This window comes from Elephas maximus, chromosome 9 (assembly GCF_024166365.1).
Source record: "Elephas maximus indicus isolate mEleMax1 chromosome 9, mEleMax1 primary haplotype, whole genome shotgun sequence".
In the NCBI taxonomy this organism is placed as follows: domain Eukaryota; kingdom Metazoa; phylum Chordata; class Mammalia; order Proboscidea; family Elephantidae; genus Elephas; species Elephas maximus.
This window is the reverse complement of record NC_064827.1, coordinates 39,381,679-39,525,857: the sequence shown is the minus strand read 5'-3', so window position 1 is coordinate 39,525,857 and position 144,179 is coordinate 39,381,679.

The following is a 144,179-nucleotide window of genomic DNA, read 5'->3' as shown; positions in this document are numbered from 1 at the left end:
CTCTCTTTTTTTTTTTTTCCTCACAACTCACAGGCAATGGCACTAGTTCCAAAGCATGTACTGGGGAAGATTACTGTATCCCACGCATCTCCATTGCTACAACCCTAGTTCAAGAACCTATCATCTGTCCTTTCATCTCTTATGGAATAATCTTTTATAAATTTTGAATTAGAAAATTCCGCTTCCCTTCTTAATATCCCCCATGGCATCTCATTGCATTAAAAAAAAAACAACAACAGCAAAAAAGCAAACTTCTTACCATGGATTATAGGACTGTGTGCCCTGGCCTGTCTAACTTCATCTCTCCCAGGTTTCCCCCTCTTTCACTACACTCCAGCTGCAGTGACCTTCATTCTGAGATATTTAAAGATCATCCCCTTTTTCCCCTTGTGGTTCCTGTTTCTTCTTCTTTGGAATCTCTTTTCCCTAAATATTTGCGTAGCTGCCTCTTTCTCGTAATCCAGATCCAAGTTCAAATATCAACTTGTCAGAGAGGCTTTTTTGACCACCCTAGTGAAAATCACTCCTAATACCAAGAATTTTATGGAAAAGTGATTTTTAACCTACTAAGAAATAAACTAATATTAGCTTCTGGTAATGGACATAATGGGAAAAATACAAAGATAAAGAAGAAAAACATCCACGTAATTACATGCCTGCTGCTCAATAACCTGACTGTGCACCTACTTGTCTGTTTGACTTCAGGTAAGAAATAAACCATTTAAATTCTCTGGGAATATGTTTTCTAAAATGATTACTAAACTCCGTGAATCACTAAAGATTCTTCTAGTTCAAAGATTCTATTATTCATTCTATTTTACTTACCATATGAAGTCCAGAAGATAATTTATTAACTTCAGATATGCATGGAACATCATCCATAAAATAAACACATTGTTTATCGTAAGGAGTAGGAAGGGAGATGCACAGCTTACCCTAAGGCAGCGTTACGTGGGGAGGCGTCACACCATGGGACAACTGCTTAGAGGAGTCTGTGAATCAAACAATAAGTTCCTGTTGCGATAATTTCATAATCTTTCCCAGGGGTTTCAGCTATAGATATTCTCAATATTTTAGCAAATATAAATAACAATAATAAGAACAAATTGTTACTTCAAAACAGAGAAACACAATTTCATTGAAACTAGAAATAATACTCCCGTATTGCTGTAAGGATGGTTTACTTGGCACTCACCTAGATCCGTTACAGATTAGGTTTACTTTCACTATGAACAGGATCATTAAGGAATAGCAACTGGAACATGAGGCAATTAAAAACTAAGTAGCTGTGCAAACATCAGACAAGTTCTCACTACATCTGCTGCAGTGACATTATTAGCCATATGATTTGATGCACAGGAAGGAGTATTTACTATCCACTAAGTTGTATGAGTTGGAATTGACGACAACGGTTTGTTTTTTTGGTGTTTTAAGTTGTACAAGTGCCAAAAATAAATATCTGTGTAGTAAACTAATGCTATCTAATAGTTTAGAATTGTGAAGACACAAAAAGTGATCAATGAAGTTGGCACTTAAAACAAGGTTACTATTATTTAATTTTTGCATCAACATGAGTGATAATGATAGTGACATAAAGATCAAGTGCGCTGCCCTTTAAAGAATTCAATTTCACTCTTAGTGAAGGCAATAAATAAGGGTGATCTCAAGAAATAAATTGCCCCTTCAATGAAACCTAGTGCCACCTTCAATAAAAATTGCTCAATTATACTTCCCAATTTCACATACTAATTAGAAATTGTTTTTTACTGGTCTGAGGACAATCTTTTACTTTCTTTTCCTTCCTTGCTTGCTTCCTTGCTCCCTTCCTCCCTTCCTTTCTCCCTTCCTTGCTCCCTTCCTCCCTTCCTCCCTTCCTCCCTTCCTCCCTTCCTCCCTTCCTCCCTTCCTCCCTTCCTCCCTTCCTCCCTTCCTCCCTTCCTCCCTTCCTCCCTTCCTTCCTTCCTTCCTTCCTTCCTTCCTTCCTTCCTTCCTTCCTTCCTTCCTTCCTTCCTTCCCTCCTTTCTTTGGATTCAGGTACACAGACATGGAACCATGCTTTTCCATGACACACTCTGATAGTATTTATCTTCTATCTGCCCATCAGTCTGTTTATTTAATCTGTCTATAATCTATATATCAAAGTGTCTTTAATAACGCAGAAAACATCCATGAATCTATTACACAACACAAAATCTAGAACACTAACAAAGATTTTCATCGTCCTTTTTTTTAATCCAGCCCCATTCAGATCCCTGTCTCCCCTAAACTAACAACTCTCCGAAATTCTGTTTATTATTCCCTTACTTTAATTTTTTTAAAATTGTGTCTCATCTATACAAATTTCTTAAAAATTGATTTTTATTTTAGTTGTGTTTACATTTTAAAAATGATATAATATACAAACTTCTGTAACCTTTTTCACTTTGTATCATTTTGCTAAGGTTCACCCATTTTGTTGAGTTTAGTTTCACCTTGTTCATGTCCATTCAGGTTGAGCACTTCTATTGTGTGACTATTCCAGGATGATATCCACTGTGCACCCGACCCAAGCCATGCTATTTTCAATTGCTTCATATGCATGTGAAGGCTGGGCACTGAATAAGGAAGGCTGAAGAATTGATGCTTTTGAATTATGGCATTGGCAAAGAACATTGAGTACAACGTGGACTGCCAGAAGAACAAATAAATTTGTCGCGGAAGACATACAGCCAGTATGTTCCTTAGAAGCAAGGATGGCGAGACTCCATCTCAAGTACTTCAGATATGTTATCAGGAGGGACCAGTTCCTGAGGAAGGACTTGATACTTGGTAGAAGGTCAGTGAAAAAGAGGAAGTCCTTCAACGAGATGGGTTGAGAGAGTGGCTACAACAATGGGCTCAAACATAGCAACAATTGTGAGAATGGCACAGGACATAGGGTTGCTATGAGTTGGAACCAACTCAAAGGGACCTAACAACAACAACAACAACATCCATTCTTTCATTCCTTGGCCTTTGATTGTATTCATATTTTATTTTTGTTAAGAGTGCTGCCATTGAAGACTTTGTTTTCTGATATGCATTGCAAGAAATTCTTTTCAAAATATAGTTAAGAAATGATTTCTGGGTTTTATATGACCCAACTTCATAAAATAACACCATTTTCCAAGGTGGTTGCCAGACAATATAATCAACAAAAAATTAAGTTACGTTGCTGATCCACATCCTCTCCAACTAATAGTATTTTGTTGCCAGTCACATGGACAAAAAATATGTCTCATTTTGATCATGATTTGCATTTAACTGATCACTAGTAATACCTAAAAGATGTCCCTTTTTATTTGTTTCTTTTTTCTTTTATTAAAATGTAATATATATACATATATTTGTATACAAAATTTCACAAATCATGAGTATACATCTCAATGAATTTGTACAATGTACACACATGTAACCACTACCCAGATTAAAAAATAGATCATACAAACAGCACATAATAGCTTCCTGCCCCTTTTCGCTTCTATCCATCAAAAGATAACTATATCCTGATTTCAAACACCATAGATCATCTTTGCTTATATTTGAACATTATGCAAAAATAAATGTACGTGTATTTTGCGTCTTTTTTTTCACACAGCAGTGTATATGTAACTTTCCTTATTTGTGAGTCATTCATTCTGTTGCATGGACCGGTAGTCATTTGTACTGTAGAGTATTTTATGTGATGTCTATACCACATTCATTTATCTGTTTGACTTTTAATGGACATTTCAGCTTTTCCAATTTTTGACTACCATGTATGAATTTCTGTTGAGTACATACATAGGAGGTGGAGTACTGAGTTCTGGGAAATGATAATCCAGTTTTATAAATATTACCAAAATTGTCCCAAGATGTCTGAGTAACGTATAGCATTTTGTACCTCCACCAGAAGTTCCCAGGCAATACCACAATAAGGCTTGATATTGTCAGTCTTTAATTTTAGTCTCATTGATGAATGTGTGCTGGTATCTAATTATGCCTCTAATTTGCATTTTTCTGATGATTAATGAAATTGATACCCTTTTCGTAGTTAACCGGTCATTTTGGTATGTTCTTTGGTGAAGTTCCTGCTCATCTAATTTTCTCATTTTTCTCTTTTGTGTCATTTTGTTGACTTGGAAATATTATTTACATTTTTGGATATTAATCCTTTGTCACATATATGTATTGCAAATATCTGTTTACTTACTCTTTCTTACTTGCCTTTGAACCCACTTCACCACTTTTTTTCTGCAAAATTCTCATGTAGCTCAACATTATTTGTAAAAAGGCCTTGTAAATGATGTTGTTGCCACATTTCCAAGTGTGATAGTATTAAAACTGTATGATATTTATTTTTTGTCTGATTGGTGAATAAGCAAAACTGCTAGGAATTTGTCCACACTTTTTTCAAAATCAATCAAATATTGTATCACCTACATATTCATCTAATGGAGGAAAATATATAGTGCAGAGACAAAAAGAGACATAGGTTTAGAGACTGAGCTACTGCGCTAAAGGTGATCGTGGTTTTGGGGGACATCTAGCTCAATTGGCATTAACATAGCCTATCAAGAAAATGTTCTACACCCGACTGTGGTGAGTAGCAACTGGGGTCTTAAAAGCCTTTGAGTAGTCATCTAAGATATATCTACTGGTCTCATCCTGGCTGGAGCAAAGGAGAATGAAGAAGCTCAAAGACACAAGAGAAAGATTAGTCTAAAGGACTAATGGACCACAACTATCACTAACCTCCACCAGACTGAGCCCAGAACAACTAGATGGTACACAGTTACCACCACTGACTGCTCTGGCAGGAATCATGATAGAGGGTACAGGACAGAGGAGAAAAATGTAGAATAAAATTCAAATTCACACACACTCACACACAAAAGGCCAGGCTTGCTGATCTGACAGAGACTGGAGAAACCCTGAGAGCATGGCCCCTGAACACTCTTTGAACTCAGTAAAGAAGTCACTCTTAAGGTTCACCTTTCAACCAAAGATTAGGCAGGTCTATAAGGCCAACAATAACACACATGAGGGACTGACTTCATAGTTCAATCTTGTGTAGGAGACTAATGGGCACACCAGCCCGAAAGCAAAGATGTGAAGGCAGGAAGGGACAGGAAAACTGTACAAATGGAAACAGGGAACCTGGGGTAGAGAAGAGGAGAGTGTTGACACATTAAGGTGTTGGGAACCAATGTCACAAAACAATTTGTGAATTAACTGTTTGATGAGAAACTAATTTGCTCTGTAAACTTTCATCTAAATCAAAATTAAAAAAAGAGAGAGAGGCTAGAGACAAGCAAAAAATACATATATTTAAGGTTTGTTTGGTCTTAGTGGCCTTGGGAGAAATCTTTGTTTTTCTTCAGCCAGATAGGCATAAATCACAACCTGGACAGGCACTGTAGTCCACTTATTCCTTTCCATCAGTCTCTTCTAGAATTATTACAGAGCTCCATTTCCAGTTATCTAATCAAGGAGCTCTTCAGCACAATGGTTAAGCCCTCTGCTGCTAACCCAAAGGTTGGCAGTTTGAACCTGCCCAGCAGCTTTGCAAGAGAAAGACTTGGCAATCTGCTTTTGTAAGAGATTACAGCAAAGAAAACTCCATGCGGGCAGTTCTACTCTGTCACATGGTGTCATTATGAGTCAGAATCAACTCCACCACACCCAACAACAACAACAACACCATCAGAGTCTGTGGTGGTACAAAAAAAGTTACTTGTTAGAATCCATCCAGCAGTGCGTTAGAAGAAGGGCCTGGTGATCTACATCTAAAAATCAGACATTGGAAATCCTATGGAGAACAGTTCTACTTTGTCAGTCATGGGTTGCCATGACTGAGAACCAACTTGAGGGCAATGGGCTTATTCAATCTCTACCAAAATGTCTAAAATAAACTCTTTAGAATGGAAGGTCACCAAAACTCACTAGTTCATTTCAGTTTCATTTTCTTTCATTTCATTTTCAAAGATTGGATATGGGAAATACATATGGGACTTGAATCTAAAATTAGACTGCCTTTATGCACATACATACACACAAAAAGACCCTTTCTGGACCAAATTGTTTGAGATTTTAGAATCAGGGATAAATAAACATCTTGTCCTAGAAGTGTGACTCACCATTCACACTTCAGGTACTTTAGATCAGGGTTAATTTGTTGCTGCAGTTGACCTCTAGTCAATTTTCGACTCAGCACCTCCATGTGACAGAGCAGAACAGCCCCCTACTTTTCCTAGGTTTTAATCTTTAAAGAAGCAGATCGTCAGGTCTTTCTCCTGTGGAGCAGCTGGGTGGGTTGGAATGGCCAAACTTTTGGTTAGCAGGCCAATGTTTAACCAAATGGAGTCTAAATATTTAGTGCTCATCAGCTGCAGTACTCCTGGCATTAAGGTTCATAAATGTCCCCCAGTGGTTTTAAAGAGTTAATGTTGTTGTTGTTGTTTGTTGTTAGATGCCGTCTAGTCAGTTCCAACTCATAGCAACCTTATACACAACAGAACGAAACACTGCCCTGTCCTGCACCATCCTTACAATAGTTGTTATGCTTGAGCTCATTGTTGCAGCCACTGTGTCAATCCACCTTGTAAAGGGTCTTCCTCTTTTCTGCTGACCCTGTACTCTGCCAAGCAAGATGTCCTTCTCCAGGGGCTGATCCCTCCTAACAACATGTCCAAAGTATGTAAGACACAGTCTCGCCATCCTTGCTTCTAAGGAGCATTCTGGTTGTACTTCTTCCAAGACAGATTTGTTTGTTCTTTTGGCAGTCTATGGTATAGTCAATATTCTTCTCCAACACCACAATTCAAAGGCGTCAATTCTTCTTTGGTCTTCCTTATTCATTGTCCAGCTTTCACATGCATATGATGCGATTGAAAATACTATGTCTTGGGTCAGGTGCACCTTAGACTTCAGGGTGACATCTTTGCTCTTCAACACTTTGAAGAGGTCCTTTGCAGCAGATTTGTCCAATGTAATGTGTCTTTTGATTTCTTGACTGCTGCTTCCATGGCTGTTGATTGTGGATCCAAGTAAAATGAAATCCTTGACAGCTTCAATCTTTTCTCCATTTACCATGATGTGGCTCACTGGTCCAGTTGTGAGGATTTTGGTTTTCTTTATGTTGAGGTGCAATCCATACTGAGGGCTGTGGTCTTTGATCTTCATTAGTAAGTGCTTCAAATCCTCTTCACTTTCACAAGCAAGGTTGTGTCATCTCCACAACACAGGTTGTTAATGAGTCTTCCTCCAATCCTGATGCCCCGTTCTTCTTCATATATCCCAGATTCTCAGATTATTTGTTCAGCATACAGATTAAATAGGTATGATGAAAGAATACAACCCTGACGCACACCTTTCCTGACTTTAAACCAATCAGTATCCCCTTGTTCTGTCCGAACAACTGCATCTTTTTCCATATAAAGGTCCCTCATGAGCACAATTAAGTGTTCTGGAATTCCCATTCTTCGCAGTGTTATCCATGGTTTGTTATGATACACATAGTCAAATGCCTTTGCATAGTCAATAAAACACAGGTAAACATCCTTCTGGTATTCTCTGCTTTCAGCCAGGATCCATCTGACATCAGCAATGATATCCCTGGTTCCACATCCTCTTCTGAAACCAGCCTGAATTTCTGGCAGTTCCCTGTCGATATACTGCTACAGCCATTTTTGAATGATCTTCAGCAAAATTATGCTTGCGTGTGATATTAACTATATTGTTCTATAATTTCCACATTTGGTTGGATCACCTTTCTTGGCAATAGGCATAAATATGGATCTCTTCCAGTCGGTTGGCCAGGAAGCTGTCTTCCATGTTTCTTGGCATAGATGAGTGAGCACCTCCAGTGCTGCATCTGTTTGTTGAAACGTCTCAATTCATATTCCATCAATTCCTGCAGCGTTGTTTTTTGCCAATGCCTTCAGAGCAGCTTGGACTTCTTCCTTTATTACCGTAGGTTCCTGATCATATGCCACCTTTTGAAATGGTAGAATATCTACTAATTATTTTTAGTATACTGACTCTGTGTACTCCTTCCATCTTCTTTTGATGCTTCCTGTGTCATTTAATATTTTCCCCATGGAATCCTTCACTATTGCAATGCGAGGCTTGAATTTTTTCTTCAGTTCTTTCAGCATGAGAAATGCCAAGCAGGTTCTCCCCTTTGGTTTTCCATCTCGAGCTCTTTGCACATGTCATTATCATACTTTACTTTGTCTTCTCGAGAGGCCCTTTGAAATCTTCTGTTCAGTTCTTTTACTTCATCAATTCTTTCTTTTGCTTTAGCTGCTCGATGCTCAAGAGCAAGTTTCAGAGTCTCCTCTGACATCCATCTTGGTCTTTTCTTTCTTTCCTGTCTTTTCAATGACCTCTTACTTGCTTCATGGATGATGTTCTTGGTGTCATTCCACAACTCGTCTGGTCTTTGGTCACTAGTGTTCAATGTGTCAAATCTATTCTTCAGATGGTCTCTAAATTCAGGTGAGATATACTCAAGGTCACATTTTGGCTCTTGTGGACTTGCTCTGATTTTCTCCAGTTTCAGCTTGAACTTGCATATGAGCAATTGATGGTCTGTTCCACAGTCGGCCCCTGGCCTTGTTCTAACTGATGATATTGAGCTTTTCCATCATTTCTTTTGACATAGTGGTTAAGCGCTACGGCTGCTAACCAAAGGGTTGGCAGTTCGAATCCACCAGGCTCTCCTTGGAAACTCTATGGGGCAGCTCTACTCTGTCTTATAGGGTCGCTATGAGTCGGAATCAACTCAACGGCACTGGGTTTTTGGTTTTGGTTCTTTCCACAGATGTAGTCAATTTGATTTCTGTGTGTTCCATCTGGTGAGGTCCATGTGTATAGTTGCCATTTACGTTGGTGAAAGAAGGTATTTGCAATGAAGAAGTCATTGGTCTTGCAAAATTCTATCATTCGATATCCAGCATTGTTTCTATCCCCAAGGCCATATTTTCATACTACTGGTCTTTCTTCTTTGTTTCCCACTTTTGCATTCCAATCACCAGTAATTATCAATGCATCTTGATTGCATATTCGATCAATTTCAGACTGTAGCAGCTGATAAAAATCTTCTATTTCTTCATCTTTGGCCCTAGTGGTTGGTGCGTAAATTTGAATAATAGTCGTATTAACTGGTCTTCCTTTTAAAAAAAAAAAAAAAATTTAGGCGTATGGATATTATCCTATCACTGACAGCATTGTACTTCAGGATAGATTTTGAAACATTCTTTTTGACGATGAATACAACACCATTCCTCTTCAAGTTGTCATTCCCAGCATAGTAGACTATATGATTGTCTGATTCAAAATGGCCAATACCAGTCCATTTCAGCTCACTAATGCCTAGGATATCGATGTTTATGTGTTCCACTTCATTTTTGACATTTTCCAATTTTCCTAGGTTCATACTTCGTACATTCCAGGTTCCGATTATTAATGGATGTTTGCAGCTATTTCTTCTCACTTTGAGTCATGCCACATCAGTAAATGAAGGTCCCAAAAGCTTTACTCCATCCACGTCATTAAGGTCGACTCTAATTTGAGGAGGCAGCTCTTCCCCAGTCATCTTTTGAGTGCCTTCCAACCTGGGAGGCTCATCTTCCAGCACTATATCAGACAATGTTCTGCTGCTATTCATAAGGTTTTCACTGGCTAATGCTTTTCAGAAGTAGACTGCCGGCTCCTTCTTCCTAGTCTGTCTTAGTCTTGAAGCTCAGCTGAAACCAGTCCTCCATGGGTGACCTTGCTGGTATCTGAATACCGATGGCATAGCTTACAGCATCGTAGCAACTCACAAGCCCCCACAGTATGAGAAACTGACAGACACTTAAATATGCTTATTAAAAGGCAAATTTATCAAATAGCAAAATGATAGGGCTCATTAATTAGGAACACATTCTCCACTAAACGGGTCCTTTTACAGATTAAAATATAATTTTCCTATTAAATGCTCTTTGATATGCTTGGAAGAGGGTTCATTTGAAGTTTCCCTTATGGTAAGACTCTTCTCTGTGTAGAGTTCTCTTTGTTACAGTGTTTTTGAAATGCAAAAACTATTGACTATGGCAATGGTGATGTCTGTTGTTTTGCATATGAATTGCTGCACTTTAGCTATTCCTTTTTCATCTAGAAAGTATCAATTAACCACCAGTGTTATTGTCTTCTAAATTTGCAGAGAAAAATCTCAGAGGGGTACGTTTAAAGCAACCAAACACTTTCAAATTGAGTTCCAATGTCCAAATGTCAGAGAAAAGAATTTTCTAGAGCCCCTTTCTTAAATATCTGGCCTGTAATGTAGAAATCACAATGATTGAATTGTATGCAAAAGTCAGGTCATACAATATAAAACTTTTGTAGCCATATAGAAAACAATCTTAAAGTATCTGGGTTTGTTAGTGCAGTAAAATTAGGTTTAATCAAATTAGAGACACACGTAGTTTTATCTAAATGTTTTGGGAAAGTTAATACCTTCTAGTACCTTCAGCTGTGTGATGAATTGAGAATTAATATTGAGGAAAGGAGTTTAATTCTCCTGGAATCTAGATTTCTGGGTTCCATGTATGAAGGTTGGGGTGACCCACTCAAGCTATTGCCCCAAGATGATCTTTGGACCTTGAGCCTTGAGTGAACAGACTCTTAAAGTCACCCTTGAGTCAAACAATGGTCTAGATAAATTAATCAAAATTATTTGTCTTAGGCATTATACTCTTTTGAAGAATTATCTATGTGTGCAGTCAGATTCAAGAAACACAAACTCCAAAGGTCAGACTAGAGCTATGCTTTAGCGTAAATCAGTAATTATACCTACTCCTCATTTTTCAGTGTGGTTAGTTTCCAAAGACCAGGTTGTTACATGAAAAATTGGCATTATATGAAAATAGAAGATGGCCACATCAGATTATAAAATGGAGGATGACTACATCATTACATAATTGCAAAATTACATCTTTAACTATGAAATTATATCATTACCTAACTACCAAACCACTGTGAATCATGGCCCAGACAAGTTGACCCATAACCTTAACCATCACAGCCAACATTAGCATTTTACCTCGGCATTCACTGCTGCCAGAAGTATGCCATTAACACATAAAAGAGTAGGATAGCAGATTTTGCACTATTGTTATAAGTGTAAAATGATGGACAAAAAGATCAACAAGTGAGGAGTAAGTGAATTTTAATTGTTCTTCAAGACAATGCTGTATGAATTCCTTTGTGGCCACAAATTATTTTATCAGTTCTATTTCAGTCCTTTTTCATGGCAATGCTCATAAGATGGGGTATAAGAATTTTTGGAAGCTCTTTTCTCTTTGGAATATTTTTGACTCCCTAGTCAAAACATTGCTCCAATTTGAAAATCATACTTTAAATAAACTTCAATCAATTTCTATTATTAGCTTAACATGATTTTTATTTTAACAGTATCTGTTTTTGTTTTTGTGAATGAGGATTGGGAATGTTTTAAAACCTCCAAAGCAATCTTAGTTTATCCAAGTCAATATATTGACATACCACAATATGCCATTGACGAGTACATCTACCTGAATAAGACTTGCCTAAAGTCCACGTGCAGCTTACAGAAATTTGAGGATTGAAGTTGTTTACAGGTCGAAAATAATAAGCTGCAAGAAAGTGTGGACACCACAAAATTCTAAAACAGATTTTGCTGGGCTAAGGTGAAAGAGGCCTACTATAGGTAAGAAACTAGAACCTTCTCTTAAAGAAAAATTCCTTGATGACTAAATTTCCAGATATCCCGTGGTATGTGGCATGTCTTTAATAACTGTTTCTACAACAAAAGGGCCCTGAAACTCTGCATGTGCTTTGATGCTATCTCTTGAGAAATTGACATGACAGTGACCTTCAGGAGACCACCTCTGTCCTACAGAGATATTTTACACTTTGAAGAACTGGCCACATTGAGGATCAAAGCATGTTATTCTTGACAAACAGATGCTGTAATGCTATGCCCATAGATTACCCAATGACCTATATAACCCCTTTCCACTGTCCCCTCTTCAGAGCACCTTTCCAAGACTTTCGAATGGACTCTGCCTGATTCAAATTGTATCTACTCACAATAAATATATTCTGTTACTCTAATTTCTGGTGTTTCTCTAGGCATTTAAATTTTAACAACAGTTTATATTTCTTATTTTTTAGACATTACCAGCTGGGTAGGAAGTTTGGAGTAATGTTTACCTTAAAACTTAAAGAGTTACTATAATATCATTTAATAACTATTACTGAAAACTCAACTTGTAATCCAATTGATAAAGTATTTACAAAAACTGGCTACTTGGTCAGCACCTAGCTAGATCATAGTTCTGAGTACACATTGGAATCATCTGGGGTGACTAAAAATACAGAGGTTTAATTTCTGATAATTATGGAGTAACTTGTGCTGAACAAATTCTCTTGGTAATAACAATTACAAAATCTAAAAAGAAAAAAAAAAACTGAAAGCACTTTAATGCAAACAGAAGCAAACAGAAACTGGAGAGAGAGTAGAGAAGCATAGCATTTAACTGGCATTCCTGCAAAAGACATTCAATAATTTACAAGGTACACCTATGGAGTATAAAACTCAGGGAGAAAGCAGAGTCAGAGATTTCAGTCAGGGAACGGTGGCTGAAAATTGAACAGGGAAATCATGGCAAGGGAAAACCCCAACATGTGAGTTCAAATCTCCCCAAATCCTTGACTGATTCATAAACTGTACTGATTGAGGAGAGAATTCAAGGAACTTATGGAGATTAAATACTAGAAAGCTAAAAAAGTCAATCAGAGACTTCCTGGGGCTAGAAAGACACATTTTGGAGTTTAAGTCCCACCAGTTCAAATAGGCTTTATAATGTCTTTGACAATACTTGAAACCCTAAAAGAGCGACAATTTAGAACCAAGTAATTGATCCCAGGATTACTAAGGATTATGATCTATAGGAATTAAAGCAAACATTAACAGACTGTTCCTAAAAGCATAAAACCTCATTGCAGGGCCTAGGAACAAATTTTGATCAGCTACCTGGAGTTAGAAAAGTAAAAGGGAAGAACTCACTTGGGCATTTCTGAAGCTGAAAGAACTGAAGGAAGAATTCAAGTCTCGACTTGCAGTATTGAAGGATTCTATATCTATGGACAAAATACTAAACAAAGCAGAAAGAATCAAAAGAAGATGGAAGGAATACACAGAGTCACTGTACCAAAAAGAATTGGTCGATATTCAACCATTTCAAGAGGTGGCATATGATCAGGAACCGATGATACTGAAGGAAGAAGTCCAAGTTGCACTCAAGACAAAAAACAAGGCTCCAGGAATTGATGGAATACCAATTGAGATGTTTCAACAAGCTGATACAGAGCTGGAAGCGCTCACTTGTCTTTGTCAAGAAATTTGGAAGACACCATCTGGCCAAGTGACAAGAGATTCATATTTGCTCCCATTCCAAAGAAAGGTGATCCAACAGAATGCAGATATTACCAAATAATATCATTAATATCATAGAAAGTAAAATTTTGCTGAAGATAATTTAAAAATGATTGTAGCAGTATATGGGTGGGGAACTGCTAGAAATTCAAGCTGGATTCAGAAGAGGACATGGAATGTGGGATGTCATTGCTGATGTCAGATGGATCTTGACTGAAAGCAGAGAATACCTGAAAGATGTTTACCTATGTTTTATTGACTATGCAAAGGCATTCATCTGTGTGGACCATAGCAAATTATGGATAATATTGTAAAGAATGGGAATTCCAGAACACTTAATTGTGCTCATGTGGCACCTGTACATAGATCGAGGCAGTTGTTCAAACAGAACAAGAGGATACTGCTTGGTTTAACATCAGGAAATGTGTATGTCAGGATTGAATCCTTTCACCATATTTATTTAATCTGTATGCTGAGCAAATTCTATTTCCCTTACCTGTTAACTCCAACAGGTCTACTTGATTTTTTTTTAAGTCTCCTTGAAATAACTATTATAACTGTTGTGTTCCTTTTATATTCAAGCTTCCATCTAGTCTGAGTTTCATTAACACTGACCTTGAACACTGAACTTTTCTTCTTTAGAGTTCAATATGCTATAGTCATCCAAAAATTTGTGATTTCTGGTGTTTTATTTTTAACAGCGCTATAAATTCTATTTGTTTCTCTCTTTTTTTTTTTCCTTAATTTCCACAACTCTCTTGAAATTTCCCAATACTGATTGTTTCCTTGTTTTTCTGGCAAATTTTGCAAAATATTTGTACAAGGGCGTTCTATTGCCCTTATCTGCTAACTCCAACATATCTACTTAATTTTTTTTTTTAATCTACTTAAAATAACTGTTATAACTGTTGTGTTCATTCTTCTGGCAGTCCATGGCATAGTCAATATTCTTTGCCAGTACCGTAATTCAAAGGCATCGACTCTTCTTTGGTCTTCCTTATTCATTGTCCCACTTTCACATGCATATAAGGAGATTGAATATACCATGGCTTGGGTCAGGCACACCTTAATCCTCACATTGACATCTTTGTTTTTAACACTTTAAAGAGGTATTTTGCAGCAGATTTGCCCAAAATCTGTCATTTGAACAAATCTGTCTTGGAAGAAGTACAGCCAAAATTCTCTTTAGAAGTGAGGACGGAGAAGCTTCCTCTCACATACTTTAGACATGTTATCAGGATGGACCAGTCCCAGGAAAAGGACATCATGCTTGGTAAAGTAGAAAAAAAAAAAAAAATTTTTTTTTTTTTTTAAAGTAGAGAGTTAGTGAAAAAGAGGAAGACCCTCAATGAGATGAACTGACACAGTTTTTGAAACAGTGGGCTCAAACATAGCAAAAATCGTGGGAATGGTGTAAGATCGGGCAATGTTTCATTCTGTTGTACATAGGGTTGCTATGAGTAGGAACCGACATGACAGCACCTAACAACAACCTGGTTCTTTCTGTACGGTCCAGGAGCTAAGAATGCATTTTACATTTTAAAGTGACTAAAAAAAAGAAGCATATTTGTGATGTGTAAAATTATATGAAATTAAAACTACAGTATCTATAACTAAAGTTTTATTGGGACACAGCCCTGCTCACTCATTTACTTATCATTTTTCTTGTTCATATAGTGCTGCTATAACAGAACTACCACAAGTGTATAGCTCTAACAAGGACAAATTTATTCTCTCACAGCCTAGTAGGCTACAAGCCCAAATTTAGGGTATCAGCTCTAGGGCAAGGCTTTCTCTCTCCGTCAGTCTCCTCATCAAACTTCCTCCAGGCTGGATGCTTCTCTGTGCAGGGATCCCGGGTCCAAAGGATGTGCTCAGCTCCCGGCACTGCTTTTTTGGTGATATGAGGTCCCCCTTTCTGCCTGAGAGATAAAAGGTGGTGCAGGCCACGCCCCAGAGAAACTCCCTTTACCTTGGATCAGAGGTGGGACCTGGGTAAGGGTGGTGTTACAATCCCACCCTAATCCTCTTCAACAGAAAATTACGATCACAAAATGGAGAGCAACCACATAATACTGGGAATCATGCCCTAGCCAAGTAACATATATTTTTGGGGGACACAATTCAATCCATGACATCATTTATGGATCCTTTTATGTCACAATGACAGAGTGGCATACATAGCTCTAACAGACTATATGGCCTAAGTATAAAATATCTAGTTTCTGGCCCATTACAGAAAAAGTTCACTGTCCCTTGCTCTACATGATCTACATATGCTCTACATAACTACTTTCTCAAAATTTCTCAGGGGATCATAACAGAAATACCTCATATAATGGATGAGTCACAATGCAAAATAAAATTTTTAAAAATTAATAATCATGTAAAGAAGCAGGCCTGAAATTAAGAGCTCAGGTTTTATCTTATGCAGCATCAAGTTTGTACAGGTTATAAATAGTAAGGAAAATACATTGTTTTCCAAATGCCATAAGATCTAACATTTTGTGAACCATTTCTGCCCTTTCTATTTATTTTATAGAAACGTAAAGAATTTGGGAATAGGAAAAAAGGTGAGTTGGAGAACATATTACAAAGCAAAAAATATGGTAGTATTTTCAATTAATTACTGTTATGGATTGAGTTGTGTTCCCCAAAATATTTGTTAGAAGCCTAATCCCTATACCTATGGATGTAATCCCATTTGGGAATAGGGCTTTCTTTGTTGTGTTAATGAGGTCATACCCATGTAGGGTGATCTTATAAATAATAATTTTGATATATAAAAAGAGAATATTAGATACAGAAAGAAGCAAGCAAGCACAAATAAGGGAAAGATAGATGCCACGTGGAGATCACCAAGAAACCAAGGAACAGCAGGTTTACAGAAGCTGAGAAGATTTTTTTCATGGAGTGGACAGAGAACCCCTAGATTTGGTGCCCCGAATTTAGACTTCTAGCCTCCTAAACTGTGAGAGCAGAAATTTATGTTCTTATGGTATTTCTGTTATAGCAACTAGATAACTAAGACAATTACCAAAAGACAAAAGAAGGTTGACATTTAATTCTATAATGTCATACACAGGGGAGAGAAATAATGGTGGTCTCTACAAAAAGAAAGCACGTGCACGCACACACACTCAATGGAAGCTGGTTTAAGGAAGGGGATGAAGGATCTTTTTTTAATGAAGATACCTTGGTGGCAGTTAGTATTGCCCATGACCTGGGTAAATATCAAAATTGGAAGTGAATATGTGAGACGTATAAGAGTTGGGATCTGATGGTTACACAGATGAACATGAAGGAACTTTGTCAGGGAGTGAAGAGGAATTAGGAAAGAGGATGAAAAGATTTGGCCCAGCAGTAGGAAAGAGAAAGTAGAGTAAATAAAGGAGAACAAATGGAGCTCTAAGGCTCATTGAAGGAAAATTCAAAATCTGAAAGAATTTGATTGAAGATGGTAATGGCCAATATGCCACTATAAGTCAATATGCCAATAAAGTAAAATTATAATATGCTGGTAAAGTAAAAAATACAATATGGCATTAAAGTAAAATAAGCAAATACTATCTTTTGTTACATGAGCTCTCAAATAATAAATTTAAAGACAGATTTCTGAATTATATAATTTAAGTATTAAATGCATTAAGTGAAGCAAGGGATAGCCATATAATAAAACATTGAGTAAACATTAAAAATATTGGAAAACATATTCATCAACTAACTTAAAAAATATATACACATGTGTGTATATATATTTTCTTCCTCCCCTTTTCAAACATACACACATTTGAAACATGTTCACAGATTCATCTTCGTTGGAAGGTGGAGTGATATTTCCATTGTTCTTTGTATAGTCCACTTTGAGTACTAGCTGAGTGCATGTTGCAATAGCCTCCCACCATACCTCCTCACCATCCCCGCACAACACATGGATGTTATATTCTGCATTATATTCCTCTTTGTACCATTCGCAAAAAGTTTATTTTAAAAAAAAAATGTATTAAATACAAAGTTTATATGTATGTGTTCAGGGGCATATTAACCAGTAAGCAAGGTATGCGTGGGCTTACAGTAAGCAAGGTAAGCGCGGGCTTACTTGTGCTTACTTACTAATCTGCAGTGCACAATTTCACTACAGATTAGTAAATAAGCACAAGTAAGCCCGTGCTTACCTTGCTTATTGGATGATTCTTTCCTGTGTATGTTTTAAACTGAAGCAGTAAGGCATTCTGTGGATGAATCAATCAAGAACACATACCGTGATTCTTTTACCCTCAATTACATTCCTTCCCAAAGAAACAGTGGTCCTTGATAAAGCTCTCAAACTTGAAGCATTCACAAAAATTACTATGCCGTATTTTAAAAGAAAACACAATGCAGAACAAGAAGTAACAGTAAACAAGCACCTAATTTCACTTGATGATTTTCCTTGTTAAACTTTCACTGTTAGCAATCAGTGAGAAAAAGGCTTTTGTAAACTTAATTTGGGTACACAAACATATTGTGCTATTATTAGCCTCCCCATCTTCTAAAGTAGGAAACAGATATTTAATTCAGCCAGATACCAGCTAGAAGCAAATGATCCTCAAAGCCACATGTGTTCCTAGCTTCAGCGTGTCTGAGATCCAAAGCCACTTCGTGTCCAGCATCTTGGCAGGAGATTTTTGCTCACTCTCTCCTTCCTCTAGGAAGAGAGGCCTTTAAATTCATACTTAGAACTTATTAAAGAGAAGCCATTAAAAAAGCATTTTTATAAACCTAATTAGCACTCTGAGCATTCCCTGTGACTCCCTAGCATTTTCCCTGCCTCAAAGAAAACACAGACAGAGAGAAAAACTGTGTCATAGCAGCATGCTGTCATTCTGCGTCATCTTTTCCCACTCAGCAGGGAGCTCCACAGCTGCTCTGCCCTCTGAATTCACTTTCTTCACTCTCAGAGCTCCAGAAACAGGCATCTTTATCAGCTTATTGCTAACCTCTCCATTACTTGGAATTTCTAGTCAAGGTTCACAATTTCTCTCCCTCCCACCAAGGCGTAGATTCTAAGCCTCATGTAAACAGAAAAACCTGGGTTAAAAAAAAAAAAAAAACAATGATTTGCCTCTATATTAAGTTTTTTTATGAATTTTTTTTTTTTAAATTTCTATTATATCCTTTATTGTCGTTAGTTACTCTCAAGTCTGCTCTGGCTCATGGCGACCCCACCCACAAGAGAATGAAATGTTGCCCCATCCTGCGCTACCTCCACAATTGCTGGTATACTTGAGTCCATTTTTGCAGCTACAGTGTATTTTGAGTGCCTTTAGATTGAACTAAAAGGCTCATCCTCCAGCACTATGTGGGAAAATATTCTGTTGTGACCCATAGGATTTTTACGGGTTGATTTTCAGAAGTAGATTTCCAGGCCTTTCTTTCTAGTCTGTTAGTCTGGAAACTCTGCTGAAACTTGTCCACCATGGCTACCCCTGCTGGTATTTAAAATACCAGTGGCATAGCTGACAGCATCATAGCATCACTTCGGCTACCATAGTACCACAAATTGACCAATAGGTGGTCAGAGTACATTTTAAACAATATTCCTCATTGAAGTCTTGCATAATTCTTAATTATGATCTGTCTTAACATGATGTCCTGCTGTAGTGTAATAATGTTTTTGTCTGTATGTGACAGTGGGTCAAAACAATATTGGTTCAATACAGAGAGAAGATAATGATTGTTTTCTCTCAATATCCATTTACGGACTGTTTGAGGAAGGAAAATGAATCTAGAAGGTTGTCTGGAAAACTTCCATTAGTAACCGTAATATGACGGGGGAAAGGTAAGCATCAAAACTTGTAAAACGAACGTCAGTGACTTGAAAGAAAATGCTGAAGATGTTCACAATGCTTTCTTAAGAATGTTGCATCATTAATGTACTAGATGATAGCGTCAAAATGTTGCACCAGAAAATATTAAAACAGTCAAAGAAGACTTTCTTCAAAAAAAGATTATTGCCAAATAAATAAATAACAGAAGGTGGCGAGGACTATTGGAGGGGAGAAGGCAGAAGGAACATTGCGATGACAGGGAAGAAGACAATTACAATGTGTAAAAAGAAAGCAGAACTGTCTGAGCCCCTACACTACCTAAGCTGAGGTCAGGAATAATTGTACTGAAATGAGTACGTGGAAAAATATTCAGGTACTGAAGGTCTTTAGGGAAAGTTAAGCAATGGAGTGTGTCTACCTCATGGAGTTAACTTCTAAGTTTACTGTTAAGAACAGATGGACTTTGTTTCATCTGGACACTGTAAGGGCCAGGGAGAGAGAAAGCGGTCAGGGGCCTAGAGTGAGGAAGAAGCCTGCCTAAATTTAGTCAAAAATGTGTGAATCAACTTTGTTACACCATGTGTGATTATAATTTTATGTTGAGAGGATTAGGGTGGGATTGTAACACCACCCTTACTCCCTGATCTAAGATAAAGGGAGTTTCCCTGGGGGTGGCCTGCACCACATTTTATCTCTCAAGAGATAAAAGGAAAGGGAAGCAAGCAGAGAGTTGGGGGCCTCATACCACCAAGAAAGAAGCACCAGGAGCAGAACGCGTCCTTTAGATCCGGGGCCCCTGTGTGAAGAAGCTCCTCATCCAGGGGAACATTGATGAGAAGACCGACAGAAAGAGAAAGCCTTCCCCTGGAGCCTGACACCCTGAATTTGAACTTGAAAACTACTAGACTGTGAGAAAATAAATTTCTCTTTGTTAAAGCCATCCACTTGTGGTGTTTCTGTTATGGCAGCACTAGATGACTAAGACAGTGATACATGATAGAATTTACTGTTGGAATTGATCTAAAATCTTTCTTAATCAGTATGAAATTTTTAAAAATATGATTAGAAAGTATTGTTTTAAAATTTAATTGGCAGCATTTTTTATTTCTTAGTAAACATAAAATCGTGACTTACAATCAACGTAGTCTTAGATCAATAAAGTTAAGTATATCTCCTGGTTTGGGCATTCATCTGAAATTAGGACACAATCTTTTCTGTCTTCACTCACTCCCACCCATATCCATTCTCTACCCCTCTTTGCCCTGCTCTTGAAAGCTAATCTCCAAAAGATCCCTTGCCTTCTATCTTCCTTTTGGGTTCAATCAGTGGGTAACATTGTGGGAGAAGTGAGAGAGATGTTCCTGTACGTCCTCTTTATGTGACTGCAGTTTTGGCAATGGCAACATTTCTCTATGGCCCCACTGTCTAGTGGTCCTTCTTCCATGATGCTAGTTCTCAATCATAGTTCTCCCTGGGTGTTGCAAATGGTTAACATGCTCAGCCGTTAACTGAAAGGTGACAGGAGAGCCTTGGAAAAAAAGGTCTGGTGATTTATTTCTGAAAAATTAGCCATTGAAGATCCTAGGGAACACAGCTATACTGTGACACAAATCGGGTCGCCATGAGACAGAGTCAACTCAAGGGCAACTGATGTCCCTCAGGATTCCATAAATTGCATTTAATTGACCCTAAATTATATCACTTAGGTGGTGTAGTGGTCAAGAGCTACTGCTGCTAACCAAAAGGTCAGCAGTTTGAATCTACCAGGAGCTCCTTGGAAACCCTGTGGGGCAGTTCTACTGTCTCCTATAGTTTCACTATGAGTTGGAATCTACTCAAACCAAAACAGGTTTTTTGTTTGTTTGTTTGTTTGAAGTTATATCACATATCACTCTGTCATTATTGCATATCCCTGGAAACTTTGCTATCCTAGTAGGTTCTTTTAACATTGCCCATATCATGTCAATAGTCTCTTCATTGAACTCTCTTCGGTTAACCACTATTCTTTTCTGCTGAAAACCTGACTGACTCACAACCCCGTTGTTTCAGTGGACTATTCTTTTACTGTTAGCTGGAATCAAGTTGTTAATAGTAAGTTTAGTTTTTGTGTATGTATGCTAACCAAAAGTCGGCAGTAGGAATCCATGAGCCACTCCTTGGAAACCCTATGGGGCAGTTCTACTCTGTCCTGTAGGGTTACTATGAGTTGGAATCAACTCGAAGGCAGCAGATTTTTGTAGTGTTTAGGTCCAAGGGTATGCTGGCTTTAAAGAAAGGGGACAGGAAATGTTCTTCCTTTTTGTATGCTCTAAAATGGAGTAGTTATTGTACAGTTTAGTATTACAATATCATAAAATTATGTTAAAGTTTAAAAATAATATGTTGGGAAAATTTGTGGCCCTGAAGTTATTTCTGTTTTTAACTCTTACTTTAGAATGCCTGTTATTTTCTACTTTCCCAAGAGTCGCCTTTTAGATTTATTAGAGTTCTGATGAATTTCTCTTTTCTCTTTCAAAATTTCTTTTTTTATATTCATAAATTGTAGCCTTTATTTTGTTTGGGTATTTTTTGTCCTTTGTCTTATCAAATTGAATGTGTCCTTTATACTTTCATTCTCTCTTTGTGAGTACCATATTTTTACACAAATAACATGCAACTTCTGCATTTGTTTGCTGACACTGCCCCCTCCTCACCAGGTATTTTCATAGGCATCACTATGCCAGGTTTTTTTTTTTTTAACATGTTGCTAAAAAAAAAAAATTAGCATACTGCGCTTGCAAGGAGGCCTCCAGGGGGGAGGGCAAGGCTGGCAAAGGAACTCAGAAGGTGTTTGCTATGTGAATAAAAATAAGGTTCTAAAGTTTTTTAAGGCAGTTAATTTTCCTCTCAGTACAATTTCCATTACTTTTCATAGTTTTGAATATGTATTATTAATTATTTGGTGGTCAAAATATTGATTTTCTCTTTCATTCAAGAATTGATTAGGAAATAATTGAGAAAATCCCTGTGTCCATAGGGTAATTTTTATTTCTACATTTGCAATTTCTTTATAGTTATAAATGTGATGTGATCAGAGATACTTCTCTATAATTTCTATTTTTTGGAATTTGTTTTCCTTTTTACTTAACTTATGATTAAACATTGTATCTTTTCCATGGATACAATGAGTAGCTATATACAGTATAGAGTTTGTAGAGTTTAGAGTTTATTGATATGTATGTGTTTAATTTTCTATAAACATATAATCTCACTTATTATATTATTTATATTCTAAGCCCTATTTTGTCCTTCCTTCAGTACCGTTCGTTTCTGATCATATGCTACCTCACTATACCAAAAAGAACTGGTCAATGTTCAACCATTCAGGAGGTAGTATATGATCAGGAACCAATGATACTGAAGGAAGAAGTCCAAGCTGCACTGAAGGCATTGGAGAAAACAAGGCTCTAGGAATTGACAGAATACCAATTGACATGTTTCAACAAATGGATAGAGCGCTGGAAGTGCTCACTTGTTTATGTCAATAAATTTGGAAGGCAGCTACCTGGACAAACGACTGGAAGAAATACATATTTATGCTAATTCCCAAGAAAGGTGATCCAACCAAATGAGGAAATTATTGAAAAATATAATTAATATCACAAACAAGTAAAATTTTGCTTAAGATCATTCAAAAGCAGCTACAACAGCATACCAACAGGGAACTGCCAGAAATTCAAGTCGGATCCAGGAGAGGACGTGGAACCAGGGATATCATTGCTGATGTAAGATGGATCCTGGCTGAAAACAAAGAATACAAGGAGGGTGTTTACCTGTGTTTTATTGACTACACAAAGGCATTCAACTGTGTGGATCATAACAAATAATGGATAGTATTTCAAAGAATGGGAATTCCAAAACATTTATTGCACTTATAAGGACACAGACCAAGGAAGTTCTTCAGACATAAAAAGGGGATAGTGCATAGTTTAAAGTCGGGAAAGTTGTGTTAGGGTTGTATCCTTTCTTACATATTCAGTCACTACCTTGAGCAAATAATCCAAGAAGATAGACTGTATGAAGGAGGTTGGGACATTAAGATTCTAGGAAGACTCATTAATAACCTGCATTATGCATATGACACAACCTTGCTTGTTGAAAGTGAAGAGGACTTGAAGCACTTACTGATAAAAAATCAAAGACTACAGCCTTCAGTATGGAATATACTTCAACATAAAGAAAACAAAAATCCTCACAACTGGACCAATAAGCAACATCATGATAAATGGAGAAGAGATTGAAGTTGTCGAGGATTTCATTTTACTCGGATCCACAATCAACAGCCATGGAGGCAGCAGTCAAGAAATCAAAAGCCGCACGCACTGGGCAAATCTGCTGCAAAAGATCTCTTTAAAGTGTTGAAAAGCAAAGCTGTCACCTTGAAGACTAAGGTGCACCTGACCCAAGCCATGGTGTTTTCAATCACCTCATATGCGTAGAAAAACTGGACGATTAATAAGGAAGACCAAAGAGGAGTTGACAGCTTTGAATTGTGGTGTTGGTAAAGAATATTGAATATACCACGGACTGCCAAAAGTATGAGTAAATCTGTCTTGGAAGGAGTATAGCCAGACTGCTCCTTAGAAGCAAGGATGGTGAGACTGTCTCACATATTTTGGACATGTTATTAAGAGGGATCAGTCCCTGGAGGAAGACATCAAGTTTGGTAGAGGGTCAGCAAAAAAGAGGAAGACCTTCAACAGGATGGATTGACATAGTGGCTGCAATAAAGGGCTCAAGCATAATAACGATTTTGAGACTGGCACATGACAGGGCATTGTTTTGTTCTGTTGTACATCAGGACGCTATGAGTTGGAACCAACTGGACAGCACCTAACAACAACAAGGCCTGTTTTATTATTATATGCTTTGAATGCTGGTGCAGGAATAAACATGTTAATAAATTGCATTACTGTGCTTTTTATGTCAGTCTTATTCATAAACTAATAAGTTATTTGCTACATAAAGCTTTGTGAACACTATAGATTGTTGTTGTTATTGTTAGGCACAGTCCAGTTGGTTCTGACTCATAACAACCCTAAATGACAGAGTAGAAGTGCCCCATAAGGTTCCCAAGGAGTGGCTGGTGGATTCAAACTGCTGACCTTCTGGTTAGCAGCCTGAGCTCTGTCACTGCACTGCCCAGGATCCATGTGCTACATGAAACTTCGTGAACACTATAGGTTAACTACCTCATTTAATGATTTTTGCTTTAAATTCAAATTTTTTGAGCGCTATATTTAATGTCATTCTTAGTAGTATTGATAGTAATCGTTTTCTGGTGTCTACCTGTCACTTTCAACACTCTCCCTTTCAATTTTTCTGAACTACTCTGGTTGGATTTACCATTGAGAATGATACAAAGTTTTATTTTTATTAAGACTAAATTCTGAGTTGTTATTTTTTTTTCATTCCACTTACTTAGGTTTATTTCATTTACATTCACATTATGAGTTTTTCCCATCTGTGCAGTCATTTCTCCAGTGATGTGGGAGGTGTATATTTGTGTTCATTCTAGCTTAGTTACTTCAAGCAATATCCTTACACTTATAATCATATGAAATATGAAATATATGAATTTGAAGAAAAGAAAAGAATATCTACTGACCTCATCATCAACTGTCATAGGAGATGAAGAGTTATGCATACTTTTCTATTTTTCTTTTTCTTTTCATTGCTCCTCCACCCCTCAGTTGTCCTTTATTTGAGAGTTATATTTACCTCATTAAAATCTTATTTTCAAGTCACCATGATTTCTCAAAGATTATCAGCTTATTTCTGATATTTTTACAGCCTTATGCTGGCGGAAAACGTACTAGATAATAATTTGTAATTTTTATGTATTGCATTTAGTATTATTAAATATTATTTATTATTTGTTTTTGTGTACATGCGTATGAGTATGCATGTGTGAATGCATGAATCTATCTTTAATTGTAAGAATTGGTAGACTTTCAATCATTTCAGGAGGCAGCATATAAACAAGAACTGATGGTACTGAAGGAAGAAGTCCAAACTACCCTGAAGGCATTAGCAAAACACAAGGCTCCAGGAATTGACAGAATACCAATGGAGATATTTCAGCAAATGGATGCAGCACTGGAGGTTCTCATTGTCCACACCAGGAAATTTCCAAAACAGCTACCTGACCCACCAACTGGAAAGATCCATATTTGTGCCCATTCCAAAGAAAGGTAATCCAACAGAATGCAGAAATTATGAAATGATATCATTGATATCATGCACAAGTAAAAATTGCTGAAGATAATTCAAAATGGTTGCAGTAGTACCTACACAGGACACAGCCAGAAATTCAGGCAGGATTCAGAAGAACATGTGGAACAAGGGATATGACTGCTGATGTCGTATGAACCTTGACTAAAAGCAGAGAGCATCAGAAATATGTTTACCTGTGTTTTATCGACTAAGCAAAGGCTTTTGACTGTGTGGATCATAACATATTATAAACAATATGCTAAAGAATAGGGATTTCAGAACACTTAACTGTGCTCATGAGGAACCTGTACATAGAACAAGAGGCAGATGTTCAAACAGAACAGGAGATACTGCATCTTTTAAAATCAGGAAAGATGTGCATCAGGGTTGCATCATTTCACCATACTTATTCAATCTGTGTGCTGAGCAAATAATCCGAGAAGCGGGACTTTATGAAGAAGAACACTGCATCACGCTTGGAGGAAGACTCATTAATAACCTGCTATATGCAAATAACACAACTTTGCTTGCTGAAAGCAAAGAGGGCTTGAAGCACTTACTGATAAAGATCAAAGACTACAGCCTTCAGTATGGATTACACCTCAACATAAAGAAAACAAAAATCCTCACAACCGGACCAGAAAGCAACATCATGATAAATGGAGAAAAGATTGAAGTTGTCAAGTATTTCATTTTACTGGGATCCACAATCAATGCCCACGGAAGCAGCAGTCAAGAGTTCAAACAACATATTGCATTGGGCAAATCTACAAAATACCTCTTTAAAATGTTAAAAAGCAAAGATGTCACTTTGAGGACTAAAGTGTGCCTGACCCAAGCCATGATATTTTCAGTTGCCTCACATGCATGCAAGTGCTGGACAATGAATAAGGAAGACTGAAGAAGAATTGATGCTTTTGAATTATGGTGTTGGTGAAGAATATCGAATATACCGTGGACTGGCAGAAGAACTAACAAATCTGTCTTGGAAGAAGGACAGCCACAGTGCTTCTTAGAAGGGAGGATAGACTGACTTTGTCTTACACACTTTGTACGTGTTATCAAAAGGGTCCAGTCCCTGGAGAAGGACAATGTGCTTGATTAAGTACAGGGTTAGAGAAAAAGAAGATTCTTGATGACATGGATTGACCCAGTGGCTGCAACGATGGGCTCAAACATAGCAATGACTGTGAGAATGGTGCAGGACTGTGTAGCATTTCATTCTGCTGTATGTAGGGTCACTGTGAGTCAGAACTGACTCAACAGTACCTAACAACAACATGTAAGTAATGCCCATATTCTTCATACCTTCTTCAGATCCCTCACATGCCTAGCAAAATGCTTGTCTATATGAGTGTTCAGGAAGATTTTTTCTTTATTATTGGATTTAAAAACTTGAGGGAAATAAGTCAGGCAGGTAATCCTCAAGAATTCCCTCAGTCATCACTAACATTTTCTATTTATTTTATCCTTTTCTGAAAACAAAACAAAGTTTGTGCATTTCACAAATATATTGATAACTTCAAAGACTATACCATTTTACTTACAGAGGGAACGGTGGGAGTATCAACATTAGAGATACATATGCCCTGTTTCTGAAGAAAAAAAATAAATAACAGTTATTTTCATTTTGATGTATGACAGACTGTAAGTATTTAACTTAGTGTAAACTAATAAAAGAGATACAGCATATGTCTTTATTCACTGCTTTTGTTATTGTTGGTTGCTGTTGAGTCAATTTCAATTCATGGCAACCCCACACGTGCAGAGTAGAACTGCACCATAGGGTTTTCAAGGCTGTGACCTATCAGAAGCAGAGCTTCAGGCCTGTCCTCTAAGGCTCCTCTGAGTGGGTGTGAACTGCCCACATTTTAGCTAGAAGTCAAGTGCTCAAGCAATTGCGCCACCCAGGACTGTACTGGTAATAAGAAGGAAAAGAGAGATTTTAAGATTTAGATTTCTTTAAAACCTGCTAGAGAAATGTTCATAGTCACCTATTACTAAATATTGTTTGCATTATCTTCATTATGAATGTTTTTCCCTAACCCTATGAATTCGCTAGTACAATCAAACCAAATGGAAAGAAGGAAAAGTATTAATTGTTTTCCACTGACAATTCCAAGTCCTTATTACCCAAATGTTCTTGCTTAATCTTGCTAAACTGAAATTACCTGACCAACAATTGTTATACTGCAACTTCATTCTTGCTGCACTTAAATCCTAACCCAGGACAGACACAACCTGTTTCCCTATACTGTCCAAGAATTTGAGTAGTGAACAATTCTTGAAACACAAATTTTCTGATTTTCCTCAATTACATAAAATCTTTAAGTTGCTTGCAATGTTTTTTTTTTATAACTTTTATTAAGCTTCAAGTGAACGTTTACAAATCCAATCAGTCTGTCACATACAAGTTTACATACATCTCACTCCCTACTCCCACTTGCTCTCCCCCTCTTGAGTCAGCCCTTTCAGTCTCTCCTTTCTTGACAATTTTGCCTGCTTCCCTCTCTCTCTATCCTCCCATCCCCCCTCCAGACAAGAGTTGCCAACACAGTCTCAAGTGTCCACCTGATATAATTAGTTCACTCTTCATCAGCGTCTCTCTCCCACCCGCTGACCAGTCCCTTTCATGTCTGATGAGTTGTCTTCGGGGATGGTTCCTGTCCTGTGCCAACAGAAGGTCTGGGGACCATGGCCGCCGGGATTCCTCTAGTCTCAGTCAGACCATTAAGTTTGGTCTTTTTAAGAGAATTTGGGGTCTGCATCCCACTGATCTCCTGCTCCCTCAGGGGTCCTCTGCTGTGCTCCCTGTCAGGGCAGTCATCGATTGTGGCCGGGCACCAACTAGTTCTTCTGGTCTCAGGATGATGTAGGTCTCTGGTTCATGTGGCCCTTTCTGTCTCTTGGGCTCTTAGTTGTCGTGTGGCCTTGGTGTTCTTCATTCTCCTTTGATCCAGGTGGGTTGAGACCAACTGAGGCATCTTAGATGGCTGCTTGTTAGCATTTAAGACCCCAGACACCACATTTCAAAGTGGGATGCAGAATGTTTTCATAATAGAATTATTTTGCCAATTGACTTAGAAGTCCCCTCAAACCATGTTCCCCAGACCCCCGCCCTTGCTCCGCTGACCTTTGAAGCATTCATTTTATCCCGGAAACTTCTTTGCTTTTGGTCCAGTCCAATTGAGCTGACCTTCCATGTATTGAGTGTTGTCTTTCCCTTCACCTAAAGCAGTTCTTATCTACTGATTAATCAATAAAAAACCCTCTCCCACCCTCCCTCCCTCCCTCCCCCCCTCATAACCACAAAAGTATGTGTTCTTCTCAGGTTTACTATTTCTCAAGATCTTATAATAGTGGTCTTATACAATATTTGTCCTTTTGCCTCTGACTAATTTCGCTCAGCATAATGCCTTCCAGGTTCCTCCATGTTATGAAATGTTTCACAGATTCGTCACTGTTCTTTACCGATGCGTAGTATTCCATTGTGTGAATATACCACAATTTATTTACCCATTCATCCGTTGATGGACACCTTGGTTGCTTCCAACTTTTTGCTATTGTAAACAGAGCTGCAATAAACATGGGTGTGCATATATCTGTTTGTGTGAAGGCTCTTGTATCTCTAGGGTATATTCCCAGGAGTGGGATTTCTGAGTTGTATGATAGTTCTATTTCTAACTAAATGTTTAAGATAACGCCAGATAGATTTCCAAAGTGGTTGTACCATTTTACATTCCCACCAGCAGTGTATGAGAGTTCCAATCTCTCCGCAGCCTCTCCAACATTTATTATTTTGTGTTTTTTGGATTAATGCCAGCCTTGCTGGTGTGAGATGGAATCTCATCGTAGTTTTAATTTGCATTTCTCTAATGGCTAATGATCGAGAGCATTTTCTCATGTATCTGTTGGCTGCCTGAATATCTTCCTTAGTGAAATGTGTGTTCATATCCTTTGCCCACTTCTTGATTGGGTTGTTTGTCTTTTCGTGGTTGAGTTTTGACAGAATCATGTAGATTTTAGAGATCAGGCGCTGGTCTGAGATGTCATAGCTGAAAATTCTTTCCCAATCTGTAGGTGGTCTTTTTACTCTTTTCGAGAAGTCTTTAGATGAGCATAGGTGTTTGATTTTTAGGAGCTCCCAGTTATCGGGTTTCTCTTCATCATTTTTGGTAATGTTTTGTATTCTGTTTATGCCTTGTATTAGGGCTCCTAAGGTTCTCCCAATTTTTTCTTCCATGATCTTTATCGTTTTAGTCTTTATGTTTAGGTCTTTGATCCACTTGGAGTTAGTTTTTGTGCATGGTGTGAGGGATGGGTCCTGTTTCATTCTTTTGCAAATGGATATCCAGTTATGCCAGCACCATTTGTTAAAAAGGCTATCTTTCCCCCAATTAATTGACACTGGTCCTTTGTCAAATATCAGCTGCTCATACGTGGATGGATCTATGTCTGCGTTCTCAATTCTGTTCCATTGGTCTATGTGCCTGTTGTTGTACCAGTACCAGGCTGTTTTGACTACTGTGTCTGTATAATAGGTTCTGAAGTCAGGTAAAGTGAGGCCTCCCACTTTCTTCTTCTTTTTCAGTAGTGCTTTGCTTATCCGGGGCTTCTTTCCCTTCCATATAAAATTGGTGATTTGTTTCTCTATCCCCTTAAAATATGACATTGGAATTTGGATCGGAAGTGCATTAAATGTATAGATGGCTTTTGGTAGAATAGACATTTTTACTATGTTAAGCCTTCCTATCCATGAGCAAGGTATGTTTTTCCACTTAAGTATGTCCTTTTGAATTTCTTGTAGTAGAGCTTTGTAGTTTTCTTTGTATAGGTCTTTTACATCCTTGGTAAGATTTATTCCTAAGTATCTTATCTTCTTGGGGGCTACTGTGAATGGTATTGATTTGGTTATTTCCTCTTCGGTGTTCTTTTTGTTGATGTAGAGGAATCCAAGTGATTTTTGTATGTTTATTTTATAACCTGAGACTCTGCCAAACTCTTCTATTAGCTCCAGTAGTTTTCTGGAGGATTCCTTAGGGTTTTCTGTGTATATAATCATGTCATCTGCAAATAGTGATAACTTTACTTCTTCCTTGCCAATCCGGATACCTTTTATTTCTTTGTCTAGCCTAATTGCCCTGGCTAGGACTTCTAGCACGATGTTGAATAAGAGTGGTGATAAAGGGCATCCTTGTCTGGTTCCCGTTCTCAAGGGAAATGCTTTCAGGTTCTCTCCATTTAGAGTGATATTGGCTGTTGGCTTTGCATAGATGCCCTTTATTATGTTGAGGAATTTTCCTTCAATTCCTATTTTGGTAAGAGTTTTTATCATAAATGGGTGTTGGACTTTGTCAAATGCCTTTTCTGCATCAATTGATAAGATCATGTGGTTTTTGTCTTTTGTTTTATTTATGTGATGGATTACATTAATGGTTTTTCTGATATTAAACCAGCCTTGCATACCTGGTATAAATCCCACTTGATCAGGGTGAATTATTTTTTTGATATGTTGTTGGATTCTATTGGCTAGAATTTTGTTGAGGATTTTTGCATCAATGTTCATGAGGGATATAGGTCTATAATTTTCTTTTTTTGTAATGTCTTTACCTGGTTTTGGTATCAGGGAGATGGTGGCTTCATAGAATGAGTTGGGTAGTATTCCGTCATTTTCTATGCTTTGGAATACCTTCAGAAGTAGTGGTGTTAACTCTTCTCTGAAAGTTTGGTAGAACTCTGCAGTGAAGCCGTCCGGGCCAGGGCTTTTTTTTGTTGGGAGTTTTTTGATTACCGTTTCAATCTCTTTTTTTGTTATGGGTCTATTTAGTTGTTCTACTTCTGAATGTGTTAGTTTAGGTAGGTAGTGTTTTTCCAGGAATTCATCCATTTCTTCTAGGTTTTCAAATTTGTTAGAGTACAATTTTTCATAATAATCTGAAATGATTCTTTTAATTTCATTTGGTTCTGTTGTGATGTGGTCCTTCTCATTTCTTATTCGGGTTATTTGTTTCCTGTTTTTCTTTAGTCAGTCTAGCCAATGGTTTATCAATTTTGTTAATTTTTTCAAAGAACCAGCTTTTGGCTTTGTTAATTCTTTCAATTGTTTTTCTGTTCTCTAATTCATTTAGTTCAGCTCTAATTTTTATTATTTGTTTTCTTCTGGTGCCTGATGGATTCTTTTGTTGCTCAGTTTCTATTTGTTCAAGTTGTAGGGACAGTTCTCTGATTTTGGCTCTTTCTTCTTTTTGTACGTGTGCATTTATTGATATAAATCTGCCTCTGAGCACTGCTTTTGCTGTGTCCCAGAGGTTTTGATAGGAAGTATTTTCATTCTCGTTGCTTTCTGTGAATTTTCTTATTCCCTCCTTGATGTCTTCTATAACCCAGTCTTTTTTCAGGAGGGTATTGTTCATTGTCCAAGTATTTGATTTCTTTTCCCTAGTTTTTCTGTTATTGATCTCTAGTTTTATTGCCTTGTGGTCTGAGAAGATGCTTTGTAATATTTCGATGTTTTGGACTCTGCAAAGGTTTGTTTTATGACCTAATATGTGGTCTATTCTAGAGAATGTTCCATGTGCGCTAGAAAAAAAAGTATATTTTGCAGCAGTTGGGTGGAGAGTTCTGTATAAGTCAATGAGGTCAAGTTGGTTGATTGTTGTAATTAGATCTTCCGTGTCTCTGTTGAGCTTCTTACTGGATGTCCTGTCCTTCTCCGAAAGTGGTGTGTTGAAGTCTCCTACTATAATTGTGGAGGTATCTATCTCACTTTTCAGTTCTGTTAAAATTTGATTTATGTATCTTGCAGCCCTGTCATTGGGTGCATAAATATTTAATATGGTTATGTCTTCCTGATCAATTGTCCCTTTTATCATTATATAGTGTCCTTCTTTATCCTTTGTGGTGGATTTAAGTCTAAAGTCTATTTTGTCAGAAGTTAATATTGCTACTCCTCTTCTTTTTTGCTTGTTGTTTGCTTGATATACTTTTTTCCATTCTTTGAGTTTTAGTTTGTTTGTGTCTCTAAGTCTAAGGTGTGTCTCTTGTAGGCAGCATATAGACGGATCGTGTTTCTTTATCCAGTCTGTGACTCTCTGTCTCTTTATTGGTGCATTTAGTCCATTTACATTCAGGGTAATTATAGATAAATAAGTTTTTAGTGCTGTCATTTTGATGCCTTTTTATGTGTGTTGTTGACAATTTCATTTTTCCACATACTTTTTTGTGCTGAGGCGTTTTTCTTAGTAAATTGTGAGATCCTCATTTTCATAGTGTTTGACTTTATGCTAGTTGAGTCATTACGTTTTTCTTGGCTTTTATCTTCAGTTATAGAGTTGTTATACCTTTTTGTGGTTACCTTATTATTTACCCCTATTTTTCTAAGTAAAAACCTAACTTGTATTGTTCTATATCGCCTTGTATCACTCTCCATATGGCAGTTCAATGCTTCATGTATTTAGTCCCTCTTTTTGATTATTGTGATGTTTTACCTATTGAGTTCCATGATTCCCTGTTATGTGTATTTTTTTTTTTAATTAATCTTAATTTGTTTGTTTTTGTGATTTCCCTATTTGAGTTGATATCAAGACATTCTCTTTTGTGACCTTGTGTTGTGTTGATATCTGATATTATTGGTTCTCTGACCAAACAATATCCTTCAGTATTTCTTGTAGCTTTGGTTTGGTTTTTGCAAATTCTCTAAACTTGTGTTTATCTGTAAATATCTTAATTTCGCCTTCATATTTCAGAGAGAGTTTTGCTGGATATATGATCCTTGGCTGGCAGTTTTTCTCCTTCAGTGTTCTGTATATGTCGTCCCATTCCCTTGTTGCCTGCATGGTTTCTGCTGAGTAGTCTGAACTTATTCTTATTGATTCTCCCTTGAAGGAAACCTTTCTTTTCTCCCTGGCTGCTTTTAAAATTTTCTATTTATCTTTGGTTTTGGTGAGTTTGATGATAATTTGTCTTGGTGTTTTTCTTTTTGGATCAATCTTAAATGGGGTTCGATGAGCATCTTGGATAGATATCCTTTCGTCTTTCATGATGCCAGTGAAGTTTTCTGTCAGGAGTTCTTCAACTATTTTCTCTCTGTTTTCTGTCCCCCCTCCCTGTTCTGGGACTCCAATCACCTGCAGGTTATCCTTCTTGATAGAGTCCCACATAATTCTTAGGGTTTCTTCATTTTTTTTTAATTCTTTTATCTGATTTTTTTTCAGCTATGTTGGTATTGATTCCCTGGTCCTCCAGATGTCCCAGTCTGCATTCTAATTGCTCGAGTCTGCTCCTCTGACTTCCTATTGCATTGTCTAATTCTGTAATTTTATTGTTAATCTTTTGGATTTCTACATGTTGTCTCTCTATGGATTCTTGCAACTTATTAATTTTTCCACTATGTTCTTGAATAATCTTTTTGAGTTCTTCAACAGTTTTATCGGTGTGTTCCTTGGCTTTTTCTGCATTTATCCTAATTTCATTTGTGATATCTTTAAGCATTCTGTAAATTAGTTTTTTATATTCTGTATCTGATAATTCCAGGATTGTATCTTCATTTGGGAAAGATTTTGATTCTTTTGTTTGGGGGGTTGGAGAAGCTGTCATGGTCTGCTTCTTTAAGTGGTTTGATATGGATTGTTTTCTCCGAGCCATCACTGGGAAACTAGTTTTTCCAGAAAATCCGCTAAAAAAAAAATGCAGTCAGATCCCTGTCAGAGTTCTCCCTCTGGCTCAGGCTATTCGGATGTTAATGAATCCGCCTGGGGAGGGTGGGGGAGGCAACAGAGAGATAGGAGAGTAACACCTCAGAATATAGCCAGAGTTGCTTGTCTTGCTTGGAATAACTATTATATCTGAGATTTCCGCGTGCGCGTCACCTATGTGTGCTGGCTGTGTGGAGATTGCCCCTGGGGAGTCTGGCCCCCTGGAGTCACGGTCAGATCCTCTGCTTCCAGCTGCACGCCCAGCGTCAAGGCTCCCCTACTGGGACGGTGCACTCTCGACTCCAAAATCAGTCACTGCCTCCCGGGGACTTCTCGTCCCTCCAGCCGCGTGGCCGTGCCGCCTCCGCGAACCAGTTGGGCCGCCTCCCGGGGTTAGTTCAGATGGGTGGAGCAGCTCCCCGTGCTTGTGCCGTGACCGAGTGTCCCGGGTGGGACACTGATCTCCCCGCTCCAATACCAGTCGCTGCCTCCCGGGGACTTCTCCTACCGGCTGCGTCCCACGCCACCCGCGCGACCCGGCTGGGCCCCTTCCCGGGGTTAGTTCAGGGGGGTGGAGCAGTTCTCCGTGTTTATGCCGTACCTGCATCCAGTCCAAATCCCGGCGGGACGGTTGCCCGGCTGGGACACTGCTCTTCCTGCTCCAAGACCAGTCACTGCCTCCCGGGGACTTCTCCTACCGGCTGCGTCCCACCCCGCCCGCGGAACCGGCTGGTCCCCCTCCCGGGGTTAGTTCATGGGGGTGGAGCAGCTCTCTGTGCTCGTGCCGTACCTGACTGGTGTGCTGGCTCCAGGCTCTGGAAACAATCGCTGCTTCCCCGTATTAGTTCGTTCTCCGTCTCTAAATCTGTGTTTGTTGTTCAGGGTTCGTAGATTGTTATGTATGTGATCGATTCACTTGTTTTTCCGTGTCTGTGTTGTAAGAGGGATCCGAGGTAGCGTCTGCCTAGTCCGCCATCTTGGCTCTGCCCTCCTGCTTGCAATGTTTTTAATAAAGGCTTGCACTAACTGCTTTGTTTATTGTCTCCTTCCACAGCTTGTTGTTAAGATTCCAATTAGAACTAAATTTGCCACTGCTCAGCGTCAGATGCTTCATTGAGGCTGGGCCTGAAGAAGACTCTTTACTGTCTCTCCTCTTCAGGGTGCTCATAGCTGAGTATCTAAAAGCTGTAGTTATGCTACTGCTCAGTACTCTGCCATTTTATGTTAGAAGTTCTCTGGAGCCTTTATTATTGTTATTATCATTATTAGTTGAGACCCCACCACCTGCTTTTGCTGTTGCTAATAGGTAAGAGTTGCAACATTGATTTTTCTGTTTTGAAGACCCTTATATATCTTGTTCATTTTTTCACCAATAGAAGACAAAGAGCTGTTCTCATCTTATAAGCTTGAGACCAAGCCAGCTGTCATCTGGCTTTTTGTGTAGGTGCTAGAATATTTGGCACAAAATATATGAATTCTTGAAAGGATCTCAATTAGGGCATTTTAGAACTGCAATGGTCACTTTCAGAAAGTCTTGACATAAACAATATTTTCGTTTTAGAGGCACCTTAGAGCAAAAGTTTAGTTTTTTTTTGTCTAAAACAGAGAACATTTAAGACTGCATTCACTTCATTTAAACCAGCTGTAATGACTCTTCTGTGTATCAATATTGTTTCTAAACATCTAAGCTTCCTCTCTTTCTCACAGAATAAAGATAGGCTTTCTACAATGATAATTTCATATTTGTTAGACGTCTCCCTCCAACTTCTTATTTATTGAGTTGTCCACTTTATTCCCTTTCTGGGAAAATTTTAGAGATTAATTAGTCTAAAAAAATTTACTATCATGTGTTCACTCTAAAAATATCTGGTCCAGATAAATAACAGTGACCTTCTAAAAACACTGAAGAAAAATCACTAAGCTGGATTTCTTTTGCTAAAACAAATTGTGGGCTATATAAAAAATATACACTTTGGGAGAGTAATTGAGTAATGGCCTTACTAGGTAAGTGAGAGGAAGATGAGTTCTGGTTCTACAAAAAAAGGAAGACATTTTTAACTTTTTTATGATTTAAGGAGTCTTTAAATTTTAATTGATAACCACAGAAACTTATAAATAGCATTAAAAGCAAGTGCGTGTAACATTCCCAATGCATAGGTGAATTTTGTAAAAAGTAGAACAAAGTAGTATCACAGTAACACAGGTTAAGAGATGCATACAATTTCTTCCATATTTACAATGTAAACTCATACCCACAAAATACCCTAGCTTATACAACACTATGGTGGCACAGTGGTTAAGACCTTGTCTGCTAACCAAAGGGCCAACAGTTCGAATCCACCAGCTACTCTTTGGAAACCCTATGGGGCGGTTCTACTCTGTCCTACAGGGTCGCTATGAGTTGTAATCGACTCCATGGAAATGAGTATGGTCAAATAGCTTATGATTTAAACTTTTCAGTTTTCAACATGGTTTTATGATTCAAAGAATTTGCCATTGTTTCTATGATAGTTTAAGATTTTAAATAGATAAAATGTTTAAAGAAAATAAATTATAATAATAGGATATCTTTTAAAATGTTTCATGTCATAAATTCAGATAAATGATATGAATTATAAGGGCTTAATGTGTTGACTTTAATCATAATTTCCAGAGTCGTAATTAAATTTAAGACCTTAGACTAAGATTAAATTGTGATAATTGACACTATTTGGTTACTTGAGTAATTTCAAAGCAAGAAAAAGATTGAAACTTTGGTCATTAAACAGAGTTTTAATTATATTTTAGTACACTGTAAAATATGAAAATGCCTATGGATGATGTTATATATGTATTTCCTTTTTTTTTCTACAATATAATTTTTAAAGGTTATCTGAAATATCTTCTCATGAAGATAAAGAAATTTGTATTCAGTTTCTCTATGCCTGTGTGTCTGGGGGAAAAAAAGTTGGTTACTTAGTTTGAAATGAAAATTAATTAAAATGATTAACATTGTATTAAATATAATAATTACAAAATAATATGAATAGGCATATAAGATAATGGATATTTTTCTGTTTCTTAAGAAAATTTTCAGTTTCTTAGCGGGGAAATTCAAGATAAATTATATATTATTTTACTAAATATGCTAATAAATTTAATTATATTTTTGAGTTAAAAGAGTTTAATGTTATTATTGAGTTAGATATTTGTGTATGTCTAAGTACATAAATAAAAATAGTATGAAGCTTATGAATATCAAAAATAAATAAGAAAAATGCAATATGTCAAAAAAATGTTTGACAACATATTGTTGTTTTTAGGTGCTGTAGAGTCCATTACAACTCATAGCGACCCTATGCACAACAGAACGAAACACTGCCCAGTCCTGAGCCATCCTTACAATTGTTGTTTTGCTTGACCTCATTGTTGCAGCCACCGTGTCAATACACCTTGTGGAGTGTCTTCCTCTTTTCTGCTGAACCTGTACTCTGCCAAGCATGATGTCCTTCTCCAGGGACTGATCTCTCCTGACAACATGTCCCAAGTACGTAGGACGCAGTCTCGCCATCCTTGCTTCTAAGGAGCATTCTGGTTGTACTTCTTCCAGGACAGATTTGTTCGTTCTTTTGGCAGTACACGGTATATTCAATATTCTACACCAACACTGCAATTCAAAGGCATCAATTCTTCTTCTGTCTTCCTTATTCAATGTTCAGCTTTCACATGCATATGATGCAATTGAGAATACCGTGGCTTAGGTCAGGCGCACCTTAGTCTTCAAGGTGACATCTTTGTTTTTCAACACTTTAAAGAGGTCCTTTGCAGCAGATTTGCCCAATGCAATGCGTCTTTTGATTTCTTGACTGCTGCTTCCATGGCTGTTGATTGTGGATACAAGTAAAATGAAACCCTTAACAACAACAATCTTTTCTCCGTTTGTCTTGATGTTGCTCATTGGTCCAGTTGTGAAGATTTTTGTTTTCTCTATGTTGAGGTGCAATCCATACTGAAGGCTGTGGTCTTTGATCTTCATTAGTAAGTGCTCCAAGTCCTCCTCACTTTCAGCAAGAAAGGTTGTGTCATCTGAATAATGCAGGTTGTTAATGGGGCTTCCTCCAATCCTGATGCCCCATTCTTCATATAGTCCAGCTTCTTGTATTATTTGCTCAGCATACAGATTGAATAGGTATGGTGAAAGAATACGACCCTGACGCACTCCTTTCCTGACTTTAAACCAATCAGTATCCCCTTGTTCTGTCCGAACAACTGCCTCTTGATCTATATAAAGGTTCCTTATGAGCACAATTAAGTGTTCTGGAATTCCCATTCTTTGCAGTGTTATCCATAATTTGTTATGATCCACACAGTCGAATGGCTTTGCATAGTCAATAAAACACAGGTAAACATCCTTCTGGTATTCTCTGCTTTCAGCCAGGACATCAGCAATGATATCCCTGGTTCCACATCCTCTTCTGAAACCAGCCTGAATTTCCGGCAGTTCCCTGTTCATATACTGCTGCAGCCATTTTTGAATGATCTTCAGCAAAATTTTGCTTACCTGTGATATTAATCATATTGTTCTATAATTTCCACATTCAGTTGGATCACCTTTCTTGGGAATAGGCATAAATATGGATCTCTTCCAGTCAGTTTGCCAGGAAGCTGTCTTCCATATTTCTTGGCATAGACGAATGAGCACCTCCATTGATGCATCTGTTTGTTAAAACATCTCAACTGATATTTCATCAGTTCCTGGAGCTTTGCCTTCAAAGCAGCTTGGACTTCCCCCTTCAGTACCATCAGTTCCTGATCATATGCCACCTCTTGAAATGGTTGAACATCGACTAATTCTTTTTGATATAATGACTCTGTGTATTCCTTCCATCTTCTTTTGATGCTTCCTGCGTCAATTAATATTTTCCCCATAGAATCCTTCACTATTGCAACTTGAGGCTGCAATTTTTTCTTCAGTCTTTCAGCTTGAGAAACACCAACTGTGTTCTTACCTTTTGGTTTTCCATCTCCAGCTGTTTGCACATCATTATAATACTTTACTTTGTCCTCTCAACCCACCCTTTGAAATCTCCTGTTCAGTTCTTTTACTTCTTGAAAAATCAAAGTACCGTATAGTCATTGTCCTTTATTACTATGAATTATTTTTTTCCTCTGGAAAACTGTGTTTCTGTCTTGTCTCATGGGCAGTTTTTCTTGATTTTGCCTTTCCCTAACTCAGAGTCAAATATAGAACACCAAAGCTATTAAGATGTTTGGATATCCTGGAATGATTGAAGTAACAAAGATTTCTTCTATCTCTTTGTAAAGTGAAGGATTAAAAATGATTTTAAAAAGAATTAGGTTTATTTGGCATTTTTCAGGAAAAAAAAAAAAACCTTCATAACTACTATGAGAATTACTCGATTGCCAAACGCAGGAAATTTTATTCTCATAGATTTATTATGGATAAATGTTGTTGTTGTTGTTGTTGTTGTTAGGTGCCATCCAGTCACTTCCAACTCAGAGTGACCTTATGTACAATAGAACAAAACACTGTCCAGTCCTGTGCCATCCTCACATTTGTTGGTATGCTTGAGCCCATTGTTGCAGCCATTGTATCAGTCCATCTCCTTGAGAGTCTTCCTCTTTTTTGCTGACCCTCTACTTTACCAAGCATGACATCCTTCTTCACGGACTGGTCCCTCCTAATAATATGTCCAAAGTATGTGAGACAAAGTCTCACCATCCTTGCTTCTAAGGAACATTCTGGCTGTACTTTTTCCAAGACAGATTTATTCATTCTTTTAGCAGTCCATGGCATATTCAACATTCTTCAACAACACCATAATTCAAAGGCTTCAGTTCTTCAGTGTTCCTTATTCATTGCCCAGCTTTCACATGCATATGAGGCAATCGAAAGCACCACGGTGTGGGCCAGGCACACCTTAGTCTTCAAGGTGACATCTTTTCTTTTTTTTTTTTAACACTTTAAAGAGGTCTTTTGTGGCAGATTTACTTAATACAATGCACTGTTTGATTTCTTGACTTCTGATTCCATGGGCATTGATTGTGGATCCAAGTAAAACAAAATCTTTGACAACTTCAATCTTTTCTCTGTTTATCATGATGTTGCTTACTGGCCCAGTTGTGAGGATTTTTGTTTTCTTTTTGTTGAGGTGTAACCTATACTGAAGGCTGTAGTCTTTGATCTTCATAAGTAAGTGCTTCAAGGCCTCTTTTGTGTCATCTGCATATTTCAGGTTGCTAATGAGTCTTCCTTCAATCCCAATGCCTTTTTCTTCATATAGCCTAGCTTCTTGGATTATTTGATCAGCATACAGATTGAATAAATATGGTGAAAGAACAAAATCCTGATGTATACCTTTCTCAACTGTAAAACATGCAGTATCCCCTTGGTCTGTTCAAACGACTACCTCTTGATCTATGTACAGGTTTCTTATGAGCACAATTAAATGTTCTAGAATTCCCATTCTTCACAACCATACCCATAATTTGTTATGATCCAGACATTCAAATGCCTTTGCATAATCAATAAAACACAGGTAAACATCTTTCTGGCATTCCCTGCTTTCAACCAGGATCCATCTGACATTAGCAATGATATCCCTGGTTCCACAACTTCTTCTGAACTCGGCTTGAATTTCTGGCAGTTCCCTGTCAATGTCCTGCTGCAACCAGTTTTGAACAATCTTCAGCAAAATTTTACCTGTGTGTGATATTAATGGAATCTCTGGTGGTGCGGTAGTTAAGAGCTATGTCTGCTAAGCAAAAGGTCAGCAGTCTGAATCCACCAGGTGCTCCTTGGAAACTCTATGGGGCAGTTCTTCTCTGTCCTATAGGGTCGCTATGAGTCGGAATTGACTGGATGGCAACAAGATTTGATATTAATGATATCATTCAATAATTTCCAAATTCTATTTGATAACCTTTCTTTGAAATGGGCACTAATATGAATCTCTTCCAATTTGTTGGCCGGGTAGGTGTCTTCCTAATTTCTTGGCGTAGACAAGTGAACACTTCCAGCACTACATCCATTTGCTGAAACATGTCAATTGGTATTCTGTCAATTCCAGGAGCCTTGTTTTTCAACAATGTCTTCAGTTCAGCTTGCGCTTCTTCCTGCAGTACCATGGGTTCTTGGTCATATGCTACCTCCTGAAATGGCTGAACATCAACCATTTCTTTTTGGTATAGTGACTCTGTGTATTCTTTCCATATTCTTTTGATGTTTCTGTGTCGTTCAATATTGTGCCCATAAAATCCTTCACTATTGCAACTCGAGGCTTGAATTTTTTCTTCAGTTATTTCTGCTTGAAAAATGCTGAGCATGTTCTTCCTTTCCAGTTTTCTAGCTCCAGGTCTTTGCACATGTCATTCGAATATTTTACCTTCTCAAGCCACCCTTTGAAATGTTCTGTTCAGTTCATTTATTTCAACATTTCTTACTTCCGTTTTAGGTACCTGACATTCAAGAGCAATTTTCAGAGTCTCTTTTGCCACACATTTTTGTCTTTTCTTTCTTTCCTGTCTTTTTAATGACCTCTTACTTTCTTCATGTATGATGTCCTTGATGTCATTCCACAACTCTTCTGGAATTCAGTCATTACTGTTCAAATCTATTCCTGAGTTGGTCTCTAAATTCAGGTGATTAGCCTTTGCAAATTAAAAGAAACATGTAATGTTCAAACCCAAAGACTGGTAAGTTACTGTTTAAAACTATTTTTCTTTCCAGGGTACAGTATGTTTGTTAATCAAGCATAAAAAATGACAATTGTAGTACAATTTATGATATAACTTAAAAAGTCCTGGATGTGTCCTGTTTATTATACATTTTCTGCCAGGAATAATCAATGACTAAATCACTGTAAATTAATCAAATGCCATTTCACAAGTGAGAGTTCTATCCTCTTCCATTTTCAACATACTAGCAAACATACTTCATTGCTAAAATCTTTTTTTTTTTTTCACTATACAAGTGAAAAATTGGATGTCATTTTAAATAGGTATTGGAATGGCAATTTCACTCAAAATTGCTGAGGATGTCTCTGGAACATGTCCCATATGCTAACCTTATAAACCTGGCCAAAACCTTTAAAAGTTGGACATAAATATTTGAAACACTGGCAAGTAGCTTTTATAAAACTGCATCATTCAAATGGGTATGAATACATTCTGGTACTGTGTGTCTATTTTCTGGAAGGCTAGACGTTTTTTCCTCTCAAAAGACAACCATTTCAACAGTAACTTAAAAGAATAAAATAAAATAAAATTCTAGACTATGTTTCCAACTTGGGTTATGCTATCTTACTTACGCAGTAACAAAAGCCTTCATCTTACAGGGATTGTAGTGAAATAACTTTGCAAGACACTGTGATAATGCAGTTCTTTCTGAATCTCTTGATGTTCCTGCAGTGTTCAGGCTCCTGAGCAACAGAAATTGACATCCTATAAAGAGAGAGAATATCTCCTTCTGTCCCTCAGAAGTATTTGTTCTTCACGTTTTAAGGATAATAGACCCAAGGATTTGAAATAGATTTGATAATAGACCAAAGATTTGATAATAGACCCAAAGATTTGGAATCGACTCGATGGCACTGGGACTGGGTAGACCCAAAGATATAGGTTTGTATTTCAAAGTGGGATGAATCCTTGAGCCATTTCTTTACATTGTAAAGGGTTGTAAACTAAGGACCTTCTTTGTATTTTCTAGAGAAGATTTGTGTACATTGGGGGACAAGGTTTTTTTCCCTCTCTCAGAGAGAAAGGAGGGAAGTTGTGTGTTAGTTCCTTCTAAGCTCTCAGGTTTATGATTTTGGGTTTCCATTCCCGTGCAGCAAGAAACCCACTTTGTGTACACATAATCGTCTCACTCTCAGTACATCACACTGTAGGGTTAGTGTGTAGGGGGGGGAACTGATTCAGCTATTTATGCAATTAATAATGTTGTTGTTGTTAGCTGCTGTTCAGTTGGCCCCCGACTCATGGCAACCCCAGCCACAACTGAACAAAATGTTGTCTACTCCTGCATTGTCTTCGTGGCTGGTTGTAGATTGGACTATTTTAATCCAGTGATCTTACATTTGCTTTCAGGCTCATATAAATAAATACAGATATTAAAAAATGTCTGATGTTGTCTATCATCTAGCAGCACCATTGTCCTTATCCTCATTTATCAATGAATATTTAGAGAATGAATGATAGCCTAACAATTAAACTCTCGCAATTGTCTAACATAGTATGAAATTTTAATGCAGTATAGCCAGATTCATTACAACAGGTGGAAGACATTTTTCTCAAAAATAAACAACAGGAATCCTTGTGTGATATTTAACCAAGAATTGGAAAAAGCTCCAGTGTAAGACTTCTCTTTTATCTTATTGGAAAAAAAAACTTCATAAGATAGTGTTAACACAAATAGTTCAGTGAAACTCTGAGCGTTTGAACCTTGGATTTGTTTCTCTTCGAAAAAGACATTACACACCAATTTCTGGAAATTCAATGATGACAGGAGACCCCAGATAACAAAGTTCTCAAGAACCTTTCATTAAGAAGCAAATGTTAGTTTCCACCTAAGATTATGGGATCAACACCTAAATGCTAGGAGCCTATAACTGCTATTTTTTGATTGTGTCACTCTATTTTCCTATTTCAATGTTCTCCTTCCTTGAGTTGTTTCTCCTATCTTGAGTTGTTTTCATGTTGCAAAATTCAAACAGATATGAAGGTTTGAGATAATGACCTTTGTCATGGATTGAATTCTGTCCCCCCAAAATATCTGTCAACTCGGCTAAGTCATTGTCATGGATTGAATTGTGTCCCCCAAAATACATGTCAACTTGGTTAGGCCATGATTCTCAGTATTGTGTGGTTATCCTCCATTTTGTGACTGTAATTTTATATTAAAGAGCATTAGAGTGGGATTGTAACACCACTCTTACCCAGGTCACATCCCTGATCCAATGTAAAGGGAGTTTCCCTGGGGTGTGGCCTGCACCATCTTTTATCTCTCAAGAGATAAAAATGAAAGGGAAGCAAGCAGAGAGGGGGATCTCATACCAACATGAAAGAAGCACCAGGAGGAGAGCAGGTCCTTTGGACTCAGGGTCCCTGCACAGAGAAGCCCCTAGTCCAGGGGAAGATTGATGAGGGCTGACAGAGAGAGAAATCCTTCCCCTGAAGCTGACACCCTAAATTTGGACTCGTAGCTTACTTTACTGGGAAGAAATAAATATCTCTTTCTTAAAGCCATCTGCTTGTGGTATTTCTGTTATAGTAGCACTAGATGACTAAGACAGTCATGATTCCCAGTATCAAGTGACTGTCTACCGTTTTGTCATTGGATGTGATTTCCCTATGTGTTGTAAATCCTATCACTATGATGTTAATGAGGTGGATTAGCAGAGTTATACGATGAGACCTACAAAATTAGATAGTGTCTTAAGCCAATCTCTTTTGATATATAAAAGAGAGAAGCGAGAAGAGAGACAGAAGGAAGTCATACCACCAAGAAGGTGGTGATGGGAGCAGAGGGCTTCCTTTGGACCAGGGATTCCTGCACAGAGAAGCTCCTAGTCCAGGGGAAAATTGATGAGAAGGACCATTCTCCAGAGCCGACAGAGAGAGAAAGCCTCCCCTGGAGATGACTCCCTGAATTTGTACTTCAAGCCTACTAAACTGTGAGAAAATAAATTTCTCTTTGTTAAAGCCACCCACTTGTGGTATTTCTGTTATAGCAGCACTAGATGACCAAGACAACCTTTCATTAGTTTCACTCCTTCTACTAATGTAAATCCCCTTCCAAACTGGGGAGGTCCTTCCACACTCTTTCATTGAACTAACATTCAACCCAATGCTATACTGCCCAAAATAAATTATTTGGAAAGTGATACTTTATTGTTTGATTCTCCATTTATGTTTAGTTATTTATTACAAGGGGACTAAACTTTTTTATTTTAACTGAATAATTACTGTGATTGAGTACATTTTAAGAGAGATCCTCCCTGTTTCTTCATGTAGACAACATGTGTTTTGAACAAGACCTATGGTTATATCCAGGAAAGTATGATTTTTAAAGGATTTCTGTTATTTAGACAATGGAGTATTAATTTGAAGGCATGTTGTACAAGTTTTTATGTTGCCACAGGGTGATTTAACAGAGGGGATTATACTGATTAACATCTGCACCATTTGCAGCAGAGATAGTTAAAAAAAGCAATATTCCCTGCAGAGAAGAACTCTGTGCAAAGGCATAAAAGTCGGAAGAAAACCATGAACAAACTGCACTATAACAGGCTCTTTTCTTGCACTTTTGTCAATGGGGACTTGGAAGAGCTGACAGAAAATGCTCAATTCTTCCAGTTTGTTTGTTTCTTTTAGAGCTAATTGTTGTTATTAGGTGCCTTCAAGTCCATTGTGACTCAGTGACCCCATGTATAATAGAACGAAAAACTGCCTGGTCCTAAGCCATCCTAACAACGTTGCTGTGTTTAAGTCCATTTTTGCAACCACCGTGTCAATCCTTCTCGTCTAAAGTCTTCCTATTTTTCCCTGACCCTCTACCTTACTAAGCATGATGTACTACTCCAGAGCCTGATCCCTTCTAATAACATGTTCAAAATACCTGAGATGAAGTCTCCCCAACCTTGCTTTTAAGGAGCATTTTGGCTGTACTTCTTCCAAGACAGACTTGTTTATTCTTTCGGCGGTTCATGGTATATTCAATAATCTTCGCCAACACCCCAGTTAAAAGGCATCAATTCTTCTTTGGTCTTCCGTTTTCATTGTCCATCTTTCACATGCGTAGGAGGCACTTGAAAAAACCAGAGCTTAGGTGTGGCGCATCTTAGTCCTCAAGGTGATTTTTCAGTACTTTTTAAGGAGATTGTTCGCCTCAGATTTGCCCAATCCATACTTCATTTGATTTCTCAACTGCTGCCTCCATGGCCATTGATTGTGAATCCAAGTAAAATGAATCCTTGACAACTTCAATATTTTTTCCGTTTATCCTGATTTTGCTTATTGGTCGAGTTGTGAGGATTTTTGTTTTCTTTATGTTGACATGTAATCCATACTGAAGGCTGAAGTCTTTGATCATCAGTAAGTGCTTCAAGTCCTCTTCACTTTCTGTAAGCAAGGTTGTGACATCTGCATATCCCAGATCATTAATGAGTCTTCCTCCAATCTTGATGCCTCATTTTTCTTAATATAGTCCAGCTTTTCTGATTATTTGCTCAGCGTACAGATTGAATAAGTATGGTGAAAAGATAGAACTCTGACACAACACCTTTCCTGACTTTAACCCATGTATCCCCTTGTTCTGTTCAAACAATTGCCCTTTGGTCTATATACAGGTTCTGCATGAACACAGTTAAGTGTTCTAGAATTCCCATTCTTGGCAATGATATCCATAATTTGTTTTGATCCACACAGTAGAATGCCTTTGCATAGTCAATAAAAAAAACAGGGAAATATCTTTCTGGTATTCTCTGGTTTCAGCCAGGACTCATCTTGCATCAGCAATGACATCCCTGGTTCCATGTCCTCTTCTGAATTCACCTTGAATTTTGGCAGTTCTCTGTGGATGTACTGCTGCAACTGTTTCTGAATTATCATCAGCAAAATTTTACTTGTTTGTGATACTAATGATATTGTTCAATAATATCTGCATTCTCTTGGAGCACCTTTCTTTGGAATGGGCACAGATATGGACCTCTTGCAGACAGTTAGCCAGGTGGCTGTCTTCCAAACTTCTTGGCGTAGATAAGTGAGCACTTCCAGCTCTGCATCAGTTTGTTGAAACATCTTAATTATTATTCCATCAATTCCTGGAGTCTTATTTTTCACCAATGCCTTCAGTGCAGCTTGGACTTCTTCCTTCAGTACCATTGGTTCTTGATCATATGCTACCTCCTGAAATGGTTGAATGTGAACCAATTCTTTTTGGTACAGTGACTCTGTGTATTCCTTCCATTTTCTTTTGATGCTTCCTGTGTCATTTAATATTTTCCCAGTAGAATCCTTCACCACTGCAACTCGAGGCTTGAGCTTTTTCTTCACTTCTTTCAGTCAGCATGAGAAATCCGAGCATGTTCTTCCTTTTGGTTTTCTATCTCCAGGTCTTTGCACATGTCATTAAAACACTTTGTCTTCTTCAGCTGCCCTTTGAAATCTTCTGTTCGGTTAGTTTACTTCATAATTTTTTCCATTAGTTTTAGCTATTTTACATTAAAGCACAAATTTCAGAGTCTCTTCTGACATCCATTTTGATCTTTTCTTTCTTTCCTGTCTTTTTAATGACCTCTTACATTCTTCTTGTGTGATGTCCTCAATGTCAATCCACTACTCATCTAGTCTCCGGTCATTAGCATTTAATTTGTCAAATCTATTCTTGAGATGGTGTCTAAATTCAGGAGGAATATACTCAAGGTTATACTTTGGCTCTCATGGAGTTGTTCAGCTTGAACACGTATATGAGCAATTGATGGTCTGTCTGCTCTGCAGTTGGCCCCTGGCCTTATTCTGACTGATAATTCTGAATTTTTCCATCATTCCTTTCCATAGATTTAGCCAATTTGATTTCTGCATATATTCTATCCAGTGAAGTCCAGGTGTATAGTCTTGGTTTATGTTGTTGAAAAAAAGGTATTTGCTATGAAGAAGTCGGTGGTTTTGCAAAATTCAATCATGCAATCTCTGCTGTCCTTTTTATCACCAAAGGCATATCTTCCAACAACTGTTTCTTCTTATTTGTTTCCCAACTTTCACATTCCAATCACCAGTAATCATCAATGCATCTTGACTGCATGTTTGGTCAATTTTGGACTGCAGAGTTTGGTAAAAATCTTTAATTTCTTCATCTTTGGCCTTAGTGGTTGGTGTGTAAATTTGAATAATAGCAGTATTAAATGGTTGTCCTTGTAGGCTTGTGGATATTATCCTGTCACTGATACTGTTGTACCTCGGGATAGACCTTGAAATTTTTTTTGACAATGACTGCAAAGCCGTTCCACTTCAAATTGTCAATCCCTGTGTAGTAGACCATATGATTATCCAGTTCAAAATGGCCAATAGCAATCCAGTTCAGCTCACTAATCCCTAGGATATCTATGTTTATGGGTTCCATTTCATTTTGGATGATTTCCAATTTTCATAGATTTATACGTTTCACGTTTCTATTATTAATGGATGTTTGCAGCTGTTACTTCTCATTTTGAGTCGTGCCACATCAACAAAGTTCCAAAAGTTTGACTCCATCCAAGTCGTTAAGGTCCACTCTACTTTCAGGAGGTAGCTCTTCCCCAGCCATATTTTGAGTGCCTTCCAACCTGAGAGCTCATCTTCCAGCACTATATCAGCATCGCTGTATCCAGCATCACAGCAACATACAAGCCAGCACTTACCACAAACTGAGAGATGCAATTTAGAGCTACTGTATAAACAAAATGCCTTTATTTAAAATGAATGTCTTAATGGTGCACCAGAGTTCCTTATCTGTATAATTAATTAATTATAAGACATCTCATTATTTTGACCAGTGGTGCTATATCCTGTTTTGGCCTGTTCATAATGCAAGTATACATCTATGTTGATCTTAAAGCATCAAATTATGTCTGTATGAACATTCTTCTGGCCCTAGTTTCTGACATTCTTTGTTGAATTCTGCCCTCATTCTTGAATGATAATCCCAGATGGATGCAGCTTTCTAGAATGTTAAATAAGCATCTTTACTTCCATTATTTTCATAAAATGTTGTTTTTTTATTATGAAAAACCAAAATAGTATGATCACAGATCAATCTTATCCAATGATTCTTACTTGAATAGACTTCTACATTGTATATCCAATTATATTAAGAGTAAATATTAGTAGAAGTATCAATAATATTTGTTCAATTGTATGTTCAAACATGTATTCAGTGTTCATATAAGTTAGACACAAAGAGGATTAAAAAATGAACAGTAAGTGGTACCATAAAAAGACAAATCACCCAATTAAACAATGGGCAAAAGATATGAACAGACACTTAACCAAAGAATGCATTCAGGCACTGACAGACACATAATGAAATGCTCGTAATCAATAGCCATTAGATAAATGCAAGTCAAAACTACAGTGAGATACCATCTCACCCCAACATCACTGGCACAAATCAAAAAATAGAAAACAACAAATATTGGAGAGGCTGCAGGGAGCTGGGAACTCTCATGCACTACTGGTGGGAATGTAAAATTGTGCAACCATTTTGGAAGACAACATGGTGCTTCCTTAAAGAGTTAGAAATAGAAATACCACAGGATCCAGCAATCATACTCCTAGGAATATAGCCTGAAGAAATAAGAACTGTCATATGAATAGATGCATGTACACCCATGTTTGTTGCAGCTCTATCCACAATAGCAAAAAGAATGGAAACAACCCAAGTGCCCATCAACAGATGACTGGATAAACAAACTATGGTACATGCACACAATGGAATACTATTATCTTAGTCATCTAGTGCTGCCATAACAGAAATACAAGTGGACAGCTTTAAGAAGGAAAAACTTATTTCCTCACAGCTACATAGGTTAAAAATCCAAATTCAAGGCATCAGCTCCAGCGGAAGGTTTTTTCTCTCTGTTGCTCTGGAAGAAGGTCCTTGTCCTCAAACTAACCATGGTCGAGGAGCTTCTCAGGCACAGGGACCCTGGGTCCAAAGGATGAGCTCTGCTCCTCGTTCTGCTTTCTTGGTGGTATGAGGTCCCCAACTCTCTGCTTGCTTCCCTTTCCTTTTATCTCTTGAGAGATAAAAGGTGGTGCAGGCCACGCCCTATGGAAACTCCCTTTACTTTGGATCAGGGAGGTGACCTGAGTAAGGGTGGTGTTACAATCCCACCCTAGTCCACTGAAAATAAAATTACAATCACAAAATGGAGGACAACCACACAATACTGGGAATCATGGCTTAACCAAGTTAATACACACATTTTTGGGGGGACATAATTCAATCCATGACAACTATGCAAAGATAAAGAACAATGATGAATTCGTGAAACATCTCACAACAAGGGTGAATCTGGAAGGCATCACACTGAGTGAAATTAGTCAATCACAAAAAGTACAAATACTGTATGAGACTACTATTTTAAAACCTCCTGAAAATGTTTACACATAGAAAGAAACGATCTTTGATGGTTATTAGGGAGGAAAGGATCTGACTGGACTGCACTGGATATGGGTAGGGAGGCAATGGGTGGGGAAGGACAAAAACACTAACTAGCAATAGGTAAGTGGTAACCTTGGTGAAGGATATGACAGTAAACACATTGAGAAAGTCAGCAGAACTTGACCAAGGCAAGGTCATGGAAGCTTCACAGACATATCCAAACTCCCTGAGGGTCTGAATTACTGGGCTGAGGGCTGGGGACCACGGTTTAATGGGACATCTAGCTCAACTGGCATAACACAGTTTATAAAGAAAATGTTCTACATCTTTCTTTGGTGAGTAGCATCTACGGTCCTAAAAGCTTGTGAGCGGTTGTCTAAGATACTCCACTGGTCCCACCCTGTCTGGGGCAAGGGAGAATGAAGAAGATCAAATACACAAGGGAAAGATTAGTCCAAAGGATTAATGGAACACAACTACCACAGCCTCACCAGAATGAGTCCAGCACAACTAAATGGTGCCTGGCTACCACCACTGACTGCTGTGACAGGGATCACAATAGAGGGTCCCAGAGAGAGCTGGAGAAAAATGTAGAATGAAATTCTAACTCACAACAAAAGACCAGACTTACTGATCTGACAGAGACTGGAAAAACCCCAAGAGTATGGTCCCCAGGCACCCTTTTAACTCAATACTGAAGTCACTCCTGAGGTTCACCCTTCAGCCAAAGGTTAGACTTCCCCATTAAAATAAAACAAGACTAAATGGGGACACCAGCTCAGGGGCAAGGACAAGAAGGTAGGAGAGGACAGGAAAGTTGGTAACGGGGAGCCCAAGGTTGTGAAGGGGAGAGTGTTGATACTTCATGGGGTTGGCAACCAATTTCACCAAACAATATGTATATTGTTTAATGAGAAACTAATTTTCTTTGTAACCCTTCATCTAAAGTATAATTTTAAAAAATGAAGAGTATGAGGTTACTTATATTAGCAATGCATAGCTATGTGTAGCTAGTTGTAAAAAAAAAAAAAATCATGCCCTGAATATTTTCCTTGGGATTTTTGAGTTCTGAGTAATATCATTAATTTGGTTAAGAATTGATCTGGAAACTCCTACGTAGTGCTGTAAATATGTGGTTGTTTTATGACCATCCCACAGAAGCTAAATGAACACCCCCCAACTTTGGTTCAGATTTCGAGGTTCACAACTTTCACCCACCAAGAAAATTTGAGGGAAAGTGTATGACTCACACAAGGGATTCCCTGGAAGAGCAGAGCACACACAAGCAGGTCCAGGCTAGCTTGGGCAAAGCAGAGGGAGTGAGTTGGACCTTTACAGTGCCTAGAAGTTGGACCTGGGGAAAAGTTCCCATGTGCAGGCTGGATATATGAGAGATTTAAATTTCCTGCTAGTGCTGGAGGAGGAGGCACGTATAGGCTTTCTTATTAGCCTGTTCAGATGTGGTACCAAAGGAAAAGAAAAGGTAACATTTAAAAAGAAGTCAGAAGTCAAACATCAAAAAAGGAGTCAGACTCTATTACATCAAGTCTTTAAATAATAGCCTCATTGTAGAAAGGTACCATAAGTTTTCAAAAAAAAACCATAAGATTTGAAATCAGACCGACCTGAGATTTAAGTTCATTCTTGGCTTCAAGGTAGTCATGTGGGCTTGACTAAGTCATTCTGCACCAGTTAGATTCAATATTTTTTTTTTTCTGTAAATTGGAGCTAATATGTACGCTATGTAATCATGATGAGGATAAGACAACATTTATCAACTTTCTGAATAATGTTTAAAGTTTTTTATTATTACTGTTATTTTGAAATAAATGCTATTAATTATGGTTCTTGACTTTGATTTCCAAAGAGTATCATTGGTAGAAATTCTCTGAAGCTAAGAATTCTATAAACTCTGCTATGTGGGCTTCCAACTCTATGAGTTAAAGGACTTTCTGCATGAAACTTACTTCAGTATAGGTAGATGGTGCAGGAGATGATACCTATCTCACTGGATATGCCCAGCTGGTGATAAGAAGACAGGTTGAGAAACTAAGGACTACAGAAGGAAATGTTAATAATCAGAACTTAGAACCCTAGCACCTCTGTGAATATGCTTTTTAGGGATAACCAAGAAATATTGGATCCTAGATGTTACAATTATCTTTTCATCATGAGTACAAAAATTTATCTGAAGTAAAGATTTTTAAGACGTATTTTACATTCTTTTGGTAAAACTATATTGCTTTCTATTTATATAAACTTAAATTCTTATTAAAGTTTAACTCTAAGAAAATATAAAAAAAAATTTTTTTTGGTAGAGAAGACATAATTGTCTTTAGGGGAACTTCAAGTGAAATATTGCTTGTAAAAATAGGATATTTCATTCCAAATTTATTTAAACACTTTCTTCTAGATAAGCTGTTCTAAAGGTTATATTTAGTGTCATTTCAAAGATTTAAGAAAAATATCTACCATACACTAAGATATAAATAGGACGAAACAAGATTGTTGTTGTTGCTGTGTACTGTGGAGTTAATTCCAACTCATGGCGACACCATGTGGCAGAGTTGAACTGCCCCCAAAGTGTTTCCTAAGCTACAGATCTTTATGGGACCAGATTGACAGGTCTTTTCTCCCAAGAAGCACCGGTGGGTCAAACCACTGACCTTTTGGTTAACAGCTGAGAACTTAACCACCGCGCCAACACATATAAAATCATAAATACGTAATATCAGAGAGGCCATAGCATAAAGTAAATATTATATTTCAGCACATAATCGAGGCATATTGTATTATATTCACAACATAAATTTTATGTTTAAAAAATTTACTATATAAAGATTTTAATATGGTGAATAGTTTACTATAGTAAATAGTTAAATATAGTCAACAGTTTTTTTCCTTTTGATTTTTTACCACCAAGCTATTGACTAAGTAGTTCTTGATGATATTTATTTTTTAGTTTTACTTGCTGTCTTTTCCATTTTGTATAAAAAACCAGCTTCAATATGTCAAAGATATTAGAGTCAAATATGCATATAAGTTAAATAAAATTGGACTGTTCATGTGAGCAAAGTAATTAATGAGTGCTAATATCTGAGATATAATGACTTTAAAAAGGATTAACATTGTCACAATATAACTAACTGAAGTTAATAAAACTAATAATTGGTTTTGAAACAAAGGTAATACATTTAAAAAAAAAATCTGGTATTTAATGTATGTATTTTTATTACATTAAAATGAAGACCTTCTCAGAATGTGTTGTGTCGTCAGCTGCTGATAAATGGATTCTGACTCACAGCAACCCTATGTGTTATAAAGTAGAGCTTCTCCATAGGGTTTTCCTGGATGTAGTCTTAACAGAAGCAGATCACCAGGCCTATCTTCCAGGGTATCACTGGGTGGGTTCGAACTATCAACCTTTACATTAGCAGTCAAGGGGGTAGATAATGAAATATATATGTGTGTGTATATATACACACAGGAAACCCTGGTGGTATAGTGGTTAAGTGCTACAGCTGCTAACAAAAAGGTCAGCAGCTGAAATTCACCATGCACTCCTTGGAAACTCTATGGGGCAGTTCTACTCTGGCCTATAGGGCTGCTATAATTCAGAATTGACTCAACAGCAATGGGTTTATATATTTTATATATATATATATATATATATACACCCAGAGGTAAGGAATAAATTACGATAATGGTCTAGGCAATTGTATTTTCTTTCAAGGTGATAAGTTCCTATTTTCTACTGATAGTTGCATATTTACTTTATGAAAAACTAAAATACTGAAGAGAAATGTATCATTTTTACATAATTTAGTGCATATAATGGTCCTCTTGCCTAGGTTTACTCAAGCCTTGAAAATCAAGTACGTATTATCTGTGTCCAGTGTACGCCACCAACTAAGCTCTTTTCCATGCCTGCTTTTTGTACCTAAACCTCAGCCAGGCTCAAGCGAAAGGGCGGTAGTGAAGGCATAGCAGATACTAGTATAGTTATTTTTGTATGAAGTAGAAGAAAATCAGATTAATCACCCCAAGATATTTCAACCCAGTCCATGCTCACAGCACTATGTTGTTGTTGTCAGTTGCTTTCGAGTCTGCTCTAAGTCATGACAACACAAATGTACCATTACCCAGTCCTGCGCCATCTTCACAATCATTGGTACGCTTGAGCTCATTGTTATGGCTGCAGTACATTTTGAGTGTCTTCCAACCTATTGGATTCATCTTCCAGCACTATGTAAGACACTGTTCTGTTCTGATCCATAGGTTTTCTTTGGCTAATTTTTGGAAGTAAATGCCAGGCTTTTCTTCCTAGTCTGTCTTAGTTTGGAAGCTTCACTGAAACTGTGAGAGCCACGGATGGCCCTGCTGGTTTTTGAGATACTGGTGGCATAACTTCCAGTATCATAGTAACATACAAGCCATCACAGTACAACAAACTGACAGGTGGTAGCCACAGAACTATGTTGTTTCTTTATTACCAAAAGCAAGCTTCTTTAAGAAGTTAATTTAGTTGAGAAAAAAATGTCTAGAATAATTTTACTTTTAACTATTAACCTTGATGGCCTGTAGAAGTCAGGAGATAGAATGGAATTATGAATAAAATTTACTCTTCATTTTATGTACGTCTTATGTTGTAAAAATTATAATATGTATTATAATCATAATTGCAATATGTATTATTTCTATCATTCAAAAACAAAAAAAAAAGAAGAGAAAGGGGTTTTGAAAAATAAGAATAATTTCAAAAGAATTTTATTTACCAAAACAAACCCAAACATGTTGCCATCTAATTGACTGAATATTCTCTCAATCAAACATTTTCACCATATACAAAGAAGTTAATTGAACTTCTCTGATATGCCAGGCACAAATGTAGGCTCTAAGAATGCCATAACAGATCTGTTCTTGAAAAATTCAAGGGATAAATCGTACGATATACTGAGATGATATTTTTCTCATACCTCCAAATAATAAGGGATGATGACATGTACTCAGATTAGAGCTGTAAGAAATATAAAGATTAATTAGAATAAAATAGGACAGCATATTTGGTGGATACAGACCAGGTGAGTTGGCACAATTATTGGAACCTATCAAGGAGTCATTGGAGCCCTGTTGGCACCATGTTTAAGAGCTCAGTTGCTAACCAAAATGTTGGCAGTTCAAATCCACCAGCCACTCCTTGGATACCCTATGGTGCAGTTCTACTCTGTCCTACAGGGTCACTATGAGTTGGAATCAACTGATGGCAATGGGTATTAAGGAGTTATTAGGTTACAATGGACCAGAAGAGTAAAATGCATTTAGTAGAGAAAGGTAGGAGATAATACCATAACAACTTGAGTCTATTTTATTTTTTTTAAATAGAGATGAAAGTTTTTGGAAATGTTGGCTTCCTTGGTCATAGGAAAGGAATTGCATCTGTGGTTGTGTTCATGCATATATTTGTGGTTGTGTGCATGCTGAAGATTTATCTATATATCTTTTATGGTAAACTGTCTATCACGAACAAATAGGATAATAAATGTCTAAACATGTGAAAGCGGAAAAAGCTATGAATTATATATTTTAAATACAGGATAACAAAGTCTAATCCTGATTTAAAAAAAAAAATTTTTTTTTTTTTTTTTATTATGGTGAGACCCTAGTCTAAAGCAGTATAAAAGTGGCAAGTGTTGGATCAAGAAATCACTCTGTCAACTAAGCATTTACAGAAAATGACAGCAGTATGCATCTCTAAAAGGAACTTACACTGAAGACTTCCAGCCTGGCCATTTTTGTGTTTAAGACATTTACAAGAAAATTATGATTTTAGAAAATTGAAAGAATTTACTTATTTTTTGTACCATAGCAAACTGAATCTTTCATGTAGCTTCAAATGAGAATATTCAATAAAATACTCCATTTTTGTTGACCGAAGATCATTTTTGCATTCATATAGCCACTGTTAAAAATGCATAGCTTAGAGGGTACATGAAGAGTATTCAGTGAGAAATATTCAACTAGTTCAAAATGAAAGCATGCACATTATTTAGCAAACAAAATGTAGAACTGTTAAGTCTGATTTTTTCTATTAAAACTCAAATATGTTTATATTCATGGATACACTGGCTATTGTAATATCTATATTCCAATAACAATAGCAATTTATCTGGCTCATGTCACTTCTCTGCCTTTAGTAAAATACACATTTACTGATCTTCTTCGTGTTTAATTGTTTGTACATATATATATGTAAATGGTCCCTGTTCCCACTGTCTTCCTATTTTATGGAAAATAAAATCTGTAGATTCATTTTATTTAAAATGGCATGCAATTTTATAATGTCAGAGTCGTTCTTTTTAGGTTGGAATTTCTCCTTTTATGTAATTTTTGACATTACAGAATGTCTTAAGTACTTGATGTTGTTGTAACAAAAAATACCACAAGTAGGTGGTTCTAAAGAACAGAATTCATTTTTCTCACAATTCTGGAGGCTAAATGTCCAAATCAAGGTTTCAGCCATGTTGATTCCTTCTGTGAACCTCTCTCCTCATTTCTGGTGTGGGCTGGTGATCCTTGGCATTCATCTGGTGTAGTGCATACTCACATGTCATCCGTGTCTCCTCTGTGTGGGTCTCTGTGTCTATACTGCTCTTTTTTTAACTCAGAAATTATTAGGTTTAGGACCCACCCTACTATGGTGTGACCTCATTAACATAGCAAAATAAAAACCCTATTTCAAAGCAGAGTCACATTAACAGACATAGGTGCCAGGACTTCAATAAATATTTTGGGGGAACACATTTGATACATAACATAAAACATATAAAAATTGGAAATAATTATCTAAATTTTGAGTATCTTTCACAGTGATATTTTCAAGCTTCAAAATGCCTCTAAGATATACTATACTAAAAAGATGTTGGCTTCTGGGGTTTTTTAAGTTGTTCTGTGATTTAATACATCTTTCAGCAAGCCAAAATAACTGTAAATATACACTTTATATTTTTCCTAAACAGCAGAACAAGGAGAGCAGGGATTTATTAATATCCTCTTATTCATAGTGAGATGGTGTAAAATAACACTGAAGGTTTGTTAGAAGAGATAACTGTGAGAAAGAGGAAATATTAGGTTGAGCGAAGTTAAATGAAAATAACAGTTAATACTCATTGAGCATTACTGAGTACCAGGGAATATTCTAAGGTATTAATATATATCACCTCAGTAAATTCCAAAAACACTTCTGCAAGTTGGGTATTATTACCATATTCATTCTATAGACAAGGAATCTGAGACAGAGAGAATTTAAATTACTTGTCCAAAGTCACACAAGATTCAAGTTAGAGCCAGGATTGAAATATCAACAGTCTATCAAGCTTTTCTTATTATACAACCTTATAATAACATTCAGATTGGAGTCTTCTAAGATCCCAGAAGAAGGGCCAAGAGGGAACATTCCCAGCACACTGCCTTGCAGGGAGTCAGTAAACACAAAGCCAAGCATCATATAAAGATTAGACTAGGTGACCTCTAAACTTCCTTCCAATTTCAACATTAGATGATTCTGTGAATGTTAAATTAATGAATTTCAGTAGACGGTTGGCCCTAGGGCCAAAATACATTGAGTAGTGGCAATGTGGAAAGAGGCCAGTTAATGCCTGCTCTATAAAAAGAAAAAATGTGCTTGGGAGAGTTCATTGCCAGCAGAAGAGTCCTGGGGCATGAATCACACCTACAATCACTTAGTTGTCAGTGGAATCCACGAATTAAAAGGTCATCCTCTACTGTTCAAACTCTGTTCTCTGAGTCCAGTATTTATGGCCACTACTCTCACGGTAAAAAAAAAAAAAAAAAAAAAAAGTTTTTTTTTTTTTTTTACTCTCATGGGTGGCCACACAACTTTTCTGTTCCCTTTAGATATTCAATCTGATACCCACCTAACCAAAAAGAGACCAAATCACTAAAATTTCAAACTTTGAGTCTGGCAGATCTGCTTATTTCAAAGAATCTATTTGAATGATGTTGTGATTCATCACTAAATCAATGATATGGGTTAGTATTACAGTTTATACTAGAACAAAACCAAAACCAAATCTGTTGCCATCTAGTCAATTCTGACTTCTAAAGACCCTATAGGTCAGAGTAGAACTGCCTCATAGCTTTTCCAAGGCTATAATCTTTTTGGAAGAAGACTGCGACATCTTTCTCCCACAGAGCTACTAGTGAGTCAGACTGCCAACCTTTTGGTTAGCAGCCTAGTGCTTAACCACTACACTACCTGGGCTCCTTATAGTTTGTACTAGCAACCACATTTAGGTGATAAGATGGCATACATGTCTATTTTTGTGAGAGTAGTTGAGGTAAGTCATTCATTCTTTCATTACAAAAAAAAAAATGTGTTAAGACATTTTGATAGTAAAGGATTTCTATGCTTGTTTTTGGTTTATGCTCATGATAGGTTCTTGATGATGGTGAAAATTTTGGGTGCTGCTTTTATGAAAAAGAGGAGTGGAGAAGAATACTTTAAAATAGAAAGTACATACCTGTTGAATAAATGAACAGAAAACCAAAACCAAACCCATTGTCGAGTTGATTCTGACTCATAGCAACCCTATAGGACAGAGTAGAATTACCCCGCAGGGTTTCCAAGGAGTGTCCGGGAGATTTGAACTGTTGACATTTTGGTTAGCCGTCAAGCTCTTAACCACTGCACCTCAGAAAGATGAATAAACACAACTACTCCTTTCTCAAAAATCTCATTGGTAATAAATCCCAGACCTAGATAACATCTTATTAAATTTGGTGATCAGGAATAAGGATTATTTTAAAGCAGGATTCCTGCTTTAAAGGATGATAGATCGATTGAAGCATCTTTACCTTAGTGATTCTAATGATTAAACTTAACGATGCCTGCCACCAAAATTTTTAAGATATGCTTCAAAAAAGTACTTCTTGCCTTCAGTATCAAACCAGAGAATCTAAAAAACAGGTTGCCATGGGCACATGTAAGACTCTATCTTAGGTGAAATTTTCTGGAAGAGTCGGATACTTTGCGTTCTATGTATTTGCATCTGCTGCTTCCTCTGCTCACTCTCTTCTTTACCAAAATCACTCTGGTTTACCTTTCAGAAATGGCCACAATGGTCACCTCCTATAGGAAGCCTGTCCTGAAATATTAGCATGGGTTATGTTCCTCTCACCTCTACTGAGAATAGCACTTCCTGCATTCCTCAGTCATGCCACTTAGCACATTTTATTATAATAATTCATTTGCCCATCTGCCCAACTTAACTGCTATATCCCTGAGGGTAAAGACCAATCTTTTTGTCCTTGAAAGGTAGAGAAATCTCTAAGCTTTAATAGAGTTATTTGTTCTTTGATGTTAAGGTTGCAGTCCCTTAAGTGTGTTTCAAATCAAGCTGCAGGCAAAGTTTTCTTAGTGTAAAAAATAATGTAAGGAAAAATTTATGAAGACGCAAAGGATATTCCAAAGGACCTACCTAATTAGGATGCTTTTGGATGCCTAGGCAATTCTTTAGCTGTTTATTCTTAACCTTCTGAGATTCTCTATCTGCTGATCTTTAATTTAAAATAATTCACTTTATATTTCACTACAGAAAATAATTTCTAGGTGCCCCAGCCTAAAGACATAACCCAGATTTCTAATTATTCCTCAGAGTGAAAAATGTCAATGGGGTTGTCTTCCGTAATGATTAAGTATTTACATTTTATTTGCTCTCTAAAATTATAAATCCAGCCTTTTTCTAGCTATCTCCTTAAAACTTCATATCAGCCTTTTTATTATAAAGCTACAGATTTGGGTCTTTCAATTTAATATCTTGAATAACTAATCTGTATGGTTTAACTAGATTTTATCTACTACCTGTTTTACTTAGTGTAGGAATAGTTTCCTTATGGCTGGATATCCCAGAGTTAAACACAGGTGAGACCCTGCTCTTATAGAGCATATTGTCATTCTAAATGATGTGAAACAGGAAAATGACTCAATATTTTCAATTTTATTTAAACTTCAATGCTAGGAAAGTCATTCTGATATAATGGATGTTCAATAAGATGACAATATTTACTGGTGATTTCATCTTAGTGTCATATTCCAAGAGTACCTTCAAAAAACAACCATAGGGAGGAGGGGCCAAGATGGCGGACTAGGTAGATGCTACCTCGGATCCCTCTTGCAACAAAGACTCAGAAAAACAAGTGAACGGATCACATACATAACAATCTATGAACCCTGAACAACAAACACAGATTTAGAGACGGAAAACGAACAAATATGGGGAAGCAGCAATTGTTTTCAGAGCTTGGAGCCAGAGTCCTAGTCAGGTAACCCTGGCGCCCGATTTAGGGTAGGGCCCAGGGGAGCTGACGGTGCAAACAAGGGGCGCAGCCCTACCCCCCTGAACTCACCCCGGGAGGGGGCCCAGCTGGTCTGCGTGGGCGGCGTGGCGACGCAGCTGGTGGGAGAACTCCCCGGGAGACAGTGACTGGTCTTGGAGCTGGGAGTGCAGCGTCCCAGCCGGGAAATCTTGCCACCGGTCTTTTTGACTGGGTGCTGTCACGGCACAAGCACGGGGAGCAGCTCCAGTCCCCTGAACTAACCCCGGGAGGGGGCCCAGCCAGTCTGCAAGGGCGGCACAGGGACACGGCTGGGGGGACGAGAATTCCCCGGGAGGTAGTGACTGATTTTGGAGTCGGGAGGGCACCGTCCCAGCAGGGGAAAAACTTGATGCTGGGCGTGGGACTGGTGGCGCAGGATCTGACCGCGGCTTCAGTGGGCCAGATCCCGGGGGCAATCTCCACACAGCCAGCACACATAGGCGACACGCCCCTCGGGAATCTCAGATAAAATCGTCATTCCAAGCAAGACAAGCAACTCTGACTATATTCTGAGGTGCTACTCTCCTATCTCTCTGATCCCTCCCCCATCCTCCCCAGGCGGCTTCATTAACATTGGAATTTCCTGAGCCAGAGGGAGAACAGCTCTGGCTCCGCGGCGGCTTTGCTCCCCCCCCCCTTTTTTTTTTCTCTTGGTCTTTTCCTAACCCACTCTTCTGGCCTGAGAGAAAAAAAAAAAAAACACAAAAAACCCAGGGACCAAAAATCCATCCCTAATTGGACGAAAAACACAGAACCAGCTACAGCCAAGCATATATGATCCAAATCTCAGACTTTCATCCTTACAGGGAACAAGGTGGTGGTTATAATCCAAAGGCAGTTCTGATAGGGATCTGACTGCATTTTTTTTTAAGCAGATTTTCTGGAAAAACTAGTTTCCCAGTGATGGCTCGGAGACAGCAGTCCATATGAAACCACATAAAGAACCAGACCATGACAGCTTCTACAACCCCCAAACAAAAGAATCAAAATCTTTCTCAAATGAAGATACAATCCTGGAATTATCAGATACAGAATATAAAAAACTAATTTACAGAATGCGTCAAGACATCAGAAACAAAATAAGACAAACTGTAGAAAAAGCCAAGGAACACACTGATAAAACAGTTGAAGAACTCAAAAAGATTATTCAAGAACATAGTGGAAAAAGTAATAAGTTGCAAGAATCCATAGAGAGACAACATGTAGAAATCCAAAAGATTAACAATAAAATTACAGAATTAGACAACACAATAGGAAGTCAGAGGAGCAGACTTGAGCAATTAGAATGCAGACTGGGAAATCTGGAGGACCAGGGAATTAACACCAACATAGCTGAAAAAAAATCAGATAAAAGAATTTTAAAAAATGAAGAAACCCTAAGAATCATGTGGGACTCTATAAAGAAGGATAACTTGCGTGTGACTGGAGTCCCAGAACAGGGAGGGAGGACAGAAAACACAGAGAAAATAGTTGAAGATCTGCTGACAGAAAACTTCCCTGACATCACGAAAGACGAAAGGATATCTATCCAAGATGCTCATGGAACCCCATTTAAGACCAATCCAAAAAGAAAAACACCAAGAAATATTATCATCAAACTCGCCAAAACCAAATATAAAGAAAAAATTTTAAAAGCAGCCAGGGAGAAAAGAAAGGTTTCCTTCAAGGGAGAATCAATAAGAATATGTTCTGACTACTCAGCAGAAACCATGCAGGCAAGAAGGGAATGGGACGACATATACAGAACACTGAAGGAGAAAAACTGCCAGCCAAGGATCATATATCCAGCAAATCTCTCTCTGAAATATGAAGGAGAAATTAAGATATTTACAGATAAACAAAAGTTTAGAGAATTTGCAAAAACCAAACCAAAGCTACAAGAAACACTAAAGGATATTGTTTGGTCAGAACCCCAATAATATCAGATTCCAGCACAACACAAGGTCACAAAACAGAACATCCTGATATCAACTCAAATAGGGAACTCGCAAAAACAAATTAAGATTAATTTAAAAAAAAAATGCTCATAACAGGGAATCACTGAAGTCAATAGGTAAAAGATCACAACAATCAAAAAGAGGGACTAAATACAAGAGGCACAGAACTGCCATATGGAGAGTGATACTAGGCGATATAGAACAATAGAAGTTAGGTTTTTACTTAGAAAAATAGGGGTAAATAATAAGGTAACCACAAAGAGGTATAACAACTCCACAACTCAAGATAAAAGCCAAGAAAAACGTAACGACTCAACTAACATAAAGTCAAACACTACAAAAATGAGGATCTCACAATTTACTAAGAAAAATGTCTCAGCACAAAAAAGTAAGTGGAAAAATGAAATTGTCAACAACACACATAAAAAGGCATCAAAATGACAACACTAAACACTTATTTATCTATAATTACGCTGAATGTAAATGGACTAAATGCACCAATAAAGAGACAGAGAGTCTCGGACTAGATAAAGAAACACGATCCGTCTATATGCTGCCTACAAGAGACACACCTTAGACTTAGAGACACAAACAAACTAAAACTCAAAGGATGGAAAAAAGTATATCAAGCAAACAAGCAAAAAAGAAGATAAGTAGCAATATTAATTTCTGACAAAATAGACTTTAAACTTAAATCCACCACAAAGGATAAAGAAGGACACTATATAATGATAAAAGGGACAATTGATCAGGAAGACATAACCATATTAAATATTTATGCACCCAATGACAGGGCTGCAAGATACATAAATCAAATTTTAACAGAATTGAAAAGTGAGATAGACACCTCCACAATTATAGTAGGAGACTTCAACACACCACTTTCGGAGAAGGACAGGACATCCAGTAAGAAGCTCAATAGAGACACGGAAGACCTAATTACAACAATCAACCAACTTGACCTCATTGACTTATACAGAACTCTCCAACCAACTGCTGCAAAATATACTTTTTTTTCTAGCGCACATGGAACATTCTCTAGAATAGGCCACATATTAGGTCATAAAACAAACCTTTGCAGAATCCAAAACATCGAAATATTACAAAGCATCTTCTCAGACCACAAGGCAATAAAACTAGAAATCAATAACAGAAAAACTAGGGAAAAGAAATCAAATACTTGGAAACTGAACAATACCCTCCTGAAAAAAGACTGGGTTATAGAAGACATCAAGGAGGGAATAAGGAAATTCTTAGAAAGCAACGAGAATGAAAATACTTCCTATCAAAACCTCTGGGACACAGCAAAAGCAGTGCTCAGAGACCAATATATATCGATAAATGCACACATACAAAAAGAAGAAAGAGGCAAAATCAGAGAACTGTCCCTACAACTTGAACAAATAGAAACTGAGCAACAAAGGAATTCACCGGGCACCAGAAGAAAAGAAATAATAAAAATTAGAGCTGAATTAGAGAACAGAAAAACAATTGAAAGAATTAACAAAGCCAAAAGCTGGTTCTGTGAAAAAATTAACAAAATTGATAAACCATTGGCTAGACTGACTAAAGAAATACAGGAAAGGAAACAAATAACCCGAATAAGAAACGAAAAGGACCACATCACAACAGAACCAACTGAAATTAAAAGAATCATATCAGATTATTACTAAAAATTGTACTCTAACAAATTTGAAAACCTAGAAGAAATGGATGAATTCCTGGAAAAACACTACCTACCTAAAGTAACACAGTCAGAAGTAGAACAACTAAATAGACCCATAACAAAAAAAGAGATTGAAACAGTAATCAAAAAACTCCCAACAAAAAAAAAGCCCTGGTCCGGACGGCTTCACTGCAGAGTTCTACCAAACTTTCAGAGAAGAGTTAACACCACTACTACTAAAGGTATTTCAAAGCATAGAAAATGACGGAACTCTACCTAACTCATTCTATGAAGCCACCATCTCCCTGATACCAAAACCAGGTAAAGACATTACAAAAAAAGAAAATTGTAGACCTATATCCCTCATGAACGTAGATGCAAAAATCCTCAACAAAATTCTAGCCAATAGAATTCAACAACATATCAAAAAAATAATTCACCACGATCAAGTGGGATTTATACCAGGTATGCAAGGCTGGTTTAATATCAGAAAAACCATTAATGTAATCCACCAGATAAATAAAACAAAAGACAAAAACCACATGATCTTATCAATAGATGCAGAAAAGGCATTTGACAAAGTCCAACACCCATTTGTGATAAAAACTCTCACCAAAATAGGAATTGAAGGAAAATTCCTCAACATAATAAAGGGCATCTATGCAAAGCCAACAGCCAACATTACTCTAAATGGAGAGAGCCTGAAAGCATTTCCCTTGAGAACGGGAACCAGACAAGGATGCCCTTTATCACCGCTCTTATTCAACATTGTGCTAGAAGTCTTAGCCAGGGCAATTAGGCTAGACAAAGAAATAAAAGGCATCCGGATTGGCAAGGAGGAAGTAAAATTATCTCTATTTGCAGATGACATGATCTTATACACAGAAAACCCTAAGGAATCCTCCAGAAAACTACTGAAACTAATAGAAGAGTTTGGCAGAGTCTCAGGTTATAAGATAAACATACAAAAATCACTTGGATTCCTCTACATCAACAAAAAGAACACCGAAGAGGAAATAACCAAATCAATACCATTCACAGAAGCCACCAAGAAGATAAAATACTTAGGAATAAATCTTACCGAGGATGTAAAAGACCTATACGAAGAAAACTACAAAGCTCTACTACAAGAAATTCAAAAGGACATACATAAGTGGAAAAACATACCTTGCTCCTGGATAGGAAGACTTAACATAGTAAAAATGTCTATTCTACCAAAAGCCATCTATACATACAATGCACTTCCGATCCAAATTCCAATGTCATTTTTTAAGGTGATAGAGAAACAAATCACCAATTTCATATGGAAGGGAAAGAAGCCTCAGATAAGCAAAGCATTACTGAAAAAGAAGAAGAAAGTGGGAGGCCTCACTCTACCTGATTTCAGAAGCTATTATACAGCCACAGTAGTCAAAACAGTCTGCTACTGGTACAACAACAGGCACATAGACCGATGGAACAGAATTGAGAACCCAGATATAAATCCATCCACGTATGAGCAGCTGATATTTGACAAAGGCCCAGTATCAGTTAATTGGGGAAAAGATAGTCTTTTTAACAAATGGTGCTGGCATAACTGGATATCCATTTGCAAAAAAATGAAACAGGACCCATACCTCACATCAAGCACAAAAACTAACTCCAAGTGGATCAAAGACCTAAACATAAAGACTAAAACGATAAAGATCATGGAAGAAAAAATAGGGACAACCCTAGGAGCCCTAATAAAGGGCATAAACAGAATACAAAACATTACCAAAAATGATGAAGAGAAACCAGATAACTGGGAGCTCCTAAAAATCAAACACCTATGCTCATCTAAAGACTTCACCAAAAGAGTAAAAAGATCACCTACAGACTGGGAAAGAATTTTCAGCTATGACATCTCCGACCAGCGCCTGATCTCTAAAATCTACATGATTCTGTCAAAACTCAACCACAAAAAGACAAACAACCCAATCAAGAAGTGGGCAAAGGATATGAACACACACTTCACTAAAGAAGATATTCAGGTAGCTAACAGATACATGAGAAAATGTTCTCGATCATTAGCCATTACAGAAATGCAGATTAAATCTACGATGAGATTCCATCTCACTCCAACAAGGCTGGCATTAATCCAAAAAACACAAAATAATAAATGTTGGAGAGGCTGCGGAGAGATTGGAACTCTTATACACTGCTGCTGGGAACGTAAAATGATAAAACCACTTTGGAAATCTATCTGGCGTTATCTTAAACAGTTAGAAATAGAACTACCATACAATCCAGAAATCCCACTCCTCAGAATATACCCTAGAAAAACAAGAGCCTTCACACAAACAGATATATGCACACCCATGTGTATTGCAGCTCTGTTTACAATAGCAAAAAGCTGGAAGCAACCAAGGTGTCCATCAATGGATGAATGGGTAAATAAATTGTGGTATATTCACACAATGGAATACTACGCATCCATAAAGAACAGTGACGAATCTCTGAAACATTTCATAACATGGAGGAACCTGGAAGGCATTATGCTGAGCGAAATGAGTCAGAGGCAAAAGGACAAATATTGTATAAGACCACTATTATAAGATCTTGAGAAACAGTATAAACCGAGAACACATACTTTTGTGGTTACGAGGCAGGGAGGGAGGGATGGAGGGAGAGGGTTTTTTACTGATTAATTAGCTGATAAGAACTGCTTTAGGTGAAGGGAAAGACAACACTCAATACATGGAAGGTCAGCTCAACTGGACTGGACTGGACCAAAAGCAAAGAAGTTTCCGGGATAAACTGAATACTTCAAAGGTCAGCGGAGCAAGGGCGGGGGTTTGGGAACCATGGTTTAAGGGGACTTCTAAGTCAATTGGCAAAATAATTCTATTATGAAAACATTCTGCATCCCACTTTGAAATGTGGCGTCTGGGGTCTTAAAAGCTAACAAGCGGCCATCTAAGATGCATCAATTGGTCTCAACCCACCTGGAGCAAGGGATAATGAAAAACACCAAGGTCACACGACAACTAAGAGCTCCAGAGATAGAGAAGGCCACATGAACCAGAGACCTACATTATCCTGAGACCAGAAGAACTAGTTGGAGCCTGGCCACAATCGATGACCGCCCTCACAGGGAGCACAATAAAGAACCCCTGAGGGAGCAGGAGATCAGTGGGATGCAGACCCCAAATTCTCATAAAAAGACCATACTTAATGGTCTGGATGTGACTAGAGGAATCCCGGTGGTCATGGTCCCCAAACCTTCTGTTGGCACAGGACAGGAACCATCCCCGAAGACAGTTCATCAGACATGAAAGGAACTGGACAGTGGGTAGGAGAGAGATGCTGATGAAGAGTGAGCTAATTATATCAGGTGGACACTTGAGACTGTGTTGGCATCTCCTGTCTGGAGGGGGGATGGGAAGATAGAGAGAGTTGGAGGCCACCAAAGTTTTCACGAAAGGAGAGACTGGAAGGGCTGACTCATTAGGGAAAGAACAAGTGGGAGGAAGGAGTAAGATGTATATTAACTTATATGTGACAGACTGACTTGATTTGTAAACGTTCACTTGAAGCTCAATAAAAGTTAATAAAAAAAAATGATGTTTGAGCAGTTTAGGGTTTTATTTAAAAAAAATACAACTTTTGACTTGACAGTCAAAAAAAAAAAAGCAACCATAGTACTAGTAATAGTACTGTATGAATAATTCAGATGGGCTGATAAAAATGTCAGCTTATAAATTTACTTTCCCCTCAGCACTCACTGTAGATGATGCCCTTGTTATCTGCATCACATCCCCTTGGGCCCACCTCTGCTTTCTGCCTCAGTTGTAGTAAGGAATTTGATGTAAGTCAGACTCATCTTGGACTTCAATTGTCCAAAGTTAAGCTTCTTTTATCTTTCAACATTCTACCCCAGCAAAATCTTACTTGACTTACTAAAAAAAAAACCACAAAAGCACAGGGGACAATTCTCAAACAATGTGGAACAGAAGCTATTGGTTAGATACTCCAGCTTCTTTTATTTTAGATGGACCAGGAGCCCTGGTCGTGCAATGGTTAAGTGCTCAGGAACCCACTAGCAGCTCTGTGAGAGTAATATGTGGCAGTCCACTTCCAAAAAGATTACAGCCTTGGAAAACCTATGTGACCATTTTATTCTGTCCTATAGGGTCACTATGAGGTAAAATCAACTCAACAGCAACAGGTTTAGTTTTTTTGGTTTATTCATTCTGACTGGTATCCCAACTCTTCAAATGTTCAGGTGGAATTTGTAGTCAAAGCCCACAGAAAAGAAGACTTTGATAGTGCCCTATTATATTAACTTTTTTTTTTCCCTCCTTATCTCATACTTCTTGCTTCCTTGCTCCTGTATCTAAGTCCTTGTCTCAGAGCCTACTTTAGGGGAATCTACTAGGATACTCACTCTGTGGTGCATTACAGTATAGTATTGCTCAAAATCTGTCATTATGTAGTAATCCGGAGCAGTCAATGTGAGGCTATATCCTTTAAAGTCTTCCTTAACAAATTAATCTCATCTCTGCTTTGTAACTTAAAATTTGGTTAGTTCAACTACAGGTATATTGGAACATTAGAGCAGAACTAAAGCTGCTCATGAGGAAAAGTCTTGGCACTTTCTGCAAGAATAGGAGCTAAGCCTTTAAATCCTTCTAACAAATATTGGTGATGACACCTGCATCTAAAGCATGTGGATCTGCTTTCAATAAATTAATAATCTCCACTGCAGGCTATTACCAAAGATATCAGTAGGAATTTTTTCTTTTTTTTTTTTGGTAACTTGACAAGAAAACTGTTTGCTGAGCCAATTTGGTAAAAGGAATGTATGGTTCTGAAAAGACTTATTAGTCATTTAGAATCCAAACTGCCTAAATTTTACCCTGGAAACAGAGGATGGGAAAATACATGACTCAAGTATACTTTTTGTATATTTTATAAATATCTTTCATAAACCATGAGTTAACATAACTAGTTTTATCCTTGAAATTCATCAAAAAAAAAAAAATCACAAAATGAATGGACATATCAACACATACCAAGAAATTTGAAAGACAGCTACCTGGCCAACCAACTGGCAGAGATCCATATTTGTGCCCATTCCAAAGAAAGGTGATCCAACAGAATGCAGAAATTAAAGAACAATGTCATTAATATCACACACAAGTAAAATTTTGCTGAAGATCATTTAAAAGTGGTTGCAGCAGTACATTGCCAGGGAACTGGCATAAAATTAAGCTGGATTCAGAAGAGGATATGGAATGTGGGATATCAGTGCTGATGTCATATGGATCCTGGAGGAAAGCAGAGAATACCAGAAAGAAGTTTACCTGTGTTTTATTGACTATGTAAAGCATTTGACTGTGTGGATCATATCAAATTATGGATAACATTGTGAAGAATGGGAATTCCAGAACACTCATTTGTGCACATGAAAAAAGCACATGAGGAACCTATAAATAGATCACGAGGCAGTCATTTGAACAGAATAAGGGGATACTGCATGGTTTAAAATCAGGAAAAGTATGCATCATAGTTGTACCTACTCACCATACTTATTCAATCTGTATGTTGAGTAAACAATCTGAGAAGCTGGACTATATTAAGAAGAATGAGACAGTAGGATTGGAGGAAGACTCATTAACAACCTGCAATTTGCAGATAAGACAATCTTGCTTGCTGAAAGCTAAGAGAACTTGAAATACTTATTGATGAAGATCAAAGACTACAGCCTTCAGTATAGATTACACTTTAACATAAAGAAAACACAAATCCTCACAACTGGGACAATAACGACATCATAATAAATGGAGAAAATATTGAAGTTATTAAGGATTTCATTCTACGTGGATCCGCAATCAATGCCCATTGAAGCAGCAAACAAGAAATCAGATGAATTACATTGGGCAAATCTGCTGCAAAAAATCTCTCTAAAGTGTTAAAAAAACAAAGATGCCACTTTAAGAACTAATGTGTGCCTGACCTAAGCCATGGTGTTTTCAATTGCCTCATATGTATGTGAAAGCTGATCAATGCATAAGGAAGACTGAAGAAGAACTGATGCCTTTGAACTATGGTGTTGGCAAAGAATATTGAATATAACATGGACTGCCAAAAGAATGAACAATTTTGTCTTGGAGTAAGTACAGCGAGAATGCTCCTTAGAAGCAAGGACGGCAGGACTTTGCCTCACATACTTTGGATATGTTATCAGGAGTGACCAGTCTTGGGAGAAGGACATGATGTTTGGTAAAGTAGATGGTCAGCAAAAAAGAGGAAGGCCCTCGACAAGTGTCTTAATCATCTACTGCTGCCATAACAGAAATACAAGTGGATGGCTTTAACAAAGAGAAATTTATTTTCTCACAGTTTCGTAGGCTATTATTCCAAATTCAGGGCTTCAGCTCCAGGGGAAGGCTTTCTCTCTCTGTCAGCTCTGGAGGAAGGTCCTTGTCCTCAAACTTCCCCTGGTTGAGGAGCTTCTCAGGAGCAGGCACCCAGTGTCCAAAGGACATACTCTGCTCCTGGTGCTGATTTCTTGATGGTATGAGGTCTCCAACTCTCTGCTTGCTTCCCTTTTCTTTTATCTCTTGAGATATAAAAGGTGGAGCAGGCCACACCCCAGGGAAATTATGTTGGATCAGGGAGGTGACCTAAGTAAGGGTGGTGTTACAATCCCACCGTAATCCTCCCAACATAAAAGTACAATCACAAAATGGAGGACAACCATACAATACTGGGAATCATGGCCTAACTAAATTGATATACACATTTTGGGGGAGACATAATTTAATCCATGACAACAAGATAGAATTGCACAGTGGCTAAGTCAATGAGCTCAAGCTTAGCAAGGACTGTGAGGGTAGTGCAGGACCAGGCAGCATTTCATTCTGTTGTACATAGGTTCGCTATGAGTCTGCACCAACTGGATTGCACCTAACAGCAACAACAAAACATGACTTCATCAGTAAAAAATGGTATGACAGGAGTGTCTCACCTCCTCATCTACCTTTATAAGGGAGAAGGATCAAGAGCAACAGTCCAAGGCTGTTTTCTATGAGGTGGAGGTCAGATGCACCCCTCTTGCCAACCTTTTTACCGATTCTGACACCAATCGTCCCTCCCACAGGACTCTCTACTTCTCTGCTGGGTTTGGTAATTTGTTGCAATGGCCACACAGAAGTCAAAAACCATACTCGCAGTTTTGGGGTTTATTAGGGAAGTAACAGATTACAATTCAGCTTCAAGAACACTCAGGATATATATAGTTCTTCGATCAGGACACCTTCTCAGCATGCTGCCAGCACGCCTTTCTCTGTCCCTTGACCCCTTGGCCCCTCAGGTCCCTTGGGCCAGCCAGGCCTCTGCCTTGCTCAGGCAAGTGTTACAAAGCTCTTTTAACCCTGCAGATAAGTGCCCGAAAGCACTCAGCTTTCTTGATCTGTGGGCCTAGAGGCCCACCACATGGTCTCCTGCTGGTCTCCTGGTTCTGCTGCCTCTGTTGCTGCCATTTCTCTGCCACTGGTTCTTGCCATCTCTCACTGTCTTTGGTGTTACAGCTCTCTCTCTCTCTCTGTGTCCTGGGCCTACGAGGTTTTCAATGCAGGGATCCTAGTCTGAAGAACTTTCTCTGCTCTTGTCTCTACTTTTTGGTGGTTAGTTAAAGGCTCCCCCTCTGCTCTGGGACTGGCTCTCTTTCAAGCCGAGAGAAATGGCCAAACTGACCAATCCCCTTGTTTGTGTTTGTGTGGTCCCACCCCCCCACAAAGGGTTCTATACACCTTATTTGCACTAGAAGCAAGCTTATTTGCATAGCCCCACCCAGTCATTTGGTGGAAGTTACAAGACCATGATGAGAAAGGCCATATAAAAGTGATCCATTGCAATGCATCATCCTTTATAAAATCTCTAAAGGAAGATTTTATCCTTCATCTTACTCAATAGCTATCATATGAACAGCTACCCATTATTGTAATAAAATGGGTTGGAGAAAGTGATTCCAAATGTAAATTTTAAGCAGTGTCCTATACTTGCCTTGTTTAAATCAACTGACAAAATTATGGAGATAGAGTGTTATGAAATTTTTCTGCTAAACATTTAGTAATCTATTCATCTATTTTATTAGACTCTTAAGAGGAAAACAGAAAATCTAAAGCAGCACAGTTTGTCATGCTATCTTTCCTCTTATGACCCAGTGTTTAGGTTCATATCATGGTGAAAAAAAATAAAATGACTGCCCATAGTGCTAAGATTAATGATAAGATTGTTGCATGATCTTTTCAATGAATGTTTGGGTGAGGGTGCATTTTTTGGCATGTGAATCACCTCAATAAAGCTGATGTTAAAAAATAAAAATAAAAATGTTAAGCATAATTTTTAAGTCAGATGCATTAGAAAATGTTAATTTTAATTTTAGAAACCTTTTGTTTTTTGAGTGTTTTTAAGCTCTTGAGACAGGTTTTTATTAACATTCAGACAGACTATACACAACTAATTTAAGGATGGACTGCTGCATTTCCTATACCAAGGAACACAACAGATCTGGCTGGCTTCTACTAATATGTCAACATATATAATCAAGCCCACATATATTTGTCATTGTGAAGGCATCTGATTTAGGTTCAAATATAGACTCAAATGTATTTCTTGTAATGCTATTTTAAATATCAATAGTCATAACTTCCAAATAACTCTTTTTTTATGCAAGGAGAGAGAGCAGATGGTTCTAAGCAAGTTAAAGAAAAAAATGACAAACTATTAACAACCTCAGCAATTTTTTCATAAAAGAAAATGTCATTAATGGGTTAAGCAAAAGTGACTTGAAAATTCTCTCCTGAGTCCATAGGTCTTTTTTTTTTTTTTTGATAGTGAGACTGTTCCTCAAAAGTTGAAAATTAAGATACATGCAGCAAAGCAGCTTTAAAATTAACGTTTTAAGGTGAAAGCTCATCACAATCTTAGTTAAAAGAGGGAAGAATATTTTAATAAATGTTAAAAGCACTGTCAATGTAAAAATTGCAGAGCATAAGAAGTTGCTATATAGTATCAATGCAATGTTTAGACCTAAATGGATTTGCAGTAAAATCAGTATTTTAGGAAACTAGCACTTTAAATTTGTATCTACCACCTACCTTTTCTTTTACTTCTTTTTTTTTTTTTTGCTATAATGGAATTTCTTGTTTCTTCTACTCTTTCTTCACTTACTTACTTTCCATAAAACACATTCAGTGACCCAGGCTTTTTTTTCTTGGCTTAGTGATTTCAGAAGTATATATAAATTTGTGTATGTATTTAGTGACTTTTTACCTGTGGCTACAAATTACCTCTTACCTAAAAAGGAATCCTAAAGAGAAAAAGACTGGGGACTGGGGAGAGAATGTGTTTGAATGTATGAGTGTGTGTGAGTTTTTTAAGATTTTTATTAGACCTCAACAATTTTATGTATAACTCAAGGATCATTATTTCTACACAGTTTTCTATGATGAGGGTCAAAAAGTCACTTAGCCCTCAGTATCTTTATCAATATGCACTTTGGGGTACTGTTTCTATAGTAGCAGTATTCTCAAAAACCCTGGCTCCACATAAGGAATAGTTATGATAGTAACCATCCTGTGAAAGAAGCTTTATGCACTTATAAAAAGAAAGCTTAAACCAGAAAACATTTCCAAATATACAGTGTCTTGTGTCAGCATCTTTCTTCAGCTTGTTGCAGGCTAGCTTGCTAGTCCTTACATTATCCATAAAATACACACAAAATTTCCTCTACATGGTATTCCCTGGGAAGTTAATTTCCCTTATTTTCATGAGTGCTTGGGGACAGGAACATTGAATGTTTTTTATTAAGTTCACAAGTTTACTTGTGGTTCTTACTGGTAAAGATATTAAAAATGTTATTTGAGAAGATACAATTCAGCAAATTGTACAGAAACATATAAAATAGATTACATGGACCGATTAGCCTTTAATGAAGGCCAGCTAAAACTGAATAAGTTGTGATAATATTTCCCTATAGCCACATTTCAAACGTCTGGGAAAAGGAGCAGAAACAAAAACAAAGCAAAACCACTAATTCAGAGTCACAATAAATCCTAAAGAGTATTTCCCCTAGGAAAAACAATCTTGGCTGTTATGCTAATTTCAACAACTTTTGTCCCTCCTCTTTTCAATAATAGTGTGGCTAAGAACATGTGCTGTGATTTTAAGTGTAATGTACATTTAATCTATCATTCTCAGTATTTACTATCACTTGTCTAATTTGATATTATCCAAATTATAATACGCCTCTTTCAGAAAATCTAAAGCAAATCATTTTCAATTAAAATTTTCTCATTTAATTTAAAAAAAAAAGAGGTGGGGCTAAGATGGTGTAGTCTTCAGACCCTTCCAGTGGTCCCTCTTACAACAAACCAAACCAAAAACCAAACCCACTACCATCGAGTCGATTCTGACTCATAGCGACCCTATAGGACAGAGTAGAACTGCCCCATAGAGTTTCCAAGGAGTGCCTGGCAGATTCAAACTGCTGACCTTTTGGTTAGCAGCCGAAGCACTTAACCACTACTCCACCAGGGTTTCCTGTTACAACAAAGACATGAAAAAACAAGTGAATTGATTATATATGACAATCTAGGAGCCCTGAACATCAAAGGCAAAGTTGAGGAATCAAACTGAGTGATGGGGGAGAGAGAGACAGTTCAGAAGCAGCGAGGTGTTGCCAGACCTGACCTGGTGGGAACTGGCACCCCGCAGGTGAGAACAGCTGATGAGTGCAGTGAGGCAAGTAGTGGTGTTCAGGATGCATTTTCTGTATCGGGAGAGACCAAGAGGCGGAGAGTCTACTCAAAAAGAAGTGGCCCTCAATCGGCAATAGCTATGTACACGCATCTAACCTACCACGCAGATCAAAAAACACCTCACTTGGGAAGAATCTCCCCCGTTCCCTCCCTGCTGTGCACTGAATCCCAGGCAGCTTCAGCGATTTCCAATTACCTCTTCCGCTGGGCTAGAAGTAGGGCCTGTCACTCACCTTGAGCCATTCTCCCTGCCTAGGAGAGGGAAATATTAACAAACAGGAAAAAATAATCTGCCAGTTCCCTTAAGTCAGAAACTAAGGGCAAGTATAGTTCCTTTTCCTAGGCACAGGCATAAGAGGTCTGTAGACTTTGAATGCCTTTCACTCCTGCATAGACCTGTGTGGGTCCATTTCAATAGTGTAGACCCTCGTTAGCACAGTACAACAGGGTATATACCTGAAGCCTAAGTTATGTGTATCAGCTATATGATAGAATGCCAGGTTTGTGACATTTGACACCCCCTGCCCATTAAGCAGGGTTCTCACCTACCCACATCAGGGGCCTGAGGACTGGTGGCTCCTCCCATGCCACCTAGCCACCTGCAACAGAGGTCCAAGAGTAAGTGATGCCTCCCAGTCCTTACAGCCAACAGCAATGGGTGCCTGTAGTCCAGCTGCAAAACTCACCATCCTACACACTCTAGGGAACAGGGACATGCTTCCCTACCAGAAATCCAGGGGCAGCTGTCAACATCTTGCCTTGCTCAGCACATGACCCCTTACTACAGCCAGAGAGCTGTGCCTACTCCAATAACCCCTGCCCATCTAGGACTGTAGGTGAAAGCCTGCACCACACACTTGGTGACTGACTACCTGGACACACAAGAAAAGTAAACAGACTCCTGGGCTCACATACCTAGAAAAAATCTAAACATCTGGTGATAGGATGTTAGAGCTTCAAAGGCACCAATAATCAAAATAGCTCACTTGAGCAGCTTATTTGAGCATATCAGAACAAAAGAAGAAGCTAGCACACAGTAAACAAACACAATATAAATAAATATAATAAATTATTGATGGCTCAGAGACAACAGTCAATATCAAATCACATAAAAAGGCAGACCATGATGGCTTTAGCAAGCTGCCAAAATAAAGAATCAAGAAATCTTCCAGAGGAAGAGAATTTCCTTGAATTACCAGTGGTAAACACTAAAGATTAATATACAGAACTCTTCAAAAGATCAAGAAGGAGATCAGACAAAATGCAGAACATGCCAAGGAACACAGAGATAAAGCAATAGAGGAACTTAAGACGATTATAGAAGAGCACAATGACAAATTTAACAGGCTGCAAGAATCCATAGAAAGACAGCAAACAGAAATCCAGAAGATTGACAATAAAATTTCAGAATTAGACAACTCAGTAGAAAGTCAGAAGAGCAGAATTGAGGCAAATGGAAGTCAGAATTAGTGAGATTGAAGTTAAAGCACTTGACAACAGTTTATATGAGGAAAAATCAGATAAAAGAATTTTTAAAAAAGAAGAAACCCAGGTAATTATGTGGAACTCCATCAAGATGAATAATCTACAAGTCATTGGAGTACCAGAAGAGGGTGGGATAACAGAGAATACAGAGAGAATTTTTAAACACTTGTTGCCAGATAATTTCCCTGATATCATGAAAGATGATAAGATAGCTATCCAAGATGCTCATTGAGCCCCATACAAGGCAGGTCCCAAAAGAAAGTCACCAAGATACATTATAATCAAACTTGCCAAAACTAAAGATAAAGGAGAATTTTAAGAGCAGCTAGGGATAAACGAAAAGTCACCTACAAAGGAGAGTCAATAAGACTAATCTTGGACTATTCAGCAGAAATGATGCAGGCAAGAAGGCAATGGAATGACATATAAAAACTTGAAAGAAAAAAAAAAATTGCCCGCAAAGAATTATATATCCAGCAAAATTGTCAAATATGATGGCAAAATTAGTGCATTTCCAGATAAACAGAAGTTTAGGGAATTTGCAAAAACCAAGCCAAAATAACAAGAAATAGTAAAGGGAGCCCCCTGGTTAGAAAATCAATAACATCAGATAACAACCCAAGACTAGAACACAGGACAGAGCACCCAGATATCAACCCAGATAGGGAAGTCACAAAAATAAATCAAAGCTAAAACTCTGAAAATAGGGAAAAAGAGATGTCAATATGTAAAAGATGACAGCATTAAAACAAAAAAGAGAGACAAAAAATATTGTCATAGATCTTTTATATGGAGAGGAAATCAATATGATACAAAGAAATAAAAGACTGGCTTAAACTTAGAAAAATAGGGGTACGTATTAAGGCACCACAAAAGAAACTAACAATCTCAGACAACAAAAGAAAAAAATAAAGACTCAGCAAATACAAAATGAACAATGAAAAAGATGAAAAAAAAACATAAAGAAAAGTGACTCAGCACAGAAAATTAAGTAGAACAAAGAAACTGTCAACAACACAAAAAAAAAGACACCAAAATGATAGCAATAAAATACCTACCAGTAATTACTGTAAATTTAAATAGACTAAATGCACAAATAAAGAGACAGAGGGTGGCAAAACTGATAAAAAAAAAAAAATGATAGGTCTATATGCTGCCTACAAGAGACACACCTTAGATGTAGAGACACAAACAAACTAAAACTCAAAGGATGGGGGAAAAAAAACTGTATCAAGAAACAATGAAAAAAGAGCAGGAGCGGCAATATTAATCTCTCGCAAAATAGACTTTAAAGTAAAATCCACCACAAAGGATGAGGAAGGAAACTATCTACTGATGAAAGGGGTCAATACACCAGGAGGACATAACCATAATAAATATTTACACACTCAATGACAGGGCTCAAAAATACATAAAACAAACTCTAACAGCATTGAAAAGAGAAACAGACAGCTCCACAATAATAATAGGAGACTTCAACATTACCACTTTCGGTGAAGGACAGAACATCCAGAAAGAAGCTCAATAAAGACACAAAACCAAACCAAAAACCAAACCTAGTGCCATAAAGTGCAACAAAGACCCAGAAGATCTAAATGCCACAATAAACCAACTTGATTTCATAGACATATACAGAACACTCCACCCAACAGCAGCCAAGTATACTTTCTTTTTCAACACACATGGAACGCTCTTCTTAATAGACCATATATTAGGCCATAAAATAAGCCTTAGAAGACTCTAAGGCATTGGAGAGGAGATGGGAGGGTAGAGGGGCTTAGAAGCTGGCAAAATGGACATGAAAAGGGAGAGTGGAAGGAAGGAACGGACTGTATCATTGTGGGGAGAGTAACTGGGAGTATGTAGAAAGGTGTATATAAGTTTTTATGTGAGAGACTGACTTGATTTGTAAACTTTCACTTAGAGCACAATAAAAATTATTTTTAAAAAACTCTTAGCAAAATAGGAATAGAAGGAAAATTCCTGAACATAATAAAGAGCATTCATACAAAGCCAACAGCCAACATCATCCTCAATGGAGAGTCTGAAAGCATTCCCCTTGAGAACAGGAACCTTACCTGACAAAAATGCCCTTTATCACCACTCTTATTCAACATTGTACTGGAGGTCCTAGCCAGAGAAATTAGGCTAGAAAAAGGAAAAAAGGGCATTCAAATTGGTAAGAAAGAAGTAAAATTATATTTGTTGATGATTTTACCTTATACACAGAAAACCCCAAAGAATCCACTAGAAAACTACTGGAACTAATAGAAGATTTTAGCAAAGTATCAGGATACAAGACAAACATAGAAAAATCAGTTGGATTCCTCTACACCAACAAAGGGAACTTCAAAAATGAAATCACCAAATCAATACCATTTAGAGTAGCCCCCCAAGAAGATAAAATATTTAAGAATAAATCTAACCAGAGGCATAAAAGACCTATACAAAGAAAACTACAAGACACTACTGCAAGAAACCAAAAGAGACTTACATAAGTGGAAAACATACTTTGCTCATGGATAGGAAGACTCAACATCGTGAAAATGTCCATTCTACCCAAAGCTATCTACAGATACAATGCAACCGATCCAAATTCCAAAGGCATTTTTTAATGAGTCGGCAAAACAAATCACCAACTTCATATGGAAAAAGAAGAGGCCCCGGTTAAGTAAAGTGGTACAACAGCAGATACATAGACCAATGGGGCAGAACTGAGAATCCAGACAAATTCATTTACCTATGAGCAGCTGATATTTGACAAAGGCCTAAAGTCCATTAACTGGGGAAAAACAGTCTAACTAATGGTGCTGGCATAACTAGATATCCATCTGCAAAAAAATGAAACAAGACCCATACCTCACACCATATGCAAAAAATAACCCAAAATGGATCGAAGACCTAAATATAATATCTAAAATGATAAAGATTCATGGAAGAAAATACAGGGACAATGCTAGGAGCCCTAATACATGGCATAAACAGAATACAAAACATTACTAACAAAAGAGAAACTAGACAATCGGGAGCTCCTAAATAACAAACACTTACACTCATCCAAAGACTTCATCGAAAGATTAAAAAGACAACCTAAAGACTGGGAAAAAAATTTTGGCTATGACAAATCCAATCAGCATCTAATCTCTAAAATCTACAAAATACTGCAAAACCTCAACAAAGAAAAGACAAATAACCAAGTTAAAAAATGAGCAAAGAGTATGAACAGGCACTTCACCAAAGAAGATGTTCAGATGGCCAGCGGACACATGAGCAAATGCTCATGATCACTAGCCATTAGAGAAATGCAAATCAAAACTACAATAGATACCATTTAACCCCAACAGGGCTAGCATTATTACAAAAAACACAATAAATGTTGGAGAGGTTGCGGAGAGACTGGAACACTTATACACTGCTGGTGGGAATATAAGATGGTACAACCACTTTGGAAATCAATTTGCTATTTCCTTAAAAACCTAGAAATAGAAATACCATGCTATCCAGCAATCCCACTCCTTGGAATATATCCCAGAGAAAAAAGAGCCCTCACACAAACAGATATATGTACACCTATGTTCACTGCCTACATTATGTAATCCCCTTCCATTTTGTGCTCTGATGTGAGCATCCTATCAGTTGAAAGGGGAGTTTCCTTGGATATTCTGGCAAAGCTCACTCTTTCTTCTCAACCTTGCACTGACCCCCCAGTTCTTGGGATGTAAGCCTACAGAAGTCTCTGGGCTGCTGCCTGTCCGGCAGATTTTTGGATTCTCCAGTCCTTGCAACCACGTGAGCTAGCAAAGGCCTTCATCCTGTTGCCTGACCCACGGATTTGGAACTTGCCAACCCCCACAATTGTGTCAGCCATTTTCTCACAATTGCATGAACCATTTCCTTGAAGTAAATTTCTCTGTATATACATCTATATATGCTTCGCTGGTTTTGCTCCTCAAAATACATGTTAAATGAGTAAATCAGTCAGTTTTAAGTATCCTAAATTACAGTTAAAATCACAGACAGTATACAGCAAATCTAAAGAAGTTAAACATCTAAGAAAAATACAATTAAATAGTTGCTGATGAAATAAAAGAGCAATACCTCCAAACAGGGCTGGATTCACAGTTTCTGAGCATGGATGGAGTTGCAGTCAGCTCTTAGCTGTAATTCACTCAGAGAAAGCTACAACATTTTAGTGAGAATTTTTAAACACCTTTTCTTAATAAGCATTCAAATGTTATTTGTTGTTGTTCTTGTCGTTGTCATGGTGACTCAAAAAACTCCAGTGCCACCATGGAGTGATTTTGACTCATAGTGACCCTATAAGACAGAGTAGAACTGCCCCATAGAGTTTCCAAGGCTGTGATCCTTAGGGAAGAAAACTGCCACATATTTCTCCTGAGTATTGGGGCTAGTGGCTTCAAACCACTGAACTTTCAGTTAGCATCCAGTGCTTAACCACTGTGCAACCAGGGATCCTTTCATTGTCATGATACTGGTGACATTTTTGTTCTTTTAAAAAGATATGTGCAAGTTATATACCAGGTATTTCCCTTCAATAGTGTGATTATCTTTGCTTTTGTTTTCCTTCTGTATTGACTAAGGTACAGCATTCAGTATGAAGTGTAGGATCCAACCACCCTTTGTGGGTAAGCATGTTTTTGGAAATTATTAGGAGGTGTTAAAGAATCCTCCCCTGGAAAGTGCTTAATGACAAATAGTGAGAGCTTTCTCCTCATTTGATAACTCTAAGATATATTAGCTGCATAGTTCTTCCATTGGATTACTTTGGACAAAATTAGTTTCATTATTTAAATGTATGTTCTAATTATTATTAAAATTCTCTGCTTTTCTCTGACTGAGAGCACCAAATGAGATTTACAAAGATTCAATCTGTGACTCCTTCATTGAGTTATAGAACAGGTAAAATGTTAAATCTGGGAAAGAGTGGCAAAAATTCACAGTGATTTTACTTTTTTATGAAGGAATTCTCCCTTTAGTTCTTGCTAGTATAATAGTAAATAAGTGACTTTTTTTTTTTTCCTTTGGTAATCAGAGACTCTCATCTTCTTTGAAAAATTTTACCCCTATTGTTAGTGTCTGGCTCTGAAATTACTTTCAGGCACTGATATAAAATAGATATTGTGCATCTACAAAGCCAAAATAGAGAATTTTAGAATTGGGTTTCCTGGGCATGAAAAATGAATGCTAAGAAACCTGCTGAAGGGAATATAAGTAAAAATTAAAACAAACGTAGCCCACAGTCCATCAACTTTACTTGGTTTGCTTCACTTAAAATTAAAATTATAAGCTAGGTGCCCATTTTTTTACACATAATAAATGTTCCAAAATAGTATTTGTACTCAATTTAGGGTTCATGAAGAGGCCTGACATCTTAAATCTCTTTCCACCAAAAAACTACTATGTCTTTTCTAAAACGGAACTTCTTGGCATATGACTCATATAATCATTGATATTAATTAATATTCTTTATGAAAAATTAGTATTTGTGGTTGTAGCTATGGAATTATAATATAAATTGGATTTTAATTGCCATTTTTCTCCGTTCACGTCAACTTCAGCCCTCTTGTTTCTTAAAAAAATATAGGGCATTAGGCTTAATATCTTGTAAGAGAACTATGCTCCTTGGTCCATCAACTTTGACTATCCATATATCTTCTTCCTTTTTAACATAAAAATCTTTTTTGAGACTTTTTATCACTTTATTTTTGCCTACAGGAGATAGCATATACATGCTGGGTAATTAGGCTTAACTGTAACCTGGTGTTTCCTATGAGTGTACATTGTAGTGGGCCAGCAGTCAAAGGTGTGCAGCCAGGAATGAATTCTATGCTGTAAGCCCACAATAAGCCAAGTCATACTAGCAGGAGTGGGTGAGTGAGCAGAATTTATTGCCTGAGAAGGCAACGGATTCATTCTGTCTTCAGGTACCTCCAGGTCTCAAAGTAAGTATGGTGCTTCTGTGGGACTGACAGTGTCAGACACCTATAAAACATTAACTCTAGGTCACCTGGCTTAGAAGTCACCCTTTGTCTCTGGATGAAATTATTTTCATCTTTGCATAATTGTTTCAAAAGAAAATTGTGAATGTAGACAGGTTATCTCAAAATTTATTTCAATGACTCTACTCTTCCAAGCAGAAAAAAGCTTACAAAATCTCAGTTTTCTAGGGAACTCCAATGTTTTGCCTCATTTAGAGTTTATGCTCATTCAGAACTAGTCCTTTTTTTGATCCTTTGAGACACTATTCTAGTTGATGTCTAGTTCCATCAGGGTCTTATTTGGTAGTCATGTTCAGATTTCAATGCAAAGAGAAGGGGCTCGTAAGAGAAAACGTAAAGAAAGATATTAAGTCAATGAGCCTTTAAATGCCTTTCATATTGTGTCACATAAGTAACTATCTTGTGTGCTCTTTAAGTCTACAGAATGTGCCAAATGCCATACTTGGACCAGTAAGAGATGCACACTACCTACGAGAAAATAAAACATTTTATGTCTCTAAAAAAAAAAAAAAAAATTTTTTTTTTTATTGTTAATTGGCCCTTTCTCTATTATCTTCTTTCAGAAGAAAAATATTACTGCTGCTAGCCTACCTTTTAACAGGTAGAGGGCTCCCTCCCGTGGGCAAGTAGCTGAAACAGTATCCATGGCAACAGACAACTCCAAACACTGACATCAAACACTGGCTGGGAAACCCAATATTATATTACAAGAGGGAATTAGAAAATGGAAAAGGACCTGGGAAAGAGAAAAGAGAACCTGATAAAGAACGATGATAGAGACTTTTAAAATATAAACAAAATAATTACTAGAAGGAAGAAGGAAATGGAAAGGACCATACACACATCATATATATGGCTTGAATACTGGGAAGGGAGGAGAAGAAGAGGGAGGGGAGGGTTGTGGTGACATGTTAACCTAGGTATGCTTTAACATCAATGACCATGACACATTCATCATCTGCATGCATAAGATGTATATGATGGTAAACATTTAAAAATATGAATAAAGTGGTAGCGTAATACACCCATTAAGCATTTAAATAATTATTAGCATTTGTAGAGCACTTTCTAGGTTACTGATCATTGTATCATGCTAATCCCTCACATTACATTCACATAATGTACATTCACAAGATGATACATCTTTATTATTTTTATTGTTAGTGGTGTTGTCATTCTACTCATTTTATTGATGACAAGACTGAGGCAATAAGAATAATAAAATTATTAACTCTAAAATCTTATAATAAGTGATAATTACTATGTGTGTACTATGTGTCAATCATGAACTCAAGAGTTTAGCAGATTATCTGCTTGAATTAGTTGATTATCTATTTGAATTCTCATAATAAGCTAATAAAATATAGCAAGTGAAAGACCCATAATAGAAAAGTATGTTTGACATCCAGCAAGGAGAGTTGTGACTGGAATGAAGTGGTGACTGAATGTGTAGTAGGGAGATTAAGTTAGAGAAATAACAAGAGTTTAAAAACAAGTAGGGCCTTATAGGCCATTGTAAGGTCTTTGCTTTTACCCTGAGCAAGTGCTACATTTTTGAAAAATTATATGAATTTGGGTACCACTAATCTGTCAGTTTTTCTTACTGTGGTGGCTTGTGCATTGCTGTGGTGCTGGAAGCCACACCACTAGTATCTCAAACACCAGCAGGGCCACCCATGGTGGGCCGGTTTCAGTGGTGCTTTCAGGCTAAGACAGACTAGGAAGAAGGGCCTGGATATCTATTTCTAAAAAATTGGCCAGTAAAAATCTTATGAATAGCAGCAGAATATTGTCTGATATACAGCGAGAAGATGATCGATCTCCTCAGGCTGGAAGTCTCTCAGAATACAACTGGGAGAGGCCTGCCTCCCCAAAATGGAGTCAACCTTAATGACATTGATAGAGTAAAGCTTTCAGGACCTTCATTTGCTGATGTGGCATGTTCAAAATGAGAAGAAACAACTGGAAATATCTATCAATAATAGCAATGTGGAATGCAGGAAGTTTGACCCTAGGAAAATTAAAGTTGTCAAAAATCAAATGGAACACACAAAGATTGATATCCTAGGCATTAGTGAGTGGAAGTGGACCCGTATTAGCCATTTTGAATTAGACAATAAGATGATCTACTATGCTGGGAATGACAAATTGAAGAGGAAGGCATTCTGTTTATTGTCAAAAAGGTCATTTCGAGATCTATCCTAAAATACAATGCTGTCAGTAATAGGATGATATCCACACACCTACAAGGAGGACCACTTAATATGATTATTATTCAAATTTAGGTACCAACCACTAATGCCAAAAATGAGAAAACTAAAGATTTTTACCAACATCTGCAGTCTGAAATTGCTCAAACATGCAGTCGAGATTCATTGATAATTACTGGTGATTGGAATGTGAAAGTTGGAAACAAAGAAAAAGGATCAGCAGCTGGAAAATACAGCCTTAGTGAAAGACATGGTGCCAGAAATCACATGATAAAATTTTGCAAGACCCACAACCCATTCATTGGAAATACCATTTTCAACAACATAAACAGCAACTATACAAGTGGACTTCGCTAGATGGAATACACAGGAATTAATTTGACTACATCTGTGGAAAGAGACAAAGGAAAAGCGCAAACCATCAGTCAGAACAAGGCCAGGGGCCAACTGCAGAATGGATTAACGATAGCTCCTATGACAATTCAAGTTGACCCTTAAGAAAATTTAAACAAGTCCATAAGAGTCAAAGTACAACCATGAGCATATCCCACCTGAATTTAAGCACCATCTCAAGAAAAGATTTGATGCACTGTACCCTAATGACCAACAAAAAAAAATTTTTTCTTTTTTTATTTTACTCTAATGACCAAAGGCCAGATAAGTTGTGGGATATCATCAAGGACATAATACATGAAGAAAGCAAAAGATCATTAAAGAGACAGGAAAAAGATCAAAATGTATGTCAGAAGAGACTCTGAAACTTGCTCTTGAACACAGAGTAGCTAAAGCAAATGGAAGAAATCATGAAGTAAAATGGCTGAACAGAATATTTCAAAGTGCAGCTGCAGTAGACAAAGTAAAGCATTACAATGAAATGTGCAAAGACCTGGAGTTAGAAAACAAAAAGGGAAAAACGTGCTCAGCACTTCTCAAACTGCAAGAACTGAAGAAATAATTCAAGCTTCAAGTTGCAATATTGAAGGATTCTATGGGCAAAATATTGAACAATACAAGTATCAAAAGAAGACGGAAGGAATACACAAAGTCACTGTACCAAAAAGAATTGATCTGCATTCAACCGTTTCAGGAGGTTGCATATGATTAAGAACCAATGGTACCGAAGGAAGAATCCAAGCTTCACTGAGAAATTGTCAAAAAACAAGGCTCCAGGAATTGACAGATTCCAACTGAGATGTTTCAACAAACAAATACAGCACTGGAGGTGCTCACTCATCTATGCTAAGAAATGTGGAAGACAACTACCTGGCTGTGATGGTTAATATTGCATGTCAACTTCACTGGGCCATGATTCTCAGTGTTTTGGCAGTCATATAATGTGATCACTTCCCCTTTGAGATTTGATATGCAATCACCCCCACAATAGAATCTGCGGTGAGTGGTACCAGTTGGGGCAGGGTTTGCAGTGGCTCACCGCCCCCTCACCCTTCATCTCTCCACACTCCGTACCTAGTCCTTCCTTCTCTCCTTGCTGGGGCTTTTGCTTATTCTGGATCCTGCAGCTGGCTCTTGTTCCTCTGACTTACAGTTCTTGGGACTTGAACCAGCAGCTTACCTGTGGTCTTGCCTGCCAATCTTGAGATTTGTCAATTTTCATAGTGTGGCGTAGTGGTTAAGTGCTACAGCTGGTAACCAAAAGGTACGCAGTTTGAATCCACCAGGCGCTCCTTGGAAGATTTACGGGGCAGTTCTACTCTGTCCTATAGGGTCACTATGAGTCAGAATCAACTTGACGGCAACGGGTTTGGTTCGGTTTTTGGTTATAAGCAATAGCCCTGGTCTCTGACCTGCCGATCTTGGGTTCGCCAGCCCCTGTGCTTATGTGAGTTCTCTTTGCTGCCTCATAGACTTGGGACATTATAGCCTGTAAAAGCCGTGTGAGCTATTCTCTTGATATAAATCTCTCTCCCTCTCTATATATGTATAGTTTTTTTACATGCTTTACTGCTTTTGCTGCTTTAGAGAACTCAGTCTAAGATGCTGACCAACTGACCGGAAGAGATTCATATTTGTGCCCGTTTGAAAGAAAAATGAGCCAACAGAATGTGGACATTATCGAAAAATATCATTAATACCTCACACAAGTAAAACTTTGCTGAAGATAATTCAAAAATGGTTGTTATAGCAGTACATAGACAGGGAATTGTCAGAAATTCAAGACAGATTCAGAAGAGCCTGTGGAATGAGGGATATCATTGCTGATGTCAGATGGATCTTGACTGAAAGCAGAGAACACCAGAAAGATGCTTATCTGTGTTTCATTAACTATGCAAAAACATTTGACTGTGCGGATCATAAAAAACTCTCGATAACATTGTGAAGAATGGGAATTTCAGAACACTTAATTATGCCCATAAGGAAACTGTACATAGACCAAGAGGCAATCGTTCTAACAGAGCAAGGGGATACTGCAGGGTTTAAAATCAGGAATGGTGTGCATCAGGGTTGGATCCTTTCATCATACTTATCAATTTGTATGCTGAGCAAGAAGCTGGACTATGTGAACAAGAACACGGCGTCAGGATTGAAGAAGACTCATTAACAACCTGGGATATGCAGATGACAACCTTGCTTGCTGAAAGTGAAGTAGACTTGAAGCACTTACTGAAGAAAATCAAAGACTACACTTCAACATGAATTACACATCAACATAGAGAAAACAAAAATTCTCACAACTGGACCAATAAACAACATCATGATAAGTGCATATTGAAGTTGTCAAGGATTTCATTTTACTTGGATCCACAATTAATACCCATGGAAGTAGCTGTCAAGAAATCAAATGATGTATTGCATTGGGCAAATCTGCAGCGAAAAACTTCCTTAAGGCATTAGAAGGCAAAGATGTCACTTTGAGACCTCAGCTGTGCCTGACCCAATCCATGGTGTTTGCAATCCCCTCATATGCATGGAAAAGCTGGTCAATGAATAAGGAAGACTGCAGAAGGATTGATGCCTTTGAATTATGACGTTGGCGAAGAATATTGAATATACCATGGACTGCCAGAAGAATGGACAAATCTGTCTTGGAAGACAGAGAGAATGCTCTTTAAAAGTGAGGATGGCGAGTTTTTTTTCTCATGTACTTGGGACATGTTATTAGGAGGGACTAGTCCCTGGAGAAGCACATCATGCTTGGAAAAGTAGAGGGTCATGGAAAAAGAGGAAGACCCTCAACAAGATAGATTTGACGCAATGGCTGCAACAATGGGCTCAAACGTTGCAAAGATTGTGAGAATTTCCCAGGACCAGGCACTTTCTTTCCATTGTACACAGGGTTACTATGAGTCAGAACCTTTTCCACTGCACCTAACAACAACAACTTGAAAACTAGCAATGTAATCTGATGTGCATTTTAAAAGGATCTCCATGACATGTTAAGAGGCAAAGTAGAAAGCATTTGCGAGATGATGGCAGTCATGCATTTCTAGGTGGTAACTCAGAAGGACTAGTGAGTCTGAGTGCATGTGTATCTATCTGTGTGTTTATGTATGTGAGTGTAGGATGGGAGGTGGTATTTCTCCAGAGTAAGGAATATCAAATAACTGTTTCTTTACTGGTATTACAAAAAGACAAAAAATTTCTATATGAACTCCCAGGAGAAACAGTCCTGGTTAAGAGAAAGACAGAGACAGAAAAAGGGAGGGAGAGGTTGAAAAAAGATTAAAATTCTCTTTCACTCAGATGGGAATAAGTGGATCTGTAAAATTATTAATTCCAAAGCAAGAAAGCTGTGAGTTTACAAAGCTAAACACTGTTTCTTCTGTGTGAAAGCAGTTGCCTACCCATGTAACAGTTTAGGCTTCTACACTTTACTCCAACAGAGTGCATTTCATTACAGCACGAACAACTGGACAAAAAATGTTTTGCAGTAGATTTATTACTTACGAGGGCCGCAGGTGATACCGAAGCCTTCATTTCTGAAATCATGAGCTGCCCCCCAAAAAAACTGTAGGTCCTCCGGTAAAAGCAAAGAAAGAAAGGATTTCTTCAATCATCTCCTTGTCATTTTTATTTTGTTTTGTGCTTACTGTGTTCTAACCCACATTAAAAGAAGGTGGGCGAGATTGCAGAAGGACCCAAGAAACCATCCTTTCTGACTACAAATTCTGCTTCTCAGGAAGACAGGACACGACACACTCTGTCTTGCTTACACATGTTTGTGTTGATGTGTCCTGAAGATTTAAGCTACTCTTTGCCAGCCTATGCTCAATGCAATGCCTTGTCAATTCAATCAAAACTAAAAGGCTGTTTGTAGAAAAGACTGTTTCAATTAAAGTAACCAAAGAATTATTAGGACAACATTTATGCATTTTTTATGTTGATTTAAAACACACTTTTTTTTTGGAATTTTAGTGCAAACAACAGGCATTTTAATGAATAAATTTACATTTAGAATTTGTGTAAAAGCTGTGACTAGCAATACCTGTCCAGAGTAACACATCACACGTGGAGGCGAATCTTTCAGCAAAATAGTTCTTTCCCAGGTAAAAGAAAATGATATTGAAGGCAAGGAAAATTCTCATAGTATATTATACGGTACCAAAATGCAGTGAATTTTTAGGACCGCAGCAAATTCAAAAGGTCGATGCCTGGGCTTTATTCACAGCATGTAGCAAAATCAGGCTGAACAGATGGAAGCCCATCTGTAGGGTGTCTGTATCTGTGTAGTGATGTTCTATAATGTGCTGATATATAAGAACTATAAATAGAAAGCCCTGTAAATTAGTTTCCCCTCTTACACATTCTAACTCATTAAAAATCTTAAAAATCTCAGCTAATTGGAAAAAGGCTGCCTGTTCACCTTACGCTTTATGTTCTATTCTGAAAACTGTACCAGCTTGTTTGCCATGATTCCTCTCCTTACTAGTCTCTGAGGTAAGCAAGGAAACAAAAGAAAGGAAAGGGAAAAAAATCCTGATACTTTAGAATAATTTAGGGTCAAAAAGATTAAAGTGTTTTCTACCTAGGGAAAAATCAATGGCAAAGATTGACTTTATCTAGATGGTAAAATGGTACTGACTTGGTTTTTTAAAAAAATAAAACTTTCCTACCAATTTACATTATTTTTATTAAGTGGATGGTGAAAACCTACTTTCTGTCAATACACAAAATATTCACTTTTACAGCATAAGTTTTAAATAATCAAGGATGAATTTTCTGTGAAAGACACCTCCAATTGCACACAGAGATAACTTTTAGTGATATTATTTATTTATTTATTTTTCTCTAAGGGAATCAAAAGGAAAATGACTTGGAACTTTATAAAAAACTAACCAACAAACAAAAAAAACAAACTTAAAATGCAGAAAAAACTGTATATTTTGTAATCATCAATATCACTTTTGTCAAATGGTAAATATCTGCGCACAAGCTTGTGATCTTGAATAATTAATCTCTTTTTGTCTCAGATTCCTCATGTGCAAAAAGGGGATTGTATTATGCTTATAGGTGTATTATGAAAATTAAATAGTCCACATGTGTAATTAACTTAGAACTATACTCGATTTTTGGGTTTTTTTTTTTTTTGACATACAGTAAATACTAAGTGAATATCAGCTATTATAGATATTACTACTTGTGGCACAGACATTAGCCAAAATCCTCCCTCGTTGGAGCTAGGCATTATCCCATCTCTAATAATTGTTTAGGGAGTCCTGGTGGCACAGTTGTTAAAGCGCTTGGCTGCTAACCAAAACATTGATGGTTTGAGCCCGGTAGATGCGCCGCAGGAGCTACAAAAGATTACAGCCTTGGAAGCCCTATGGGGCAGTTCTATTCTGTCCTATAGAGCCACTATGAGTTGGAATCAGCTCAAAGGCAGTGGATTTGGTTTGGAATAATTGTTTACTCTATTTAAATATTTTAACGTAAGTAAAATACCATGAGGCAAATGTGCCATGTTCACCTGGAGTAATGAATTTTCAGGGCTGCTTTGACAGTTATCTTTGCATCTAACTAGTCAGATTCATGCAATGACCTTGGCTTCCCTCCTTGTTTTGGTTAATGGAATGAAAATCATAACATGGCTCTTCTTGGGATTTTTTATTTTTTTTTCTTTATCCTCTCCTCAAGATCAATCTTTCTCTTCTGAAAATCTTGCTGTCATTCCAGTCGCTCTTAATTTACCATGATCTATTACTTTTTTTTTTTATTACCAACTCAATGGCAATGGGTATTTCTTCTAGCGAACTTTGGTGTCTTTACCTTCTTATAAAATATATTCCTCCTGTAATCAATATTTTCCATGCAAAAGGCACAATTATACGTATTTAATGATGAGGAAAGGGAAGCTCAGAGATGTCAAAGGGGCATTTAAATTTTAATGTAGGCCTATCTGAATTGGAAATTTGAGCTTTTCATTACAAATGCTGTCAATGCATGATTATAAATAATAACAATAATAATAATAACTTGTTTATAGAGCATGATTGCAAAATGCTCTGGTATTCTAACACCACATAAAACAGGTGAAGGTATGAGGTTGGTTGTATTGCCAGGCAGCCCCATATAATGAGTAAGCGTATTATGTCCCCAAATACTTCATTCCTTAAAGCCTTTTCTAGGAATCCCCACCCTTTTCAAACAACGGTATTGAAAACAAGGTTAGTCAATATAATGTTTGTGTTTTCTTTGTTTGGTTAGGATGGGAGGGGTGATTCATTCCAATTATTCGTAGAATCAAGACTTGAAAATCAATTAAGGATGTGTATAATCGAAGAAGCTGGACTGTATGAGGAAGAATGGGGCATCAGGATTGGAGGAAGACTCATTAACAACCTGAGTATGCTGATGACACACCCTTGCTTGCTGAAAATGAAAAGGATTTGAAGCGCTAACTGATGAAAATCAAAGACTACAGCCTTCAGTTTGGATTACACCTCAAAATAAATAAAACACAAATCTTCACAACTGGAGCAATAAACAACATCATGATAAGTGGAGAAAATATTGAAGTTGTCAAGGACGTCATTTTACTTGGATTCACAATCAATGCCCATGAAAGCAGTGGTCAAGAAATCAAACAATACATTGCACTGGGTAAATCTGCTGCAAAAGGCCTCTTTAGTGTTGAAAAGCAAGGATGTCGCTTTAAGCATTAAGGTGCATTTGACCCAAGCCATGGTGTCTTCAATCGTCTCACATGCGTGTGAAAGCTGGACAATGAATAAGGAAGACTGAATACCTGAAGCCTTTGTATTATGTGGTGGTGAGGAATATTGAATATACCTCAGACTGCCAAAGGAACAAACAAATCTGTCTTGGAAGACAGCCAGAATTCTCCTTAAAAGCAAGAATGGTGTGAGATTTTGTCTTATGTACTTTGGACTTGTTATTAGGAGGGACCAGTCCCTGGAGAGGACGTCATGCTTGGTAAAGCAGAGGGTCAGCGATCAAGAGGAAGACCCTCCACGAGATCAGTTGCCACAATGGCTGCAACAATGGGCTTGAGCATAACAATGATTCTGAGGATGGTGCATGATTGGGCGGTGTTTCTTTCTGTTGTACATAGGGTTGCTGTCTTAGTTATCTAGTGCTGCCATAACAGAAATACCACAAGTGGATGGCTTTAACAAAGCGAAATTTATTTTCTCACAGTCTAGAAGGTTACAAGTCCGAATTCAGGGCGGAAGCCTTTCTCTCTCTGTCAGCTCTGGAGGAAGGTCCTTGTTCTCGTTCTTCCTCTGGTTGCGGAGCTTCTCAGGCACAGGAACCCCGTGTCCAAAGGACCGGCTCTGCTCCTGGTGCTGCTGTCTTGGTGGTATGAGGTCCCCAACTCTCTGTTTGCTTCCCTTTCATCTCCTGAGAGGTGAAAGATGGTGCAGGCCACATCCAGGGGAAACTCCCTTTACATTGGATCAGAGAGGTGACCTGAGTAAGGGTGGTGTTAGAATCCCACCCTAATCCTCTTAACATAAAATTACAATCACAAAATGGAGGACAACCACACAATATTGGGAATCATGGCCTAATGAAGTTGACACATATTTTTGGGGGGACACAATTCAATCTGTGATAGTTGCTATGAGTCAGAACCGACTTGCGGCACCTAACAGCAACAATAACAATGTTCAAACGGTAGTTTATGTTTTAATAAAAATGTAAAATTATTTTTTAAATTTAAAACTACTTTTTAAATATATTAACAGAAAAGCCAGCTGTCATGTCCAATAGGCTCAGATAAAGAATACGGGAAAGAAAGAAAATTATTTCTATCAATTTTATCTTGGAATTAAAAAGAAAACTACAATATCCCCATCTCTGTATTCTACAGGAAATTATACTGATCTTAAAAATTAAGAAACAATAGGGAGAAATCATATATCATTAGAGTTGAACTATTCCATATTATAGATAATTATAAACTCTTCTGGAAATAGACAATAGTGGCAATAAATAGGAATTTTTCTAGAATCTATTTATTCTCAAAATGTACTGTACATCAGTTTTCAAAAACACAGATACTTGGATCACACCCCAAATCCACCAAATCTGAATTCCCATCCACTAATGATTATTGTCTGCAGCCAGGCTTCAGAAATTACTGCTCTAGGCTATGAACTGATTTTCTTTTTAGGAAGACAAAGTCATTTAAAAGCGTTCACTTTACAACGAATTTAGGAGTAGAAATGCTAAATAAATGAATATGAAATGTTATAATAATATTATTGGCATATTATGACAAAGGTGTCTAATTCAAAATAAATACTACAGAAGTGTTTGTGCGGGGAGGGAGTGTAATATCAAATGAAGCTCATCACTTACCATTGACCAGAATGTTCTTAAATCCCATTGCCTTCAAGTCAAGTCCAACTCACAGCAACCCTGAAAGACAGAGTAAAGCTGCCCCATAAGGTTTCCAAGAAGCAGCTGGTAGATTTGAAAAGCCAGCCTCTTGGTTAGCACTCAAGCTCTTAACCATGGCGCCACCAGGGCTCCAGAATGTTCTGAGTATATCATTAAAATTTATCATTATGGAATGAGTGGTGATATGTATCAGAAATTATTTCGAAGGATTTTAATTCATTTTTCTCCACATTTCAGCACTGACTCAAAAATAATATTTGGATTATTTTTTAAAAATTAGTATTTGAACAAAACATTTATATATTTATGATAAAATATCATACATTTTTACAAAGCTACGCACTTAACAGTTTCAAGTTTGATTTCCGTAACATTGGGTCATTTCTTTGATTTAGGCACAAGCAACAAGATCTCACACATTCTCATGACCATGGAAACATTTACATTTCTAAAATCTCATTTATTTGGATTTTATTGTCTCAAGTCTTATTTAAATTTGAATGTGGATTTGCTGGAAGCCTTATTCAACTTTGCTAATGAATTACTGATTTCCTCAACTTTTTTGATTTCCTCAAATAAATCATGAAAATAGTACAGTAAAACAAATTCCCCTTAGACAGTACCTGACTTCAACCATTTTAGAAGCAAATATTAATGTGATAAACATGATACACTCATTGTCAATATTAACCAAAACGAATTAAAAGGAAGTTGGAAATTTCCCTGGTTGAGTTTATTCCTAGGTATTTTATTATTTTAGGTGCTATTGTAAATGGGATTTTTTTCTTGATTTCTTTTTTGGATTGTTCATTGCTGGTGTATAGAAGCACAATTTATTTTTGCATGCTGATCTTGTGCCCTGTGACTTTGGTGAATTAATTTATTAGCAGTAGTAGCTTTATTGTGGATTTTTTGACATTTTTGGTATATAGGATAATGTTGTCTTCAAATAGAGATAGTTTTAGTTCTTCTTTTCCATTTCAAACATCTTTTTTTTCTTCATTGTTCTGGCTAGTTTCTAGTGCAATGCTGAATAGCACTGGTGAAAGTAGGCATCCTTGTCATTTTCCTGATCTTAGAGAGAAAGTTTTCAGTCTTTCACCATAGAGTGTGATGTTACTTGTGGGTTTTTCCATAAATGTCCTTTATCATGACAAAGAATTTCCTTTCTATTCCTAGTTTCTGGGTGTTTTTATCATAAAAGTGTGTCAGATTTTGCCAAATGCCTTATCTGCATCAAATGAGATGATCATGAAGTTCTTTTTCTTCAGTCTATTAATGTCAAGATCCTATAAATAAGATGAACTTTGTTCCTCATTTTTGACCTGCTCATTATGAAGACAATCTGAAATGTAACAAATATTTTCTCATCCAGGCCCTTTAGACAGTGTTGACCTATTTTTGGTGTATTTGAGTGTCTGAGTCAGTCTAAAATATAAACTGTTTAATAGTTGACTAAGCCACTTAGCAATGTTCCTTATGAATTCATGTAATCATGTATATTCAAGGACTGTCCTTTGTTCCACTGACTGTGCACCACATTGTACAAAATATTGCAATAACAATGCTTTTTAAAAATACTTTTGAATCACTTTTTTTACCTACTGAAATAGTAATAACATAACAATAATAACAATAAACAAAGCATTCAAGAGAAAGACTTCCTCCAACTAAAATAAAATAAAAAACATGGATTTCACACTCTGTTATGAGGGACGACTTAGTCAAGGAAATGTTAACACTAGGTCTTCACTTTTTCAATCCTGATGAGCTGAACTCCATCATCAATGTCCTCATGAATATAAATATATTTCTGACCATTATCAAGAATGTGGGAAGCAGAGGACTAGGCAAGAAAAGTCTTAGTTTAATAATGGATAATGTCCGCTGAGGTTATATATCTCAAGGTTGCTTTTCAAAGAAGTCTGTGTATTTTTCCTGGAGTTGTCTCTAGGTTCACTGCCACTGAGAGAAGAGACAGCCTATACGTGTAGCTCAATCATTAACATTTCATCTCTAATTTCAGATGTCTGTAACGTAGGTTAAGGAGCCATTACGTGTAAGGTCAGAAAGGGTCTGACAAAAAGCCAGCCCAAAATAGATCTTGGTCAGAGATCTTATCATCAATTTTGAATGGCATTTCTAACAGGAACTTGGAGAACTCACATTGATTCACTCGTTGGGGCTTCTTTTGCCTCACTCTACAGCAGAAAGTTCTGGCAAGCAGCAGGGCATGTTTGAATTCCTCTTCATCTCTGCTACGATATATTATTTAAAAATGTCAAGCTTGTTTTGCTGTTCCTGGAATTTAAATGACTCAGGATGAAATGCTTATATATACACAGAACTAGTTCTTGATAATTTCTTTTTTAAAAATTATGCATTCTGACCCTGCCAGTAAGAAAAAGGGTTGTCTTATGTACAACATTGTTCTTTTCTATTTTCTCTTGATCATGTTGTCAAGGTCACATGGCTGTGTATTTTCTCTTCCATTTAATAATTTGAAAGCATTGACATACAAAATAATGATGCTAAAAACAGCTTAAAACGTTTGGATACCAAAGGATTTCAGACTTTCTTTTACAGTCATTTTAATTATCAAAATTCATAATTGGTTATAGAGCTATTAAGAGGGAAAGAATTCTGCAGTCGCTCTATTCATTGTCCTCAGAGTCACTCCAGGGATCTTACCCAACTTTTTTAAGACTTTGGAACTTTTTAATACATAGGATCAATTTATTTTCTCTAAGGATATCACCAAAAGTATCCTGAAAGACCCAGTATCATCATGACTAGCATAACAATTAGATTCATAAGTACCCTTTCCAGTTGTCCAGTAATTATAACAATTTCATCAACACTAAATATCCATGTCAAATATCTAAAAATATTCCTATTGTAAGAGAGACTAAGAATATTTTTAAATGAACAGGATGCAGATTGTCACCAAATGGCTCTGTCCAAAAGCAGTATCACACTTAGTCCTGGGCAATAAAGGGCACCTACACTTTAAAGAGACTCAACTATCTCACACATAAACATACATATCCTATATGAAGGTGTGGCTGGGTGTCCCCATCACTTGGAATCTGACACTAGTGCTTACACAGAGCAAACATTGGCCCTAAACATAGGTCTTATTAGTAGCATAGTTGGTGCATCAAGAAATCACTTCTCCATATCTCTGACCCTGTATATTCAAAAATCAAAGGGATCTGCATTTGAATAGCCTGAAGAGTTTGTGGGTTATGTGATTGCTGCAGAGATAAATACAGATTCAGACGGTGAGAAGTTTCTCAGTGGCAGGTTGCACTAAGGCAAAAGAATAAAACAAATAGCAAATACAAAAATGGAAAGCTGAAAATTAAAAAGAAAACAATTATCCAAGAGGTATTCCATTTATAATTTTGAAAGTGGAAATAAAGTGAGCCAACTTTGCATACACACACACACCCATGCACACACTTAGTAAAAATAGATAATAAAATGACTGAATAAATAACAATAGTATTCAACAAAGACAAGTTAGTATCAATATAGAACAGTGTCATGATGTTCATAAAAGGATAATATTGAGTAGAATTACCCAACAGGGTTTCCAAGGAGCAGCTGGTGGATTCGAACTGCACCACCAGGGCTCTGTACAGTATTTAGCTAATAAGAACAGTGTTTCTCATAGCAGCACAAAGGACACATATTTACACAATGGACAATTTCAAAGTTTAGTAAAACTGACCTGAAATTTGATTCTAGAATAGCCAAATATGTAAGACAACTATAAAACTTAATAAAAAATTATGAACAAGTGATCACTACATAGAATGTAGAATTATAAACGATATTATAAGCTCAATAGGTAATAAAGTAAAATAAATACCATAAATGAAACTTAAAAATAAATATTCCTAAATTCAGAACAGTTAGAAGTCCTGTTGCACACCCAATATTTATCATAAATATTCTTAAAATATCCAGAAAAATAAAAGATTTCCTTGATTTTAATACATTCTTAAGAAGTAAAATGTTTGACTTGTTATAAATATAACAAAATTCTTACCATTTTAGGCATAGATTTAAGACTGTTGAGGCAAGTTTATGATTAAGGTTTACTATGATGGACTATAACTTTTTTTTTAATAAATTATTTTACAGGCAACTTCTTGATTCCTTTTATAATAAATCATATGAGTGGTTTCTACCTGGTCTCCAGACGTGCCTTGTTCACAACTTAGGCTGAAACTAGGACCCTCTCAGTTATTGAAATCAGACACAATTGAAGATCAGAAAAATAGGGTGAGAGTCTTGAATATCTTTGAAATATCAAAAATATCTTCACAAAAAAAGGAGATAGTAAATGTTAGTGGAGAAAAAAATGTATTGACAGTTTACAAATTTTAAATCTATAAGCTTCATTGCATAAATGATACTTCCACCTGTATTTTCACCCCCAAATTTTTATTACTCCATTCAGTGCGAACTTTTGACATATATGTATTATTTCTGTGCTATAGTTAAAAAAAAAAAAAAAAAAAATTTTTTTTTTTTTAATAGTTATTCGTAAGTATACCTGTTTTCTTGCTGGACTTTGAGTTCATTGAAGGTAAAGGCCAATTTCAAAAATATTTGCAATCAGTATTTGCTTAACAATCCCTGGCAATAGTGTGCACTCATAAGGAACCACATGTAAGCTTCTTAGGGAAGTGTGACAATAGTCAGAAGGCTTTCTAAGTTTTTTTGATAATTCATAAATGCCCATGTTTAGTGTATTAGTTAGAAATGCCTTTAATAGTGTGCAACCAACCATCCACGAAAGGCATAAACAAATAAAGCAGAAAATGGGTAGGTCTGTTTTCCATAGGTTTTTCTCTCATTTCAAAGAAGGACAGTGTTTTATAAGACTTCCTATTACGTTTTATTAATCAAATCTGGGATATGTGCTCACTCCTTGACTTTGGGAGGGAAATATCTTTCTTGAGCTCCGACAAATACAATAAACACAGGTCCTTTTAGCTAGGAAAAAAGGAGGAAATGGCAACCACAATGTTTAATGACTAATCTGCTGTGTCCAGGTTTTTTATTTAAAAAAAAAACTAAACCTGTTGCCGTGGAGGCAATTCCGACTCCTAGCAACTCTAAAGGAGAGAGTACAACTGCCCCATAGGGTTCCAAAGAGTGCCTGGTAGATTCGAACTGCCAACCTCTTGGTTAGTGGCTGTAGCTCTTAACCACTAAGCCACCAGGGTTTCCATTTCTTCTTTAGGGGGCAATTATGTGAGAGAAAGTATCTTTTATCATTGTCTCTTATTCTGAAAATAATTTTTAAAAAGCTGTTTTCCAAAAATGTATATATCAATTAAAAAATAAGGGCTATATCTTTGCCTGAAAAGGATTCCTGAAATTTTTGTTAAGCCCACTAAGACAGAGCTGATTAGCATGGAATATGGAAACCTCTGTGATTAGTTGCTACATAAACTTTATAAAAGATAAGAGGAATGTTCTTTACTTCTCCTCTGATGTGATATTTTTAAGCTTGTTGCTAAATGTACTTGAAACCTTATAAGACAGTACTTAAATTTGTGAGTCCTGTATGCATTTATTTTAAATGCAATTCTTCATAAAAGCAGCTTTCTTTTGTACAACAAAAAGTCAACAGCCAGGTCTGATCTTCTAGAGTTTTTTACATCTCCTTGATTTATAAAACTTACAAAATAAAAACAAAATGTGTTATTTTAAGGGTGCATATGGGTCTAACCACATGTGTTAGTGTAAATAAATGCAAATTATCTAGTGTGTTAATGTAGATGAATGAAAAAATATATTAGGAATAGAATTATCTTACTTCAAAAAACTAATCATGGCTTATGCCCATTTAACTTCAAACCTAAACATATTAAAAAATACATCCAGATGAACTATCTGCAACATATGTTTTATGTGAATTTAAGATATTTATACACATACCACTTTAAAGAGATCACAGACTTAAAAATAATTAAAAAGTAGTGCTGGTGATTGTTTTTTACATTGGTTTTATGTGATGTTTCCTAATTCAAGAATATGAGGATGTTTTATTTCATATCACCAGTAGAGTAAATAAGATAATGATCTATGCTACCAGCTGATTTTTGTGAATGAAACTTGATTTAAATTAGGGAGTACCAGAAATATAAGATTCAACATGAAAATAACAACAGATAAGATTTATGACCCACTGTTCTGTATATAAGAATAAATTGGTCTGTTCATACTGTATAGAATATTTTTCGTATAAATGTTATCAGAGTGAATAAGTAATGGCTTTCTAGATAAGTTATGCTTTGTGCTGCAAAAAGCCTATATTTATAGTAATTATGTAACAAGAGAAATGAAACAGTACACGCACTGATGGTAAATGTAGGCAATTTATTAGTTTGGGCATGAATTCAATTTATATGTCATATTGACTCACAGGAATATGCTTGGTTTATGCAAACGCTGTATTAGTCTACAAGAGAAGCACAGTAGATACATCCTTCAATATTTTACAGTCTTCTTCAATTCTGATTTGTGACCAGTGCTGAAATATGAAACTTTCTTTCCTACATCAATTTTTCTCCACACCATGACAAAACACAGAAATAAAAATAAAATAAATTAATCAGGATTTATTTTGTGAAAGATGGTAGCAGACAATTGCGTAACACATACAACATATACTAATCAATAAAAAATCACTTGTAAAATAATTGTGTTTCTTTTCTCTCTTTACCTTCTTCTAGTATATACGACTTTATCCACTAACATAAAAAAAGGTCATTTTAAAATGCAATTCCTTGTAAGGAGGGACAGTCTCAAGAGGTGCCACAAAATAAGCCAAATCTCATTCCTATTAAAAGAATACTTTGAAGAAATTTAAATCCTTTAAACTCCGTAGATTACAAATGAAGCAAATCATAAATCATTTAAATTGCAACCATGAACATTATCTTTTAGTGTTCTAAAAGTTAGTTCATAAAGAGTATTTTGTTTTAAAGTAATCTCTTAAACCCTATAAATAGAGGGTGGAAGGATTGGAATATGAGGAATAATATATTCAATATGATTTTAAAAAGCTCTTAATTCAATTATGGGTATTAAGTGTGGATAACAAACTCCCAACTGCATTTCAAATATTATCTGAGAATTTCACCTCTAGTTTTGCTGAGTACGTTCTATAACAACAACCATCCTACAGATAATAACTATAAATTCAGGGGCAAGAAGCCAACTAAAAGGCACTCAAGTGTAAAAAAAAAGAACTGGCAGATATTAGAAGGGAATTGTCACTTGGAAGAAGGAATGGTTAAGTTTCTTGTTTCTCATTATTCACAGCTTTTAGCCTAAGAGCAAGCCCATATCTGCTTCATTCAGGACAATTAAATCTCTGATGGGAAATCCACAGTCCTACTGGCTTAAACAACCAGGGGCCAGAGTTTTGATCAACTACAGCTATACAAAAATGAAAGAGGAAATCCTAGAAAAGTGAAAGTCAAAGAGGGATTGAGTAGTGCACAATCACTGCTCAAATGCCTGGTTTGTCCCTGGACCGTGCATGAGTGGAATTGATGTCCAGTAGCCCAGATAAAAGGACCAAATTGAAATTTCAGGGGAGACAAGTTTTGCAGTTTGCTTTCAAACTGATTTTTTTTAATTAATATTCTTAGGAAGAACATAACAGAATCCAGAGTTTTTACAACATATCATTCACAATAACCAGTATACCACAGTATACCACCCAAAGTTACTCAACATACCAAAAAAATTGAAGAGAGAGAGAAAAGACAACCAATGGATAGAGAACAATCCCGAGATAATCCAGATGTTCAAATAAACTGACAAGGATTTTAAAGCAGCTACTAAAACTATGTTTATTTTGAATTTATCTGGTTAAACCAAAATTTAAAGTATAGAATGAAGCATTGTCAGTGAATTCACCTAAGCAAATCATGTTCTTTTTGCTGTTAGGTGCCATCAAATTGGTTTTGACCCATAGCAACCCTGTGTATGAGAGAACAACACTGCCCAGTCCTACACCATCTTCACAATCATTGTCATGCTTGAGCTCATTGTTGCAGCCACTGTGTCAATTCATCTCATTGAGGGTCTTCCCCTTTTTCACTGACCCTCTACTTTACCAGAAAATCCTGGTGGCATAGTGGCTAAGAGCTACCACCGTTATCCAAAAGGTCAGCCATTCAAATCTACCAGGTGCTCCTTGGAAAATATATGGGGTATTTCTACTCTGTCCTATGGGGTCGCTATGAGTTGGAATTGACTCAAAGACAACAGGTTTCTCCAAGCATGATGTCCTTCTCCAGGGACTGATCCCTCCTGATAACACGTGCAAAGTATGTGAGATGTAGTCTCATCATTCTTGCTTCTAAGGAGCATTTTGGCTGTACTTCTTCCAAGAGAGATTTCTTTGTTCTTTTGGCAGTCTATGGTATATTCAATATTCTTCACTAACACCAAAATTCAAAGGCATCAATTCTTCTCTGGTCTTCCTTATTCATTGCCCAACTTTCCATGCATATGAAGTGATTGAAAACACCATGGCTTGGGTCAGGCTCACCTTAGTCTTCAAGGTGAGATCTTTGCTTTCTAGCACCTTAAAGAAGTCTTTTGCAGCAGACTTGCCCAATGAAAAACACCTATGGATTTCTTGACTGCTGCTTCCATGGCCATTGATTAAGGATCCAAGTAAAATGAAATCCTTGACAATTTATGCTCAGTTTTATTTTATCTACTGAAAGGGGAAAGTGAAGATCTATGAGGATGTAAGACTTACTCTATATTCCTAGATCATCTGATGCAGAAGAATGTAGTTTTCACTAAACAACTCTCTTCAAGTACGGAAATGTAAGAAAAAAAAATCTGATAGAAACACACAGAGCAAGAATATCTAAAAAAGAAATTGGATAAATTTTGAAGTTTAGCTACAATGCTCAAGTATATGTATTTGAAGGACAGTACTCTGTCCTATAGGGTCGCTATGAGTCGGAATCGACTCGATGGCACTGGTTTTTTTTTAAGAATGTCATTAGTCTTCGTTTAACTAAGAAATAAATCAATTCCGTGATATTTTTTCTGTAATACTCAATCTTAACTAGTTCCAGAATAACTCTTTGCTGATGAGTCAATTCAATTCTGACCTGTAGCAACTGTATAGGACAGGGTAGAACTGTCCCATAGGTTTTCCAAGCCTATAATCTTTACAGAAGCAGACCACAACCTCTTTCTCCTGCAGAATGGCTGGAGGGTTCAAATCGCCAACCTTATGGTTAGAGCCAAACGCTTAACCACTTCATCACCAGACTTCTTTCTAACTCATAGTTACTGCCTCGTACATCTCTATCAAGTTCAAGCCCATATGATTATGCTCTGTAATGCTTTTCTTTTCAAGGCATCATTATATAATTTTAGAATCTTACAACGGGAAAGAATTTTAGATGTTATATATCATCTCAAAGTATATGTGCAACCTTATATACATTTTCCCATCAATACAAATATAATTCAAGCTTTTTGTTGGAATGCAGATTGATCAATCTATAAAACCTCTATAGGATTACAACAGTTGTAAGTTCCTAAGAGGGACCAGTCCCTGAACAAGGGCATCACGCTAAGTAAAGAAGAGGGTCAGCAAAAAAGAGGAAGATCTCCAATGTCAGTTGACGCACTGGCTGCAACAATGGGCTCAAGCATGGCAAAGATTGTGAGGTTGGTACAGGACCAGGCAGTGTTTTGTTCTGTTGTACATGGGTCGGAATGGACTCAAGGGCATCTAACAACGGCAATGTTCTTAGGTAATAGTTCTTGAAGATTAGCTATAGGAATAAGGGTTTTACTTTTTGTTTTACTTAATATGAATAAAAGTTGGTAAAGAACCCTTTCTTGACATCAAATAACTAATATGGCCAAAAAAATCTGTTTAAGACAGAAAATATGACATATTTTTTGTTTGTTTTGTTTTGCTTTTGTTGTTGCTGTTACTGTTACAGTTGTCTCATTAGCACCTAACAATGTTCAATTGTTTGGTATAAAATGGGCATCAGTAAAATTTTGGGGGGAAAAAAATGCCATCCAAACCCATTATTTTAGAGATGAAGACTTTCAGGCCCAGAGAAATTAGGAAAATTGCCCTAAGTAACATATGTAATTATATGATGACTTTGAATTAGTTTGATGAAAAATAAAGTTAAAAAAAGAAAACCTTCAATGATTGTTTTTCTGATTAAGTTCTATCCCTACAGCCCATCTGAATGAGAAAAATATATTGAATCATTAAAATTAAATATATCTAATTTAGTATGTTTAGGAGATATTTTTGGGTTTTTTTTTGTTGTTGTTGTTCCAATAGCCACTAACTAAAGTAGTTTTTATGGTTGCTATTTTATCATGAGCTAATCTGTTATTTTCTATATATCATAATCAATTCTTCAAAAATCAAAGTGTAACTTGGAAAACTGAACAACTGTGTAGACTTGGCCTAAATAAGGCTCTTTGAGATATCCTACTGATATACACACTTTAACAGAATCATAATCTAAAAAATAAAAATTCAATTTCCCTGAAAGGTTAATTATGTGACTCAGTATATGACAAGCCACGCATTGCATGCACAGAATCATTTTGATTTCTATCTCCTATCCTTTTGTTAATGCAACTGCCTGAGATGTTCTTTTGTAAAAACGTTTATTTTCCTCTTAAGTGAACTAATCTTGAGCAGATCTATTAGGTATATTTTCAGTACATTTTCTTTTTTACTGCTGGTTTTGCTGCTAAATTAACCAACTCAATAAATTGCACACATTCAGATTATGATTCATAGCTTTTTGAACGTATTCCTCAGCCTGCACAGTTTTTATGCTCCGTTTTCACACAGTGTAGCTAGCAGTCTATAATTGTAGTAAAACTCTCTATACCATGCTTATCAGATTAATTGGTAATGGTTTAAGAATTTCTGTGATTTGACTTTTTAGCAATTTTTTTCTATACATCAAATGATGCTCATGTGGTAGAAACATTAAAATACTTGTTCGTCTTCATTTTACAAATGTCTAAGACTATAAATGCGACTGGTGTGACTATTTGGACATGCTGACAGAATGTTTGAGTACCACATAATGAGTTATTTGGCAGGTCATTCATTTTAACAAAGTTAAAATACAGTGGCATATGCCATGAGAAAATCTTCAAAGGAAAGTATACATGATAAATATTATACATTTGAAGTGGCAACATAGGGTGAGTACCCATCCAAACAACCCAGCGCCGTCGAGTCGGTTCTGACTCATAGAAGGAGCGCCTGGTGAATCTGAACTGCTGACCCTTTGGTTAGCAGCCGTAGCACTTAACCACTATGCCACCAGGGTTTCCATAGGGTGAGTAGAGTAGGATTAACATCACGGGGGGGAATTCACATATACAACGTCTCTAGTGTCTCTAGTGTCTCTCTCTCTCTGAACGGCACTGGGTACTGGATATAGAGCCAGTGTGGTAAGGAAAAAAAGAGAGTTAAAAGTGAGTATGCTATATATGATGTTTATTGTTTATCATAAATACTCACTCTCGCCAGAGGTGTTATACATGGATTAGATAGAAAGAAGACCTGGATTGAAAACCGCCTTCATCCACAAGTTAAGTGAATGTCCATGAGCACTTACGTAACCTTTATGAAGCTCAGTTTAATTGTATACTGCTTCCTCTATCATGGAATTGTCACCAGGATCGAGATGCCCCACGTGTAGAATTTAGGTTTTAAGGGAGTGACTTTGAAATGTAACTATTTCATCCTATACGAATAATACCGTATCAATTTAAATATCAAATAACCATTTGTAAACAATAGCTTTAAATATTCTCTGGGTGTTTAACAGTTTGGAAAGGACTAATTATCACCTTTCTACAACCTCTCTCTATTTCCCTCAACCTCCTACTTCAGTTTCATCTGATTTTACTATGTATTTGGAGTAAGTTGTAAGCTATTTTAAATGCCAAAGCCATTCATTCTTTTATGTGGCTCTCTTAAAAATTCAGTCAAAATAATAAAAGGTGATTTAAGACCCTTGTGGTGTTGGGGCTTGTGTGTAAAACATGCACACACAGTCACAGGCTCAGAGAAGATGCAGAGGTGAGAAAAGTCAGAAGTATCCTAGTTGGTAAATTAAAATGAATCAAAATTGAATGAGAACTACCAAAGGAGCAAATCATTTCTCTCTTATTCTATAAGTAAAAATGTAGCTAGTTAGGCACACATGTAGGAACTGGGGTGGTGGTAATAGCCCTTCTCTGCCGTTTAGCTCACACTGCTTAGCAAGTGCAGTTCCGTATACCACAAACGGAGGGACACAGGAGACAAAAATATACAGGACAGTGACAAAACTAATGAGGGGTCATTAAGCCGTTTAATTGTAAGAAAGTTATCTTTTGGAGACACATACCAAAGTATTCACTGAGGAAGTGATGACATGTCTGGAATTCGCTTCATAAAAATCGAAGTTGTTGGGGGCAGGCATTGTGACGATATTGATAAAACGACTTAGTTCATGCTTTGCTAGTTGCAAAAACTAGACATTAAGGACTCACTATACTATTTATTCTCTCTTCTTTTGCATATGTTTGAATTTTTCTATAATTTCAAAAAATTAAAACATGAAAGATACATTTCAAGAAGAGAATAAAGAATTAGAAAAGGCCAGAAAAGAGAAAAGATGAGTCTCAGGTAAGGTTGACAGGTGTATGAAGGAACATCTTCAAATTATTGGAAAGTTATCAGGGATAAGAAAACAGATTAGAGTTTTAAGCCATGAATCAAAATTGACTTGATGGCAAACAACAACAATAAGAGAGTAATATCTAGGACGAAGGGGAAAAAAAGCTGTAGGGAAACTGACTTTAGTTCAACATAGTATTTGTTTTTCATTGATTTATTTGCCAGCAATTTATTGATGACATCTTACAAGCTGGAAGAATTTTACTATGGGTAAAGCAGCGTCCAGACTACTTCAAAATCAGAGGTAATGGGAAATATTTTCATAAAGAATTTATAATTTGAGAAAATTCCTGGAAAATAGGTAGATATTTATGATGCTGACAAATGTGGATTTCAGCTTCCTAGCAATGAGGACAAATTTAAAGGGATCTAAGCAAAGAGCCCTGGTGGATGGCACAGTGTAAGAGCTCTGCCTACTAACCCAAAGGTCAGCAGTTTAAGTCCACCAGCTGTTCCTTGGAAACCCTATGGGGCAGTTCTACTTTGTCCCATAGGGTCGTTGGAAAAAACTTGACAGCGATTGGCTTGGTTTGGTAAGCAAGAGATTAATGAGATCAGTTTTGCATGTTATTTACTTCTTTTCTAGTACATTGCAGAAAAGCATTGGTGAGATCTGAGACTGAAGAGCAACATTTCAAGATGCTATTTCGACTGACCAAAGTAACTTGTAATGTGCCCCTAAACCACAGCTGGAGTGGCTAAAATGGAGTAAAGGGTGTGAATACCAAAAATTTTGAAGTGCAAGAATCAAGAGGACTCAAATACTGAATGAATTTAAAAAAGTAAAGTAACATGACTAAGTTTCTGGTTCTGAAGGTTGCATAGATGCCATTGTCTTTCACGAAGAAAGGAATCAGGGAATGAGAAACAGATTTAAAAAGGAAAAAAGGTGGGGGGTATTTTGGGGTAGACTCATTTTGAAATACCTATAAGACTACCTGGAGACCTGGTTGTGTAGCAGTTAAGTGCTGTGACTGCTAACCAAAAGGTTGGCAGTTCAAATCCACCAGCTGCTCTTTGGAAACCCTATGGGGCAGTTCTGCTCTGATCTATAAGGTCACTATGAGTCGGAATTGGCTCGAGAGCAGCTGTTTTTTTGTTTTGTTTTTTTTCATATATAAGACTACCTAGACAAAAAACAACAAGGAAAACTTTAGAAGGACTTTGCTATAGCTACAATTTAGAACTTAGGGTAGGGAGAGTGATTCTGCTTTCACCCCTTCATTCATTCATTTACCTTTCACTCATCAAACATGCTTTAGTGTTTGAGTACTTACTATGGGATGGGGTATACATAGATCCATAAATATACATGCTGCATTAAACCAAGCAAGTGCATTTTCCAAGCCCCATCAGTAGACAACTCCCCAAAAAACAGCCCAGTTTTAGTCTGGACTTGGCCTCATCTGGAATTTTCTTTTAGTGTAACAGTTTTGCAGTCAGCCACAAGTGGGATATCTGTGACATCCCTCAACCCATCCCTTGAGGTTAAAAAACTCCAACAAGGGTGGAGTCTGTTTTTTATTTTCTTAAGTGGGAGCTAAAAGTTACATCTAGGAGCAATCTCTTCCTGAGGTATCTGGCCTGGCCCCTTCAACATTACATCTATTAAAAAATCAAAGAAATGAAAATAGGCCCTGAAACTAGAGGTAGAAAGGGCTGTAGTACTCAGACTACACATCGCATTTGCCGGCTTTAACAATTGCTATCCAGTCGGCGCCAACTCCTGGTGACCCTGTGTGTGTCAGAGTAGAACCGCGTTTTCAGTGGCTGGTTTTTCAGAAGTAGATCACCAGTCCTTTCTTCCTAGGTGTCTCTGGGCGGACTCACACCACCAACATTTTGGTTTATAGCTGAGCTCCCAGAGACTCCTTGCAGGCTTAGACTACGCTACATTTTGATGCTAACACTTCATGTTTGTCACCCTCACCTCAGCATTTATGAATCCAGAGATCCTATGCGGGAATAAGAGAAAATATAGCCCTGAATGTTAACACGAACTATGGCACTATGTATTTCCCTCAAGTGTCCCTCTGAGAGACATTTTAATAACACGTTTTAGGGGCACATCAACTGTTTCCCCCACAGGAGGAAGAGTTAACAAAATGTAGAGTTTCACTCACTTGAAATCCAGAAGCAAATTTGTCTACAAAAGATATGTTTCAGTGAACCTGAGCCTCAATCTTTATCAAAAGGAAAATGGGTCAGAAAGGAAGCACCTAGATGAATCAGGAAGCCACCCTTAGGTACAAAAGTTTTGCTCAAAGATGAAATATTTATTTCCTCTGAAATTCACTCATGCTGCAAAAATGATCCCTGGGATCCTAGAATTTCTATTAAGAGTTTCATATATTTCAGTTATAAACTTCAAAACCCACCCAGTTAAAACTTCAAGCAGCTGCCGAATAACGACATATAAAATACATGATGAATTGAGAAAATATGTTTTAAGACTGTAATTGAAAGAATCTCTACATTATATTACTATGCTTTCAAGTCATAAAATGTATAATAAAATGCAAACTAGAGGAGCATGTGCTTTAATTTGAAAATTTATGTAACAAAATTTCTGCTGAAAAAAAAAAATCCGTCCACAATACCACACCAATATTGCTTTAAACTTGGTCAATTTTTTCTAACATCCAGGCTCCTGGTTTATGGGGGAATGAGAAAAGGAAAAGGAGAGTAGAGGAGTGTGAAATGAATAATTGGGGGGTGTTCTGGGGTAAGGAGCCCTGGTAGCACGGTGGATAAGTGATGGGTTGCTAAAATATAGATCAGTGGTTCGAACCTACCAGCCTGCTGCACAGGAGAAAGATGTAGCAGCCTGCTCCCGTAAATATTGCAGTCCTACAAAGCCTATGGGTAGTTCTATGAGTCAGAGTCACTTGGATAGCAAAGAGTAATTTTGGGGCGTTTTTGATATCACAAGAAGAATTGACATCACAAGAAGAAGAGACAGAAAACATTGCTTCACTCTGGTTCAACTATCTGTATATTTACCTTTGTGCGTTCAATCATTTTCTAAATAGCTAGTAGTTATTATTTTTCCTAGCAAAGAACTGGAAAAATGTGACATGGAAGCAGAGAAAAAAAATTCTGTTTTGATCAGAATGTAGCTTTGGAAGTAGAAACATAAGCAGAATTTCTTTCTCCACCCTTTCTAAAGAAGAGCATGCTTTTTTGGAATGTTACTATTTTTTTGTATTAATTTATGCCAAAATGAAAAGTTTTGAGGACAAGTCAGATGATTCAGTTATGTAATCATGTTATGTTAGTGAATGGGGGATCAGGTGGGCCTTGGAGTGCCTTTAAGTATCTCTGGTTGTGTCAATTTTTTTTTTTTTTTTTTTTTGAGATTTTTAGATATCACCAGGTCATGATGCACTGAAGAGGAATGGTGAAAATGGTCTAACATGTTTGGACAATTAAGATTCCATTTATCTTGACAAAGGTACCTCTCATATATTCATATTATTTCTTACTCAACTAACCAACATTACCCCAGTTATTTTATGTAATTTGAGTGATTCCTCATAATATGGTTTGTGGGCAGGGATATAATGAGTTTACCAAATGAGTGAGGAAAACTCAGTAATATTGTCTACTGGAATTAGTATTCATTCCTAAACAAACTTAAATTTCAGCCAGGCCTACATGCCTGTTGATTGTGCCACATATGTTGCCTTTCTTCGGAGTTCTAATTGATCTTGGTGGGTGCTTTACTGACTGAAGAATTAAGTTGGAGAACATGGTAGTATTCTTTCAGTTGCTATAGAATTCATTAAAAAAAAAAAAAAAAATTATAACACAGTCTCATGATGTATAAGCCAAAAATCCTGTTGCCTACTGGCAAGTCCTACAGAAGGCAAAATGCTATCAAATACGTAAAAGTCATAGTTTTCTACCCGTTCAATGGCTCTAAGTCAAATTTGGTTGTCTATTTGTTACTCAAAATAAAATCTGGTAATTTGAGACCATGTCTGTGTCTCCTTCACAACTTCCTTCTATCTACTTTTTAATACGCCTTCTCCTCCCTTATTAACAATCTCATTGTCAGATATTTCACATTTATGACAACAGTAAAAATATATTACCTGACTATTTTGCACATTAACAATGTATGTCTGGCAGTAACAAATGCCAAGTTGTGAGGTGAAAGTAACACTGGCTTTGATGGTTAAAGCTATGTGTCAACTTGGCTGGCCCATGGTTTTCAGTAGTTTAGCAGTTATGTAAATTGTGTAACTTGACAGTTATGTAATGATGTAGTTATCCTCCATTTTGTGATCTGGTCATCCTTCATTTTCACATAACACCAACTTTGAATAATGACATGGTCCTTGGAGCCTAAACATGTCCTTAAGTGGTAAGAGAATATATTGCAGTTCCATAGGATTCTGCTCTTTTCATACCCCCTTCCCATGTGACAACTTTTCCTTGGAGGAAGTGTTGCATGCTTGTCATTTGACTTATCAGCAATGTACTATTAACTCCTAGAAGCCCTGGTGGTGCAGTGGTTAAGAGCTTGGCTTCTAGCCAAAAGATCAGCAGTTTGAATCTACCAGCTACTCCTTGGAAACCCTATGGGGCAATTCTACTCTGTCCTATAGGGTCGCTATGAGTTGGAATTGACTCAACAGTACTGGGTTTGGTTTTTTTTTTTTTTTTTGGTATTCTTATAGTCTCTGATTTTGTCAAATTTTCTGGTGTTTTAGCTACAATATTGTGGTAATTACCATGGGGTGGGGGTGACAACATGAGTTACTGCACTGGGTGACACTAAGCCTAGTGATGCCATTATTTACAGATGAAAAAAACAGAGGCCCATGGAGATTAAAAGATTTGCCATGAACCTCACACATAGTCTAAAATGCATCCAGATAGAGATGTACAGCTAGCATTTGATATATTGGAATCTTAGTTCTGAAAATAGATTTGAATATAAAACACAGTTAAAAAAAAAAAAAAAAAAACAAATCCATTGCCATCAAGTCAATATGGTAGAACTGCCCCATAGGGTTTCCACAGAGTAGCTGGTGGATTCGAACTGCCAACTCGATGGCAACGGGTTTGGTTGGTTTTTGTTTTTTTTTAACTATATTTTATATTCAAATCTGTTTCCAGAACTAAGATCCCAATATATCAAATGCTAACTGTACATCTCTATCTGGATGCATTTCAGACTAATATCCCAAAAATGAGGCATAATATTTTCTTCCTAATGAAATATGTTTTCCTGCTCTTAGGTAAAAACACTAGTATCTACCCAAACTGTCCAAATTAGAAACCTGAGTGTTAGCCTTCATGACTCACACCAATTTATTTGATGTCCTTTTTCTTGTTTTACTAACTTTCTGGGCATATTTTCATCGTAAAAATTATGGCCCTTTATTTTAATCATTGTGTTAATTGATTTACATGTCTCTCTACTCGAGGAGTCTACGGGTGTCTTGCAGACAGCAGCTGGATTTTAATTATCTTTATAGTCCTAGAATTCAGTACAATATCTGGACTATGACACTCAAGATATACTTGGTAATTGAAATAACAAAGAAATGAGTGAATTAATGTACATCTACTCATTTATGACTGAGCTTATTCTTTATTATAATTAAAAATATTGCATCTCAATGGATAAAATGATAGGTCTTCCAAAAATTTTAAAAAACAAAAAAATGTTATAGACAACACATTTGCAGTAGATGCTGATTACCTACCCCACATACATTCTCAAATAAACTTTCTCCTTTGTCTGCCTCCAACCATAAAAGTAAAAAATGCCAGCTTTCCCATTCTTCTTCTCAAATAAAGTGGACACATAACCTAGTTATGGCCTGTGGGATACAAAGAGAAATCATCTGGAGCAAGAAGAGGAAGCATCTTTTCCTGCTGTCCCATCCCATCTTTCATCCTACTTTGTTAAACTGCCTTGAGAACATAGATGTTTAGAGAGACATCGCCATCAAACTGAAGATGGTTAAGTAAAAGGCTCAGAAAATCTTGGGTCTTTTGTGGCATCTCAAGCACTGAACAAATGCTTGGACTGCCTGCCTTCTAACTTCTTGAAGTCATAAAAGTCCATATGGTTTAATCAATTTTTACACAGGTTTTCGATTACTGGACACTACAAGCCTCCTAAGTGACTCATACGATAAATCAGTTATTAAAGGGAGCTATCATGTGTCATCTAGTTTTGCCCTAGTCTTGTATTTGGTAGTTTAGAAGCCGTATTTGATGATTTAGCAATCTAAATTTAATCATCAGGGTCCTGATAGTAAATGAGATATCATATACCTTCAAATTGTAGGATTTCTACCATTTGTTTTTTTCAGGAGGATGGCCTTCATTTGAATCTCTTTTTATTAGCATTATTTTGTCAGACAATTCAGCATGCAATTAAAAACTAATCACTTGTCACTGGGTGCATGGGAAAATAAATAAAAGATAATTTGAATACTTTGTCTTCATGTGCTTTGTCTCTATTGTGCTGGTTTTTAAAGAACAAAGTTTAGTTCCTCAGCTCCTATTGGTCTTCTAGCTCTTCACCTGGGGGAAAAAGAAATGAGAACAACTGTTCCTGTGTGTTACAGAAGAAATGCTGGCGGGAGAAGGTAAATTCTGTTTATATTTTCCAGATCTGACTCAAGACTCATGCTTGCATCTGTTCACAGTTTAATAAGAAACAACTTATGAAGAAAGAAAGAGAAAAGAATATCTCAAAAATCTCCAACATTATGGAAAATTGCTGAGCTTACCAGCTGTTCCTTTTCACCTATAGTTAGTTGAGAAGCCATAAGAAAGTTCAGAGGAAATTTTGATTTTCTTTTGTATTCTTCAGTTGCCTCAGGTTATTTTATGGATTAAGTATATCTAGACTAGAGGGTAACTTGGAATTCCAGGGTGGTACAAAAGTTAACACTCTCGGCTGCTAACCAAAAGGTAGGAGGCTCAAATCTACCCAGAGGTACTTTGGCAGAAAGGTCTGGTGATCTAATTTCAAAATATCAGAGTTCTACACTGATGCACATGAGGTTGCCACGATTTTGAGTCGTCTCCAGGGCAACAATTTTGTTGTTGTTGTTTTTCAAAGGCTAACCTTTAGAAGGTGATTAGAACACACATTTGACTATTTGATATCTAGCTATCTATATACTCACATATCAATATAAATCAATAGATAGTTGTTGTAAGGTACCATCTAGTGATTCCAACTCACGGTGGTCCTATGTACAACAGAACAAGACACTGACTGGTCCTGTGCCATCCTCACAATCATTGCTATGTTTGAGCCCATCGTTGCAGCCACTGTGTCAATCCATCTCATTGAGGGTGTTCCTCTTTTTTGCTGACCCTCTACTTTACCTAACACGATGTCCTCTCCAGGGGCTAGTCCCTCCTAAAAAAATGTCTAAAGTACGTGATACAAAGTCACATCATTCTCTCTTCTAAGGAGCATTCTGGGTGTACTTCTTCCAAGGCAGATTTGTTTGCTCTTCTGGCAGTATATGCTATACTCAATATTTTTTGCCAACACCATAATTCAAGGTAGCAATTCTTTGGTCTTCCTTATTCATTGTCCAGCCTTCGCATGTATATGAGAAGAATAAAAATACATGGCCTGGGTCTGTCACACCTTAGTCTTTTGCAGCTAATTTGCTCCGGTGGCTCAGCGGTTTTCTTAGGCTGGGTTCTTTAGAGAAGCAAAACCAGTAAAGCATATAAATACATATATAGAGAGATTTATTTCAAGGAAACAGCTCACTTGAAATGTCCCAAGTCATGGATCAGGATAGAGGTTTCTCCTGATTCATGTAGCCACAGGGGCTGGTGAACCCAAGATTGGCACGTTGGAGAGCAGGGCTCTTATTCTCAGACATGAAGGTTGACAAATCCCAAGATCAGCAGTAAGCCACTAGCTCAAGTCCCAAGAACCAGAGGTCAAAAGAACAAGAGGCAGCTGCAGGATCCGGAAGGAAGTAGGAGGTGGAGGGCAGCGAGATGAAGGCTGAAGGGATGGCGAGCTGCCAAGGCCCCACTCTTGCCGGTGCCATTCAGCAGATTTCATCACGGTGGTAATCACATGTCAAACAAATTTCAACAGGGAAGTGATCACAACATTATGCAACTGCCAAAACACTGAGAATCATGGGCCAGCCAAGTTGATACACAATCTTAACCAGCACAGTAGTTAAGAGCTCAGTTGTTAACCAAAAGGTCGGCAGTTTGAATTCACTAGGCACTCCTTGGAAACCCTATGGGACAGTTCTACTCTGTCCTATATGATCACTTTGAGTTGGAATCCACTCCATAGCAAGGGTTCTTTCCCCCCGCCCCCAACCCCATTGCAATAAATCCTTTGATTTCTTGAATGCTGCTTCTCTGAGTATTGATTGTGGATCTAAATAAAATGAAATCCTTGACAACTTCAATATTTTCATTTATCATAATGCTGCTTTTTAGTCCAGTTGTGAAGATTTTTAATTTCTTTATGTTGAGGTGTAATCCATACTGAAGGCTGTGGTCTTTGAGCTTCATCAGTAAGTGCTTCAAGTCCTCTTCACTTTCAGCAAGCAAGGTTGTATCACCAGCATATCACAGGTTGTTAATGAATCTTCCTCCAATCCTAATGCCACTTTGTTCTTCATATAGTCTGGATTCTCAAATTATTTGCTCAGCATGCAGATTGAATAAGCATGCTGAAAGGCTACAACCCTGATGCACATCTTTCCAGATTTAAACCATGCAGTACCCCCTCGTTCAGTTTGAATGACTGCTTCTTGATCTATGTACAGGTTCCTCATGAGCACAATTAAGTGTTCTGGAATTTCCATTCTTCACAATGTCCAGAATTTGTTATGATTCATACATTCAAATGTCTTTGCATAGTCAATAAAATACAGGTAAACATCTTTCTGATATTCTCTGCTTTCAGGAAAGATCTGACCTCAGCAATGATATACTCACATATATATTAAAAATTAATACTGCTCTATGTTATTCAGCATATTTATTTGAGTTAGTCTCTGTGCTAACTGTATTAGTTAATTTAATTCTCACAACTACCATAAAAAAAAAAAACAGTGCATTATTATCATGATTTTACAAATGAAGGAATTGAAGCTTTGAGAGATAAAACTTACTAAGGTCATACATCCAGCATATAGTGAGGTCGGGATTTGATTCCCATTCAGCCTGACTTGCTAACTCACTCTCTGATTCAGTTATGTTGTTCTGTCCCATTGGGTTTCCTAGGCTGTAAATCTTTACAGGGCAGATTGCCAGGTCTTTTCTCCCAAGGAGTGGCTGGTGGTTTCAAGCTGCTGAACTTTTGTTAGCAGCTGAGAGCTTAACCATTGTGCTACCAGAGATCTTTCATTCAATTATACACACCAACTAAACAAGGATAATACAATAGTTGCTAATACCACTCTATAGTGCATTCTCACCACAGCTGTTATCAAGCACTTATCAGCAGATAAGTTATTAGTCTTGACTTTGCCATATTTGGAAGGAATCATTTAATGTTTCAAAGATTTATGTTTTATGAGGAATGGAGAAGCTAGAAATTGATTGCAAGTCTTCAGTTTCTAGTTACTTTCTTGTTTTCCTTATAATTTACTACCTTCATACACATTTTATATTGTAACCATCCAGCCAGAATGGAGGTTTGTTCGCTTTAAATTGGAATGTGAATGAAATAATTCATTGTGTATGTACTGCAGCTAAATTATACATAAAACCTTATATATGATGAATAAGTATGGTATCTATGTAATATGATATAATTTAAATAAACTTAAATACATACCATGTGTATAAGTCATAGGCTAATTATTGGATGGCCTTCTAGATTAGCTTTCAGCTTTTATTTGAGTCCCATGTATAAAAGCCCAGAAATAAATAATAATTTTCTCATTGTAGGTATTTAATTGGGAATTGAGAGCTAACTATTTAGCAGCTGCATTTAAGTTTTTAAAAATATTGTCCATATACCTGGACTCTACTGGTCATCTGTTATTATCAGCATCCCTTCCTTCCCCCTCACCTCTCATGCTATAAGTGCTCTTGGTAGGATTGTAGATCAAGATGCCAACCTTAACCACCACTACCTAGCCAAGGTGACGGGAAGTGACACAAACTAGGTGAAGCACATCCTAAATATTTGAATTTTGAGGAAAGTGGCCCAAGGATGGAAAACTGCTAGAATTATATCATTTTAATTTCGGCAAGTAGAAAGACTATTTGTCTTGGTTATCTAGTACTGCTATTACAGAAATACCACAACCAGTTGGCTTTAACAAACAGAAATGTATTCTCTCACAGTCTAGTAGATTACAAGACCAAATTCAGGACATCAGCTCCAGGGGAAGGCATTCTCTCTCTGTCGGCTCTGGAGGAAGTTCCTTGTCCTCAATCTTCCCATGGTCAAGGAGCTCCTCAGGCACAGGGACCTCAGGTCCAAAGGACACGCTCTGCTCCCAGTGCTGCTTTCTTGGTGGTACGAGGTCCCCCACTCTCTGCTTGCTTCTCTTTCCTTTTATCTCTTCAGAGATGAAAGGTGGTGCAGGCCACACCCTAGGGAAACTCCCTTTACATTGGATCAGGGAGGTGACTAGAGTACGGGTGGTGTTACAATCCCATCCTAATCCTCTCAACATAAAATTACAATCACAAAAATGGAGGGCAACCACACAATACTGGAAATCATGGCCCAACCAAGTTGATACATATATTTTGGGGGACATAATTCAATCTATGACACTACTCATTGGTTCCTTCTACATAAATCCAAAGAGTTCTCCAGGTACTTCTTTCTGAAGCCTGTTTGTTTAGTTTTATCTTTGATTATGAAAGTTTAAGTTATCCAAACTAAATTAATATAGACCAAGTATTCAGCATAATTCATATAAAAATTGAGAGTCGATTGCAGACAGGTGACCCTTACTGAAATTTGGGCTATTTAAAATGGGTTATGGCACTGAAATACAGGAAATGACATTGAGGTTGCCATTAATATTCCAGAACTAGAAAATAACTGCCCGAAGGAAATCAGCAATAAAACAGCTAATTAAGTATTTCCCTGTGGTCACCTGGAACCATGTGTCAAACAAGGGCAAAGTTTTGGGTGACTGAGTAACTGTTGTCACAGAACAGCCCAGAAAGGAAGCCTAATTCTGGGAGCAAGGGATAGGAAGTTTGTTTCTGACAGTATTAGACATTCCAAAGCAAAAGAGCAACAAGCTCAAATCTTAAAATTCTTGCCTCAAGGCATGGACTGAAATCCAGAGCTTCTTTCTGACTGTGCTGAAAGAAGCCTTTCTCTTACAGCCGTAGGGCTTAGCTAACCAAACACCAAACACAAAGATAATTTCTGAAAGTTATTAAATTAAAAGTCAGTTGAGTTTGCAGTTTTTCAGTTATCTTACATAAAGTTCTGGAAACCCTGGTTGCCTAGTAGTTAAGTGCTACAGCTGCTAACCAAAGGGTCGGCAGTTGGAATCCGCCAGGCACTCCTTGGAAAGTCTATGGGGCAGTTCTACTCTGTCCTATAGGGTCACTATGAGTCGGAATTGACTCGACGGCACTGGGTTTGGTTTTTTGGTATGTAAAATTCCAGCACAGCTCTGGAATTAAGACAGTCACCACAAGTGGGGCAATTAGAATGCAGAATATGGGAGAATAAAGAGCCCTGGTAGCACGGTGATTAAAATGCTCGGCTGCTAATCAAAAGGTTGGCAGTTCAAACCCACCAGCTGCTCCATGGGAGAAAAATCTGGCAGTCTGCTTCCCTAAAGATTACAGCTTTGCAAACCCTATGGGGCAGTTCTACTCTGTCCTATAGGGTTGCTATGATTCGGAATCGACTCGAAGGCAGTGAGTTATGTGGGAGAATAAGAGCAGTTGGAGAACCCTGGTCCCTCAAACCCTTGTGAAACATTCTTTACCGAGCTTCCCTTACAGAAAGAATCCATGCCTTTCATGCAAGAGAAATCAAATAATCCCTATGTTTTTGAGAGTCTAACAGTCAGAGTCATGAATAGATACTGAGACTGAAATGCAGAACTAAAAAAAAAGGAAGCTAAATGTTAGTCTCAGAAGGATTTACAGGAATTTGCTAATTGGTGTAGTCAAAGCCTAGAAATCATTTGTAAGATTGAATTTTGAGAATGTTTAGTCAAGGAGGGAGCTGGGGAACATAATTTTGGATCAGGCTAGATTTATCAAAGTAGTTACCCTCAATAGAATTTCTGCATTGACTGAGTTAGCTCAAAAAGCCAGCTGCTTTTCTGGTTTAGATAAATTAAACCTGGATTCATCACCAACTGCCAATTTGACACAAGGGGTCCTTGTCTTTTCCCTAGTAAGAATACATACGAAAGACAAACTTTATCTTCAGTAAGCTTTATTTCGCTTGAGTCAAGCAAAAGGAGTCAGTGATGGAAAAACATACCTTGCTCATGGATAGGAAGACTTAACATAGTAAAAATGTCTATTCTACCAAAAGCCATCTATACATTTAACGCACTTCCGATCCAAATTCCAATGTCATATTTTAAGGGGATAGAGAAACAAATCACCAATTTCATATGGAAGGGAAAGAAGCCCCGGATAAGCAAAGCACTACTGAAAAAGAAGAAGAAAGTGGGAGGCCTCACCTTACCTGACTTCAGAACCTATTATACAGCCACAGTAGTCAAAACAGCCTGGTATTGGTACAACAACAGACACATAGACCAATGGAACAGAATTGAGAACCCAGACATAGATCCATCCACGTATGAGCAGCTGATATTTGACAAAGGACCAGTGTCAATTAACTGGGGAAAAGACAGCCTTTTTTACAAATGGTGCTGGCATAACTGGATATCCATTTGCAAAAAAATGAAACAGGACCCATACCTCACACCATGCACAAAAACTAACTCCAAGTGGATCAAAGACCTAAACATAAAGACTAAAACGATAAAGATCATGGAAGAAAAAATTGGGACAACCCTAGGAGCCCTAATACAAGGTATAAACAGAATACAAAACATTACCAAAAATGATGAAGAGAAACCCGATAACTGGGAGCTCCTAAAAATCAAACACCTATGCTCATCTAAAGACTTCACCAAAAGAGTAAAAAGACCACCTACAGATTGGGAAAGAATTTTCAGCTATGACATCTCCGACCAGCGCCTGATCTCTAAAATCAACATGATTCTGTCAAAACTCAACCACAAAAAGACAAACAACCCAATCAAGAAGTGGGCAAAGGATATGAACACACATTTCTCTAAAGAAGATATTCAGGCAGCCAACAGATACATGAGAAAATGCTCTCGATCATTAGCCATTAGAGAAATGCAAATTAAAACTACGATGAGATTCCATCTCACACCAGCAAGGCTGGCATTAATCCAAAAAACACAAAATAATAAATGTTGGAGAGGCTGCGGAGAGATTGGAACTCTCATACACTGCTGGTGGGAATGTAAAATGGTACAACCACTTTGGAAATCTATCTGGCGTTATCTTAAACAGTTAGAAATAGAACTACCATACAACCCAGAAATCCCACTCCTCGGAATATACCCTAGAGATACAAGAGCCTTCACACAAACAGATATATGCACACCCATGTTTATTGCAGCTCTGTTTACAATAGCAAAAAGTTGGAAGCAACCAAGGTGTCCATCAACGGATGAATGGGTAAATAAATTGTGGTATATTCACACAATGGAATACTACGCATCGATAAAGAACAGTGACGAATCTCTGAAACATTTCACAACATGGAGGAACCTGGAAGGCATTATGCTGAGCGAAATGAGTCAGAGGCAAAAGGACAAATATTGTATAAGACCACTATTATAAGATCTTGAGAAATAGTAAACCTGAGAAGAACACATACTTTTGTGGTTACGAGGGGGGGAGGGAGGGAGGGTGGGAGAGGGTTTTTTATTGATTAATCAGTAGATAAGAACTGCTTTAGGTGAAGGGAAAGACAACACTCAATACATGGAAGGTCAGCTCAATTGGACTGGACCAAAAGCAAAGAAGTTTCCGGGATAAAATGAATGCTTCAAAGCTCAGCGGAGCAAGCGCGGGGGTCTGGGGACCATGGTTTGAGGGGACTTCTAAGTCAATTGGCAAAATAATTCTACTATGAAATCATTCTGCATCCCACTTTGAAATGTGGCGTCTGGGGTCTTAAATGCTAACAAGCAGCCATCTAAGATGCAGCAATTGGTCTCAACCCACCTGGAGCAAAGGAAAATGAAGAACACCAAGCCCACATGACAACTAAGAGCCCAAGAGACAGAAAGGGCCACATGAACCAGAGACCTACATCATCCTGAGACCAGAAGAACTAGTTGGTGCCCGGCCACAATCGATGACTGCCCTGACAGGGAGCTCAGCAGAGGACCCCTGAGAGAGCAGGAGAGCAGTGGGATGCAGACCCCAAATTCTCATAAAAAGACCAAACTTAATGGTCTGACTGAGACTGGAGGAATCCCGGCGGTCATGCTCTCCAGACCTTCTGTTGACACAGGACAGGAACCATCCCTGAAGACAACTCATCAGACATGAAAGGGACTGGTCAGCGGGTGGGAGAGAGACGCTGATGAAGAGTGAGCTAATTATATCAGGTGTACACTTGAGACTGTGTTGGCAACTCTTGTCTGGAGGGGGGTGGGAGGATAGAGAGAGAGGGAAGCCGGCAAAATTGTCAAGAAAGGAGAGACTGAAAAGGCTGACTCAAGACGGGGAGAGTAAGTGGGAGTAGGGAGTGAGATGTATGTAAACTTATATGTGACAGACTGATTGGATTTGTAAACGTTCACTTGAAGCTTAATAAAAATTATTATAAAAAAAAAAAAAAAAAAAGGAGTCAGTGAGGATCTAAGCCTCTCCAAAAGACTGACTCGAAAAGGGAAGAAATGCTACAGCTTATATGAGTTCAGTGGAGACAACAGAGTAATGAATATTTGGTGGTCTTCTTTCAAGGGACGGGTACTTCTCAGAATGGTGGTGCATGATAATTAGGTTGCCCAGGCATCTGGAATCCAAGGTGGAACCCACTGATATTCAAGATGGAGTCCTCTTGGCAGTGATTGGCATCACTTCTTATCGGATATAGCGCAAGCGCACTGATCTTTGGCACTAGATCACCATCTTCAGAGGGCTAAGGAAGGCTAAACAGCGGTCACACTTTGCTCTTCTGTGCATGCAGGAGCCTGTAAAGGGGGAAGGGACTAGAAGAACACTAAGAAAGGAGATAGTAATTCACAAGTTCTTTCAGCCTTATCTCATGTTAACAGGGTGTGGTTCCTATTTACTCAACTTCTAGATGGTAATCTTTTAACAGCTCTTTTGTTCCACCAGCACAGTTAACCATATCTGTCTCAGATCCAATTTGCTAACTGGCATTGAGAGATCAAAATTCCCTGTCCATAATCTAGTACTCTTAGACTTTGGGATATTGGAATGCTGGGTTGGAGCTTTTATGTGCATGCTGTTCACTCACTATTAAAAAATAATATACGCCGTTCAGAGATCCTGAAGCTACTGCAGTAGCTGGGATTAGGGTTGATTCCCTTTTGGGGGAGACAGGGAGGAGGTTTATATATATGGTGTGTTTGTGTGTATGTGTGTGTGTACAAAATGATATTATTAAATTATATAACATAATATGACATATATGATTATAAAGGTTGTGAAATGAGTAGGTTACAAAATTGTTAATATGAAACAAAATGATTTTATGTTTGTTAAGCCAAGGAATGCAATAAATGATTGCATTCTTGATTTTCCCAGCATACCTTCCATTCCACTCCCTTTGCTAATAGTGCCTCAGGAACTACCTAGGTCCAATCCTATGTGGGTTACTCATTTTACTGCCAAGACAAGTGGTAGGCCCATGATCCAAATTAATCAAATTAGACTATCTCCTGAGACTAGAAGGACCCTGGAGGACATAGTCCCCAGATCTTCTCTTAGCCCAAGACTGGAAACATTCCCAAAGCCAACTCTTCAGACAGGGATCAGATTGGACTATAACAGAGAAAATGATACTGGTGAGGAGTGACCATCTTGGCTCAAGTAAATGAGGCTATGTGGATGGCTCCTGCCTGGAGGTAAGATGAGAAGGCAGAGGGGGACAGAAGCTAACTGAATTAACATGGGGAATACAGAGTGGAGAGAAGGAGTATGCTGTCTCATTAAGGGGAGAACAACTAGGAGTACATAGCCAGGTATATAAATTTTTGTATGAGAGACGACTGACTTGATTTATAAACTTTCACTTAAAGCACAATAAAAAAAAAAAAATTAGACTACCTCCACTATGAAGGTTAGTTGTCAGTTTGTCATACTGTGGGGGCTTGCATGTTGCCGTGATGCTGGAAGCTATGCCATCGCTATTCAGATACCAGCAGGGTCACCCATGGAGGACAGGTTTCAGCTGAGCTTCTAGACTAAGACAGACTAGGAAGAAGGACCCAACAGTCTACTTCTGAAAAGCATTAGCTAGTGAACACCTTATGAATAGCAGCGGAACATTGTCTGATATAGTGCAGTGATAAGATAATATCCATATTGTCTCCTAAAAAGAAGAGTAGTTAATATGACCATTATTCAAATTTTACACACTAACCTCTAATGCCAAAGACGAGGAAATTGAAGTTTTTACCAAGTTCTGCAGTCTGAAATTGATCAACCATGCAATGAAGATGCATTGATAATTATTGGCGATTGGATTGCGAGAGTTGGAAAAAGAAAAAAAAGATTGCTAGTTGGAAAATACAGCGTTGGTGATAGAAATGACACCAGAGATCGACTGACAGAATTTTGCAAGACCAACTTCTTCATTGCAAATACCTTTTTTCAACAACATAAGTGGTGACTATACACGTGGATCTCACAGAATGAAAACTATAGGAACCAAATAGACTACATCTGTCGAAATGGACAATGGAATAGCTGAATATCATCAGTCAGAAAGAGGCCAGGGCCAACTGCAGAAGAGACCAAAAATTTCTCATATTCAAGCTCAAGCTGAAGCTGAAAAAAATTAAAGCAAGTCTAGGAGACCCAAAATATGACCTTGAGTATATCCCACCTGAATCTGGAGACCATCTCAAGAATAGAGTTGAGAGGCGGGGCCAAGATGGCGGACTAGGTGGACGCTACCGCGGATCCCTCTTGCAACAAAGACTCGGAAAAACAAGTGAATCGATCACATACATAACAGTCTACGAACTCTGAACAACAAACACAGACTTAGAGACGGAGAACGAACAAATACGGTCAGACAGCGATCGTTTTCAGAACTAAGAGCCAGCGTACCAGGCAGGTGACCTTTGGAGCCTGGGCTAGGGCAGAGCCCAGGGGGGCAGACAGCACAGACAAGGGGCCCAGCCCTACCCCCTTGAACCCATCCCGGGAGGGAGTCTAGCTGGTTGGCGCGGGCGGCGTAGAAGCACCCGGGAGGCAGTGACTGATCTTGGAGCGGGGAGAGCAGCGTCTCAGCCAGGGAGCCGTCCAACCGGGAGTTTGGCAGGAAGCAGGCGAGGCGTGAGCGTGGGGATCAGATATATTTCCCTAAAGCGACCCCCGGGGGGGGCGCCCAGACGTTCGTGAGGGCCACCCCCACCCAGTTCCCGCGAGCGGTGCAGCGCACCTGAGGGAGAAATCCCCGGGAGGAAGTGACAGGTCTTGGAGCGGGGAGAGCAGCGTCCTAGCCGGGGAGCTGTCCCGCTGGGAATTTGGCGAAGAGCAGGTGGGAGTGAGCGCATTCCCCTGAATAGACCCCGGGGGAGGGCCCAACTGTTCGTGAGGGCCACGCCCACTCAGCTCGTGCAAGCAGTGCGGTGCACCAGAGGGAGAAATCCCCGGGAGGAAGTGACTGGTCTTGGAGTGGGGAGAGTAGCGTCCCAGCCGGGGAGCCGTCCTGCCAGGATTCTGGCGGACGGGGGCAGAGCGTGAACGCGGGGATCAGCTCTATATTCTGTGGTGCTACACGCCTAGCTCTCTGATCCCTCCCCTACCCTCCCCAGGCGGCTCCATTAACATCTGAATATCCTGAGCCAGAAGGAGAATTCAGATAGGGATCTGACTGCATTTTTTTTTTAGCTGATTACCTGGAAAACCTAGTTTCCTAGTGATGGCTCGGAGACAGCAGTCCATATCAAACCACATAAAGGAACAGACCATGACAGCTTCTCCAACCCCCCAAACAAAAGAATCAAAATCTTTCCCAAATGAAGATACAATCCTGGAATTATCAGATACAGAATATAAAGAACTAATTTACAGAATGCTTAAAGATATCACAAATGAAATTAGGATAAATGCCGAAAAAGCCAAGGAACACACTGATAAAACTGTTGAAGAACTCAAAAAGATTATTCAAGAATATAGTGGAAAAATTAATAAGTTGCCAGAATCCATAGAGAGACAGCATGTAGAAATCCAAAAGATTAACAATAAAATTACAGAATTAGACAACGCAATAGAAAGTCAGAGGAGCAGACTCAAGCAATTAGAATGTAGACTGGGACATCTGGAGGACCAGGGAATCAACTCCAACATAGCTGAAAAAAAATCAGATAAAAGAATTTAAAAAAATGAAGAAACCCTAAGAATCATGTGGGACTCTATCAAGAAGGATAACTTGCGAGTGATTGGAGTCCCAGAACAGGGAGGGGGGACAGAAAACACAGAGAAAATAGTTGAAGAACTCCTGACACAAAACTTCCCTGACATCATGAAAGATGAAAGGATATCTATCCAAGATGCTCATCGAACCCCATTTAAGATTCATCCAAAAAGAAAAACACCAAGACATATTATCATCAAACTTGCCAAAACCAAAGACAAACAGAAAATTTTAAAAGCAGCCAGGGAGAAAAGAAAGGTTTCCTTCAAGGCAGAATCAATAAGAATAAGTTCAGACTACTCAGCAGAAACCATGCAAGCAAGAAGGGAATGGAATGACGTATACAGAGCACTGAAGGAGAAAAACTGCCAACCAAGGATCATATATCCAGCAAAACTCTCTCTGAAATATGAAGGAGAAATTAAGATATTTACAGATAAACACAAGTTTAGAGAATTTGCAAAAACTAAACCAAGACTGCAAGAAATGCTTAAGGAGATTGTTTGGCCTGATGACCAATAATATCAGGTACCAGCACAATACAAGGTCACAAAACAGAACGTCCTGATATCAACGCAACTCAAATAGGGAAAGCACAAAAACAAAGTAAGATTAATTCTAAAAAATAAATAAATAAACAAAATAATACACATAATAGGAAATCATGGAAATCAATAGATAAACGATCACAATAATCAAAAAGAGGGACTAAATATAGGAGGCATTGAACTGCCAGATGGAGAGTGATACAAGGCAATATAGAACGATACAAGTTAGGTTTTTACTTAGAAAAATAGGGGTAAATAATAAGGTAACCACAAAAAGGAATATCAATTCCATAACTCAAGAAAAACGTAACGACTCAACAAACATAAAGTTAAACATGAAAATGAGGATCTCACAATCTACTAAGAAAAACGTCTCAGCACAAAAAAGTATGTGGAAAAATGAAATGGCCAACAACACACATGAAAAGGCATCAAAATGACAGCACTAAAAACTTATTTATCTATAATTACGCTGAATGTAAATGGACTAAATGCACCAATAAAGAGACAGAGAGTCACGGACTGGATAAAGAAACACGATCCATCTATATGCTGCCTACAAGAGACACACCTTAGACTTAGAGACACAAACAAACTAAAACTCAAAGGATGGAGAAAAATATATCAAGCAAATAACAAGCAAAAAAGGAGTAGCAATATTAATTTCTGACAAAATAGACTTTAGACTTAAATCTGCCACAAAGGATAAAGAAGGACACTATATAATGATAAAAGGGACAATTGATCAGGAAGATATAACCACATTAAATATTTACGCACCCAATGACAGGGCTGCAAGATACATAAATCAAATTTTAACAGAATTGAAAAGCGAGACAGACACCTCCACATTTATAGTAGGAGACTTCAACACACCACTTTCGGAGAAGGACAGGACATCCAGTAAGAAGCTCAATAGAGACACGGAAGACCTACTTACAACAATCAACCAACTTGACCTCATTGACTTATACAGAACTCTCCACCCAACTGCTGCAAAATATACTTTTTTTTCTAGTGCACATGGAACATTCTCTAGAATAGACCACATATTAGGTCACAAAACAAATCTTGATAGAATCCAAAACATCGAAATATTACAAAGCATCTTCTCAGACCACAAGGCAATGAAGCTAGAAATCAATAACAGAAAAACTAGGGAAAAGAAATCAAATACTTGGAAAATGAACAATACCCTACTGAAAAAAGACTGGGTTATAGAAGACATCAAGGAGGGAATAAGGAAATTCTTAGAAAGCAATGAGAATGAAAATACTTCCTATCAAAACCTCTGGGACACAGCAAAAGCAGTGCTCAGAGGCCAATTTATATCGATAAATGCACACATACAAAAAGAAGAAAGAGACAAAATCAGAGAACGGTCCCGACAACTTGAACAAATAGAAAGTGAGCAACAAAAGAACCCATCAGGCACCAGAAGAAAACAAATAATAAAAATTAGAGCTGAACTAAATGAATTAGAGAACAGAAAAACAATTGAAAGAATTAACAAAGCCAAAAGCTGGTTTTTTGAAAAAATTAACAAAATTGATAAACCATTGGCCAGACTGACTAAAGAAAAACAGGAAAGGAAACAAATAACCCGAATAAGAAACGAGAAGGACCACATCACAACAGAGCCAAATGAAATAAAAAGAATCATTTCAGATTACTATGTAAAATTGTACTCTAACAAATCTGAAAACCTAGAAGAAATGGATAAATTCTTGGAAAAATACTACCTACCTAAACTAACACATTCAGAAGTAGAACAACTAAATAGACCCATAACAAAAAAAGTGATTGAAACGGTAATCAAAAAACTTCCAACAAAAAAAAAGTCCTGGCCCAGACGGCTTCACTGCAGAGTTCTACCAAACTTTCAGAGAAGAGTTAACACCACTACTACCGAAGGTTTTTCAAAGCATAGAAAAAGACGGAATACTACCCAACTCATTCTATGAAGCTACCATCTCCCTGATACGAAAACCAGGTAAAGACATTACAAAAAAAGAAAATTTTAGACCTATATCTCTCATGAACATAGATGCAAAAATCCTCAACAAAATTCTAGCCAGTAGAATCCAACAACACATCAAAAAAATAATACACCCTGATCAAGTGGGATTTATACCAGGTATGCAAGGCTGCTTTAATATCAGAAAAACCATTAATGTAATCCATCACATAAATAAAACAAAAGATAAAAACCACATGATCTTATCAATAGATGCAGAAAAGGCATTTGACAAAGTTCAACACCCATTAATGATAAAAACTCTTACCAAAATAGGAATTGAAGGAAAATTCCTCAACATAATAAAGGGCATCTATGCAAAGCCAACAGCCAATATCACTCTAAATGGAGAGAACCTGAAAGCATTTCCCCTGAGAACGGGAACCAGACAAGGATGCCCTTTATCATCGCTCTTATTCAACATTGTACTTGAAGTCCTAGCCAGGGCAATTAGGCTAGACAAAGAAATAAAAGGTATCCAGATTGGTAAGGAGGAAGTAAAGCTATCACTATTTGCAGATGACATGACAGTATACATGGAAAACCCTAAGGAATCCTCCAGAAAACTACTGAAACTAATAGAAGAGTTTGGCAGAGTCTCAGGTTATAAAATAAACATACAAAAATCACTTGGATTCCTCTACATCAACAAAAAGAACACCGAAGAGGAAATAACCAAATCAATACCATTCACAGTAGCCCCCAAGAAGATAAAATACTTAGGAATAAATCTTACCAAGGATGTAAAAGACCTATACAAAGAAAACTATAAAACTCTGCTACAAGAAATTCAAAAGGACATACTTAAGTGGAAGAACATACCCTGCTCATGGATAGGAAGACTTAACATAGTAAAAATGTCTATTCTACCAAAAGCCATCTATACATATAACGCACTTCCAGTCCAAATACCAATGTCATATTTTAAGGGGATAGAGAAACAAATCACTAATTTCATATGGAAGGGAAAGAACCCCCGGATAAGCAAAGCATTACTGAAAAAGAAGAAGAAAGTGGGAGGCCTCACTCTACCTGATTTCAGAACCTATTATACAGCTACAGTAGTCAAAACAGCCTGGTACTGGTACAACAACAGGCACATAGACCAATGGAACAGAATTGAGAACCCGGATATAAATCCATCCACATATGAGCAGCTGATATTTGACAAAGGACCAGTGTCAGTTAATTGGGGAAATGACAGTCTTTTAACAAATGGTGCTGGCATAACTGGATATCCATTTGCAAAAGAATGAAACAGGACCCATACCTCACACCATGCACAAAAACTAACTCCAAGTGGATCAAAGACCTAAACACAAAGACTAAAATGATAAAGATCATGGAAGAAAAAATAGGGACAACCCTAGGAGCCCTAATAAAGGGCATAAACAGAATACAAAACATTACCAAAAATGATGAAGAGAAACCAGATAACTGGGAGCTCCTAAAAATCAAACACCTATGCTCATCTAAAGACTTCACCAAAAGAGTAAAAAGACCACCTACAGACTGGGAAAGAATATTCAGCTATGACATCTCAGACCAGCGCCTGATCTCTAAAATCTACATGATTCTGTCAAAACTCAACCACAAAAAGACAAGCAACCCAATCAAGAAGTGGGCAAAGGATATGAACACACGTTTCACTAAAGAAGATATTCAGGCAGCCAACAGATACATGAGAAAATGCCATTAGCCATTAGAGAAATGCAAATTAAAACTACGATGAGATTCCATCTCACACCAACTAGACTGGCATTAATCCAAAAAACACAAAATAATAAATGTTGGAGAGGCTGTGGAGAGATTGGAACTCTCATACACTGCTGGTGGGATTGTAAAATGGTACAACCACTTTGGAAATCCATCTGGCGTTATCTTAAACAGTTAGAAATAGAACTACCATACAACCGAGAAATCCCACTCCTCGGAATATACCCTAGAGATACAAGAGCCTTCACACAAACAGACATATGCACACCCATGTTTATTGCAGCTCTGTTTACAATAGCAAAAAGCTGGAAGCAATCAAGATGTCCGTCAACGGATGAATGGGTAAATAAATTGTGGTATACTCACTACGCATCGATAAAGAACAGTGATGAATCTCTGAAACATTTCATAACATGGAGGAATCTGGAAGACATTATGCTGAACGAAATGAGTCAGAGGCAAAAGGACAAATATTGTGTAAGTCCACTATTATAAGATCTTGAGAAATAGAAAAAACGGAGAACACATACTTTTGTGGTTACAAAGGGGGGAGGGAGGGAGGGAGGGAGAGGGTTTCTTATGGATCAATCTGTAGATAAGAACTGCTTTGGGTGAAGGGAAAGACAACACACAATACAAGGAAGGTCAGCCTAATTGGACTGGACTAAAAGCAAAGAGGTTTCCGGGATAAAATGAAAGCTTCAAAGGTCAGCGGAAAAGGGGCTGGGGTTTGGGGAACATGGTTTGAGGAGATTTCTAAGTCAACGGGCAAAATAATTCTATTATGAAAACATTCTGCATCCCACTTTGAATTGTGGCACCTGGGGTCCTAAATGCCAACAAGCGGCCATCTAAGATACATCAATTGGTCTCAACCCACCTGGAGGAAAGGCAAAGGAAGAACACCAAGGCCACATGACAACTAAGAACCCAAGAGACAGAAAGGGCCACATGAACCAGAGACCTACATTATCCTGAGACCAGAAGAACTAGTTGGTGCCCGGCCACAATCGAGGTCTGCCCTGCTAGGGAGCACAACAGACAGCTCCTGAGGGAGCAGGAGGCCAGTGGGATACAGACCCCAAATTCTCATAAAAAGACCATACCTGATGATATGAATGTGACTAGAGGAATCCCAGAGACGATGCTCCCCAGAACTTCTGATGGCACAGGACAGGAACCATCCCGAAAACAACTCATCAGGCATGAAAAGGACTGGTCAGCAGGGGGGAGAGAGATGCTGATGAAGAGTGAGCCAATTAAATTAGGTGGACACTGGAGAGTGTGTTGGCAACTCTTGACTGGAGGGGGGATGGGAAGATAGAGAGAGAGGGAAGATGGCAAAATTGGCACGAAACGAGAGACTGAAAGGGCTGACTCAATAGGGGGAGAGCAAGTGGGAGAAGGGAGTAAGATGTATGTAAACCTACATGTGACAGACTGATTGGAACGGTAAATGTTCACTTGAAGCTTAATAAAAATTAATTAAAAAAAAGAATAGAATTGATGCATTAAACACTAGTGACTGAAGACCAGATGAGTTGTGGAATGACATCAAGGACATCACATAAGAAAATAAGAGGTCATTAAAAAGACAGCAAATAAAGAAAATACCAGAATTGATGTCAGGAGAGACTCTGAAACTTACTCTTGGATGTCGAGTAGCTAAAACGAATGGAAGAAATGATGAAGTAAAAGAGCTGAATAGAAGATTTCAAAGGGCAGTTGGAAAAGACAAAGTAAAATATTATAATGAGATGTGCAAAGACCTGGAGTTAGAAAACCAAAAGTGAAGAACACGCTCGTCATTTCCCCAGCTTAAAGAACTGAAGAAAAAATTCAAGCCTCAAGTTGCAATAGTGAAGGGTTCTATGGGCAAAATATTGAATGACACAGGAAGCATGTAAAGAAGATGGAAGGAATACAGAGTCACTGTACCAAAAAGAATTGGTCGACATTCAGCCATTTCAGGAGGTAACATATGATCAAGAACCAATGGTATTGAAAGAAGAATTCCAAGCTGCACTAAAAGCATTGGTGAAAAACAAGGCTCCAGGAATTGACAGAATACCAATTGAGACGTTTAAGCAAAGAGATGCGGTGCTGGAATTATTCACTAATCTATGCCAAGAAATTTGGAAGACAGCTACTTGGCCAATCGACTGGAAGAGATCAATACTTGTGTCCATTCCAAAGAAAGGTGATCCAACAGAATGCAGAAATTATGAAACAATATTATTAATATCACACCCAAATAAAATTTTGCCGAAGATCATTCAAAAGCAGCTGCAGAAATACATTAACAGGGGACTGTCAGAAATTCGAGCCAGATTCAGAAGATAACGTGGAATTAGGGACGTCATTGTTGATGTCAGATGGATCTTGGCTGGAAGCAGAGAATACCAGAAAGATGTTTACATCAAGGTTGTATTCTTTCACCATACGTAGTCAAGGTGTATACTGAGCAAATAGTCTGAGAAGCTGAGCTATAGGAAGAAGAATGTGGCATCAGGATTGGTGGAAGGCTCATTAAAAACCAACCAAACCCAGTGCCATTGAGTCGATTACGACTTATAGTGACCTTACAGGACAGAGCAGAACTGCCGCATAGAGTTTCCAAGGAGTGCCTGGCAGATTTGAACTGCCGACCCTTTGGTTAGCAACCATAACACTTAACCACTACGCCACCAGGGAAGACTCATTAACAACATGTAATTTGCAGATGACACGGCCTTGCTGAAAGCAAAGAGGACTTGAAACACTTACTGATGAAGATCAAAGACTATATAGCCTTCAGTATGGACTGTACCTCAACATAAAGAAAACAAAAATCTCACAACTAGACCAATAAACAACATAATGATAAATGGACAAAAGATTGAAGTTGTCAAGGATTTCATTTACCTGGTTCCACAATCAACACCCATGAAAGCAGCATTGAGGAAAGCAAATGATTTATTGCTTTGGAAAATCTGCTGCAAAAGACCTCTTCAAAGTGTTAAAAAGCAAAGATGTCACTTTAAGGACTAAGGTGCACCTTATCCAAGTCACTGTGTTTTCAATCGCCTCATATGCATGCAAAAGCTGGACAATGAATAAGGAAAACTGAAGAAGAATTGATGCTTTTGAATTATGGCATTGGCAAAGAACATTTAATATAACATGGACTTCCAGAATAACAAAGAAGTCTGTCTTGGAAGGAATACAGCCAGAGTGCTCCTTGGAAGTGAGAATGGCAAAACTTCATCTCACGTACTTTGGACATTAGGAGGGACTAGTCCTTTGAGAAGGACATTATGCTTGGTAAAGTGGACAAACAAAGACAGTCAGTGTAAAAGAGGAAAACCCTCAACAAGATGGATTGTCACAGTGGCTGCTTAATGCGCTCAAACGTAGCAATGATTATGAGGATGGCAGAGGACTCAGCAGTGTATCATTCTGTTGTACACAGGGTCACTATGAGTTGGAACTGACTCGACTGTACCTAATAACAGCAACATACTTATACCTTTAACCCTTAACTATACCCATAAAAAATTGCCATCCAGTAGATTCTAACTCATAGTGACCCCATGTGTTACAGGGTAGAGCTGCCCCATAGGGGCTTCTGGCTGTAATCTATGCAGAAATAGATTGCCAGCCCTTTCTTCCACTGTGCCACTGGGTGGGTTAAAGCTGCCAACCTTTGGGTTAGTAGTAGAGTATAAACTTTTTTAACCACCTGGGATTTACCTATATATCTATATCTATGTTTTAAAGAAGTTAAGGATTACCAACCATTAATCAAAGGTTTAACATTAGAAGCCCCCTCAGTCCATATTTCAGGCTATGTCAAATATGTCAGTGGATAACAGGCATTTGAATAAAGGGAGTAAGATCCACAGCTCAGGGCTTCAGAGGTTTGTATCCACTCTACTTTCTTCTGCTTTGTTGGGACAAACACTACAACTTCTATGTTCTTAGAGTATTTATATACTGTATTAATCTAATTTTTACTATATATACCCTCACAAAGTGTTTTAAAATATTTTTCTAATGACATGCAGTTTGAAAAAAAAGCTAATACAAATAGCATAAATATACTAATAATTGGTAGAGTGTATCTCAATTTCAGGTACATTAAAATGTTGAAAACAATGTGAACTAAAGTCAAAAATTTTAACAGAATCCACCAGAGTTAATCCCTATCAGTTAAATAAAAATACAAAAGTAGAACTGACATCATTACTCATATTCTCAGCTACGTTAACAGTAATATTATGAAGTAAAATGTTCAATCGATGATATAATCAGGTATAAAAAAGGTTAAAAAAATAAAAAAATTGTATGAACACACACATAGAGATACTTGCATATACTAGTATCTTATTGGTAGAAAAATATAGTCAAAAGATGTCTAAAGTTCATTGCCTTGGAGGAATGGCTAGACTGAGACCAATTCTTGGGGGGAAATGTTACCAAAGAGAAAATACATGACAGACGTAGAGCTCACAAAGCACAGACAGAGTTGAAGGGACACAGTCAATTAGTTCATTAGAGAAAACATAGGGTAATCAGTTCAATACAGGGAAATACTGCCCATGGACATGTAAAAGATTAACCATTATAAAAGAAACAGAAAATAAATGGAGTTAATGTAGTCACGAGATCAGCTGCTACACCTAATCAAAACTAGGAAGAAAGCAAAGATTGGTATGTTCAGTGCAGCAAAAGAGCTTGCGATAACATTTTATATCACAAAGTGAAAATGTTACCCCCTGAAAGGTATACAAGAAAGCCAAAGAGAGCCAAAAATTGAAAACACTGAGGTACAAGATCAGACTTGTGTTATTGACCTATTTATTTGCAACTAGTGTATTTTTTTTAGTGTATTTTTAACAGCAGCCTGGTGAGAAAGGATTAGTGGTAGGTACACAATCAGAACCAAACCAGTGCATTATCCTTGTTCATATTTGAAAAGTTTGCTTTAATTATTTAGAAGATTTGGACGTAGTTATCCAAAATGATTTGATCAATTTCAAGTATTATACTGGAGCTGAAAATCCAATTAAAAATGGCCCTATTTTGACAAAGACTAATTTTATCCTCTGTGTATAGGGGAATGACTAGAACTCTGTAAGCTATAGTAAATGGCATCTTACGTGATGCGCAAGGACAGAGCCTATCTTTTATCATTTCTTTATTTCAAGCAGAAATTTCAGTAATAAATAAAAATGAATAATTACTAGAAATTCTATTATTTAGTTGGTTCTAGAACAACAAAAAAAAAAGAACAAAGATGTGTTTTAAAAGTGTCAAACGGATAGGGATTAACTCTGGTGGAGTCTACTAAAATTTTCAACTTTAGTTCACATTGTTTTCAACATTTTAATGTACCTGAAATTGAGATACACTTTACCAATTATTAGCACATTAAGGTCACTATTGGTCTGGCGCCAGAGATGATATACTTATTTCCTGTACATGCAAAAACTTGCTTCTTGTTCTTGGTCATCCGTGCAGACAAATTAATTTTTTCATGTATCAGTAAAAAAATTAAAGAAAAAAAAAAACTGAGGAAGATATAGGAGCTCTGGTGGGTTCCTGAAAAGCTCTGGTTGATATCTTTTAGTGAGGAGAATAAAGAAGCAGCATCAAAATACAAAGAATCCAACATCGTAGGAGAAAATACCCAAGAAATAGTGGTGCACTTTTTAAAACCTGCTGCATTACCAATTCTCTTGATGGTCCAGGGGAAAATATTGAGTGGAAAATATAGATATCTCATACATTGAGCCAAATTATGTTTCAGAAAAATAAGATTGGAAAGAAACATTTTGAATAATTTAGCCATTTAATTTCTCTAATCTTATTTTTATATATGCTCAAGAGATGTATGATAAATATCCTCAGCTACATACATCTCAAACACTCTTTCGATACTGTTATGGATGGAATTGCATCCCCCAAAAATGCGTGCTGTAAGTCTTAACTCCTTGGTATAACTGTGTGTTTTCTTTGTTATGTTAATAAGGCAGTATGGCTGTAGGATGTGTCTTATACCAATCTCTTGAGATAAAAAAGAACAGATCAACCAAGTAAGCAAGCAAGTACAAACAGAGGGGAAGACACAAACCACAGATCCCCAAAGAGCCTGGGCATAGAAGCTGAAAAGATACAAGGACTTCCCCCAAAGCAGTGAGAGAGAGAGCCTTCCTTTAGAGCTGGCATGCTGAATTCAGACCTCCAGCCTCCTAAACTGTGAGAAAATGAGTTCTGTTTGTTAAAGCCATCCATTTGTAGTATTTCTGTTATAGCAGCACTAGGTAACTAAAAAAAAAAAAAAACTTATAAAATTTCCAAATAATAAGGAAGCATTGAATCAGTCAAATTGATAATAGTAATTCTTAATTTTTTTTTTTTTAGATTAGATGATGTAAATTTCTACTTCTTCCCATCAGATATGATACGAATACATCTCGTAGAAATACATCTCCACTGTTCTATCACAGTAATACCTTACTGACATCTCAAAAATGTCATTAACACTGTAATGCTAAACAGGATTTTCAATTCCCATCTTCCCGGCTGCTGGGCTCCTAGACAGATTACTTCACATTCCTGCTTTTCATTGTAGCTTCCACTGTGTGTTTATGATGCCAGCAGCCATCAATATCCATGTGAAGGTGCTATACAGACATGATTGGGCAAGTATATTGGAAATGGAAGGAACTGCAATGGAGGGAAGAATCATACACATATTTTGGCAATAAATTTTAAATAAAAGCTCTTAAAAAAAAAGTTCCCCAGAAAATTTGCCTTCTATACTTTTTACCAAGAAAATATAAAGGTGCTTAAAATTCATATTAAAAATTCTAGCTAGATTAAAAAATTCTAGCAATAACTTCTGTATGTCATTAAAAAAAAATAGAGGCTTGTATTTTAAAATGTATCTAACCTCTCTCCATTCTCTAATAACCTATACTGTCTAACAATAAGAATGTACTAAGATTTAGTATATCTTATCAAAATCTCCATTTCAAAATACCCCACAATAATATAATAATTACTATGAAATTGGGAAGAATGCATGCACAATGCACTCAAAGCTTTTCACGACATCAATTGCAATAGAAAAATGAGCAGAATATTTCTTGCTTCTATTCTCTTTTGATGATAACACCTTTAGTGATTTCCATATGTCATCCAGTTAACATGACAAACAAAGAAACTTGAAGATTTCAAGTACAATCGCAGAAGTGACAGATTTTGATTGACTAGTACATTATAACTCTTATTACATACTGTGGACCCGGTATGCTATAATAATTATCCTGTCAAGTCAATTGTTACTCTTCATTAAAAATGAATATAAGGGAGCAATTAATCTCGCAACTTTAGCTTCATTAGGACATTCTGTTTTTGCAGTTCAGTGCAGTTCGGTGTCTCAATTTAAAGACTATCATTTTCTAATAGAAGGTTTCACCTTCATTATTTTGATTATGCACTTGAACAGCAAAATGTAAGCTTATGGAATAACTGGGTGAACATTCTAAGTTATTTATAATTTGCCTTTGAAGTTCATTTTAGACATAAGGGATCTTTTCCTATTCCTTTTCTTCATCTTAGCATTATGAGACTGCGGACTTAGGCTTTCTCTCTCCTTGAAAGTGATACCAACCGCTGAGAATCATGTCTCAGAAAATGCTGTCACCCACAAAAAAAGACAAAGCTCAAGGACTTTTCTACATGCCCAAGAAACACTGAAAAAAATGTGAAATCAGAATTGAGTTTTTCTTGCACAGTAAAGGTTAGGTGAGTGATAACAAAAATTTGCCTGTTGGTGATCTGTTCCTCACTTAGACTGCAGGCTGATTGACTGCTCTTAGCGACTGAAAACTGGCAGGGTGAAAACTACAGCACAGATCACAAGAAGATATTGGTTCTGCATTCTAGTGAAATAAGGAAAGAAATAATAACAATTAAAAAACCAGTGAGTCCCTTTATTCATCGACGAGTAACCCCATCAGATGAAAAATTAAAGAGAGAAAGAAGTGTTGCCAGAGTAGACATTAGAGGGAAACATTGAACCACAGACCCATAATATAGGAATGACCCTTGAAAGACCATTTTGTCAGTCTCTGCACCCTTGTTACTTAACCTCAACATATAAAACTCTATGCTATATAAAAATGACTTCTCAGAGGAAATGTCAAGATTTCCACTGAGAATATATAAAAACTTTCACTGTTGAAACGTGTTGCTCATGATAACCTGAGAATAACACTACTGCTGTTTATGTGAACAAGCATAAACCAACCAAAACTCTGCCATCGAATCGAATCTGACTCATATGAACAAGCATGGTGGAATGCAAATAAGCATTTGCTTAGATTCAACATTTATGTTCGAATCCTGTCCTCCACTTCTATCTGAGCTAGTTGACCTTGGACAAACTACGTACTCTGAGTTTCATTTCTCATATTTACATAATTGGAATAATAGTATTTATGAGTATTAATACTAGAACTTTTATGAGTATTAAATGAAATAAAACATACAAAGTATTGACTGAAATATCTTTCACAGTGTAGCCATTCAACAAACCTTACTTTCTGACATTGGTCTTTAAGCCAATAGATCATCTAACCCTTGAACCTCTTTGGTTGAGTCTCATAATGCTTCAGTGAGAATGTGGCCCAAGAATCAGAAACTAGTAGTTGGGAGTAGAAGTGAGAAAATGCAGTTGAACTCCCTCCCCAGGTAAATCCTGTGCACACTAAAGTGTGTGAACTTCTGGTGTAGACCCAGCAGAAAGGGAACTGCAGGCATTCGGGTAGGCAGAAGATGAATGGAACCAGCATTTGTCGTTGGGTCAGAGGACGGCATACTAGTCACTCAGTGTTGAAAAAGAGTAATTACCAAGTTAAGAATACAAGCACAGGGAAGCAATGTTTGTAATGAAGTAAATAATGGAATAAGTAAGTAATACAGCAAATAATGAAAGAAATAGATAAATAAATAAATAAGCCATCACTGTCTCACCCAGCATGCATTTGCTTTAAATGGAAAAGTTTCAAACCGGAAGTGCATGTGTCATAGGAAAGAATGATGGGGTCGACATGCATTCCCAGGAAACAAAAGGACAAGATGTAAACCATTTGTCCGCGGGAAGAATGTGTCAAGATCTAAGCAACTTGCTTTTGGGAGAAAACTGTTCACGACTTCAATCATGTACAACTAAACCGGCCGGCACCACTCGCCTAGGTGGTAACCCAGTCCCTCCTAGCCAAGTCGCCAGCAGTTACATTTCAAATGACTTCAAGCTGAAGCTGATCTTACCTATAATCAGTCATTAAGCCCCTACTTCTCCTTTGTTCTCTATGCATATAGACCCTTCGCTCTGCTTGAACAGTGGAATGCTCTGTATTTTTACTTAGCGCTGCCCAGCTTGAGCTGTATTATTCCTCAATAAATTCCTTTCCTTTCACTCTTAACACAGTATGGAATTTTCTTCTTTGACATGCTCATTAACTCACAGGATGATCTTAGATGAGGAGTGCAGTTTTTGTTTTACAGATAAGGAAACAGTGGTTTAGAGACTTAAGCTTCATGAGGCCAGGGTCCTTGACTACCTTGTTCATTATTTATATTCCCAGCATCCAGTAAAAGGCCTGACACATCTTAAACAGTCAATAACTGTTTATTGCTTGAATCAGTGGCGTGTCAGCTAACTTGGAGTTGATTCTTTGACTAAATCAATGGAGTGTCAGCTAACTTGGAGGGGAGCTGGGAATAAAGCCAAAGCTGTGTTCTAATTAACTCTGCTAAACTGTCACACAAATCATGGGAATCCCTGCTTAAGGCAAATGTTATTTCTAAGCCCTCAGACATTATACTCAGGGTGTAACATGTTCCCAGAGAATGTCTGATGAATATATGATGTAGGGATAAAGTAGTTTATTGCTCAGCCTCTGACCGAAAACTGTAAAGTTTATCTATAAATGTCTTTAAAAGATTGTAACTCAGCCTTCTTTTGAGATAGTCTGGAGATATGAAATTATTGCTATAATGTAGTGAGTACATTCCACTTTGAGAAGGGCTCCAAACTGGTTCAAAATGGTTCAGTCATGGCCACGGTAAACAAGGGGAGTGCACGCATTGCATAGCAATGTACATGTTGCATAGCAACGTATACTGCACCACTTTGAATGTTTCAGGAGCCTGATGCGGGAGACTGTATTATTGGCAGGACTGGGGAGAGTGAAACACATTCAAAACCACACGGTTGGCCACCATCTTTGAGCAGGGCATCACTGTTGTTTCCCACTCTGGTCAAAATCCAATGGACAACAGATCTGGTTGCTATGCAACATGTACACTGCCCTTGTTTACAAAGGCTATTACTGAACTTTTCAAACCAATTCGAAGTCTTGCTTTGAGAAAGGTCTAAATTCTAGAAGTTTCTTCCTAATACCACATTAGAGGCAAGTAGTTCTGGTTCTCAATTCCATGCAGTGAAGAATCAATCTAATGATAATGATGTTTTAACTTGGGTAACTAGTATGTATCACTCCAGTGCTTTTATCATATTAGTGCTCTTGCAATTTGAAGAAATCCACTGTAACCCCTTCTTTTCCCTGTCTCAGGATTGTACACACAACTTGTTAAATTGTTCTTAAAATGAAACAGCTCCTTCCTAAGTATATGTTACATCATATTTATTAACCAAAAAGTTATTAAATAACTCTCAAGTATAAATGAGTATGGCAGGTGCTGAAGATGGAAATAGAGATAAAAATACACACTCTATGTTTTTAAATGAATATGCACAAACACATGTGTGTTAAGCCAATAAAACAAGATGAAAAAAATTGGGAAAAGGAATCCAATGAGTGTGAGGCAAATAAGGAATCATCCTCAGATTGCCAGACAGAAACACTGGACATATGGTTAGAAGGTTCCATTGTAAATTTAAAATTCGTTCCATTGGCATGGTTAATAATAGAATCCCATTTGAACTGAGAAATGGAAAAGAAGCCTGGTGGTGGGCATATGAAATGACACCCTGTTAATACAGTTGCAGAATGGACAAGTGTTCTCCAAAATGTAATGCAGCTTTTGCGTCCTGATCCATGATATAAATACATATACATTGCTCTGGATTCTCTTCTTTTACCAATGCAAAATTCAGTAACAGTAGTTACTGTAGCAGGTACATTTACCATTGCTTCATATTGAGCTTATTTATGATCAACCTAAAAAACCTCAGGTTTTTCACACATACTTTTGTCAAAGGAGGCCTTGGTCTTTCTTATGTTGCCTTATCCTAAGTTTGGCAATTTAATTTTAGAAGCATATTTTAATGCAGTATTTTAACTTTTTTACCTGATGTTTCAACTAGTCAGTTTTAGAACTGTATCTTAGTCTGTCATGATATCATAGGGTGTTTTGTGATTTAAAATATATTTTATTAAATTTTACACCATATGAAAATATGTAAAGCATACATTGTACTTTTCCATCCATGTGTTCATTTTTCATTTTGTTTATATCTTGTCTTATACTAGAAATGATTTGAGTCAACATAACTGAAATAGAAAATAAGAAAAATAACATTTGTAGACATCTATGAAAAATAAACATGGGAAAAAAAGTTAGCAACAACAATGGTTAAGAATGTTTTTTTCCCTGATTGTCAATGGCATCATTAGAAACCACAGTAATACATGCAGGCAGCCAAGTGGTGTGTTGTTTGGTTGTTGTAGTTGTGTGCAACCCAGTTGATTCTGACATATAGGGACCCTATATGACTAAGTAAAACTGTCACATAGGGTTTCCTAGCTGTAATCTTTAAGGGAGCAGATCACCAGGTCCTTATCCTGCAGAGACACTGGGTGTGTTCAAACCACAGACCTTTCAGTTAGCAGCTGAGCACTTAACTGTTGCACCACCAGGGCTCCTTGGTGTGTCTCTAGCCACCTCCTGTCAGCTAATATCACTTGACTATTCCTTTCTAGGGATCATTTTTTGATCCAACTACAAATCAACTTATTCAGACATCCAGCATATATTTTTCTTTTTTTTCTCTAACAGATACTCTTATACTTGGTATATACCCTGCTATGGTCAAAGTCTAATAATTGGCAACATAGCACAATGGAATGATAAAACAGTATTAAAAACAAACTAAACCCACTGCCTTTGAATCAATTTCGATTCATAGTGACCTGATAGGACAGAGTAGAACCGCCCATAGGGTTTCTAGATCTTTACAGAAGCAGAGTGCCACAACTTTCTCCCTCAGAACATCTGATGGGTTCGAGACGCCAGCCTTTCAGGTAGCAGCTGAGTGCTTTAACCAGTGCAGCACCAGGGCTCATTTAAAGAGTATTGGAGTAAGAGTATTCTCTTTTGACTCCCAGTTCTAGGACTTACCAGCTTTGCTATCTTGGACAAATTACTTAATGTCTCAGAATTTCAATTTCCTTTATTGAAAAAGGAAAAAGGGCTTTGTATATTTTGAAGAGAAGATAAAATTAGATAATGAATGCAGCATGCTACCATCAAGAAGATGACTGGCTAATTTGGTTACGGAGAAAGCAAGTGAAATGAGTCTTTGGCTAGAACTATTTTTTTACATGAAACTTTCACCTTCTCTCAAAAAGCTCATCATTTAACCTCATTAATCAGTTCACACTTTACAGAATTAAATTTAAAATAGTGGGTTCTTCAATTGTCACTCTACTGCATTTGACACTCCAGCTCACACTTCATTTCTGAAAATTTGTCTCTCCCTGGGTGTCTAAGCACCATTTATTCTGAATATTTCTTGATAGCTTAAATGCCTGCTCTTCCTTCAAGCTATCCATGTAATCATGAACTTCAATCGAAATTTGTTATTTTTGAAAATGCTTCCCATTTTCTGGGGACATTTAATACAATTATGAGTTATGCATCCCCAAGGGAGATGGCAGAAAACTTACTCTTTTGGCCTCCCTTGCAACTAATAAGGTTCAGACTTGTAAATTTGGCTCTGCCGGTCATTTGCATGAGAATGTAACTGGGAAATGAGGAAGGAGGCTGGGAGAGGATGACATGGTGGCATCCAGCCTACAAGGGCAACAGGGCTGAGGGTCTGGTGGTCCATGGTCAGTGCCATGGATGCCAGCTACAGCGTCTGAGTCTTTGCTGGTACATTGCTATAATATAGTTAGAAGGCTTTTTATTGCACAGCCTTTAAGCTTGAGACTCCAGCAGCCACAAATATTCTTTGAGCTACCTAATATTTTAAATTTCTTTTCTGCTCAGGCTAGCTAGAATGGCTAGCAACTACCAATACCAACTGATGCAGTGGTTCTAAAAGGTCTATCCAGCATCTATACTTTGCATTCTACACTCTCTTAAGTAAAATTTTTTTCATAGCTAAAACTTAGAAATTAATAACCACCAGATATTTATTTCTGTTCTTAAGACTTCCAAACTACAGACTATATTTCCACTTGTTTGTTGGACATCTCCACATGGATACATACCACACAGACCAAATTAAATATATTTAAAACTATACTCATTACCTCACACCCAAAGCTAGATATATTTGATCAGTCAGGTAAAATAAGTTTTTGTTTTGTTTTGGTTTCCTATTGGTTCTTTTTTACTGCTTCTGGATGTAATCAAATTCAGTCTGACAACATTATTTGTCCCACAGAAATTTGTGCAATAATGGAAATGTTTTAACTCTGCACCATACTAAACAGTAGTCCTGAAACGTAAGCTGTTATAGAGCATTTCAAATGTAACTAGTGCAACTGAGGAATTAAATTTTTAATTTCATTAAAATTACATTTATAAATTTTAGCTACATGCGGCTAGTAGCTGCTTCATTGAACAGTGCAGTTCTATATCATCTCACCAGTTTTGGTGTAGTTTGAAGATTTATTAAATGATATTTTAGACAATTTTTTTTTTATTATTTTAGACAAATTTCACAGATACAAATTTTTACAATAGACTTGAAGCTTTTCCTTTAGAAATAACATTACATTCTTCAAATCAGCATTTTTATACTGATAATTCTTGGGGTATTAGCCATTAACCAGTTTGTCCAAACATCTAAGTGCAACGTATAGAATCATTATCCTGAGCTATTGATGTGTGCCAATCAAAACAAAATCAATAAGCTCCCTGAACTCAAGATCTATGACATCTATGTTAGCACAGTTGACCATATGTATCTGCCAAGTATATAGACTTTGTACCAAGTGAGAGAGCGTATGCTTACCTTCCTTCTGGAGGAATTTATGTAGTCCCTGCCTAAAAGAAAGTTGCTGGAACATTCCAAATTTGGAACTCATCCTTTTTTTTTTTTTAAACATAAGCTGAATAACAGAGTTCCACAGTTCAGGTATTCAGAGATAAATACAGGTTCTCCCTATTTAGAACAACTGTATCAACTAGTTGTAATTAATTGAACTGTTGGAAACAGAAATTTATCAAAACATTTGATGATCTTTTATCCTCTTAGTTGACTAAACTCGCATATTCTTTATTATTCTATAGACCAAGAGTTGGCAAAATTTTTCTCTAAAGAGTTTTATAGTAAATTTTAGGCTTTGTGGGCCAAGAAACACAATTTTATATATATATAAAAACCAAACCCACTGCTGTCCCGTCAATTCCGAATCATAGCGAACCTATAGGACAGAGTAGAACTGCACCATAGAGTTTCCAAGGAGCGCCTGCCAGATTCAAACTGCCGACCTCTTGGTTAGCAGCTGTAACACT